The sequence below is a fragment of the Capricornis sumatraensis genome, chromosome 9 (genome assembly GCF_032405125.1).
Source record: "Capricornis sumatraensis isolate serow.1 chromosome 9, serow.2, whole genome shotgun sequence".
Taxonomy (NCBI): Eukaryota; Metazoa; Chordata; class Mammalia; order Artiodactyla; family Bovidae; genus Capricornis; species Capricornis sumatraensis.
In genome coordinates, this window is record NC_091077.1 from 16,468,652 (window position 1) to 16,577,986 (window position 109,335).

A 109,335-nucleotide genomic window follows, 5' to 3' on the forward strand; every position below is an offset into this window, starting at 1 on the left:
TAGGCACCTTGGCACCTAACAAATCTGCATCTGAAACCTTCTCTTTGAAAGTGACTCAGTCTCACCACCTAACACCAGTTTTCCCATCTGTGAAATGGGGCACGTAGTGGAGGCTCTCAGGAAGCTTTGGCCAGGCTTTCCGTTCTGCCCCCCCACCATTATCTTTTATTCTTTTAAAATTATATGATTTTTTATTATTCAAGTATAGTTGATTTACAATGTTGTGTTAGTTTCAGGTGTGCAGAACAGTGATTCGGTTAGATATATAACATATGTATATGCCGCTGCTGCTGCTAAGTCGCTTCAGTCGTGTCTGACTCTGTGTGACCCCAGAGACGGCAGCCCACCAGGCTCCCCCGTCCCTGGGATTCTCCAGGCAAGAACACTGGAGTGGGTTGCTATTTCCTTCTCCAATGCATGAAAGTGAAATGTGAAAATGAAGTCGCTCAGTTGTGTCCGACTCTTCGCGACCCCATGGTCTGCAGCCTACCAGGCTCCTCCATCCATGGGATTTTCCACAGTGAGGTGCCATTGGCTTCTCCAAACATATGTATATACACACATACATATTTCAGATTCATTTATCTTATAACTTATTATAAATTATTGAGTACAGTTCCCTGTGCTATACAGGAGGTCCTTGTTGGGCATCTAGTTTATAATAGTACTGTGCGTATATTAGGGAGAAGGCAATGGCACCCCACTCCAGTACTCTTGCCTGGAGAATCCCATAGATGGAGGAGCCTGGTGGGCTGCAGTCCATGGGGTCGCGAAGAGTCGGACACAACTGAGCGACTTCATTTTCACTTTTCACTTTCCTGCACTGGAGAAGGAAATAGCAACCCACTCCAGTGTTCTTGCCCAGAGAATCCCAGGGACGGGGGAGCCTGGTGGGCTGCCGCCTGTGGGGTCACACAGAGTTGGACACGACTGAAGTGACTTAGCAGCAGCAGCAGCAGCAGTGTGTATATTAAGTCTAACCTCCTAATTCATCCTTGCCCGATTTCCCCTTTGGTAGCCATAATTTTGTCTTCTGTGTCTGTGGATCTGTTTCTGTTTTGTAAACAAGTTCATTTGTATCTTTTTTTAGATTCCATGTATAAGCCATATCATATAGTATTTGTCTTGCTTTGTCTGACTTACTTCATCTAGTATGAGAATCTCTAGGTCCATCCCTGTTGCCGCAAATGGCATTATTTCATCCTTTTTTATCGCTGAGTAATATTCAACTGACATATATATGTCAACAGAATATATAATCCACATCTTCTTTACCCATCATCTGTTGATGGATAGACATTGAGATTCTTTCTGGAGAATTGTGAATAGTGCTTCTATGAACATAGGGGTGCATGTGTCCTTCTGAATTCTAGTTTTCTCCAGATATATGCCCAGGACTGGGATTTCTGGATTGTTATGGCAACTCTATTTGTAGTTTTTTGAGGAAGCCCCACCCTGTTCTCCATAGGAACTGCACCAGCTTACATTCCCACCAACAGTGTAGGAGGGCTCCCTTTTCTCCACGCTCGCTCCAACATTTATTGTTTGTAGACTTTTGGATGATGGCCATTCTGACCAGCATGAGGTATCGCACTATGGTTTTGATTTGCATTTCTCTTGTAATTATGAAGACTTTTACTTTTATCTCCTGTCATTCATGTGGGGCAGGAAGCAAGTGTCAATGATTCTTTTCTGACTGGCAGGGCTACCTGTCATTGCTACATAGGCATTAGCCAAGTTATGAAGCAAGGGAGTAACCAGTCAGAATTGCGGGTTGCCTCTGCAGGAAGGCAGGAAGTGGCAACAGTTTCCCGTCATCCGAGTGATACTGGCCTCTTTGTTCAAAACTACTTCAAGGGCAGATGTATATTAACAGAGGCAAGAACAAGCTAGTAACACTTACAAATATTCAGGGGATCTGCAGAGCACAAAAAAACAGTTGTTTGGGCAGAAAAATCCTTTTCTGTGACTTCAGGACACACATTACCTTCAGCTCTTTGGGAGACTCCTTGTTTTCCAATTATAATTTGAATTATAAATATTTGGTGGTGATGGTTACACAACTGTACACATTTGTCAAAACTCATCAGTTCAGTTCAGTCGTTCAGTCGTGTCTGACTCTTTGTGACCCCATGAATCGCAGCACGCCAGGCCTCCCTGTCCATCACCAACTCCCGGAGTTCACTCAGACTCACATCCATCGAGTCAGTGATGCCATCCAGCCATTTCATCCTCTGTCGCTCAGTAAAAAGAGTGAATTTTGCTGTATGTCAATTATACACAATTAAAAATAAAACCCAATACTTGGGAAAAACAAAATATTGATGCAGTATGCAGGTATATAGACTTGTCAAAATGCCTCCAACTGAACACTTAACATAGACATATTTTAGTTTACGAAATTACACACAAAATCTATCTTTAAAAATTATAGGTGGGTGATTGTCCTATTGTACTTTTAAAAGACCTGATTCTAGAATTCTATTAGGTAGTATTAGATGTAAAATTACAGCCACTAGAGCTCACTTTTGTTGGCAGAAATCAGGGAGAATGAAAGGATTTTTCAAAAAGAGAATTAAGTGGTACTTCCCTGGTGGTCCAGCGGCTTAAACCCCCTGTGAATTTAGGGGGCCGGGCTTTGATCACTGGTCAGGGAATTAGATCCCATATGCCATAACTAAGAGTTGCTGCTGCTGCTAAGTCACTTCAGTCGTGTCTGACTCTGTGTGACCCCATAGATGGCAGCCCACCAGGCTCCCCCATCCCTGGGATTCTCCAGGCAAGAACACTGGAGTGGGTTGCCATTTCCTTCTCCAGTGCATGAAACTGAAAAGTGAAAGGGAAGTCGCTCAGTCGTGTCCGACTCTGTGACCCCATGGACCGCAGCCTACCAGGCTCCTCTGTCCATGGGATTTTCCAGGCAAGAGTACTGGAGTGGGGTGCCATGGCCTTCTCCGAACTAAGAGTTAGCGTGCCCTAACTAAAGATCCTGCACTCTGCAACTAAGACCCAGTGTAGCCAAATAAATAAATAAAATATATTTTTTAAAACAAGATAATTAAGGGACTGTTGATGACAATAATCAATAAACATCTATAATAGGAATAGAATAGGGTTTTATTGGAGCCAAACTGAGGACTATAACTTAGAAGACAGCCTCTCAGATTACTCTGAGGAAGTGCTCCGTAGAGGTATGGCTTTTCAGTGCAGTTTTATGTCTTGTCAGGGCTTCTCTCATAGCTCAGTTGGTAAAGAATCCACCTGCAATGCAGGAGACCCCCGTTCAATTCCTGGGTCGGGAAGATCCACTGGAGAAGGGATAGGCTACCCACTCCAGTATTCTTGGGCTTCCCTTGTGACTCAGCTGGTAAAGAATCCGTCTGCAATGAGGGAGACCTGGGCTTGGTTACTGGGTTGGGAAGATCCCCTGGAGAAGGGAAAGGATACTCACTCCAGTATTCTGGCCTGGAGAATTCCATGAAGTTGAAGAAAGTGGAGAAAACCACTAGACCATTCAGGTATGACCTAAATCAAATCCCTTATGACTATACAGTGGAAGTGAGAAATAGATTTAAGGGACTAGATCTGATAGATAGAGTGCCTGATGAACTATGGACGGAGGTTCGTGATATTGTACAGGAGACAGGAATCAAGACCATCCCCAAGAAAAAGAAATGCAAAAAAGCAAAATGGCTGACTGAGGAGGCCTTACAAATAGCTGTGAAATGAAGGGAAGAGAGAAGCAAAGGAGAAAAGGAAAGATATACCCATTTGAATGCAGAATTCCAAAGAACAGCAAGGAGAGATAAGAAAGCCTTCCTCAGAGATCAATGCAAAGAAATAGAGGAAAACAATAGAATGGAAAAGACTAGAGATCTCTTCAAGAAAATTAGAGATACCAAGGGAACATTTCATGCAAAGATGGGCTTAATAAAGGACAGAAATGGTAGGGACCTAACAGAAGCAGAAGATATTAAGAAGAGGTGGCAAGAATACACAGAACTGTACAAAAATGATCTTCATGACCCAGATAATCACGATGGTGTGATCACTCACCTAGAGCCAGACATCCTGGAATGTGAAGTCAAATGGGCCTTAGGAAGCATCACTACAAACAAAGCTAGTGGAGGTGATGAAATTCCAGTTAAGCTATTTAAAATCCTCAAAGATGATGCTGTGAAAGTGCTGCACTCAATATGCCAGCAAATTTGGAAAACTCAGCAGTGGCCACAGGACTGGAAAAGGTCAGTTTTCATTCCAATGCCAAAGAAAGGCAATGCCAAAGAATGCTCAAACTACTGCACAATTGCACTCATCTCACACACTAGTAAAGTAATGCTTAAAATTCTCCAAGCCAGGCTTCAGCAATACATGAACCGTGAAGTTCCAGATGTTCAAGTTGGTTTTAGAAAAGGCAGAGGAACCAGAGATCAAATTGCCAACATCCACTGGATCATGGAAAAAGCAAGAGAGTTCCAGAAAAACATCTATTTCTGCTTTATTGACTATGCCAAAGCCTTTGACTGTGTGGATCACAATAAACTGTGGAAAATTCTGAAAGAGATGGGAATACCAGACCACCTGACGCCTCTTGAGAAACCTATATGCAGGTCAGGAACCAACAGTTCGAACTGGACATGGAACAACAGACTGGTTCCAAATAGAAAAAGGAGTACGTCAAGGCTGTATATTGTCACCCTGCTTATTTAACTTCTATGCAGAGTACATCATGAGAAATGCTGGGCTGGAAGAAGCACAAGCTGGAATCAAGATTGCAGGGAAAAATATCAATAACCTCAGATATGCAGATGACACCACCCTTATGGCAGAAAGTGAAGAAGAACTAAAGAGCCTCTTGATGAAAGTGAAAGAGGACAGTGAAAAAGTTGGCCTAAAGTTCAACATTCAGAAAATGAAGATCATGGCATCTGGTCCCACCACTTCATGGGAAATAGATGGGGAAACAGTGGAAACGATGTCAGACTTTATTTTCCTGGGCTCCAAAATCACAGCAGTTGGTGATTGCAGCCATGAAATTAAAAGACGCTTATTCCTTGGAAGGAAAGTTATGACCAACCTAGATAGTATATTGAAAAGCAGAGACATTACATTGTCAACAAAGGTCTGTCTAGTCAAGGCTATGGTTTTTCCAGTAGTCATGTATGGATGTGAGAGTTGGACTAAAGAAGGCTGAGTGCCGAAGGATTGATGCTTTTGAACTGTGGTGTTGGAGAAGACTCTTGAGAGTCCCTTGGATTGCAAGGAGATCCAACCAGTCCATCCTAAAGGAGATCAGTCCTGGGTGTTCATTGGAAGGACTGATGTTGAAGCTGAAATTCCAATACTTTGGCCACCTGATGCAAAGAGCTGACTCATCTGAAAAGACCCTGATGCTGGGAGGGATTGAGGACAGGAGGAGAAGGGGACGACAGAGGATGAGATAGTTGGATGGCATCACCGACTCAATGTACATGGGTTTGGGTGAACTCCGGGAGTTGGTGATGGACAGGGAGGCCTGGCCTGCTGCGGTTCATGGGGTTTCAGAGTCAGACATGACTGAGTGACTGAACTGTACTGAACTGATACAGTCCATGGGGTTGCAGAGTCAGACACTACTGGATGACTTTCACTTTATGTCTTGTCAGAGCAAAGAGTGTCAGACAAGTCAGAGAGACACTCCTTCAAAGTTTCAAAGAAGCAAGACCAGTATGTGCGTAGTCAGCCAGCATGGCCTTGGAGCTTGGGAAGGGAGTCTTATCACCAAAGGAGGACCAGCATTGATGTCCCAGGAAGGGAGGCATTTAATCTTTATTTTGAACATGGACATTCTTGACTCTGGTCAATGTGCCCTTTTCTTTAATAATTAAAGCAAGTATACAATGTAGGTTTGATAGGTCACAAGCAGGCTATTTTAGCTACCATAAAATTCAAGCTAACTCACGTAGAAGCCAGAATGACTTCTCCAGACCTCAGTATGTGAACCTTTCTTTTATCAGGGCATGTATACCTCTTTCCTGCTGCTGAACTAGGGGTTTTCAAACTGAGTCCCCAGGGAATCCCACGGGGTTCTACCCACTGTCCTTGTTTTTCACCTCTCCTGTAGTTAGAGCTGCCCACTTCTTTTGTTTCCTTCAAAAGCTCTTATCTGAAAAGTTCTGAGACTAAAGGGTTTTGAGAAAATCAGACCACTCAAAAAATGACTTTTGCCTTAGTTTCAGGTGTACAACACAGTTGTAAATTGTAAATTTGTAAAATTTGTAAACATAAATTAAAATTTTAAATTGTAAAATTTCAAAAAATTGAAATTTTTATAGATTATATTCCTTTATAATTATTATAAAGTCGCCTGTATGCCCTTGCTGTACAATATGTATCTTTGTAGCTTATTTATTTTATACTTTGTAGTTTGTACCTCTTAATCTCCTACCCCTCTTTCGCCCCTCCTCCTTCCCTCTTCCCACTGGCAACCACTAGCTTGTCCTCTTTATTTCCTGTTATACTTACTACTATGTTGTATTTTCTAGATTCTACCTATGTCCTGATAACATACAGTATTTGTCCTTCTCTGTCTTAGTTCACTAAGCATAATATTTTCTAAGCTGAGTAATATACCATCATACGTATATATGTGTATGCTGCTGCTGCTGCCAAGTCGCTTCAGTCATGTCTGACTCTGTGCGACCCCATAGACAGCAGCCCACCAGGCTCCCCCGTCCCTGGGATTCTCCAGGCAAGAACACTGGAGTGGGTTGCCATTTCCTTCTCCAATGCATGAAGGTGAAACGTGAAAGCAAAGTCGCTCAGTCGTGTCTGACTCTTCGCGACCCCATGGACTGCAGCCCACCAGGCTCCTCCGCCCATGGGATTCTCCACGCAAAAGCAGCGGAGTGGGCGCCATCGCCATATATGTGTGTGTGTGTATATATGTATATATATACCACATCTTTACTTATCTGTTGATGGGCACTTATGTTGCTTCCATATCTGGGCTATCATAAATACTGCCGCAATGAACAGCACTGGAGCGCATGTATCCTTTCAAACCAGTGTTTTCCTTGTCTTCTGATATGTGCCCGGGAGTGGAATTGCTGGATCACGTAGTGGTTCCACTTTTAGTTTTTTGAGGCACCTTTGCACTGTTCTCCATTGTGACTGCACCGATGTGTACACGGGGTTTTTTTTCTCTACATGCTCATCAACAAGTTTTATCTGTAGTCTTTTTGAAGATGGCCATCCTGACAGGTGTGAGTTGATATCTCACTGTAGTTCTGATTTGCGTTTCTCTAACAGCGATGTTGAGCTCTTTTCATGTACCTATTGGCCATCTGTATGTCTTCTTTGGAGGAATGTCTATTCAGGTCTTCTAGGGGCCTCTATTCTTGGATCATCAAAAAGGCAAGAGAGTTCCAGAAAAACATCTATTTCTGCTTTATTGACTATGCCAAAGCCTTTGACTGTGTGGATGACAATAAACTGTGGAAAATTCTGAAAGAGATGGGAATACCAGACCACCTGACCTGCCTCTTGAGAAACCTGTATGCAGGTCGGGAAGCAACAGTTAGAGCTCGACATGGAACAACAGACTGGTTCCAAATAGGAAAAGGAGTATGTCAAGGCTGTATATTGTCACCCTGCTTATTTAACTTCTATGCAGAGTACATCATGAGAAACGCTGGGCTGGAAGAAAGAAGCACAAGCTGGAATCAAGATTGCAGGGAGAAATATCAATAACCTCAGATATGCAGATGACACCACCCTTATGGCAGAAAGTGAAGAGGAGCTAAAAAGCCTCTTGATGAAAGTGAAAGAGGAGAGTGAAAAAGTTGGCTTAAAGCTCAACATTCAGAAAACGAAGATCATGGCATCTGCTCCCATCACTTCATGGGAAATAGATGGGGAAATAGTGGAAACAGTGTCAGACTTTATTTTGGGGGGCTCCAAAATCACTGCAGATGGTGACTGCAGCCATGAAATTAAAAGACGCTTACTCCTTGGAAGAAAAGTTATGACCAACCTAGATAGCATACTCAAAAGCAGAGACATTACTTTGCCAACAAAGGTCTGTCTAGTCAAGGCTATGGTTTTTCCAGTGGTCATGTGTGGATGTGAGAGTTGGACTGTGAAGAAAGCTGAGCGCCGAAGAATTGATGCTTTTGAACTGTGGTGTTAGAGAAGACTCTTGAGAGTCCCTTGGACTGCAAGGAGATCCAACCGGTCCATTCTGAAGGAGATCAGCCCTGGGATTTCTTTGGAGGGAATGATGCTGAAGCTGAAACTCCAGTACTTTGGCCACCTGATGCAAAGAGTTGACTCATTGGAAAAGACTCTGATGCTGGGAGGGATTGGGGGCAGGAGGAGAAGGGGACGACAGAGCATGAGATGGCTGGATGGCATTACTGACTCGATGGACGCAAGTCTGAGTGAACTCCAGGAGTTGGTGATGGACAGGGAGGCCTGGTGTGCTGCGATTCATGGGGTCGCAAAGAGTCGGACACAACTGAGCGACTGAACTGACTGACTGACTGATTCTTGTGTCAGAAACCCTCCTAGAATTGGGTTCCTCTGCTTCAAGGAGAAAAGGACAAGTGGAGGTTGAGGCTGACTGAGTGCTCTCTCGGTGTCTGTCTTCCTGTGACAGGGCAGACTGTGAGAGGGCAGGCGTGTCCCTTTGATCCCTACTGGATGCCCAATGTTTAGCATCTTTCCCACACTAGTAAGAGCTCAATAAATACTATCTACACTTTGTCCATGTGAACACCATTGTATTTACACAGCCATTTTACACACTGGTGGCTCAGTGGTAAAGAATCCACCTGCCAATGCAAGAGACTCGGGCTCGATCCCTGGGTCAGAAAGATCCCCTGGAGAAGGAAATGGCAACTCACTCCAGTATTCTTGCCTGGGAAATCCCATGGGCAGAGGAGCCTGGTGGGCTACAGTTCATGGGGTCACGAAAGAGTCACAGAGGACTTGGAGACTAAACAACAACAACACTTTTATTGAGATTAATATGCATAAAGAAAAATGTGCAAACACACATGTACAGCTGAAAATTTTCATGAGTTTCCCAGAAGCCTTCCTTCTGCTCCTTTCTCATCTCTATTCGTTACTTCCAGGAAAATTTCATTCTTATTCCCAACAGCACAGACTAGCTGTGCTTTAGTGGGTTTTTTGTTTTTTTTGTTTTGGTTTGTGTTCTTTAAGTTTTTATTTATTTGGCAGCATCTCACAGCATGCAGGATCTTAGTTACCTGACCAGGAATTGAACCCATAGCCCCTGCATTGGAAGCATTGAGTCTTAACCACTGGACTCCTAGTTTTGGTCCTTTAAAATAGATGGATTGATGTAACATGTCCTCTTTTGTCTCTGGGTTCCTTTGCTCGCCGCTAGGTTGGTGGAAATCACCCAGATTGTGCGTGTAGCTGCCTGAAATTCATATGGCCATCATGTATTCACACTCATGGCTATTGGGTGGGCAAAAGTTTTTTTCTGTAAAGGTGTGCTCAGTCATATCCAATTCTTTGCGACCCCATGGACCATAGCCTGCCAAGCTCCTCTGTCCATGGAATTTTTCCAGGCAAGAATACTGGAGTGGGTCACCATTTCCTACTGCAGGGGATCTTCTCCATCCAGAGATCTCTTGTGTCTCCTGCCCTGGCAGGCCGATTCTTTACCACTAGTGCCACCTGGGAAGCCCTCTCTGTAAAGGGCCAGACAGCAAATGCGGTTGGCTTTGTGGGTCCTTACAGACACTGTCATGACTTCTCACCTCTGTGAGTGACTTCATAAAAGCGGCCATGGATGGTATCTTCAAAAGCGGGCATGCCTGTGTTTTGAGAAAATTTGATATGCACTCTGGACTTTGAATTGCACATACTCTTCCTATTTCACTAAATGTTAAATTTCTGTCAATGATTTAAAAATGTAAACACTGTTTGGCAGTCCCTCGAAAAGTTAAACATAGAATTGGTATAGTCACCACAGTGAAGTTGCTCAGTCATGTCCGACTCTTTGCGACCCCATGGACTGTAGCCTACGAGGCTCCTGCCTCCATGGGATTCTCCAGGCAAGAGTACTGGAGTGGGGTGCCATTTCCTTCTCCAGGGGATCTTCCCGACCCAGGTATTCCACATTCCAGGCTGACGCTTTAACCTCTGAGCCACCAGGGAAGCCCACCAATTCCACTCCTGGGTTTAAGGACCCAGAAATTCCACTCCTGGGTTTAAGGAAAAAATAACTGAAAGCAGTCACTTGAAGGATACGTGCGGTCCCAAGTTCAGAGCACTATCTTTGGCAACAGCCAGAAGGTAGAAACAGGACTTCCCTATGGTCCAGTGGTTAAGCATCTGCCTGCTAACCCAGGTGATACAGGTTTGATCCCTGGTCGGGGAAGATCCTACATTCCATGGAGCAATGAAGTCCGTGTGCCGCACGTACTGAAGCCTGCGCGCCTAGAGCCCATGCTCCACAGGGGAAGCCACTGCGATGAGAAGCCCGCACCCGCAACTGGAGAGCAGCCCCCCTCACCAAAACGAGAGCAAGCCTGTGCGCAGCAACAAAGATCCAACGTAGCAAAAAAAAAATTTCATTGAAAAGAAACATTGTTTTTAAAAGGTGGAAACAACCTAACTGTCCATCAACAAATGGATGACACACAAAATGCAGTATGTACATAATATTGAATACTAGCCTGAAAAAGGAATGAGGTTTTGATCCATGCTACAACACGGATGAATGTTTAAATGTCATGCTAAGTGAAGGGTTACGCTAGTGAAGGGTAACTATTCTAGGATTCCACTTACTTGTGGTATGAATAGGCAAATTCATAGAAACAGAAAGTAGATTAGAGGTTACCAGGGGTTTCAGGAAGAGGAAGTGGGAGTTAGTGTTTATGGGTAAAGTCAGTTTAGAATGATTTTAAAAAATTGTGGAAATGGACAGAGGAGATGATTACACAGCACTGGAAATCAAGCCGCACTCCCCTTAAAGACTCTAGGAAAGAATCAGTTCTTGAGTTCTTCCAGCTTCTCGTGGCTGCTGGCATCCTTTCGCTTGTGGCCACAACAGTCCAGTGTCTGCCTCGGTGGTTACTCCGAGTGCTGATGAACTGTACACTTGAAAATGGTACATTTTATGTTACGTGTGTTTTACCACAGTATTTAAAACATCCATATTGGAAACAAAAACAAACCAAAGCAATGTAAAAACCATTCTTAGCTCATGGGTTGTACAAAAATAGATGGTGGGCAAAGCTCCCTGATGGTCCAGTGATTAACAGTCCGAGCTTCCACCGCAGAAGGTACAGGTATTCCATGCCTGGTTGGGGAACTACGCCCTGCATGATGCATGGTGTAGCCAGAAAGAAAAAAAAGATGGTGGGCTAGATCTAGCCCATGGGCCATAGTTTGACAACTTCAGTTGTCCATCATTCCTTTGAAGAAATAAATCGTGGTTTTATTTTCTATTGTGATAGGCATCTGGGAACGAACATGGCATGTAGTTCTCTTTTTAAAAGAATTATTTCTTTGTTTATTGGCTGGGCTGGGTCTTCACTGCTGCCCTTGGACTTTCGCAAGTTGCAGTGAGGTGGGGGCTCCTCTCTAGTTACAGTGCTTGGGCTTCTCATGAGAGTGGCTTCTCTTGTTGCCAAGCACAGGCTCTAAGGTCGAGGGCTCGGTATTTGCAGAATGTGAGTTCTGGGGATGTGGCGCACGGGCATAGTTGCTTTGAGGCCTGCGGGATCTTCCAGGATCAGCAATCGATCTGATGGCTCCTGCACTGCAAGGCAGATCCTCAACCCCTGGACCACCAGGGAAGCCCAGCGTGCAGTTCTTACACAAGGACCTGACTCTGGTCACATGTGTGTGCCCTCCCACTGCTCCACATAAGCTGGTTTCTCTCCCTGCTCTTCTGACTACGGTTCCTGGAAGTATTCCACCAGGTACTATCTTCTGGACCAGCCCCCCAGCCTAGATGTGGGCAGGGAAGGCTCTGGAAGGTGGAGTCTGTGGCAGTACTAGGTCCCTGGACTCTACCCTGGGGGCTTCCTCTTAGCCCCGGATGTGGGAAGGGAGGCCCAGGATGCCAAGGGTCTTAGCCAAGACAGGAAGCTGCACACCCGGCAGCCTTAAAGAAGGAGCGGAGGCAGAGGCGTGGAATTAGTGTTCAAAATTTGGCCTGCTGAGTCCACAGAGAGGGTAAGTGACAGCCGCTCCTGCCTGTAGGGGCAAAGCTGGGTCTCCAGCCCCATCCTCAGTTGGGACCCACAGCTCCCAATCCCATGTGCTCTGTGGGTCTGAGCTTCCCCAGGATGGGGAGAGGTAGACCCAGCTGGGGGGGTCTCTTGGTTTTTTTCTTGCAGCACCTGCAGGATGAAGGCTCTCTCCTTCCTCTTCATCCCAGTCCTGGGGCTTCTGGTGTGTAGCCAGTCACTGTGCCCCATAGATAAAGCCGTCAGTAAGAAGATCCAGGATGTCACCACCTCCCTACGTGAGAACCCTCCCATCCAACCTCAGCCAGGCCCTCAGGGGCCCCTCTGATTCCTGACATGGAGTAAACACCAGGCCAGCCCCAACCCCAACCAAATCTCAACCCCAAACCCAACCCAACGCCAATCTCCACCAGTCTCCACCTCTAACTACAGCTCAAAACCTTCTTCCCTCGAAAACGCCCACCCAGGACGGAATCCTTGGAGGTGGGGAGTTCCCCACCTACTGGGCCTTCCCCAGGGGCGTTTCCTTGACCCTCTGCCCACCTCCAAAGCACCAGGGCCGAGGCAGCAAGAGAAGGGTGTTGGGGCAGCTTGGCCTCACAGTTACTTTGCATCACCCCTTCCTGCAGTTCCTGAGGCAGTAAGGAACATTGGCCTGGACTGCCAGAGTGTCACCTCCAGGGGGTCCCTGGTCACCTGCCCTTCAGGTAGGTACAGAACTCCATTGTCCAGTCTCCCGGCTCTATTCTCAGCACCCCATACCCCCCTCCACTGTGTTTAGGCTCCATTTCTCTAGAACCACAGAGTCCCAGCCTCTAATTCCTTAATATCCTGGTCTGCACTCCTGGCCTTGTCCCTTCCCCCAACTCCCAGGCCCCATTTCCTCAGGACACTGGTGTCCAGGCCCCCAGCCTCGCCGCCACCCATGCTGCCAGCCCCCTGGAAGCCCAAACTCGAAGCTTCTGGCTCGGGGTCCAAGCTCTCTCCTCCTTGCTCCCTCTCGCAGGCTTCGCCGTCACTAGCTGCACGTGTGGCTCTGCCTGTGGCTCGTGGGACGTGCGTGCTGAGACCACGTGCCACTGCCAGTGCGCAGGCATGGACTGGACTGGCGCTCGCTGCTGCCGCCTGCGCATCCAGTAGCCTAATACTGCGCTTGCGTGGTGCAGGTCTGGGGGGCGCGGCCAGGCATTTGGGGACGGGTCATATGTCTGAGGGGCTGGGCCAGGCCCCTGCTGGAAATAAACCTCCTTGAGAAGATGATGGGGAGGGCCCGGGCCCTGAGCTGTGTCTTCTGTGGGGTGTGGGTGACTGAGCTGGCGTCTCCAAAAAGAGCAAGGTGCATCAGCACCGGAGGGGTTGGGGGGACAACCGCAACTTTTCTTCTCCCTATTCCCCTCTCCTACCTTGTTGTCCACAACTTCTATTTTTGAAAATGGGGCCCTAACTTCCTTTAATGACATGCACACTCAAGGCTCATGGTCTTCGTCAAAGGAGAAGCGAGTGTTAGACTATTTTTGTGGGGGGCCTCTCCGCACGGCATGTGGGATCTTAGTTCCCTGACTGACCAGGTATGGAACCCATGCGTGGAAACTCGGGAGTCTTAACCACTGGACCATAAGGGAAGTCCCGTACTGTTACCTTTGAGGCCACCTTGACGGCCACGCGAGGGTCCTAGGCCTCCTGGGAAGTTGCTGGGTTATTCTCCCCGACAGTGATGCCTCTTCAGGGATCTGGGTCTGGACAGGACAGGAACCACCCCACCCCCACCAACCCCTACCCCACATATGCTCCAGAGCCTTGTCATGAGCAGCCTCGGGGTCAGGGTGCATCCCTATTCATCGCTGTACCCAGAGACCTGAGCTCCATCCTTCACTCCCCACGTGCCACAGGGACACTCGTTCCTATTCCTCATGAACACTCAAATATGACAACACGGGTAGGGGACTTGTTGGCTCTTTGGTATATCCTGCTTAGAAGAGAGAATGGCACATTGTAGGTGTTCAGGAAATATCCATTGAATACACAACCAGACACACAGGTGAATACACCACCTGGGTACAACATGCTACACCTATATACACAGTGACATATGGCCTTGTGCACACAAAACACACAACCCGGTTCCTGTGGTCACACAAGGGCGCCACGCCCTGTAGACACACACATGCCAACTGTGGGGAGGGAGCTGGGGACACAGGAACTCTCGTGTGCCTCGGATGGACTCTCGTGCCTTCAACATCAAGTCCCCATCCCAGCCTGGATGACGCTGGTCTCAGTCTGGAGTCAATGCCCCAGAAGAGAAATACTCAGCATCACTGGGGGCACAAATCCAGGTGATTCAAGGTCCAGTTTCCTGAGAACCCTAACCCAGGAGTCTTAAAATCCATTCCCTGAGAGATGCAGACAGAGACTTCAGAACACTTGGTGCCTAGGTTTAAGAGGGACTCCGGACTTAAATAGCACAGTCCCCAGCAGCACACTCCAGAGGCTGAAGAATGGGTGACAGGGTGGGTTTCTGGTTTTCAGGATGATTTAGACTCTTCCCACTGACAACCACCCCCCATGGTGGTACACCACCCCCCATGGTGGTACACCACCCCCTCAAGTCTGGTCGCAGTGATCGTGAACTGAGATCACACACACGCCTGGTGCTCATGGAAGCCACTACATGCCAATCCAGGGATTCCCCTCCCAGGTCCTGCCTCTTAAACACTTTGGCTTCAGAGTTGGAGTGGGATCACAGAGTCAGAAATGTGTTAAGGACCAGAGAGGGCAAGCATAGTACCTTGCCCATCCTGCCCCCTCACTGTCCCCAGACTCTCATGTGAATGCCTCTGTCTTCAAGACCCACAATTGTCCCCTTGTATCTGGACCGCAAGAAGGGCCTCTTTTGAGCTCTCAGTTCCAACACAGTCTTCCTCCTGTCCCAGAGTGTAGACTTCAAAAGGCAAAGCCCTTACTTAAGTCTCTTTCCTCATTTGCTAACTGCCCAGCCCCCTGTGAGAGGTGAACTGTGGTGCTGGAGAATATTCTTCAGAGTCCCTTGGACAGCAAGGAGCTCAAACCAGTCAATCCTAAAGGAAATCAACCCCGAATATTCATTGGAAAGACTGATGCTGAAGCTGAAGCTCCAATCCTTTGGCCTCCTGATGTGAAGAGCTAACTCATTAGAAGAGACCCTGATGCCAGGAAAGATCGAGGGCAGGAGGAGAAGGGGGCAAAAGAGGATGAGAGGGTTGGATGGCATCATCAACTCAATGGATATGAGTTTAAGCAAACTCTTGGAGATAGGGAAGGACAGGGAAGCCTGGCATGCTGCAGTCCATGGGGTTGCAGAGTTGGCCACGACTGAGTGACTGAACAGCAACCCCCTATAGTAGCCAAGACTGTTGGTTGCCAGCCCCACAGATCCCACCTCAACCTAGTTTGAGCTAAAATGAAAGGATATTTTCTGGATTACCTAAATGAGAGGCTCTGGTTCAGAACAACAGACTCAGGAATGACTGAATCCAGGGTTTCAGACAATGTCTCCAGGACTCGAGTCCTTGTCATGTCAGCTTTCCTTAGTGTTGACCTCACTTTTAAGCAAGTTCTCCCCTGTCATGCCTCCAGGTTTATATCCTGGCAGTCTGACAGAAGTGGGAAAGAGAGAATGCCCCTTCACCTGGTTAACCCAACAAAAGCCCCAGGCCTGAGTTTCATTGGTTGAGTCTGGCTCATTTGCCCACCCGCTCTCTGCCAGATCTTGGTCTTTGATTGGCTGGACCTGGATCATTCTTTAAAGAAAATTCAGACTGTTGCCTCATGAAAGCATCGGGTCAGCCAACCCCATGGAGTCCTCTTAGGCCACCAGACACTGTTGCTTGTGGGTCTTCAGTTCCAGGGCTACCCTTTTCTCCAAGTCCAGAGGGCTGTACCCTGGTTTTGGCTTCATTTCAGTCAGGGAAATGTGCAATGCTGCAGACCCGCCCCCCAAGCATGTCCATCAGAGCAGAGTCAGTTCCCCATTGGTCCATCTTTTCTGCAGCTATTGTATCATCAGCGGAGGCGAGGCCACGTCTCTCAACGACTGACTTCTTTGTAAGAGGAGATGGAAGAGCTGGCATCTAATTATTGTTAAACTGATCTTCCTTGAGCAGACAAGACTGGCAATGCTTTTTGTTTGTTTATACTGCACTGTGTGGCATGTGGGATTTTAGTTCACCAACTAGGGATCTACTACAGCCCCTTCAGTGGAAGCTCAGAGTCTTAATCACTTGACTCAGGAAGTCCCAAGATTGCCAATACTTCAGGAAAGAGAACATCATCCTCACCAGCCAGATCTCGGGGGTAATTCCAAACTTGCATGCATGCTAAGTCACTCCAATTGTGTCCTACTCCTTGTGACCCTATGGACTCTAGCCTGCCAGGCTCCTCTGTCCATGGGATTCTCCAGGCAAGAGTACTGAAGTGGGTTGCCATGCCCTCCTCCAGGGGATCTTCCTGACCCAGGGATTGAACACGTGTGTCTTACATCTCCTATGTTAGCAAACAGGTTCTTTACCACTAGCACCACCTGGGAAGCCCAAAGTTACTTAAAATTTAATCACATATTTTAAACCTAAAACATACTCACTTCTCACACATAGGAAGTTTTAATCCAATTTTTTCCAAAGGGAGTGTAACAGAGTGGGACCCTATGGGCCTTCCCAGGACAGACACCAACTCCCCCCATGTCTCTGCCTGTCTCTTGTCTACAGAAAAATTTTATCCAAAGAATAAATTTAATCAAAGAAAATTTAAAAGTGCTGAAACAAAGAAAAATGATCAAACAGAATAAAATAATAATAAACCATTAAACCAAGTCAAAGACATTTAGTCCCTCCTCAAGGGCTACAGATAACACTGTGTCATATGCTTGGAGCTGGTTCGCAGTTACCAAACCCCCTGGGTGGGGGAAACTAACTACGTGATGAGCAGGCTGTAGCCATGACCTAAGCTGCCGCATCTTACACAATTTCAAGAACTGGCCTCAAGGAAATGGGAACAATCCAACCCTGGAACTGAAGATTAAGTGCACTTAAAACAATCAAGATGACACCGATCAGACCACTGCATAAGCAACTTCAGGATGATTGTCAGAGCTGAGGTACTGTTTCTGCACACCGCCCGCTCCCTCCACCTACACACTCCTAAAATTTCCCTTAAAGCTCTTGCCCCCTGATCAACAGCTGGGAGATGGCTTTTGGACATGCCGTATGTACACACAAGCAGATATGCAACTGGAAGTATTCAGGTATGTACACGCACACACACACATATATATATATATATACACACAATGGAATATTACTCAGCCATCAAAAAGGATAAAGTTCTGCCATTTGCAGCAACATGGATGGACTCAGAGGGTGTTATGCTTAGTGTGGGATTCCCAGGTGGCTCAGTGGGTAAAGAATCCACCCACAGTGCAGGAGACGTGGGCTTGATAGCAACCCTCTCCAGTATTCTTGCCTGGAGAATCCCATGGATAGAGGAGCTTGGTGTGCTACAGTCCATAGGGACACAAAGGATAGGACTTGGCTGAAGCACCTGAGCGTGTACACACACACGATTAGTGAAGTAACTCAGATAGAGATACAAATAGTTGTATGTCATGTTAGTGTATGTTATCACTCTTGTGTGGAATCTAAAAACAATTTTTAAAGGAATGTATGTAACAAAATGGAAACGGACTCAGAGACAGGACAAACTAGTGGTTACCAGCAGAGAGAGGCGAGAGAAGAAGGGCAATATAAGGGCAAGAGATTAAGAGATACAAACTAATATGTGTATAGTAGATTAGCAACAAGGATATATTTTACAGTACATGGAAATATATCCATCATTTTGTAACAATTTTAAATGGAGTATAATCTACAAAAATATTGAACCACTATGCTATACACCTGGAGCTAACAAAATATTATACGTCAACTACATTTCAATTTTTAAGAACCCTGCCAGGGACTTCCCTGGTGGTCCAATGGTTAAGGCTCTCTGCTCCCAATGCAGGGAGCATGGGTTTTATCCCTGGTCAGGAACTAAGATCTAGGTCAGTGCAGCCAAAAAAAAAAAAAAAAAAGGAGGAAAAAAATCTGCCCAAAACCCATATGTGTTTCACATTATATTTACTTCTAACAGAAGGCAACTGCTCTAGACTGAAAGAGAAAATTCCTTGTATATTTCAGTTCAGTTCAGTTCAGTTCAGTCGCTCAGTCGTGTCCGACTCTTTGCGACCCCATGAATCGCAGCACGCCAGGCCTCCCTGTCCATCACCATCTCCCGGAGTTCACTCCGACTCACGTCCATTGAGTCTGTGATGCCATCCAGCCATCTCATCCTCTGTCGTCCCCTTCTCCTCCTGCCCCCAATCCCTCTCAGCATCAGAGTCTCTTCCAATGAATCAACTCTTCGCATGAGGTGGCCAAAGTACTGGAGCTTCAGCTTTAGCATCATTCCTTTAAAGAAATCCCAGGGTTGATCTTCAGAATGGACTGGTTGGATCTCCTTGCAGTCCAAGGGACTCTCAAGAGTCTTCTCCAACATCACAGTTCAAAAGCATCAATTCTTCGGTGCTCAGCCTTCTTCACAGTCCAACTCTCACATCCATACATGACCACAGGAAAAACCATAGCCTTGACTAGATGGACCTTAGTCGGCAAAGTAATGTCTCTGCTTTAGAATATACTATCTAGGTTGGTCATAACTTTTCTTCCAAGGAGTAAGCGTCTTTTAATTTCATGGCTGCAATCACCATCTGCAGTGATTTTGGAGCCCCCCAAAATAAAGTCTGACACTGTTTCCCCATCTATTTCCCATGAAGTGATGGGACCAGATGCTATGATCTTCGTTTTCTGAATGTTGAGCTTTAAGCCAACTTTTTCACTCTCCTCTTTCACTTTCATCAAGAGGCTTTTTAGCTCCTCTTCACTTTCTGCCATAAGGGTGGTGTCATCTGCATATCTGAGGTTATTGATATTTCTCCCCACAATCTTGATTCCAGCTTGTGCTTCTTCCAGCCCAGCATTTCTCATGATGTACTCTGCATAGAAGTTAAATAAGCAGGGTGACAATATACAGCCTTGACGTACTCCTTTTCCTATTTGGAACCAGTCTGTTGTTCCATGTCCAGTTCTAACTGTTGCTTTCTGACCTGCACACAGATTTCTCAAGAGGCAGGTCAGGTGCTCTGGTATTCCCATCTCTTTCAGAATTTTCCACAGTTTATTGTGATCCACACAGTCAAAGGCTTTGGCATAGTCAGTAAAGCAGAAATAGATGTTTTTCTGGAACTCTCTTGCTTTTTCCATGATCCAGTGGATGTTGGCAATTTGATCTCTGGTTCCTCTGCCTTTTCTAAATCCAGCTTGAACATCAGGGAGTTCACGGTTCACATATTGCTGAAGCCTGGCTTGGAGAATTTTAAGCATTACTTTACCAGCATGTGAGATGAGTGCAATTGTGCGGTAGTTTGAGCATTCATTGGCATTGCCTTTCTTTGGAATTGGAATGAAAACTGACCTTTTCCAGTCCTGTGGCCACTGCTGAGTTTTCCAAATTTGCTGGCATATTGAGTGCAGCACTTTCACAGCATCATTTTTTAGGATTTGAAACAGCTCAACTGGAATTCCATCACCTCCACTAGCTTTGTTCGTAGTGATGCTTTCTAAGGCCCACTTGACTTCACATTCCAAGATGTCTGGCTCTAGATTAGTGATCACATCATCATGATTATCTGGGTCATGAAGATCTTTTTTGTAGACTTAGCCTCATTTTAATCCCCAGTTTTCAAGGTCAGATAGACATAAGGAAAGCTGTAAAGATACCTAGACAGAGTAGAGACAGTGTGTGCACATGAATATGTACAAGCATGCAAATGACCACGCCATATGTACACGTGTACAGATGTGCAGTTGGGGGTATTCAGAAGTGTGAGTGTGCAAGAGTGTGTGTGTGGGTCTGGGTAGGTGAGCCGATGCGTGGATGAGTGTGAATGTGTTTCTGAGTGTTCCTTTGCAGGGGGTCTCCAGGTGGAAGGGGAACTGCTTTTGGGTTAGGTCAAGGTGACATCTGGCCTCAGTCCCAGATGTGGGAGTGGACTTCCAGTGGTTAGCCCCATTGCCTCATATCCATTCTTCTCCTCCAAAGGGCCTTGGAGAAGTAGAACTTCTCTGGGTGGAGCTGAGGGGTGGGACTAGGGCAGAGGGAAGGTAGGTGTGGGGACCTAGGAATCTTGCCCCAAAAGGTGGGGTGCCATAGTATCTACCATGAGAGCAAGAGATGGGAGGATGAGCTTCACCCAGGTGGACACAGATACACACAGAGCTTCCTGTAAAGATCCTGACTATCCTATTTCAAAATTATTTTTATTGAATATAATCGACCCATGACTTTATGTAAGTTTACAATGTTCAATATATTGATTTGATACATTTTTCGATTGCAGTATGACGATCCCCATGGAACTCAGGTCTCCTGCATTGCAGGCAGAATCTATCATCTGAACTACCAACAGGGCGTTAGTTAACACCTCTTCCACAAATTGCCGACCATCTTGTGCTGTTTCTGGGTCTGTGTGAATCTCTTCTTGTCCCTCCTGAGACCTCTGGTCTCCTAAGACTCCGAGTGGGGGCTACTCTTCAGTTGCGGCGGGAGGGCTTCTCACAGCGGTGGCTTCTCTTGTGGGCCCCAATACTTGTGGCTCCTGGGCTCTAGAGTACAGGCTCAATGGTTGTGGTGCAGGGGCTTAACTGCCGGATCTTCCCGGATCAGGGATCCAACCTGTGTCTCCTGCATTGGCAGGTGGACGCCTAAGACTCCTGTTGAGCCGGGGTTTGGGTGAGGATGCCCCAAGGGTGGGGGGTTCCTGGATCCCTGAAAGCAGGAAGCCTACATTCTCCTTCCTCTCCTCCACGTCAACCCAGAGATTTCCTCATCTCCCCAGACACTTTCCTGTGGGTGGGGCTGTGTGAAGACAGATTTGCTGCCGGGGGCCATAGAGACTGAGGAAATCTACATAAACCAGAAGGTCAAGATGCAGTCGGTAGCCTTCAAAGACAAGAGACGGGGATCCGCAGGCAATAAAGGTTAGGCATCTCGGGCGAGGTGGGGAGAGGTTGGGATGGGAGGAGCGAGGAGCTGAAAGTGAAGGTTGGAGGGCTCCTCCCCCGCTCCCCAAAATGTGTGTGTGTCACCCAAAGGCTCACACGCATTAAGATGAAGATCAGAGTTCCCTACTCCTTATCTTTGCCCCAAGAAATCTGTTGTGTGGAGGATTCAGTAAACCAAGATGTCTGAGCTCCCTCTCCCATACTCACCCCTGCCCCAGAGCTCCGGGCAGGTTTCCTCAAGCCTCTCAATGACTTGCCCACAGCTGCAGATGACCCTAACTATGAGAACATCACCTTTACCTTCAAAAACCAGAACCAGCCAAAGGGCAGTCATTCACCACCCAAGAACAAGGGTAAGCAGCCGCCCCCTGCCCCCCAGCCCCTATCACACGGCCCTGGGAGAGGTCTGTGGGAGGGCCCTGCAGGGACAAAGGAAGCTCAGGGTCAATGTGTGGGGGAGTGGTGGTGTCGAGGCTTTGTGTGACAGTGGTGGGGGGTAGCTGTGTAGGCGATGATGAAGAGAACAATGTGATTGTGCTGGTGGAGGTGTTGGTGAAGGTCTGAGTGTAGGTGATGCTGGTGGATTGGGACGGGATCATCTAGACAGAGCTGATGAAAGTGTTGATGAGGTCCTGATGACCTGTTGATAGGGACAGTGCTGGCAAGGACAAGTACTGATGCTGGTGATGGGGTCGTACGAGGGCATCATGGGGACAGTGCTAGGGACCGCTGCTGGTGGTGCTGGCTGGGGTGCATGCTAGGGGCAGTGTGTGATGGCCACAGCTGCTGATGGTACTGAGAACAGCAGGTACAGGTGAAGAGCTGTCAGTGGTGGTAGAGTCAGTGCCGATGGGCCGAGCAGCGGTGTTGGGCCCTGGAGATGAGCTGTCCTACCTCTATCCCAGTGCCAGCTGAGTCCAGGCCACCCTCAGACACTGCCCAGGGACACCACTGGTTGCCTAAAGCCATGATGAGTCTGAACACCTTCTTGACTCTGTCCTGCATGGTCCTCTTAGCTGTGGTCCTGGTGAAGAGTGAGTGGGGTGTTTCTTTCTGCTGGCGGAGGAAGGGGCTGGGGGCAGTGGGGAGGGGTCCCCAGACGCTGGGGAGGCCCAGTGCTGCTCCCGACTGCAGAACTCGGGTGATTCCAAAGTTTTTCTAAGGTTTTCTTGCCCCCTGCCCCACACATCCTGAACAGATTCCGAGATGTCCAGGGAGCTGGTGGTCTTGAAAGAGGAGCTCTGGAACGGTGAGGGGAAGAGCTGGGTCGGGGTTGGGGGAGTAGGGGGAGCGAAGGTGACTCTGACAACTCCAGTCCACACCCTTAGTCTCCACTTCGGTGCAAGAGTGCCAGGAAGAGCAGAAGACTCAGTGGGGCAACGTGAAACAGCATGTCACGGCAGCCAAGCAGAGCATCGACACAGTCATGAGGAACGTCCAGGAAGGGAACCCGAAACGGAGGCAGCTGGCCACAGGTGCCCCGGCAGACCTCCCTGGGGCGAATATGCCTCCGTGCCCAGTACTGGGTTGGGTGCTGGGGAATCTGGGGAGGGGACAGCAGGGGTCCTGCCCTCCCCGAGCACAAGGTTTGGAGGGGTGACGGATGTCACCCCCGACAAACACACCCTGAGTCACTCAGGGAGTATATATATGCTGCTGGGAACTCCAAGTACATTGGGATTGTGTGACATCTTTTTCAGGTTGGGGGTCGGGCAGGGAAAAGGCTTCCAATAAAGCTAAGAGTGTCCCATCTGAGCTTTTTCCTGTCTCCCCACCACTCCAGTCCCAAACATAGACGAAGTCAAGAAAACACTACAGGAAATCCTCAATATACTGAAGACGTCAAAACCAAGTAAGCTGGGGCCAGGGGCAGCAAATGAGGGCGGCCCCGAATTTGGCTCCAGGTTCTCTTCCAAGAATGGGATCTGTCTGATCTCGGGTCTCCATCCTTCACCACAGCCCCTTCTCTGCAGGTCCCACACCTCAATGAGTGAGAAAGTCTCACAGTCCTGGCTGCACCGTGGAGGAACGACAGCACTTCTTCCTTGAAGAAGGAACATGGGGACCCATGCTGGTCTGAAGCTGCCCTTCCTCCCACACGTAGAAAATCGCATGTCTTGCGAATGAGTGTTGTGGAGCTGCATGTGTGCATGTGCGTGCGTGTGTCAGGGTAAGCTCTTCAAGGAGGGTGGGTATTTCAGTGTGTCACACAGGAAGGTGTTGTGGGTGAATGTTGATGGTGAGTGTGGTGTGCTTCCGGGTCACTGTGCATGGGCATACATACACGTGTGGGCTGTGGCGTGGCGTGAGTGTAGTTCGTGTCACTGTGTGCGGCTGTGGGGACCACAAAGGCGTGTCACTCTAGGTGTGGGTGTCGGTGACACGTGTTGCAGGCGCCCACTTCACCGTCAGCGTAAACACACGCATGTGTCCTGCTGGGTGTTGTGTGATGCAGGTGTGAGGGGGTGGAGTGGTGGGTATGCCGTGGGAAGGTATCACTGTAATTGTGGATGAGTGTCCTGTCATGCTATGCCGGTGTGAACAAGTGCGTGTCAACACGAGTGTGCCTGATTGCGCTGCCGAGGGTTCAGAGCAGTCCCCGCGTGTGTCAATTTGTTTCTGCGCCCACATTTTGTGATTCACGATGATAAAGCCCAAAGGGAGACCACATGGCTTTCCCGTCTGTCTGGTGCGGCTGGGGGGCTTTGGGACCTGGTCGGGGAGGGTGCGTAAGTGTGCAGAATGGAGAATGGGAAAGGTCATGTGGGGAACACATGGATCACTGTGTGTCCATGAACCTGTACCCAGGGGTGACTAAGTGTTTGTGGACTGAGAGGTCCAATGCTCTTGGACCAAAACAGATATGAGGGTTTTCTTCTGATACCAAGGAAAATATAGGGAAAAATGAACAGACTAGAAAAGTAGCATAAACGGGCCTGGAAGAGTTAATTAATCCTAGCTTTATTTTAAATGTTACTAATCTGTAGTGTCTGTAACTCTGTCCTTCACAAGGCTAACCTCTAACACTCTCTGAATCTGTGAATTACACCCAGCATCTAACACTCTAATTCTGTGTGAATTACATCCTGTTCCTGTTGTTTTACACTCCCTTGTAGCAAATCACTGCTTGCAGCATTCTGCATTTCAGAAAGCAGGTCGCCGGTAAATAACCAGGAGAGCAATGGACCCAATTACTGGGTTGCCTGACACTGTGTACTTAGTCGCTCAGTCATGTCCGACTCTTTGCAACTCCATGGACTGTAGCCCTCTAGGCTCCTCTGTCCATGGGGGTTCTCCAGGCAAGAATACTGGAGTGGGTTGCCATGCCTTCCTTCGGGGGAATCTTCCCAACCCAGGGATTGAACCCAGGTCTCCCGCATTGCAGGCGGATTCTTTACCTTCTGAGCCACCTGACACTAGCTCTGACTGTTTTGAAATAATGCAAGAAGAAGAAAAACGCAAGCCCTTCACCATTTTGATCCTTGCCACCAACCCGCACCCGCACCGGCACCCTATTAGACTTCTGATTCCTCAGGGCGGGGGATGGGGTTGGGGGCTGGGGAATGGTCTTGAGGCCCCAGGCAGCTGCGTTCCCTCTTTGCCTGGCAAAAAATAAAACTCCTCTTTCTTTTCTCCTCCAAACGCAGTCTCCGTGCTTCTGTTAGACATCGGTGCACAGAGAATCAAGATATTGACATTAACGTCTCCCTAAGTGTGCCTGGCCTCACGGATACATGAGCCCCTGGGTACGGTACTGTGCTCCGGCATGTTATCTGTCCACAAAGCATGTATTCAGGGTCGCAAGTTCCCTCAGAGAACTTGTGCCCACGGGCATGCACACGGACATGTTTGTCCGGAAGGTGAGCGTACGTGTGACCCAAGACGAGCAGACGCACATGTGCCTGACGCAGAGCCCCTTGTTTATCATCAGACGTGCACTCCTGAGCAGGGGATGACCCATGCCCCTGTCCCCTTGATTGTGAGCCAACCGAGGCCGGCGAGGCCCCTGCCCGGGTACCTGCGCCCTTAAGTCGGGTTCCACGGACACGTGCGCCCCACTGCGGCCGCTCTCCGGAATCGCCTCGCGCGCCCTGCCCACACGCCCGTCCCATCGCTGCGCCTGCGCACGCCCCCCCCCTTTTACGGCGCCGTAAAGCAGCTCGGCCAAATCGGCGGCCGCAGGTCCGGGTGAGATCCCGCCCGCCGCGACCCCTCCCCGGCCCGGGCCGCGTCCATTTCCCGACCCCCTCCCCGCGGGCCTCTGGGTCCTGGGCCAGGGTCTCGGTGTTCGCGATCCCCGGTCATCCCCCACCTCGTCCCATCCGCCGGGGGTGGGGAGCACGAGGAGGGTGGGCTCCTACCCGGTACCGTTGTCTGGTCCACACCCGCGCCGAGGTCACGGGATCCCGGTCTTTCCGTGGCTTAGCTCACCAACCCCATGGCAGCCGGGTGGAGGGGTTTCTACGCTCTCCGTCCCATCTCGCGCGCTGGGCCCTCCCCATGTAGGCGGCTGCGCAGCGGTGCAGGGACGTCCTGGAGCTCCTAAAATTCCCTCCGGTGCGCTTTTCATCCTCCACACTGACCCCAGTTGGGGCCCTGTCTCAGCCTCCCCAGACCCGTCCGGCCTCTGGTCCCGTCCCTGCGTAGTGGGGGGTCGGGGCTCTCAGCTACCCCTCCTGACGGTGGGTTTGTGTGTGTGTCTCCGAGCCCTTGACATCGCCCATCCGCGGCCATTCTCATCGCAGATCCACAGTGTGTTTGTCTCAGCATCCCCTGGGGATTTTCTCCCCACAGCCCCACTTCCGGGTCTTTCCCGCCACCGCTGGCTTCTCGCTCTGGAGTGGGAGGATCACGGCGCCCCCTCCTGGCTCCGCTCACATCCCGTGTCCGACTGTCCGCCCCCTCCGTCTTGTTTCCCACAGTGCAGCTAGTTTTCTGGAAAGCACGAGGGTGGGCGGCTCTCAGCGCCTTCCCTGGCCACCCCTCCCATCTTTTTACCAATGCGGGTCTACTCCAACAGGCATGCTTCGTGCCTGACAAATTCGGTGTGCCCGAGGGTGCGGGTTTAGAAGGGTTGCCAGCATCCTCTCCTGGCTTGCTCCATGTGCCTTGCTTGTTCCCCAAGGCCCCAAACCCTCCTGGCCCTGGGTCTCGCCACACCCCCTTACTTCTCTCTTCTGACTTCACCCTGGGAAATCAGCGCTGTTGCTGCTGGAGAGCCTGAGGTGGGGGAGGGATTACTGCTGTGTCCTCTCAGGCTCCTCACCCTCGTCCCCTCCTTGCCCTGCCCCCTCCCCACACACATGTCTTCTCGTTACTGGCACCGGCTTGAAGGGTTCAGGACGATGCTTTTAATGCACAAAGATCACCTGGAACTCATGGGTTGGGGAGGTTTCGAGTGCCTCCTGGGTATCTCTCCTCCCGCCTTCCCTCTGCATCAGAGAATAGAAGTGTTACTTGCTCAGTTGTGTCATGATTCTGCGACCCCATGGATGGTAGCCAGCTAGGCTCCTCTGTCCATGGGATTCTCCAGGCAAGAATATTAGAGTGGGTTGCCATTCCTTTCTCTAGGGGATCTTCCCTCCTCAGGGATCGAGCTCAGGTCTCCCACGTTGCAGGCAGAGTCTTTACCATCTGAGCCACCAGGGAAGCCCTCCACTTGCCTCCCTCCCAAGCCCTCTCCTGGACAAGGGTATAAGCCTCATAAGGGAGGTATGCTTTATACGCAGGTGGATTCTCCTTTTCTTCTCATCTCTTCCCACATGGGAAATCAGCAATGGCATGCACGCGGGAGGTGGTTGGGAGGGGTCTCCTTCCCGCCTCTGACACCCACGTTTCTTCTCCCTGCAGGGTGGCGGCATGGAGGCGCGCTTCACGCGTGGGAAGTCGGCGCTGCTGGAACGCGCGCTGGCCCGGCCGCGCACCGAGGTGAGCCTGAGTGCCTTTGCCCTGCTCTTCTCCGAGCTGGTTCAGCACTGCCAGAGCCGCGTCTTCTCCGTGGCAGAGCTGCAGGCGCGCCTGGCGGCACTGGGCCGCCAGGTGGGTGCCCGCGTCCTGGATGCGCTGGTGGCTCGCGAAAAGGGTGCCCGGCGCGAAACCAAGGTGCTGGGTGCCCTGCTGTTCGTTAAGGGCGCCGTGTGGAAGGCGCTCTTTGGCAAGGAGGCCGACAAGCTGGAGCAGGCCAACGACGACGCCCGCACCTTCTACATCATCGAGCGCGAGCCGCTCATCAACACCTACATCTCCGTGCCCAAGGAGAACAGCACGCTCAACTGTGCCAGCTTCACCGCGGGCATCGTGGAGGCGGTGCTCACGCACAGCGGCTTCCCCGCCAAGGTCACGGCGCACTGGCACAAGGGCACCACGCTGATGATCAAGTTCGAGGAGGCAGTCATAGCCCGAGACCGGGCCCTGGAGGGCCGCTGATCCCCCCAAGATAAAGGAAGCAGACAGCCCCCTTCCCAAGTGTGTCTTGTGTCTTGTTTGAGGGCCTCGGAGATCCCCTCAACACCTCAACCGGGGACTTCCCTGGCAGTCCAGCAGTTGGGACTCAGCACTTTCACTGCTGAGAATGTGGTTGGGGAACTAAGGTCCTGCAAGCCACACAGGGCCCTGCCAAACAAAACAAACCCCACCGTGACCCAGGCCCTTGCCTCAGGCTGCTGAGGGTGGCCGGAGGCCTAATACAATGGAGAAGTGGGGTGGGGGCAGATTTGACCTAACTTGAGGGTTGTGGGAAGTGGGGTGGGATGCGGGGGTGGGGCAGAGGGCAGAGAAACCAGGCCCAAGGAGCTGCTGATTTGGCTCCAAAAGTGAAAGCCGCTCAGTCGGGTCCGACTGTTTGCAACCCCCATGTACTATACAGTCCGTGGAATTCTCCAGGCCAGAATACTGGAGTGGGTAGCCTTTCTCTTCTCCAGGGGATCTTTCCAACTCAGGGATCAACCCACATCTCCTTCATTGCAGGTAAATTCTTTACCAGCTGAGCCACAAGGGAAGCCCCCTGCTGGTTTGGCTGGGGGGTGGGGGGAATGCTGGCGCTTTCTGGAATCACAGCTGGAGGCCATCCATCTGCAGAAGAGGTGTGGGACGGTGGTTATTAGGGTTCAGGTAGGGTTCTGGCAGGGGTCAGGCTGAGGGAAATTCCTTTAGACCAGGGGCTGGCTTTACTTTATGTAAAAGACCAGAGAGTGAACAGTTGCCTCCCTAGCCCCCAGCCTCTCTGGTTACTTTGCGCCCACAGGGGTAGGCAGCAGTAGGTTGAGTGGATGTAGCTGCGCATCTAGAAAACAAGCAGAAGGTAGTTTGTCAACTCCCCTCCCCCCCACTTTTTTTAGACCCTTGCTACTCCCAGTGTGGTACTGGGGCTTGACATCAGCATTTGAAACCAACTGGGTGTCCTCTTGGGGGCTCTGAAGGGCCCCGGTACCATGGTCCTTTATGTCTCAGCAAAGAAGAGAATTCAGTGAGTGGCGAAGTGATAGGTAAGAAATGATTGATTAGAACAAGACACTAGCAAGGCTTTACAAGCAGGTGGGTGAGAAATGCCACACCCTGAGAATTTAACTGGGCTACAGTTTTATAATCAAAGGAAAAGTGCGGAGGGGGAGAAGACCTCCTTTGTCTTTCTTGAGTAGACAGTCATGCTTCTATCCTCAGCTCCTTCTCCTGGGTGGGCAGGGGAGCTTTCTTGTCCCCATGTGGTCAAACTAGGGCTGCAAATTATTCTTGTTGTGTGCAGTGAGCTTGTCCCAGGAATCACTAACTTACTGAGCATTCTGGGCAGGAGATGGGGCTCATGTCACCATTGTTTTATTGTTCTGGGTCATGTCCCGAGCTTCTGATACACGGTTATGTTGCTAAGCAAGCCTGGTTAGTTTTGTGGTTAAGCAAATCTGCTTTCTTGAGCAATCATTAATTTACAGGGATCTCCCATATCTTTCTACTTACAATCCCCTAGCAGGATTAGCTGTCTAATAACCTACCTTGTCTGTTTGCATACGTGCATGCTCAGTCGCTTCCGTTGTGTCTGACCCTTTGTGACCCTATGGACCGTAGCCCCACCAGGCTCCAGAATCCTCCTGGGATACTCCAGGAAAGAATACTGGAGTGGGTTGCCATGCCCTCCTCCAAGGGATCTTCCCAGCCCCGGGATCAAACCCATCTCTCCTGCATTGCAGGTGGATTCTTCACGCACTGAGCCACCTGGGAAGCCCCTTTTCTCTGTCTCTATCACATCTTGAGAGCCTGTCGGAAATGCAGACGCGCAGGCCCACCCCAGACTAACCATCAGAGTCTGTATTTTAGCGAGGTCCCCAGGGGATTCCTGTGTGCACACTGGGGTGGCTGCCCCAGCCCCCACTCCCCAGAGTTTCCAGTTCTGCAGATCTGGGCCCCAGCTGGGGATTTGCATCTCTAACAAGTTCCCAGGAACTGCTGGTACTCCGCAGGGGGAGGTGTCGAGGAGGGGGCCCATTTTGAGAACCTGGCCCTTGCGGCTTGCTTCTCAAGGGGAAATGGGCAGGCTCTCTGCAGAATCATCTGGGCGCTTAAAATAGTTTGCGGTTAATTTCTGAACATGTGAGCCATGCCTGGACACACCTTCCCTGTTCGAAAAGGAGGATGATTACACTTGAGGTGAATTGCGCCCTGTGCCCACCACCCTTGGTTCCTGATCACTCCTTCCTCCCCCCCTCCCCCCGCCCAAGGAAAGCCCTTCTGGACTTTTGGGGGGGAAATTTCTTCAAATTTTCACTTCCTCTCTCTCCCAGCCCCAAGACCTGAACAAGTGTGTTTTGAGAAGGAATCTCAGACGCTTTTGCTTGGGTCCCCCTCACGGCTTATGAGAAGGGTTTAAGGGGAGAGTGGGTGCAGCTTTTCCACTGACTGTTTGGAGGGGGATACAAGATGGGGAGGTGGGGGTGCGGTGGGGTGGGAGTGCCAGGCTTGGTCAGGGGCAGCTTCAGTCATCCCAGCAAGAGATGAGGCTCAACACATTGCCAAGGAGGTGCTGGGTGTCAACGGGAGAAACAAAACAACCCTGTGTAGCACACAGATGATCAGGAAATGGCTACTGGGGTGGGGGTGTTGGGGGGGCCGGAGGGGAGGCAGCCCCGGGCAGCTGGGAGAGGGCTAGCTGGGGTGGCAGCCTGAACCAGGGGTGAGGAGGCAGTGGCGGTGCCTGGAGGATGGCGAGCCAGAGGCTCTGGGAAGCCGGATTTCAGAGGGAGCCGCGGGAATCACCTGCGGGCTGAGCAGCCCGAGGTCCTCAGGGACCCTAGAGAGAGAGGCTTCCGGGCCCACTGGGGCAGGGCCAGATTGTAGGAGCGAGGGGCAGGAGATCGGGGTGGCAGGACAAGTTCCGTTCAGAAGCCCAGCAATGAAGGATGCCCTAGAGCAGTGGTCCCCAGCCTTTTGGGCACCAGAGACCTGTTTCGTGGAAGACAATTTTTCCATGAATGGGGGATGGGAGAGGGGAGTTTTGGGATGATTCAAGCACATTAAATTTACTGTTCACTTTATGATTATTACACCAGCTCCACCTCAGATTATCAGGCATTAGATCTCAGAAGTTGGGGACCCCTGCCCTAGGGAAATAGGACGGGGGGAAGGAGATACAGTTGGTCTCCATAGGATGCTTGGGAGCTGGGAGAGGAGAGCCCAGGGTCTTTTGCTCCCTGCAGAGGATATGTTGGGACTCAGGACAAAGGGAGAAGGTTTGGGACAAGATGAAGGCTTGTGGGGCCAGATACCTGTTAAGGGCAAGGGAAGGATGCAGGGAACGAACTAGCAGCCACAGTCCTGCAGGTTCCCATCACAGGGGCTCTGACTTCGGATGCTTGGGACTGAAGCCCCCAGATGGAGGGGAGTGGAGTGAGGACGATGAACCCAGCACCAATCCTTGGTGAGGCAGGCAGGTAGCATCCTTCGTTTCAAGCCCCCTGAAGCAGGTGCTGAGAGCAAGTCACATGTCAATGTAATTCAACCGATATTTATTGAGCGCCTACTCTGTGCCAAGCTCTGGGGACACTGCTGAGAACAAAGGCCCCTGCTCACCTGAAACAGATCAGTAACTTACACAACCTGCTGAAAGGAGAAGAGGCTTTGGTGCAAAAGCACAGTGGGGTAGAAGGGATGGGGAGTCAGAGATGTCCTCCTAAATGGGAGGGCGGTGGGAGGAGCATGTGCAAAGGCCCTGTGGGGGGAGTTAGCCTCAATGTTGAAGGAGCAGTGAGGATGCCGGCGGAGGAGAACCTGGGGAGACACAGCCTGCAGGGGGGGTCCACACAGAAAGAAGCCTGTGAGCCTCTGGCTTTTTCCCTGAGCTGGAAGGAAACTTCTGGGGTCTTAGGGCAGTGACGAGGAAGACCTGGGTGAGCAAGGAGGGGCCTGCACCAAGGCTGAAGCAGGAGGGGGTGAGAAGTGGGGGGATTCTGAATGTGGCTTGACTGGGGCCTTGGCTCTTTCTCATGGGTTTGGGAGGGGGTTGGTGAGAGAAAGAGGTGGCGAGGGTGACCCCCTGTCGACCTGAGCAGCCTGGAGGCAGAAGCCTGAGTTCCCATGAGGAGGGGTTAGGTAGGCAGCTGTGCACTGGCTCAGGGTTCTGAGGAAGGGTTTGGGGGAGAGAAAAATCTCGGGGTGCTGCCAGGGAGAGTGAACAGCTGAGTGGGGGTTCTAGCCCATGTTTCACTCAAGGGGTCAGCTTTGTCCCCACCCTTTTCTGGGCCCCAGGGAACCCTCCACAGCCTCCAAACGTGTGGCTGGGGCTTAGCTTGGCCCTTGACTCTTAGGATTCTGCATGGTCCTGGGTGGCCCATTGTAGGTCTCTCCTCTTTCTCAAGTGGGCCCGAGAATCACATGAGCGTGTCTGGCTCTCCCTTTTCTAGACAAGAAACAGGGTGGGCAGGTGAGGTGCTTAACCAGGGGCAGCCTAAGATCCTGGACTGCCTCCCTCCATGGCTCCGCAGAGATGTGTGGCTGACCTTGGTCAAATCTGGGGTTGGTGCTGCCCCGGCCTCCCAGACCCTGTGTGGGGGTGGGGCCAGCAGCTGAGGACCCAAACAGGCCTCCAGGTGACCTGCCCACCTCCCCCATGAGCTTCTCCAGCCTTCTGTGTACTGGGCCCTATTCTGAACTGAGAACTACGTTCACGGCAGTCCACTGCCTTGCCCTGCAATATGCCTGAGTGTCTAGGGGTGTTCTCTGCTCCATCAGACCCGAGTCTTCATCTTCAGGTCCTGCCTAGTAAATGCTTCTTATAATGAAGTAGGAAAAAAAAAAAAGAAAAACAGGGGAACTATCCATGCCATTTCAGTTCCTGGTACTCAGAGGTGGCCCCGGGCACCATGTTCTACAACTCCCAGCATCCCTGTTGCACACCTGGAGACCAGAGCCAGCAAGGCCCCAAGGAGAGGGCATGAGGGGCCGTCATGGCCCCATTCTATTGATGCAGATTGGTGGCGGGGGTGCACTGGCGGCCTGAGCTGAGGTCTCTGTCCTCTGGGGCCAGGATATGGCTCTATATCAGGAGAGGGTGAGCTGAGGATGGAGGAGGCACGCTGGGGTCTCAGGTGTTCCCTGCTGCTCCCTGGTAGGCTGGGCTGCCAGGCGCTGTGCCCCAAAGGGAAGGGGGCTTCTAGCCTCCAAACTGGAGGGCAGGGGATTCTCAGATTGGGAACTCCAAGCACTTGAGGGCAGGGCAGTGGTGACGGCCCACTGGGCTAGGAGGCAAGGGATGGGCCCTCGGGGATGTTGGTGGGGACACGGGAATGAGTCTGCTGCTTCTGCTTGCTGGGGGTCCTCAGGGTCTTGCTGTGGATCGGGCTGTTCCCGTGCTCAAGGTGGAGGAGTGACGAAGAAGGGTGCAGCTGGAGGGTGGGCAAGGGCACCCAGGGCTGAGGTGGCAGGCCAACGCTCAGCACGTGGCCAGCCGGTCACACACCCAGCCGTGCAGGTCGCTGCCACAGAAGGCGTCATTCCACTTCCCAGAGCCCAGCATCATCACGCAGTTCTCACCCTGGCCCCCGTCGTTGGGCTCCCCTGGCTGCCAGTTGCTGGAGCAGAAGGCTTCAGGTCAGAGGATGAGGAAGGAGGAAGGGTCCCCTGGGCCCTCCCCACCCCATCACTGGATTCCCATCACAATTCCCAGCAGCGTGGAGACACCACCCTCCCTCCTCCGAGTCTAGTCTGAATCCAAACCCTGACCATCTCCCTTGGGTTCCCTCCACAATCTCCCCAAGGCACATACCCCCCAAAACCCTTCTCTCCCATCACAGAAAGGCTCCCCTCCAAGGGGCCCCTCCTCTACGTTCCCCCCCTCTTTACCTATAGTCCAGGGGCTGATTGTCCATCCAGATAAACTCCCCCTCAATGTCCAGGTCCCGAAGGCCAATCCAGGAGCCCCTCCAGTTGGCGCGTTTGGTCAGGAAGTCCTGGGGAGGAGGACAGGGCTGGAGGGCTGGGGAGATGTGCCTGGGTTCCCCCGCCCTCACCCCCAGGAGATCGGGGTGGGAATCTGCTGCCTCCCCTGCAGAACCCAGGCCCACCTGCTCCTCTGGGCTGTGGATGCTAACCAGCCGCCCGTCCAGGTCTTCGCAGGCGTACCGGGCCTGGATCCATTTCTTGGCACCCGCCCCGAAGTAGTAGCACTTCTTCTGGAAATAGATCCATGCCTCGGGGCACGTGTTGCACACAGAGCCTGGGGTGGAGGAGAGGCTGAGGGGGGCAGCTGTGGTAGGCACCGTGGTGGTTGCTGTGGTGGGCACCATGGTGGTTGCTGTGGTGGTTGCTGTGGTAGTTGCTGTGGTGCTGGGCACCATGGTGGATGCTGTAGTGGATGTTGTTGTCGTGGGTACCAAGGTGGATGCTGTGTTGGGTACCGTGGAGAGCGCAATGGCGGGTGCTGTGGGTACCACAGGCAGGGTGGGTGGCAGCATCTCTCCTGGGGTCTGGGCTGAAAAGCAGATCAACCCCAGGGCCTAACAGAAAGTCTCCTTCTTCCCTGGAGCTCCCGTGTTGATGTACATGTGAGACCATCTCCATGGTAGGGGCACCTCAGCCACCACCATCATCAGCACACCCCCCTCACTGTCAGTAACATCGTGATCACCAGCACCCCCACCACAGGTACCCACAATGGCCAGCAGCATCTCTCCACCACCAGCTCCACGGCCAGTGCCAAGCCAGCCACATCTTAGTGTCCAGTGCCAACAGCACGAGGAGGCCAACACCGCCAGTATCACTTTCTCCGCTACCATCCCCACCACCAGCTGCCCCCCCTGCAGGAGCCCTCGCCACCATCACGGCCACCACCCCCCAACCAGCACTCTTGGTGACTTTCTGGGAAATTGAGATGATTTTCTTCTAGTTGGTCAGGGGAGTCTGTGGTGGGGGTAGGGTAGGAGAAGATTGGAGGGCTGGGTCCTGACGATCTCCATCAGAGACCACCATCGTCTTTCTTCCCTTTCAACCCCAAGGAAACTCTCAGCCACTCATCACCACCAGCACTGCCAGTTGGGAGGTTAAAAGCACTCTTATTGGACTGACTCTCTGATTATTTAAATTAGATTTTCTTAGAGTGAAGTTATGGAGGGCTCCATAGCTTGGGTGGAATTTTTCTAAGGAGCCATGGGTCCACCAAACTCTGAGGAGCCCTGGGGAGACTTCCCACACATCCCACTGTAACTAGAAGTCAGCCCTCTGTGGGGAACAGCGTTAAAACAGAAGAGGGCATCTCTGGTCCTTCAGGATAACTTTGGGGGATGATGCCCTGGCTCTGGGTCACATGATCATGGAGAGACAGCCACTGAGCTGGGCTCAGAACCCAGGCCATGGGGCCAGATTTGGGGGGAAGGAGTCGGGTCAAAACGAATGAGATCCACGTTCCGGTGTGGGGGGAAGGGCACGGCGGGGTTTCTTGCTGGGATTCCCACAGCCACCCCAGGCCCCAGGGGACAGACTCCTCCACACAGAGCAGAGATCCTTCCTCTTCTCTGACCCAGCTGGGGCTTCCCAGAGGGGTGAGGGGGTGGGTCTTCAGGCAGGAACCCCCAGGTTCCACCCCAGGTTCCAGGCACAGTGATTGAACCCTTTCTGCACCTTGCTGGGACCACCCCATGACCCTTGGGACTGCCAGCATCATCTCTCTCATTGTCACCCCTGGGAAGACCCCACGGTTCCCCTGGTCCGCACTACTGCGAGGTGACTCCCTCTTTTGCCCCCTGGCTGGGTCAGACAGTCCTCCCCTGAGGGCCTCCTACCCACGACCCTCCCCTGAGTGGAGATGGGCAGAGGTGAGATCAGTAAAGAGAACCCATTTTTGGTGAATGCTCAACATCTTTACCTGGAGGAGGAAAAAGTGTGGAAGCCCCCCCATCCAGGTCAGTGGAGGGGAGCTGCTGGAATCAGAAAGGGTTTTCTCTAGTGTCCCCATGTCGGTCCAGCCACACACACGAGCACACACCCATCCACACTGTCACGCGCACACCTGTACTGCAGGCTGGAACAGGTCGCACCCAAGGTCTCGCGCATGCGCCGGCAAGCCCCTCCCCCACCCCTACCCCCGACAGGGGCACATGCTCACCGTTGGATGCCCGTAGCTCGATCCACAACTTTCCCACCTCCTCTTGGAGTCTTCCCAGTGAATCCAAGGCCTGACGCATCTCATTCAAGCCTTGAGTGGTTGGGTCAGTGGTGGTGGGGTAGGAGTCAAAGTGTTTGTTTTTAATTTGCGGAGGGGCAGGCCACAGATCCAAGCATACCTCCTTGCCCCCTACCCCCCTGTTCCTCCCAAGCCGCTCACCGCGGGACTTCAAGTCACTCAGATCAGCTCGAAGACCATCCAGGTTCCAGGAGAGCTCAGACTCTGATGGGGGTGGTGGCGGGAGCAGGGCTGGTGTCAGGGATGATGCCCCGAGCTGCACAGCCCCGCCTTAGCTCTAGAAGCCAAGGCTGCACCCCACCCCGCCCCCAGCTCTCACCCTGAGATTCCATTCTCTTCTGTTCAGTTTGGATTCGCTCCATGTCCTGCATCATCTGGGCAGCTGGTTGCAGAGGAGGGGGCTCAGTGGTAAGCAAATTCTCAGACTCACCCCCCAGTAGTCACCTCCTTTCCCACTCTCCACCCCCCAACCCTGCCACCAGCGTAGTCTCTTCGCCTGAGTCTTTAGAGTCACTTGCCCATTTTGCAACTCATGGAGGGCTGGAGCCCTGTGTTCACATGTCCATCCATCCTCCTCAGACCCCAAGCTCAGCTCACTCACCCTGGGATTTCTGGGCCATCTGGTCACCCTTGTGTCTTTCCAAGTCCTTGGACACCTGAGAGACTGGGGCAGGGGGAGAGAAGACCTGTTGAGCTAGGAGTGCAGGCTGGCGAATCACCCCCCACCCCAGCCCAAGTGCACAGACCCCCAACACATCATCTGGATAACTGCAGCTGTTGCTTAATTTAAAAGCAATTAAAAATTGTTCTTAATTCCAAGGACACGAGTACAGGCAGATCTGGTTCTATCTCTCTTGGCAGCTAACACGTGTCTTACAAGATGGAGGTCTGTGGCGGCCCTGCTTTGGTAGTCTGTGAGTGCCATCCCCCAGATGCATTTGCTCCCTTCCCGTCTCAGTGTCACATTTTGGTAACTCTCGCAATTTTTCAGACTTTTCCATTCTGGCTGTCCCTGTTATGATGGTCTGTGGTCAGTGATCTTTGATGTCACTCTGATAATGGTTTTAGGGCACCAGGAACCACGCCCATATATGGTGAACTTAATTGATGAGTGCTGTGTGTGTTCTGACTGCTTCACTGACCAGCGGTTCCCCCATCTCTGTCCCTCTTTGGGGGCCTCCCTGTCCCCTGAGATACAACAATACTGAAATGAAGTCAGTGAATGTCCCTACAGCAGCCTCCAAGTGTTCAAGTAACAGGAAGAGTCACATGTCACTCACTTTAAGTTAAAAGCTAGGAATGATGAAGTTTAGTGAGGAAGGCACCTGGAAGCCTGAAACAGACCAAAAGCTAAGCCTTTTGTACCAAACAGTTAGCTGAGTGGTGAATGCAAAGGAAATGTTCTCAGAAGAAATTAAGAATGCTACTCCAATAAAGACACAAATGATATGGAAGTGAAACAGCCTCATAGCTGATACTTCTCAGTTTTGATACTTGATACTTTCTCAAGTTCTCGTGATCTAGAGAGAAGATCACACCAACCACAACATTTCATGAAGTCAAAGCCAAAGAAGGCTGAGCGCCATAGAATTGATGCTTTTGAATTGTGGTGCTGGAAAAGACTTGAGAGTTCCTTGGACTGCAAGGGAGTCAAACAGTCAATCCTAAAGTAAATCAACCCTAAATATGCATTGGAAGGACTGATGCTGAAGCTCCAGTACTTTGGCCACCTTGTGCAAACAGCCGACACATTGTAAAAGACCCTGATGCTGGAAAAGATTGAAGGCAGGAGGAGAAGGGGGCGGCAGAGGATGAGATGGTTGAGATGGCATCACCAACTCAATGGACTTCAATTTGAACAAAGTCTGGGAAATAGTGAACAGGGAAGTCTGGTGTGCTGCAGTCCATGTGGTTGCAAAGAGTCGGACGTGACTTAGTGACTGAACAACAGCAAAGCCTCATCTAGAGCAAGGCCCTAACTCTCTTCAGTTCTCGGACAGCCGAGAGAGGTGAGGAAGTTGCAGAAGAAAAGTGTTCAGCCCGCAGAAGTTGGTTCATGAGGTTTAAGGAAAGAGGCCGCCCCCATAACATGAAAGAGCAAGGGGAAGGTAGCCAGTGCTGGTGTGGAAGGTTTAGCTAGTTCTCCAGAAGATCTGGCTAATTCATGAAGGTGCCTACACTAAACAAGACGTTTTTGTTGTAGATTAAATAGCCTTGTACTGGAAGAAGATGCCATCTTTCATAGCTAGAAAGGAAAAGTCAATGCCTGGCATCAAAGCTTCAGAGGATGGAACTTCCCTGTGGTCCAGTGGTTAAGAATCAGCCTACCAATGCAGGGAACATGAGTTCAATCCCTGGTCTGGGGGGATCCCACATGCCTCGGAGCAACAAAGCCACTGCAACCACTGAGCTTGCATGCCTTAGAGCCTGAGCCCCACGACAAGAGAAGCCCCCATTCTCCACAAGTAGAGAAAGCCTGCATGTGGCAATGAAGACCCAGAGCAGCCAACAGATAAATTTTTTTAAAAGCATCCAAGGATAGGTTGACTCTCTTGTTAGGGGCTAGTGCAGCTGGTGACTTTCAGTTGAAGCCAGTGCTCATTTAACATTCTGAAAATCCTGGGGCCGTTAAGAACTATGCTAAATATACTCAGCTCATGGTCTATAAATGGAACAGCAAAGCCTGGATGACAGCACACCTGTTTACAACACGCTTTACTCGGTATTTTAAGCCCACTGTTGAGACCTACTGCTTAGAGAAGAAAGCTCCTTTCAAAATATGACTGCTCATTGGCAATGCTCCGGTCGCGCAAGAAATCTGATGGAGACAGACAAGGGGGTTCATGTCGCTTTCATGCCTGCTAACCCAGCACCCACGCTGCGGCCCATAGATCAAGGAGGCATTTTGACTTTCAAGTCTTATTCTCTAAGAAATACATTTCGTAAGACTGGAGCTGCCAGGCTTCCCTGGTGGCCCAGACGGTTAAGAATCCTCCGCTTGCAGGAGACCTGGGTTCGATCCCTGAGGGTTGGGAAGATCCCCTGGAGGAGGGCATGGTAACCCACTCCAGTACTCTTGCCTGGTCATCCCCATGGACAGAGGAGCCTGGCGGGCTATAGGCCAAGGGTTCACAAAGAGTCGGACATGACTGAGCGACTAACACTTTCACTGAAGGTGGGACTAAATTGCTGCCATCTCAGAATAAAACCCTCCAACAGCAAAAAAGATTATGACTCGCTGAAGGCTCAGATGATCAGCAATTTTTTTGGCAAGAAGGTATTTTTACATTAAGGTATGTACACTGTTTTTAGACCTAATGTTATTACACATTTAACAGACCGCAGTATCATGTAATCATAACTTCTATATATACTGAGAAACCAAAATATTCCTGTGACTCCCTTTATTGTGACATTGGCTTTATTCTGGAACCAAACCCTTGATATGTCTGAGGTCTGCCCGTACTTAGGCAAGTGCAGGCAAGAGTCCAGTGAACCTATGTACCCTTCCGCCACCCAGAACGAAATGCAAAAGCAGCAGGCATTTCTCAAAAGCTCACTGGACTCGGTTCTGAGCTCTTCAAAAGTCTTTTTTTTTTGTTTGGTTTTGTTCTTTTCCTGCCTCTTAGCACTAACATGATGCCTGCCTTGCAGGTGTGGAAGCTGAGGTACAGAGCAGGCAGGCATCAGTTCCATCAGGCACAGCTCAGAGCCTCCCCTCCAAGAGTCTCTGGGTTTTCATCCCCCACCCCACCTCCTCGGGTGAGCATAGACTGACCCTCAGATCCTGGGAGAGACCCTGGAGCCCAGACTTTGTCTCTCATCCCACACCAGTCAGTGGCAGAAGCAAGACAAGAGCCTGGTTGCTGCCCCGCTGCCGCCCCGCGCCTCCCCCCGCAGCCCCTGCATACCGTTCTGGGCTGCGGTCTCCTCCAGCTGTTTTAGGCTTCGTGCACTTTCCCAGTCTGGGGCATGGGAGAAGGGGCGGATGAGGGAGAGGAGAGGAGAGAAAGGGTGCACTTCGGGTGTTCCCATCCATCCACACCCCACTTGTCAGCTGGAGATGGAGGTTTGGGGTGGGAAGTGGCCCAAGGTGGGGGGATGAGGGAAATTGGGCTCCCCAGGGTCTGAGAGTGGAGGTCTGGGAGGGAACACGAGATGGGGGTCTCAGGGGTCAGGGGTGTCCTCACGCCACAAGAGAAGCAGAGTCAGCAGCCCAGCCCACAGCGCCGTCGTCACCAGCGCCAGCAGGGCCAGCTGCGTTCCCCTACAGCAGCACGGCCTCCGCCTTCTGGAAAATTTCGTGAATTCTGCCAGGAACAGGGGGAGCAACAGGGGGTGCAGGGTGAGGCTAGGCTCCGGCCCGGCCGGACTTCCCATCACCCAGAGTCCTAGGAGCTCGTCCAGAGCCCACAGCGGAGCAGAGGGTCTCCGTGGACCCCCAGCCTGCGCTGGACATTCACCCACACGCTGCTTTCCTGTCCGTCAGCGATCGCCACCACCCCTCACCTTCGTCCGTCCCTGCATCTCTGAGTCTGTCCCTCTGCCAGGCCAGCCCAAAGACGCCTGCTCCTTCTGCCCACACTCCAGCAGCCAGCAAGCCTGACGTGGTGCCAGGTCACTGTCCAGAGAGACGGGTCTGGGGGCCAGGAGCTGAGATCCCCCCTCCTCCACAGACCCCCCTCCTCAGTCGGCAGACTGATGCCCCTTCTCCCTTGTATGGATTCAGTTACCCGTCTGACCCCAGTGCTGGCTCCCCAGCACCATCTCAGGAAGACTGGGTCCTCCTTCCCGGGCCCCCCAGCCCTCACCCCGATGCCTATTCCCTAAACACCAGACACTGGGTCTCAGTTCTTCCCCAAATCCAAACTCTTCCCTCACCCCCTCAGGGCTCCCCCAGAACTCTACCTTGCTGCTCCATTGCAGGCCGGGGTCCCCTGCCCTCAGCCCGGCTCTGAGGAGTCATTGTGTTGGGTTCCACTTGTTCTGAGTCCCCTTCATATGGTTGTCAGTCTATCAGGCTCCCCCGTGCCCCAGCTGGAGCTGGGTTTTTTTTTTTTTTTTTTTCTGGTTTTGAGGGTGTTGAGTCAGGGAAGGGAGTGGCCTGAAGCTTCCTTTGTCTGCCTGGCTCTGTGCCAAGAACCCCAGTCAGGGCTCACCTCCCTTCCCTTGCTGGGCTTTTGCTAAAAAATCACTCTTCATTCCAAATAGGGACCTTGGAGCCCCACTCCTCTCCTGGGTGGAAAATAGGAGGTCAGGGTTCTTGATTTGACCAGGGTCAGTTTCAGAGAGTTCTCTCACCTGAGTAGGAACTTTCCTCCATGGCACCGCTGCTTGGATTCTCCCAGTGATGCGGTGCTCACTACCTGTCAAGGCAGCCCACTTGACGGGCACGGTGGTGGCAGTCCTGGCTGGGATCTGGGTTTTAACAGGGGGTGAGGGTTAGATGTCAGGCTCTAGTTACTCACACAGGCCAGCACCTGGGACTTGAGGAGTGCAGTGACAATTGGCTGGCTTTGTTTAGTCGATGACTGGAAATCAATGCTGCAGTTAACTGGGGGATGCAACTGGTGTGGAGGCTGAGCGGCCTGAAGCCAGAGGTGGGCAGCCAGAGCTCCATCACACGTGAGGCGCAGAGCAGGTATTCCATCAGCGTGCACCCGAGTCATCTTGGCAAGTGGCTTAACCTCAAAACCAATTTCCTCATCCACCACATGACAAAATTAAGGTACTCTACCCTGGAGAAGGCAACGGCACCCTACTCCAGTACTCTCGCCTGGAAAATCCCATGGACGGAGGAGGCTGGTAGGCTGCAGTCCCTGGGGTCGTGAAGAGTTGGACACAACTGAGCAACTTCACTTTCACTTTTCACTTTCATGCACTGGAGAAGGAAATGGCAACCCACTCCAGTGTTCTTGCCTGGAGAATCCCAGGGACGGGGGAGCCTGGTGGGCTGCCATCTATGGGGTCGCACAGAGTCGGACATGACTGAAGCGACTTAGCAGCAGGAACTCCATAGGGTGGTCTGCTCTAGGTGAATGTGTAAAGTGCTTTGGGACATAGCAAGCACCGAAAATACCATCAGCTATTGTTACTGTTGCTGCCAGTGCAACCTCAGCCCAGGACTCAATCTTTCTGAGCCTCAGTTTTCCCCTCTGTAAAATGGGGCAACCCATGAGCCAGGGTAAGACCAAATGAGATAACAGTGGACTTAAGGCTTGTGGCACAGCTGCACACAGTGGGTCTTCAGGTCTTAAATATCTATATCAAGTATCCATTCTGTGCCAGTTCCTGCTGGGAAATGCAGACTCTGTCATCCAGGCCTCAGCTTCTTTCTCTTCTGACACGCCCAAGGCATTTTTAAAAGCCTCTTGACTCTAAAGTACCTACTAAGTGCTGAAGAGCATGGGCTTTGCCATCAGAGAAGCCTGGGGTCCACTAGCTGCCCTGCCTTGCTGGGTGACGATGGGCAAGTTGCTTCCCCTCTCTGAGTCTCAGAAGGGGACAGCCAGGCTGTCGCCCAAACTGGGTCTTTCACCATCCTGGAGGAAGCCAAAGGGTCACCATCTTGTGGCCGGACATGCCTGAGCCCATGCTGACCAGACCTGGGACCGAGTCCTGGCTTCTCCCTAGACAAATGACTCAGTTTGCCCATCTGTAAACGGGGCGAGTGGCAACACTGGCTATCCTGGAGGCAGCATTGGAGGTGCTGGTACACTGTAGGTGAACTAAGGGACTCAGAGGGGAAGGAATCTGCCCACACCACACTGCGGTGGGACTGGACCTAGAAACCAGGCTGAGTGACCGCAGAACCTATTGGCTCCACCCCTGGGAGACATGACCTCCTGGTGTGTGTGTGCTGCTGAGGGCTGGGGTGACAGGGTCCTATGCCAGCCCACCTCTCTAACACAAGCACTCCTTCCCCTGCTTACAGCCTTTATAGCTCCCCAGGGTCCGGCACAATCAGACCCTCATGCACCCACCGAGCCCATCTTTCTTGCTCAGTCATGCCAATCGCCTGGGTTTCACTTCCCTGAACCTGGCCCCTGCACACACCTGGCAATTCCATCCCCACCTGCCCCCTTGCCCACTATCCGTTTCATAGGCAGTCCTCCTCCTGGTCATCCCTTGAGCCTCAGTCCAGAGGTTGGTTCTTCCAGGAAGCCTTTACACTTTCCACAACCATCACACACACACACACACACACACACACACACACTCAGAGGCACGGACACACAATCACACGTGTTGCATACTCACATGAGTTTTGAGTGTGTCGCTGTCCTCCTGGTCAGTTGGGGCCAATGGGAGAGGCTGGCAGAAGCCACGGGCTGTGGTGAGGAGTTTAAACCCAGAGAGATACTTTCTTCTGAAACTAGATTCACCCACTGCTTGTATTTTCACAGACCTAATTATGGGCTCGCCACCCGGATAACCCCAGTCCACGCATGGGCTCCTCTGAAGCTCCCTGCCACCCAGGCAGGTCTCTGCTATGTTGAGCTCCATCTCTCAGGTGAACAAACTGAGTTCTGAGGCACCAAGTCACCTTCCCAAACTGCCAAAGGGGCTAAGTGATAGAGTCAGGATTTGCACCCCAAAATGACCAAATCATCATGCTGGGAAGAGGGAGAGAGACACAGAGAGATGGAGAGAGAGGGGGATGGAGAGAGAGAGGGAGAGAGAGACATGGAGAGAGAGAGAGAGACAAAGAGATGGAGAGATGGAGAGAGAGGAAGGGAGGAGAGAGAAGAAAATAAGGAAGGAGGGAGGAAGGGAAGGATGAAAAAGAAACGTATGAGATAATGTGATAACCTTCCAGTCAAATACTGAGAGTTTTGTTATATGGTTTATTTTAGTAGCAACTCACGTTGGGCACAGTCCTCTGTGTCTTAGATGCATTAACAAATGTAACGTTCCTGACCAACCAGCTTATCAGGCAGACAGTTTTGTTACCAATGCTGTCTTACGGATGAAAGATGGAAAGCACAGAGAAGGTAAGTGGCTTTCCAAGGTCACACAGCTCACAAATGGCAGAGCCAGGATTTGAACCCAGGTGGGGTGGGTCGTGAGTCTGCAGCCTTCCCCACCATGCACCTAGCCTTGTACTGACAGGGAACTTCATGACAGCTCATGCATCCTGCTCTTTCTCCCTGAAACGTGTCTCCCGATCCTTAACCCAGGGCTTCTCAGTGGGGAAACGTCCTGTGCTGAACTCCTGGTTGGGCTGCCTTCCCGCCCCAGGCCTGATGCTCTGCCTCTCAGAAACCTGTGCCCACCATGTTCCACTTCCCAACCAGGACTAGGCCAGGCTGTCCACCAAGCAGGAAGGGGCTGGCTGGCGTGTCCCTGGACGGCAGACTGCAGGACAGCGAGCACTGCGCTTGCTCATCTGTCACAGGGTATCCCCAGCTTGGGGATGGGTAGCCTTCAGCACTTGCCTACTGAACGAATGACTCTGGTGGCCTGAGGCTGCTCATACTGGGCCCTCAGATGTCCCTTGCAACCTTGATCCGGGCTAACTGTGGGGGCCTGAACCCTTGGCATGGTTTGCCGAGTGACAGAGAAGAACCCTTTAAGTTGGGGAGAGAGTTATCAGCTGGGCATCAGAGAGGTCACAGGGAGCCACTGAGTGGCCAGAGATGGCAGGAAGCCTGGGGAGTGGGGACACTGGGGGATGTCCATGGGGGCCAGGAGGCAATGGGGACAGTGGTGGGGGCTGTCATCTGGTCCAGGAACCAGAGGAAGTGGCCGGGGGCAGTGGCTATGTAGATGAAGAGACGCAGGTAGGTTTGAGGTGAGATGGTCTTGGTGATAGGAAAGAGATGGGGACAGGTGCTCAGAAGATGCTATGGAAAATGACCAGTCTTGGCAGGAGTGTCTGGGTGGACAGCCGGGCACTGAGGACACTGGAAGAGGAGGAGAAAGTTTGGGAACAAGTCCTGCTGGGCTGTGGCTAGGCCTCAGGACAGAGTCCTGGATGCAGGCTGCGGGCCAGAGTAGAGGCTAGTGATGGAGTCTGGAGTTTCCCAGCTTCTGACAGCTCTGCAGGTGGATGCACTCAGCCCCGATCTCTACTGGTGCCCACTGGTCCTCTGTATTCTAACTGGGGCTCGAGGGCTCACTGCGTTTCTGGGTCCCTGCCAAGACTCAATTTAGACAAGAGGATGTTTGAAGGGCACGCACTGCCCCCCCCACCCGGAATCTGGGTGCGGGGGACCGTATCACAGACCGCCTGCTCCCTCTTCCCTTCGGTAGTGACAACCCACGTCTCTCACTGACGTTAGAGGATAAACAGGAAACCACGCGGATGTGGGCTGTGACCCAAAGGTGTTGGTTCTGCTTTCAGGGCCGGCATCCCTGCATCGCTGCCAGTCACTCCTGGATCTGGACTCTGTAGGAACTGGTCAGAGATTAGGCAATGACTGTAAACAATTCTCAGGCAGGATCCCAGCCACAACAGGGACCCCCTGGACCCTGATTCGTCCCCCACGAGGCTCCCATCCCCAACAAGGACCCCCTGGACCCTGATTCGTCCCCCACGAGGCTCCCATCCCCAACACTAACCAGTCCACGGTGCGGCGCCCACGCAGACTCTCAGCACCAGGGACAGGGCCCGACACTCAAAGCAGCTGTGATGGAGGAAGGAACCTCGCGACCTTGACCCGGACCCCGTCCTGGCACTGCTCAGCGCTCACCCCACCTGTCCAGTTTTTCCCCGATGTTGCGAGGAGGGGCAAGGAAAGGGTGCGTGAGTGTGTGGTGGGGGAGGCAAGTAGGTGTGCCAACTTCAGGAGGACTTCCAGGCGAGGTGTCTTTAAAGCTGGGTTTCTCATTCTCTGCACTGGTTGAGGTCGGACCCAGATGATTCCTCGTCGTCGGGGAGCGGTCTTGTGCATTACCGGATATTTAGCAATGGCCCCGGTCTCTGCTCTGGTCCTCCCAGGTGGCTCGGTGTTAGAGAATCTGCCTGCTAATGCAGGAGACGCGGGTTTGATCCCTGGGTTGGGAAGATCCACTGGAGGAGGAAATGACAACCCACTCCAGTATTCTTGCCTGGGAAATCCCATGGACAGAGGAGCGTGCTGGGCTACAGTCCATGGGGTCGCAAAGAGTCGGATACGACTTAGACACTGAGCATGCGCACTGGCCTCCACTCGCCGCTTGCCTAGCACCTCCCCTCTCCCTTCCAAAAATGTCCAGGCAACTCCAGATGACCCCTGAGGGGCACTGAGTCACCCACAGTTGAGGACTACTGCTTCGTAGCAGATTTCCAGTGGAGAAGTACTGGCTTCAGGCTTTTCCGTATTTCCCTCTATCTCCCTCTCTCTCTCTGCATCCGCTGTGGACAGATGAACTCTGACCTCTTTCATTCATTCAACAATCATTGATTCAACAATCACTGAGCACCTACTGTGTGCCGCATTGCAGACAAGATTAAGTCCCAGCTCTCTTGAGAGAGGAAAACAAAGATTTTCGGTTTTAATTCTGTATATACAATATACACAAGGGTCATATTGCTTATATTACACGTACAAATATATTTGACAAAAAATGTACCATTTAATCATTTTCAGTGGCATTAAATACATTGTTGGGGTGCAACTATCCTCACCATCCATCCCAGAATGTTTTCACCTTCCCAAACTGAAATTCTGTCCCCCTTAGACACTAACTCCCCTTCCCCAGCCCCTGGCCCCACCATTCTACTTCCTGTCTCTATGGATCTGACTACTCTAGGGACCTCCTAGAAGTGGAATCAATCAGTATTTTTCTTTTAGCCTCTGGCTCACTTCACTGAGTGGAAGGTCCCCAAGGTTCATCCCTGCTGCAGCACAAAAACAAAGTTTAAAATTCATCAATCCACAGGACAGTTTCAGGTGGTGGAGAGCAGGGTGGGGGCTACGCAGAGGAAGAGCTGGTTTAGACCTGAGGACTCAGGAACCTGGGGGGAGGGGGGCATCGGAGGAGACCACCCCTGGAGAAGCAGATCCTGCTGCTGGACTTTTGTCTAAATGTTTCATGCTGCCAGTTGCTCCCCTGGGCTTTGCCGCCTCTAAGTCATGAGTGGATGCTCTCACAGTCAGGGGAAACCCACACCATCCATTCCCAGAGGCCCCAGGTCCCAGAGAGGGGCCAGAGGCCCTGCAGCCTCCCCTGACCTTGGCCGTGTGACTTACACACAGACCCCATAGGTCTCAGTTTTCCCTATGGAGGAGGGCACTGGACTCCTGGGAGCCCTGGGGCACCAATCAGCTCCTCCCTGGCAGGACCACAGGTTTCGTCATAGTCTCTTGCAGGCCCCCAGTGCTGTGCGGAAGTAGGAATTCTGAAGAACTGGGGTGGGTCCCGAGTGACTCACTGGGGTGAGGGATGTGGGGTTTAGGGGCCCCCAACAATGTGGACACACAGAGGCATGAAGTGTTGCAACATCACTTGCAGAGTCGCACAGGCACACCACAGACTGACAGCCACTACGCAAATGAACCACAAGCACCCACACAACACACACACACACAGACCCAACACAAACACAAAACAGACAACCACAAACACCCACACAACACACACACACACAGACCCAACACAAACACAAAACAGACAGCCACTACCCAAATGAACCACAAACACCCACACAACACACACACACAGGCCCAACACAAACACAAAACAGACAACCACAAACATCCACACAACACACACACACACAGACCCAACACAAACACAAAACAGACAGTCACTACACTAATGAACCACAAACACCTACAGAACACACACACACACAGACCAAACACAAAACAATCACTACCCAAATGAACCAAACACACTCACACAACACACACATGTAAGACACAACATGAAAACAAAACACAAATACAGAGACTCACACACACTGACAAAAGGCACAATCCAATCACAGATACATACACAACACAAAACCACAGATGTACCACAGACACACAGACACAGCCTAGAGGCATCTACACAACACACACACAAATATACAGACCACAGGACACCACCAAACCACACACACACACAACACATACACATAGATACAATCAGATACAAATACACAGAAATACATAGAGGTACACACAACACACACACACCCAGTGTCAATACACAGAAAGAGACACGCACATTGTGTGTAATACAGTGGAACTACAGATACAAGATAAACATCCAGTGAGCACACAGAGACACACACATATTATCACACACACATAAACACAAACACACATATAAATGCACTGAAACACACACAAACAAGACACCCAGACAGAGACACACAACACAGATATGCACCACACACACACAGGTACGCAGTCTCTGTCACACACACGCGCGAGTGCGCGCGCGCCCTCTGCTGGGCTTCTGCAGAACTGTTTCAATAGAGGGTCTGATGGACAGAAGCAGGCCCCTTCAGCAGCAGCCCTTCTGCTAGTCTCAGCCCTCCTCCCCGCTGCAGGGCTCAGTTTAACCTATCACTCCCCATCCTTTCTACTTCCACTATCTCTCTGTTTAGCCCTGTGCATCTCTTGTGACATTTGTTCATGCGATGAAAACACTCATGAACAATCTAAGAAAGAAGTGGAAAATTTGATTAGAGCCAACCTGAGGATGATAACCCAGGAGACAGTCTCTCATCTCTGAGGGCTGTTCGAAAGAAATAAAGGGGGACGATGGTATGGATGTGATTTTGGAGAAGAGGGGTTCATACAATTGAGCATTCATCTTTTAAAAATTTTTTTAATTTTTACTTTTGGTCATGCCATGTGGTATGTGGCATCTTAGTTCCCTGACCAGGGATCAAACTTGCAACCCCTGCATGAGAAGCCTGGAATCTTAACTACTGGACCACCAGGGAAGTCCCTCACCTTTAAAAAAAATGTCATTGAAGTGTAGTTGATTGACAATGTTGTGTTGATTTCTGCTGTACAGCACACCGACTCAGTTATACATTTTTTTTTCCTATTTCATATTTGAGCACTCATCTTGATAGAAGGTTGCTGCTATTCACAAGAAACAGATATCTTCCTTAATGGTTTTAGTGCTTCCCTGAGGTTGGGCAAATACAAGGAACTGTCTAACTATCTGAAGGCCAGTTCTCTCCATTTTCCTAGAGCACAAAGCGCCTCGTTCTGATTTTCACTCTGGGTTTCTTGCTATAGGTCCGCGACTGCAGTGGCTAATGACTTGATTCTTGAGGAATCAAGAATGTACAACATTCTTTGTTTTACAACCCGCTCCCTTTTGGTCTTAATTTTGACTGAGTTTGGGAGGTATTTTGTGACCAGTTTGTCCCATGGCGCTAGAAATGTTCATCCCGGGGTCTCCAGGAAGATCCCCTGGAGGAGGGCATGGCAACCCACTCCAGTATTCTTGCCTGGATAATCCCCACAGACAGAGGAGCCTGGTGGCCCAGTCCATGGGGTTGCAAAGAGTCAGATACAGCTGAAGCAACTAAGCACACACACACAGATCAGGCAAGGATTTCATGATAGAGCCACTCAATGTGCTATTAGTGGACTGTTAACAGTGGCCAAAAGGGACTTCCCTAGTGGTCCACTGGTTAAGACTCCACTTGGCAATACAGGGGACATGGGTTCAATCCCTGGTCTGGGAACTAAGATCTCACATGCCATGGGGCAACTAAGCCTGCTCACCGCAACTACTGAGCCCGCATGACACAACAATAAATTTTTAAAAGAATGAAAAATACTTTTCTTTACTTTTGGCTGTGTTGGGTCTTTGTTGCTGCATGGACTTGCCTCTAGTTGCAGACATTGGGGGCTACTCTGTCACTGCGGTGCACAAGCCTCTCAACGTGGTGGCTTCTCTTGTGGAGTGTGGGTGTGTAGGTTTCACTAGTTGTGACACAAAGACTCAGTAGTTGTGGTGCCTGGGCCCTAGAGCACAGGTTCAATAGTTGTGGCGCACAGGCTTAGCTGCTCTGTGGCATGTGGGATCTTCCCAGATGAGGGATCGAACCTGTGTCTCCTGCATTGGCAAATGGATTCTTTACCACTGAGCCACCAAGGAAACTCCTTAAAAATATTTTTAAAAAGACCGAACAAGCAACAGCCAAAAGCCCCTGCACCACCTGCCTTACTAGCCTGTTATGGTCCAGGAAATTGTTCCCTCTTGTTGCTTCTTCCCCTAGCTAGAGTTACACTATTACAGTCATTGATCTTATAGGACTGTGCATTTAATCAAGTCTTTCAAGTCATCTAATCATGTTTAAATTTACCTGAGGCTTGATCACACATTTGGTGATGCAATAAACAATTATCTGGTCAAACAGGGAGAGTACAAGTCATGTAGCTAGTGGCATTAATAAGGTCATAAGTAAAGTCAGTTCAGTTCAGTTCAGTCACTCAGCTGTGTCCAACTCTTTGCGACCCCATGTACTGCAACACGCCAGGCCTCCCTGTCCATCACCAACTCCCAGAGTCCACCCAAACCCACGTCCATTGAGTCGATGATGCCATCCAGCCATCTCATCCTCTGTCGTCCCCTTCTCCTCCTGCCCTCAATCTTTCCTAGCATCAGGGTCTTTCAAATGAGTCAGCTCTTCGCATCAGGTGGCCAAAGTATTGGACTTTCAGTTTCAACATCAGTCCTTCCAGTGAACACCCAGGACTGATCTCCTTTAGGATGGACTGGTTGGATCTCCCATAAGTAAGTATTTAAGCTAAACACTTAGGTATTTAAGTATTTATCCATTAGGTACGTTAACCATGTAATGGATACATAATCCACGTAATGGATAAAGTAGTACTCATTAGGTAGAGCCCAGGTTCACCCCAGGTCATCTGACCAGTCTGTTCTGCATCCATCTCTGCCTTGAAGCAAAATGATTTGTTGGCATCGTACATAAAGTCCGCTGGAGGTGTCTGTGCCTACAGGGCGAGTGGTCATCATGACCTCTTTCAGACTGTGGAAGGGATGTCGCCGTCTAAGGACTTACGGGGACTGGTGCAGGAAGAGAAAACTGATCTTTATGGTGAAGCAGGTTATCTCTACCTTTGCGGGGGTCTGGTTCACATGTAATGCAGGTGCCCAGTGCACGCAAGAGAGTGAGGGAGGAGGCCAAAGGGCAGAGGAAAAGTTTTATGTCTGAATTTGTCTTGTTTTGCCCTAAAATGTGAATTTTTATTTCATTGCTGTCATGCTCTCATTCATTCACTCATTCATTCACTCAGTGAGATGCTGGACACCATAATGGGGCGCTTAGGACTGATGTCATGAACCAACTGGACAAACGTCTATGCCCTTGAAGCTGACGTTCTAGCAGGAGAGACAGACAAATGTCAGAGGGTGCTGAACGCCAGGAAGAGTCATAAAGGAGACTGGAGGAGGGGTGTCAGAGGAGCTGTTTATTTATTTACTGTAATTTCATTTATTTATCTTGGATAGTACTGGCTCTTCACTGCTGTGCAGGCTTTTCTCCAGTTGCGGCGAGTGGAAGCTGCTTTCTAGTTGTGGTGCATGCTTCCCACTGCGGTGACTTCTCTAGTTGAAGAGCGCGGGCTCCAGAGCGCGAGGGCTTCAGAGATGCAGCATGTGGGCTCAGTAGTTGCAGCTCCCAGGCTCTAGAGCACAAACTCAATTGTTGTGGCTTATTTGCTCCATGGCATGTGAGATCTTCCTGCTGCTGCTGCTGCTGCTGCTGCTAAGTCACTTCAGTTGTGTCCGACTCTGTGTGACCCCATAGATGGCAGCCCACCAGGCTCCCCTGTCCCTGGGATTCTCCAGGCAAGAACACTGGAGTGGGTTGCCATTTCCTCCTCCAATGTATGAAGGTGAAAAGTGAAAGGGAAGTCGCTCAGTCGTGTCTGACCCTTAGCATGGACTACAGCCTACCAGGCTCCTCTGTCCATGGGATTTTCCAGGCAAGAGTACTGGAGTGGGGTGCCACTGCCTTCTCCGAGATCTTCCTGGACCAGGGATCAAACCCATGTCTCCTCCGTTGTCAGGTGGATTCCTTACCACTGAGCCACCAGGGAAACCCCAGAGCTGTTTAGTGATCCAGGAAGGCTCTCAGAGTGGGTAATAGTTGGGCTGGGACCCCTGCAGGAAATAAGAATCCCCAGCTTCATGGATGGGGGAGGGGTTCCCAGCGGAGGGAACAGCATGTGCAAAGGCCAAAGAAGAGCCCACACAGCCCTGTGAAACTGCCGTCTTCCCCTTCTGCCCACGCCTGGCGATCCCCCGGGCTGGATGGTGTAGGGTGTGTTGGAGCAAATCAAGTCAGCTGGTGTGATGAGCAGAGAGAGCCCAGATGCCGCCCCTGCCCTGGGCTGAGCACAGCATTGCCCACCATCACCCGCTCCTCCCCACCCTCATCATCCGCGTTCCTTATCTTTTCATTGTCTGTCTCTCCTCTTGTGGGCGTGCGTGTGTGCTTGGTCGCTTCAGTGGTGTCCAGCTTTGTGACCCCATGGACTGCAGCCCACCAGGCTCCTCTGTCCATGGGATTATCCCAGCAAGAATACTGGAGTGGGTTGCCATTTTCTCCTTCAGGGTCTCTCCTCTTCCATGACCTCAACCCTGATCACCATCCTCCCCCCTGGGAAATGGCAGCAGCCCCCCTTCTGGCAGCCACATGACCACATCTTCCCCCTGCTTCCAGCCACCGCTCCCCATGCTCCCCTGCCTGAAGTTCAAGGGCTTTAACCTGCTCTAGCCCCATCTCTCCCCACCCTCACTCCCTAGGCACACACTTACACTTCAGGGCCTTTGCACTGGCAGCTCCTACTCCTAGGGCGTCAAGCTGGCCTGCAGTGACGGTTTGCAAGGAGCCTCCCTGCCTGCAGAGGTCAGGTAGGGGGCCTCCTCTGAGGCCCCTGTATCCCTCTTACCCCAGTCCATCTACAATACTTGAGCTCTCCTGGGATCCAAAGCTTTTTGAGGATGGAACTTGGGCACCCTTCCTGGAGGGGCCCTGAGCTCACAGCCACGTAGCTCCTCCTCACCTGGGGGTGGGGGGGAGGGAGACAGGTCAGCAGGAAGAGGGCAGGCCTGAGTGGCATGGCGAGGGGCTGGCTCTGCATTTTTATCTCCTGGAGCCTCGGTGTCTGGAGCTGGGTTTGTCTTTTTATGTTGTTGGTAGGGTAGGGAAGGGTTGGAGAGGGGCTCAGGGTGAGGGGACACAGAGCTTGATTTGTCCACATTCTTCCCTCTGGAGAGACTCCCAGGCCCCAGGCCCACTCCCTTCAGCCCCTCCAGGCCCCAGCACACTCCCTGGGACTAGCGAGCTGAGTCGGCCCATCCTGGGAATCCTGAGAGCATTCCAGGGCTTGTACTGGGAGATTCAGGGATTGCTCTGGGACATTGCCCATGGTTCTCAGAGAGGATGGGAATTGTGTGGGGACCAGACCAGACCAGACAACAGATAGTTCCCAGGTGCCTGCTGCTGCTGCTGCTGCTAAGTCACTTCAGTCGTATCCAACTCTATGTGACCCCATAGATGGCAGCCCACCAGGCTCCCCCGTCCCTGGGATTCTCCAGGCAAGAATACTGGAGTGGGTTGCCATTTCCTTCTCCAATGAGTGAAAGTGAAGTAGCCCAGCTGCCTAGAGATACAGAAATCTCTAGGCAGCTGAGAAAACAGAAAACCCCAGGCTCCATCATCAGGGACACAGGCCCCTTGCCTTTAGAAGATCCAGGATTCCACAACCCTCTTCCTGACTTTCAGGAACCCAGAAATCTAGGACCCCAGGCCCCCAGGCCCTTAGGAATCTTGTCTAGCATGGTGAGTTCTTTCCACTCCATCTGGAGGTTGTGCAGGCTGGTTCCCTAGATCTGTCAGTAGGAGTATTGCCTTCTGCTGGATACACCTGGTCACTGCGCCCTCCCACTAGGTGACTCCCTACAACCAACAGTTGCTGAGAGAAGGTTCGGAGTCCTAGCTCCACCCCCTCCCCTGCGGACCTCAGTTTCTTCATCTGTAAAGTGGGGATATGCACAATGCCCCCACGTAGGCTTTCGTGTGCCTAAGTCAAGATTGCTGGGAGAAATATCGATAACCTCAGATATGCAGATGACACCACCCTTATGGCAGAAAGTGAAGAGGAACTAAAAAGCCTCCTGATGAAAGTGAAAGAGGAGAGTGAAAAAGTTGACTTAAAGCTCAACATTCAGAAAACGAAGATCATGGCATCTGGTCCCATCACTTCATGGGAAATAGATGGGGAAACAGTGGAAACAGTGTCAGACTTTATTTCGGGGGCTCCAAAATCACTGCAGATGGTGACTGCAGCCATGAAATTAAAAGACGCTTACTCCTTGGAAGAAAAGTTATGACCAACCTAGATAGCATATTGAAAAGGAGAGACATTACTTTGCCAACAAAGTTCCATCTAGTCAAGGCTATGGTTTGTCCAGTGGTCATGTATGGATGTGAGAGTTGGACTGTGAAGAAGGCTGAGTGCAGAAGAATTGATGCTTTTGAACTGTGGTGTTGGAGAAGAGTCTTGAGAGTCCCTTGGACTGCAAGGAGATCCAACCAGTCCATTCTGAAGATCAGCCCTGGGATTTCTTTGGAGGGAATGATGCTAAAGCTGAAACTTCAATACTTTGGCCACCTGATGCACCGTTGACTCACTGGAAAAGACTCTGATGCTGGGAGGGATTGAGGGCAGGAGGAGAAGGGGATGACAGAGAATGAGATGGCTGGATGGCATCACTGACTCGATGGACGTGAGTTTGAGTGAACTCCGGGAGTTGGTGATGGACAGGGAGGCCTGGCGTACTGCGATTCATGCGGTCGCAAAGAGTCGGACATGACTGAGCGACTGAACTGAACTGAAGTCCTGCACAGTAAAAAAAAAAAAAAAAAAAAAAGGGTGTCTTCCACCGCATAGAGAGAAGTCCGCCATAAATGGGAGCCCTGTTAGCGTTATTTCCTGAAACATGTTGCTGTTGCGTATCTCCCGTTATTAATAGCTCCCCTTCCCAACACGCACACTCAAAGCGCAAAGGCTCTTAGAGAAAAATCCAAACTCCCACAGCCAGCAGGACCCTGTGCGGCTGGCACCTTCCCCATTGCACTGCTCCCACTTTGTTCAGCTCCAGCCACACCCGCACGCTTTTCTGGTTTTAGAGCCCTTTGGCTGGTCGTTCCTCATCCTCCAGGTGTCTGCTCTCGGAGGGAAGTGGTCCCGGCTACACCGGTCCCTAGCTTCTCAGCCCTTCAATGGTCTTTTAGTCTTGTAGAGACGTGAGAGTTGGACCATAAAAAAAGACTGAGTGCTGCAGAATTGATGCTTTCCAACTGTGGTGTTGGAGAAGACTCTTGAGAGTCCCTTGGACTGCAGGGAGATCCAACCAGTCCATCCTAAAGGAAATCAACCCAGGATATTCATTGGAACACTGATGCTGAAGCTGAAGGTCCAATACTTTGCCCACCTGATGCGAAGAGCTGACTCATTGGAAAAGACTCTGATGCTGAGAAAGATTGAAGGCAGGAGAAGGGGACAACAGAGGATGAGATAGTTGGATGGCATCACCGATTCAATGAACATGAGTTTGAGCAAACTCTAAGAGATAGTGAAGGACAGGTCAGACTGGTGGGCCACAGTCCATGGGATTTTGAAGAGTTGGATATGACTCAGTGAGTGAACAACACCCCTGGCCCTGAAACATGTGAATGAGTCTGGTTTGCTTGTTCCTTGCATGGTGCCCTGTTGGAACATGAGTTCCAGGGGGAGAGGTGCTCTGCCTGTTGTCACCACAGTGTCCCCAGCCTGTGGCTCAGGGCTAGGCACACAGTGGGTGCTTTACAGGCATTGCCTCTGCACGAGTTTCTTATGACTGCTGTGAGGAATTACTGTAAACTGCTTGGTTTTAAACAACATGTGTTGTTGTGCAGTTCTGGAGGTCAGAGCCTAACACAGGTCTCACTGGCTAAAATCAAGGCACTCACAGAATGGCCCTCCCTCTTTTGGCCACATGGTGGGGCCTGTGGGATCTTAGTCCCCGCAGCACCCACCCCCCCACCCCCACCACCCCCTGCCAAGGATGGAACCCGTGGCCTCTCTACAGTGGAAGGAGAGTCCTAAACACTGAACCACTAGCGAAGTCCTGCCTTTTTGATGTTCTAGAAAGAATCCATTCTCTTACCTTTTCCAGCTTCTAGAGCGCCCCACCCACCCACCACTTTCCTTGGCTTGTGGTCCCTCTCTCCATCTCTGAACCAGGGTGGCATCTTTCCACATTCTCTGACTCCGCCCCGGGGGTCATATCTCCTTCTCTAACTCTGATCCGCCTGCTGTTCTCAGTCATGTCCGACTCTTTCTGACCCCATGGACTGTATGTAGCTCAACAGACTCCTCTGTGCATGGGATTCTCCAGGCAAGAATACTGGAGAGGGTTGCCATTTCCTCCTCCAGGAGATCTTCCTGACCCAGGGATCAAACCTGCGTCTCCTGGGACTTCTGCATTGGCAGGCAGATCCCTTACTACTGAGCCACCTGAGAAGCCCCTCTGATCCTCCTGCTTTCCTCTTATAAAGGCTCTTGCGATGACATTGGGCCCATCTGGGTCATCCACGATCATCTCCCCAACTTCAGATCTCTAACTTAATCTCACCTCAAAGTCCCCTTCACTGTGTAAGGTTTCCTATTCAGAAGTTTCAGAGACTAGGATGGGGTCCATTGTTCAACCGACCACAGTACCCAAGGAGATGAGTGCTTTTATTATTGCTCCCACTTCACAGATGCAAAAACTGAGGCTCAGGGAGGCAGAGTCACATGCCTAGGCTCACCCTGCGAGTGAGAGGCAAGCAGTGTGGCCTTTCTGCCTGTGTCTGGGAAGTCTATCCATTTGAGCCATCTGTGAGTGGTCGTGGGGACACAGGAGAGGCAAGAGTTGGGCGGGGCCAAGGTGAGGTGGATGGGCAAGGGGCTGCCAAGGGGGCCAGAGGCGCGTGTGTTCTGTCCTGGCCTGGGGGCTTCCCCGGACACCCCAGCCAATCTGGTAAGAGGCCCTGGGGATTCCTGGGGGTTTCCTGGAATTTCAGGGAGTGAGATTGGAAATGACAGGCTATTCTGTCCCAAGGTCACTTCCTTGGAAAGGGGGGTGATGAATAGGGCTGTTCCATGCAGAAAACTCTGGCTGGGCTGCAAGGTCACCTCTGACTTGCTGACTCAGCCCTGGAGAGTGAGGTCACGTGGTTGCACAGGGATCGTTGGTAGGGACACCTACTGGAAAAGGATAAGCAGGTGGCCACAGAGGTTCTCTTCTGCCCTACACCCCCTGCTTCCCAGCACAAGCCCTACTTATCATTAGGCTAGAAGGGCAAGGAGCGGGGGACTGTGTTTCCAGAATGTTCCACCTCCAATCCCCCCATGTGGACTCACCACCTTCTATCTCACCTCACCATCTCCTCCTCTCCCAGCCCGACTGTGAGCCCCAGGAAGGCAGCAGTCACAGGCTGAACCGCAACATTTCATTATGGCCATTTCCAAGCATACAGAAAGCCTGAGTTTTAGAATGAAAACCCATCCTTTTCTACAATCAACATTGTCTCTATTTGCTTGATTATCTGCCTCTTCTAGAGCTTCATATAAATGGATTCATCAAATCTATACTATTGATATTTTGTGGGTAGCTGCTTCTGCTCAGCCTAAGATTTTTTAGATTCCTTCATGTCCCTTGCTGCTGACCTCTTGTTTTCCACTATAACTCCAGTCCCTGGTGCATTATAAGTGCACAAGAAATGTTTCTGGGTGAGAAAATGATTGCATTAAATGAAGGAACGAAATTGCTCCTTGTTCACGGAGACTTGCTCTTCCATCATCTCTCTTCTCTCCAGCTTCTCTCTGGGGCCAACCTCCTCCTTGGTCTGCTGAAGCGCCATCTATTGTCATCCCCAGAAGACCTCCCTTTGCGGTGCAGTCAACCATCCTTCTATCTGTCTCTGGGTGAGTGGGTGAGTGCCATTCCAAATAGCAGAGACCCCTTCCCCCACCGCCTGCTTCCCAGCCCCCCTAGTCTTGTCTTCCTGTGAAAACAGTGTTATCAGGCACGTGTCATCCCGTGCTTCCTGCCTTCCCACAATATCAGCTTCAGTTTCCACCCTCACTTCCGGCCTTCCTGCTTTTCTCTAGATAAGCCCCTTCACCTGATTCTAGAACTGCTGAAGACTGTTGTGTCAAAAATACCCTCAGGCTTCCCTGGTGGTCCAGTGGTTAAGAAACCACGTGCAAAGTTCAGGGGACGCGGGTTTGATGCCTGGTTCAAGAAGATCCCCCACATGCTGCGAGGCAACTAAGCCCCTCTGCACCACAACTACTGAGCCTGTGCTCTAGAGCCTGGGAGCCACAAGTACTGAAGCCCGTACACCCCAGAGCCTGTGCTCTGCAATGAGAAGTCTCTGTGATGAGAAGCCCAAGCACCTCGATGAAGAGTAGCCCTGCTTGCCGCAACTAGAGAAGCCTGTGTGCAGCAAGGAAGACCTAGCACAAGCAAAAATCAAGTAAATAAATCTTTTAAAAAATGCTCCCCACTCCCAGCTACTGCAGGCTCGAGACATTGCTGAGCATTGGGGGTGCAGAAATGGTGCAACCACTTTGGAAAACTGTTTGGCAATTTCTTATCAAGTTAATCCTCACCTCCTATCTGACCCACTCCCAGGTATTTGCCCAAGAGAAGTGAAAGCTTAAATCCATAAAAAGATTGTTCATAGCTTCATTTATAGTCCCATATTGGAAACAAGCCAAACATCTGTCAACAGGTGACTGGATACACAGAAGGCAGTCCAGCCAGCCAATAGTTATATGATCTGGCAATGAAAAGAAACCAACTTCAGGGATTTCCCTGGTGGTCCAGTGGTTAAGAATCTAGCATGCAATGCAGGGGATGTGGGTTCAATCCCTGGTCAGGGAACTAAGACCCCACATGCTTCAGGGCATCTGAGCCTATGAGCTGCAACTAGAGTCCCAACACCAAGCCCAACTAAGACCCGTTGAAGCCAAAAATAAATAAATATTTTTTTAAAAAAAAAGAAAAAGAAATTACAGCACTCTACACTGTATGACTCAGTTTATATGGCATTTGAGGAAAGACAAATCTAGTCAATACTGATGGAAACCAGGTCATGGTGGCCTGGGGGAAGGACGAGGATGAGGACTGACTGGGAAGGGACAAGAAGGAATTTTAGGGGCTGATGGAGAAGTTCTATACCTGCAATACAATGGTGGCTACACAGTTGGATACAATCCTCAAAACTTGTTAACTTGCAAATAAGTGCACTTAAAATAAAAATTGGGGGTAATTCCCTGGCAGTGCACTGGCTTGGATTTCTCCTTCCCATTGCAGGGAGTATGTGTTCAATCCCTGACTGGGGAACTAGGATCCTACAAGGTGGGCAGCTTGGCAAAAATAAAAATAAAGTGAGAATAAACATTTTGAAATCATGGGAAAATACACATAAGATGAAATTCACCATGTTAACCACTATTTTTTGCATTTTTCAGCCTTTTATTAAAAACATTATGAAATGTTTCATAAAATTTTATGAAATGTATTATATGTAGGATGAATATATTTTGTGATGAAAAAGAGCTATCTCTATCCAAACATTTCTTCTTCCCTTGTAATCATACCACATTAACCGTTTTCTAAGTGAACACTTCAGGAGTGTTAAGTATATTCACACTGGGGACTTCCCTGATGGGCCAGTGGTTAGGCCTCTGTGGTTAGAGGACCTAAGATCCCCAGTGCTGCCAAAAAAAGTATATTCACATTGTTCTGTAAGGGATCTTCAGAATTGTTTCTCTTGCAAAACCGAAACTCTGTATCCATTAAGCAGCAGTATTTGTCCTTTGTGAGTGGTTTATTTCACACAGCATACTGTTATAAGGCTGAATAATATTTCATTGTATGGATGAGCTTGTTTGGTTTATCTGCTCATCCATTGATGCACACTTGGGTTGCTTCTACTGGTTGGCTATTGTGAATAATGCTGCTATAAACATGGGTATGCAAATATCTTTTCAAGACCCTGCTTTCAGGACTTTGCTGGTGGTTCAGTGGTTAAGAATCTGCCTGCCAATACAGGAGACATGGGTTCAGTCCCTGGTCTGGGAAGATTCTACATGCTGCGGAGCAACCGAGCCCTTGCACCATGACTTCTGAAGCCTGTGAGCCCTAGAGCCTGTTCTCTGCAACAAGAGAAGCCACCACAATAAGAAGCCTATGCACTGTAACTAGAGAAAGCCTGTGTGCAGCAACTAAGACCCAGCCCAGCCAAATTTTTTTAAAGAACCCACTTTCAATTCCTTTGAATATCTACCCAGAAGGGAAATTGCTAGGTCATATGGAGTTTCTGGAGGGACCCCAGTCCTGGTGACCTTGATTTCATCCCAGTGAAACTAATTTTGACCTCCACAAGTGTAAAATAGCTGTATATTGTTTCAAGCCACCAAGCTGTTGGACATTTGTTACAGCAGCAGTAGGAAACTCATACACTCTCCCTAGCTGACTATCTGGAAATCCGTCAGTCTGACCAACAGTCTGCTAAGTACAATATCTGTCCAGAAGTTCAGACAGCTCCTGGGCAAGGTCAGTGCCTTGCTCTGGGCTGCACTTTGGAGGATTCAGAGACAGGTTGGGGGGTTTCCTGGTTACAACACGGAAAGATTCCGCCTGGTCAAGGAGTTTCAGTGCTGATCCCTCCTCTTCCTGTTCAGTGGATGCTCTCAGGGCTGGGCAGCTTGGTTCTGGACTTAGCTTTGCACCGAACTAAATGCTGCTAGCCTGTCACTCCCCTCGGTTGCACAGTTGGACCTGTCTCCACTGGAAAACCTGGGAGAGCCTCCAGGTCCCCAGGACGAGTGTTGGGTAAATTCAGATCCAAAGTCCCCAGTTGATAAATTCAGGCTGTGTGCTCCTCACATTCCCCCCACCTTGAAATGGGCTCAGCGACGCCCTCTACTTGCCAACACCCTCTGTCTGCAAAGCCCCCTGCCCCCATTCCCAGCTCCATTGCCAGAGTTGAAACCCCATTGTTCTTCCAAAATCCATCTTTTCTGGATGTATTTCCTGAACTCCCCACAGGACCTGGGGTGCCCGAGACAGAAGGAGCCTGCTCATCAGATCCGAGCTGCCCCTCTCCCATCTCTTGTGTCAGACTACCTATAATCTCAACAGGGTGACAGTCTCCTCAGGGAACTGGGCCAGCACTGCAGCATCTCAGCAGAGTCCTTCTTCTGGGGACACAGGGGACTCCTCCATGCATTCCTCAATCTAGTCACTGGCCACATTGTCCCAGGGCGTAGGGACAGGGTCTGACTCATTCCTGTGTACCCAGGGCTCTACAATCCCTCTGGCCCAATGCAGCTTACACACTGGGTTTCGGGTGTGGGAGGGAGGGGAGTCATCAGCCCCTGGAGACTTCCCAGGTGGCTCTAGTGGTAAAGAATCCGCCTGCCAATGCAGGAGACACAGGAGATGAGGGTTCAATCCCTGGGTCGGGAAGATTCCCTGAAGAAGGTAATGGCAACCCATTCCAGGATTTTTGCCTGGGAAATCCCATGACAGAGGAACCTGGCGGGCCACAGTTCATGAAGTGGGAAAGAGTCAGACACACATGCGTGCACATGGGCCCCTGAGGTCAGGGTCACTCACATGAATTACATCAGAGTCTCTGAGATAAAGCCTAGATCAGAGGCAGGAGCCAAGATTCATTTTCTCATTTATTGATGCTCCCTGGGGCTGCCAAGAAGGTTCACAAAATCCCCTATCTTTGAGGCAGCTCACCTGGGGTAAAAACGCAAATAAATCAAACAGCTCCATCCCTGAGTCGCTGGGCCTTGGTTGGGGAGGGTGATGGGGGTCAGATCACGGGTCCAAGGAACTCAGATTTTGGAGCGGGAGCAGACTTGGTGAGGTACACGGGTGAGGGGTTGCAGCGAAGTTGAAGCGAAAGTCTCGCGGTGCAGTTACTGGCTTGGGCTGTGGGTGGCGCCATGGTTATTGCTAGAGTTGGGTGGGGAAGGGATTCACGGTGGTGGGCGGAGCCAGGAAGGTGAGCAGCTCAGGCGATTGGACAAGTGCCAGTGGGCGCAGCTCTGCGCCAGGGGCAAGGTCAGCAGCTGAGCCTCTTCTCACAGATCCAGTTGTCGTTCTCGTTGTCACACGGCGCGTCGTTCCACATCCCCGTGCGGAGCATCATGATACAATCCTCGCGCCCCATCGAGTCGTTGGGCTCCCCCCGATTCCAGTGGCTGCAGTGGTTTGGCAGGGGAGGGGGGTGTTGCTGAAAAGCTAGGCCTTTCCGAGTTCTAGCCTGTTTATTACTTGGGTCTAACCCTCACATCCTGAGAATTAACCTGAGTATGCACCTTGGTGTATCACTTTCTCAGCCCAGAATTTAACCCTAGTCAGTTCCTGGGGTCTGGCCCGCCCAGCCCTAAGGAGACCCTATGACCTGGCCGAAGCACTTCCCCTAGGATCCGAACGGTCAGCCTCCCCGGGTCCCTTCTCACCTGAAGCTGAGCGCGACTCCGTCCACCCACTGGTAGCCCTGGATCCTGCGCACCTTGCGCACGGCCCTGAGGCCCAGCCAATAACCGCGGCCACGCGTGTTCCGACTCAGGAAACCCTGGGCAGTGGGGAAAACTGAGCCGGCGGCACCCGTCCTCCCCTCTGACCCCGGGCCACGCCCCCTCGGGTAAACGCTTTCAGCCCTCTCCCCGCCCCCAGGCAGCCGGGGCTTCGCACCTGCTCTTCCAGGCCTCCCACTATCACCAGGTGCGCGCCGGAGCGCTCGCAGTGCTGCTGTGCCTCCACCCATGTGGCCCGCAGCGTGGAGAAGAAGTAACAGGAACCCTGGAACGGCAGCCACGACTCGGGGCACTCCTTGCAGGAGGAGCCTGCAGGGTGGCGAGGGTCAAAACGGTGATTTGCTCCCGAGTGGAGCAGACGAAGTGGATTGGAGAGGGGGATGTTGGACAACACTCCCCCCCCCCACCACCCCGGGCCCAGTTGGAACCACCGAGACCAGCCCAAGGTCAAAGGGCGGGGCCAGGCGGATCAGGGAACCCCGGGCAGGGTCCACGGATCCTCTCCCCTCGCCGCCCTCCCCGCTTGCTCACTGTTCCCAAGCCGGGCTTGCTCCAGTGCCCGGAAGAGCTCAGTGCGAATGTTCTCACGGTCCCTCCCCGCTTCAGCCAGGCTCCGGGTCACTGAGAGAGAGAAGATTACAGCTAGGGTCAGGATCAAGGGTAAGATCATGATTAGTTAAGGTCAGCATCCACGTCCGTGGTCAGTGCCAAGGTGACGAATGACATTACTGTCAAGGACTGTTAGAGCTGGGTAGGGTGCCCGTTGTGGTTACGGTTAGGACTTGCAGTTAAGGTTAGAGTCCACAGGTCAGGGTCAGGATGGGGGACACGATTTGGGTCAATGATCAAGATCACAGGTTAGGTGTGTGTGGGGTGGTGGTGCATAGAAGGGTCCAGAGTGAATCAAGGTTCGGGTAACAGCCGGGGTGAGGGGTCAGGGATGGTCCCGGCCTCACCGCGCTCGCTCAGTTCTTTTAGGGCACTCTCCTGCTGCAACAACTTCGACCTTGCCTCCGCAAGCTCCTTGCTGACTGTCTGCAGCTGTGTCTGCGTCCCCAGGCCTGGGGAGGGGGTGAGGTGATGGGAGCGGGACACCTGAGGTCAGCCCGCCCAGCCCCTACGAGCCGCGAGCCCGGCTCCCACTCGCCTCCTCCAATCCCCGCCCCAAGTCCCGCCCGCTCGCCCCCTCCCCGCTCACCACCGCCATCTCACTCACAGCAGCTATTGCACGCTCGGACCTCCTCCTTCAAGAGACCCAGCACCGCCGTCTGTTTGGAGGCTGGAACGATTCCACGCCCGCCCGCACGCACGCCAGGTCACCCTCGGGGACTCTCAGGACCCCACCCAACTCCAGGGCCAGCCCCGCGGACCGTGGGATACCCGCGCTCCCGCCCACTACTCCGACACCGGGGTCGGAGAACCTTCCGCCCCCAAACTCTGGCAAGGGCCTCTGTTCTCTCCGTACCGTTTGTGCTCAGCAGGTCTTGGTGGCCAAGCAGCGCCCCGCGCTCGGTGGACGCTGCGGAGAGAGGAGGACTCGAAAACTCTCCCCTCGGCCCCTGGGAGTGCGGGGACCCGGGTCATGGGGTGCACAGAAGGGGGCGGACGGACGTGCAGCATGGGCGGACAGGCACATGCACGGGGGCATAGGCTCGCACATGTGGGTGCTCGCGCTCAGATCCAGGCAGAGGCTCCCGATCTGGCTGGTGAGCCCTGGGGCGCAGAAAACGTCTATGGTCTCTGCGGGGCGCGGGGCGCGGGGCGCGTGGCGCGGGGCGGGGGCGGGGGGGGGGCGCGGTGCACTTGCCATCTCCCATCATCCAGTCACTCACCCTTGGAAAACAGGACGCTGAGAATGAGGGCCCACAGGACTGTGATGACCACGAGAGCCAAGACCAGGAAAAGGGGTCTCTGTCCCCAGCGTCCCGAGTGCCCTGGGGTAACACAGACGGACTCCTGAGCTCCCCCCTGGATCCCTGGGCTCCGAGGACTGAGCCCCAGTCACTTGGGTTTCTCCTAGGTAACTGAGATTCAGAGAGGTGCAGTAACTTGCCTGTGGTCACACGCAGCCCCTAAGCGGCAGAGTTGAAATTTGAAACCAGGTCCAGCTGACTCTAGGATCGGTGGTGTCTTTCCTGCACCCACTACATAAGCTCTCGTGGCTGATCCTCTCCCTTCCCCCATGTGTGCGTGCGTGTGTGCCAAATCACTCCACTCTTGTCTGACTCTTTGCAACCCTATGGATGGTAGCTCGCCAGGCTCCTCTGTCCATGGGATTCTCCAGACAAGAATACTGGGGTGGGTTGCCATGCCCTTCTCCGGGGGATCTTCCCAACCTAGGGATGCAATGAACCCGCGTCTCTTACGTCTCCTGCATTGGCAGGGGGGTTCTTTACCACTACCGCCACCTAGGAAGCCCCTCCCTTCCCCATCAAACCCCAAACCACTGGCCAGAGAGGGACCCAAGGGAACCTCTGAGGCAGCCCCGCTGCTCATACCTCCGGGGACCTCTTCCTGCCTGCCGTCCCACTTGCTGTACCCAGCAGTGTCCATGGTGAGCAGGCGCCTAGCTCTGGGAGTAGATACAAAAGTAGTCCCATCCCTCCCCCCACCCTACCCACCCTCTTCCTTCCTTCCCATCTTCCTGGTCTCAATTCCTGGTACCGAGAACCACGGACCAATCACAGAGATGGACCCTTTCTGGGCTGGGCTGGGCTAGGCTGGAGTAAGGGAGGGGTGGGGAGGGGAAGTGGGGAGTTGGAGGGAGTGGAGGGGTAGAAGAAGTGGGGAGGGAGTGGTGGGGAGTGAAGTGTGCCGATCAGGCCTCCTGGGCCTGGTTGCAGCAGCAGCATCTCCAGGCCGCTCATCCGGACTGGACCACCACCAAGTACACACTCCAGCAACACTCCCCAGAGTCTGCTGGGGCTTCTCCTTCCAGCCCAGTCTGCATCTCTTATAGGTCTGGCATCAATCTGCCTTCAGAGAGAGACAGGTTGAACCCAGTCAAGTTCAAGGCTGCTCCCTTCTGGTCCCTGAGAAAGCCCCTTCAGGTGTGCCCCCCACTCTACCCCCACCCCCCACCCCAGCCTGTGCCAGCTGCTCATCCCTTTTCGGCTCTACTGCAGGTGCCAGCTAGAAGTTGCATCTGACCTGAGCTTCATTCAGTCCTCTTTGGCCAGAAGGGAGAACATTGCCAGTGGTTGAGGGGCAGTCAGCTAAGCTTCTGGACTCTACGATTGGGTGCGTATGTATAGGGTATTCATATGCAACTTCTAGAAGCCTCTGTTTTTCTCCTCTGTGTAAAGGGGGAGAATGACAAGGCCTCCCTCCAAGGAATACTGTGATAAAGAAATGAAGTCATACGTGGCAAGCCTTGACATCATCCCCAGGCACAAAACCCTCCAAATGTCACTCATTCTTTCAACTAATATTGGATGTCTACCACGTGCTGAGGAACTGAAGCTACGTCAATGCCCCAAAGAAGCAAATTCCTTTTCCCTTGGAGTTAACATTCCAGTAGGCGCTTCCCTGATAGCTCAGTTGGTAAAGAATCCACCTGCAATTCAGGAAACCTGGGTTCAATTCCTGGGTTGGGAAGATCCCCTGGAGAAGGGAAAGGCTACCCACTCCAGTATTCTGGCCTGGAGAATTCCATGGACAGTCCATGGGGTCTCAAAGAGTTGGACACAACTGAGCGACTTTCACTTTTCACTTTCAGGATGTGGGAACAGCCAACAATGAACATAATCAAAAGATAAGCTGAATAGCATAGTGGCTCTAAACTCCAAGCAATTAATCTCCCCCAGTGATATGGACCAATGTCAGCAGACATTTGTGGTTGTCACAGTTGGTGGGGGTGCTCCTGGCATCTAGTGAATGGAGGCCAAAGATGGGGCTTAACATCCTACAATGCACAGGACAGGCCCCCACAGCAAAGACTGATTGGCCCCCAGTGTTCATATGCTCAGGGTAAGGACTTTAACATTGTTTTTTAAAAAGTCACAAGCAGGACTTCCCTGGTGGTACAGTGGATGGGAATCCACCAGCCAATGCAGGAGACCTGGGTTTGATCCTTGATTCAGGAAGATTCCACATGCCAAGGAGTAACGAAACCCGTGTGCCACAACTACCGAGCCCAAACGCTGCAACTACGGAAGTCTGCACACCCTAGAGCTCATCAACAAGAGAAGCCACTGCAACGAGAAGCCTGCGCACAGCAACTAGAGAGTTGCCACCACTCGCTTCAACGAGGGAAAAGCCCATGTAGCAACGAAGACCCAGCGCAGCCAAAAATTAAAACACTTTTTTAAAAGTCACAAGCACACTGAACTTATTTACAAAACAGGAACAGCCTTCATAGCCTTAAAGAACAAGCTTATGATTACCAGAACGGAAGGGTGGGGGAAGGGATAGTTAGGGAATTTGCGATTATTTACACACTGCTATATTTAAAATGGTTAACTAACAAGACCTACTGTGCACCAAAGGGAACTCTGTAACAACCTAACTGGGGAAAGAATCTGTGAAAGAATGGATTTAGGTGCATGTATAACTGAATCACTTTTCTGTAAGACTGAGACTAACACAACAATGTGAATCAACTGTACTCCACTATAAAATTAAAAAAGTATTTAAAAATATAAAACAAACAAACAAGTCACAAGTGTTACAAAAGAAAAGGAAGACCAATCAAGTTGGACAAGGAGCCCTGGAGTGCCAGGCTGGAGCAGTGACCAGCAAGTAAGGTAGCCTGGGTGGGCCTCGCTGAAAAGGAAAAAAAAAATTTTTTTTTGGTAAGGAGCACTTCCTGCATTTTAGCCCCCCTTATCGATGTATTTTGGAGAAGGCAATGGCACCCCACTCCAGCACTCTTGCCTGGAAAATCCCATGGACGGAGGAGCCTGGTAGGCTGCGGTCCATGGGGTCACTAAGAGTCAGACAGGACTGAGCGTCTTCACTTTCACTTTTCACATGCATGCACTGGAGAAGGAAATGGCAACCAATTCCAGTGTTCTTGCCTGGAGAATCCCAGGAATGGGGGAGCCTGGTGGGCTCCTGTCTCTGGGGTCACACAGAGTGGGACATGACTGAAGCGACTTAGCAGCAGCAGCAGCAGCATAGATGCATTTACACACTCCACCTTCTCACATCCTCTCAACAACCCTCAGAAATAACAAACCTTATCCACCTTGTGTTTAAAATTGTTATTCGATTCCTATTCTCTCACCTTGTCTCAGGCAGGGATGAAAGAGAAGTACATGATCAAATAAAATGGAAAGACAAGAGCAGTTTTTTTAAAGGAAGACACTCATTAGTGTAACTTGGAGTCATGTGTTCTGCACCAACTCCCAAAGGTCCCCTGTGAGATTCAGCCCTAGGTGCCCACAGCAGTACCTGCACCTGAGCACAGCCTATACTAGCATTTTCCCTTCCCTCTCCTATCCTCACATTCCTCTAGGGGCTTCTAGAACCACCTCCCAGGTAAACTACAAGTCCTCTAATCCTTAGGCTCTGCTTCTGGGGTGACCCAAAGACTCCCTGGCTGTTTCAAGAGACCTGCAGAGTAACACGTTCAGCCTGGCAGGGTTCCATAAGAGGTAGCTGCTTTTATTTTTGCTGTTGATGCTGTTATTATAATCTTTCTATGACTGGCCATCCAAGATCAACTGAAAACTCTATTTAAATGGATTACCCATGTTGAGGGAGAGAAAGGGTCTTAGAAATGTTGATTTTAACCTATTTTCTTGTTTTTGTTGTGTAGTGGCTAAGTCGTATCCAACTCTTTGAGACCCCATGGATTGCAGCACACCAGGCTTCTCTGTTCCCCATTATGCTCCAGAGTTTGCTCAAATTCATGTCCATAGCATTGGTGATACTACGTAACCATCTCAGCGTCTACTGCGCCCTTCTCCTTTCGCCTTCAATCTTTCCCAGCATCAAAGTCTTTTCCAAGGAGTCAGCTCTTTGTATCAGGTGGCCAAAGTATCAGAGTTTCAGCTTCAGCATCAGTCCTTTCAATAAATATTCAGGGTTGATATCCTTTAGCACTGACTGGTTTGATCTTCTTGCAGCCCAAGGGATCCTGCAAGAGTCTTCTCCAGCACCACAATTTGAAGGCATTCTTGGTGATAACTAAAAGGAGGATTATCAGAGTGATGATAAAACTGGGTTGCTGGGTCTTCTGTGATGGCTCAAGTGGTAAGGAATCCACCTGCCAACCCAGGAGACACGAGTTCAAGTCCTGGTCTGGGAAGATCCCACATGCAGCCCAACTACTAGGCCAGCGCGCCACAACTATTGAGTCCATGCTCCACAAGGAGAGAGTAACCCCCACTTGTCAGAGCTAGAGAAAGCACACCCAGCAAAGAAGACCCAGCATGGCCAAAAATAAGTGAATAAATAAAATTTTAAAAATTTATTTATTGCTTCTGCTTCACAAGTTCAGACAGGAAAGGTAGTTCACCCAGGATTTAGCCAAAACGCGTCTGTGCCCTAATCCAAAGCCATGTTCCTCCTGCAACACAGCCAATTCTCTTAGTTACTGTGCAAGACTGAAACATCCGGACCAAATCTTACCGCTTTCCTACACAAAACCCTGCATTGTGACTGTGTTACTCCTCCCCTCAAGTGGAATCAATTTCCTCTCAGGCAGAATCTCGAACACCCGCGTGACTTGCTTTGACCAATGGGTGTGCAGAAGCGTCCCCACGTGAACTCAGAGTCCGGGGGCGCGAGTGCGTTTTTCGGCTTCCACCCGCTTGCTCCTGGCGCACTGCGGGTCTCCTGGTTAGAGAGCCTGACTTCGCTGGGTGAGAATGAAGACCACGTGGAGGGGAAGGTGGTCCCCATGGCCTCCAGCAAGAAAAATCCTCTTGGCTCGTCCAGCCAGTTCAGCTGTCACCCCGGGGCAACAACCCAACTGATTCTAGGCAAGACCAGGAAAGGAGTCACCCTTGAAACCCGTGGAATTGTGAAAAATAACGTCAGTTTTAAGCCCCAAGAAGTCGGGTGATTTATCTTACATAGACAGCAAATGAATATGTGCCGTGTATTGTAGTGTCACAGAGCAGTCAATATATACACTAATCTATACTATTCCACCAAGGAATGAAGGGAAAATGAAGTAGGGTAGACAGTGAGTGATTTAGGGCAGCTGTTTTAGGACAGTCAGGAAGGGGTCTTCTGAAAATGCACCATTTCTTTGGAAAGTGGTTTGACAGTTCTTATGTCAGTGAAACATAGTATTATCATGTGACCCAGCAGTTTCCAAGAAATATGAAAACATACACCCACATAAAAACTTTCACATGAATGATCATAGCAGCATGATTCATAGTAACCAAAAAGTGGAACTAAGCCAACTGTCCACCAACTGATAAGTGAGTAAACACAGTGGGGTACATTTAAACAATGAAATGTCAGCCATAAAAAGAATGAAATCTTAATACATGCTATGATGTGGGTGAATTTCAAAAACATTATGCTAAATGAAAGAAGCCTGATATAAAAGACCATATATTATATGACTCCACGTGTAAGACATATCCGGAACAGGCAATTCTATGGAGGCAAAAAATAGATTGGCAGTTGCCTAAGGCTAGGAGTGGGGCTTCCCAGGTGGTTCAGTGGTAAAGAATGCACCTGTCAATGTAGGAGACTCAGGTTCAATCCCTGGGTTGGGAAGATCTCCTGACGAATGAAATGGCAACCCATTCCAGTATTCTTGCCTGGGAAATCCCATGGACAGAGGAGCCTGGTGGGCTACAGTCCATGGGGTTGGAAAGAGTCGGACATGACTTAGCAACTAAACAACAACAAAGGCTAGGAGTGATTGAGGGGAAAGTGGAGGGTGATGGTTATAGAGTGTGGGTCTTATTTTTAGGGATTATGAAAAGTTCTTACATTGGTTATGGTGATGGATGCATGATTGTGTGAATATAATAAAAGGCAATGCATCACATGAGTGAATTGTATGGTATGTGAACAATATTTCAATTAAGCCAGAGAGAGAGAGGAAAGAGTTAGGGAGGGAGGGAGGGAGGGAGGAAGGATGCAAGGAAGGAAGGCAGGGGAAACATTTAAGCACAGATCCAAAAGAAACAAGAGAATAGCCTCAATGCTGGGAGCCAGCACAGGAGATCCCACCCATGACAAGGTCATGCAAAGGAGACCTGATAAGCAAGGCCTCAGGACTCGAGGGACTCCCTGGGCCAGTCCCACCCATGACAAGGTCATGCAGAAGAGACCTGACGAGCAAGGCCTCGAGGAACCCCTCTGGACCTGCTCGAGCATCTACCCCAAAACCAGAATCTGTCTGTCTTACTATTTTATGCCTTTCACCAACTCTTCTGACATTAACAGGGGGCTATCCCCGACCACCTTTTTCTGGAAAAACTCAACTTAGGGCTTTAGTTAATGAGTCTCTTGGGCATGATAGGAGTATTTCAATTCAAACCCCCCTGTTAGCATTCTAGCTTGCTTGGCAGATTTATCCAGACTCTTGAAGCTATGCTTGTGATTGTTCACAGGCTCCCAACTGTGAGAGGGATGGAAAGCCTAAAACATTCTGAAAATATAGAGCCTTTCAAAGAGTTAAAAACTATTAGAGTAGTGCTAATGTAGGGTTTCACTGTTGAGCCAATGCTTGCTGCCAAGGTCCCATATCCCTTATCCATTGTGCACCTGGGAGTGCATTAGTTAACATAGTTGGAATTTAAGAAAAATAAGCAGTAACCTTGGAATTAACCACATCAGACCTTTGAGCTAATTGGTTCTTTCTTTGTTGTAACTCACTGAACCTTTGCTCCATGAGAAATGTAACTCTGTTTAATACTTTCTGAGGCTGACATAGATTAGAATTATAAAGAAAAAACACTTTGAGGGAAGGTAAGTTTTCTGGTTGAGCAGTCTTTATCAAAAGAGGGTCATAAAATGTCCACAGGCCTCCAAGGCCAAAATATAATGTACACAACATTGTTTATGGGAAAGGTATGCAGAAAAAATCCTGGTTTTGATAAGGGCGAAACTGCTGGAGTGTTTGGGCTGATTCTGCATGACCTTGCATCTTTCATTTCCCTCTAAGTACAAGTCAAGGTATAAAAGTTCCTTTCGAAAATAAAGTTAGGGGCCTCGCTCACCGAAGCTTGGTCACCCCGTGTCAATCATTCTTTCTCTCTCTCAGCCTCTTTCTCTCCCCTATTTTCTTATCTGCAACATTCTTTCTTTATCTCTCTCTAAATCATTTGCTGACACCGACACACTTCAGATACCCTGGATCCAACCGGGGCAGGACCCTGGCACCTCAACATATTAGAGAAAGCACATTTCAACCAAAGGGAATAGCAGGTGCAAAATCTTCACTATTTACTCTCATTTATTTAACAAACATTCATTTAACACCTCCTAAGTGACAGACCCAGTCCAAGGAGCTGTAGATGTCAAAAAGAAGCAGCTGCAATTTCTGCCCTCATAGAAGTTACACATGAAACTAAGAATTCCAATTACTATGTTACTAGAACAAAATGTTCCATAAATTCATTTCATTTTCTAATCAATGATATTCTCTCCTACTTTCCTAATTCACAAGCTCAGATTTTTCCCTCCTTTCTCTTGAATTGTCCAAGAATCTTTCAGTTCAGTTCAGTTCAGTTGCTCAGTCGTGTCCAACTCTTTGCAACCCCATGAATTGCAGCACGCCAGGTCTCCCTGTCCATCACCAACTCCTGGAGTTTACACAAACTCCTGTCCATCAAGTCAGTGATGCCATCCAGCCATCTCATCCTCTGTTGTCCCCTTGTCCTCCTGCCCCCAATCCCTCCCAGTATCAGGGTCTTTTCCAATGAGTCAACTCTTCACATGAGGTGGCCAAACATTTGAAGTTTCAGCTTTAGCATCAGTCCTTCCAATGAACACCCAGGACTGATCTTTAGGATGGACTGGGTGGACCTCCTTGCAGTTCAAGGGACTCAAGAGTCTTCTCCAACACCACAGTTCAAAAGCATCAATTCTTTGGCCCTCAGCTTTCTTCACAGTCCAACTCTCACATCCATACATGACCACTGGAAAAACCACGGCCTTGACTAGACAGACCTTTGTGGGCAAAGTAATGTCTCTGCTTTTGAATATGTTATCTAGGTTGGGCATAACTTTCCTTCCAAGGAGTAAGTGTCTTTTAATTGCATGGCTTCAGTCACCATCTGCAGTGATTTTTGGAGCCCAAAAAAATAAAGTCTGACACTATTTCCCCATCTAGTTCCCATGAAGTGATGGGACCAGATGCCGTGGTCTTCGTTTTCTGAATATTGAGCTTTATGCCAACTTTTTCACTTTCCTCTTTCACTTTCTTCAAGGGGCTTTTTAGTTCTCCTTCACTTTCTGCCATAAGGGTGGTGTAATCTGCATATCTGAGGTTATTAATATTTCTCCCAGCAATCTTGATTCCAGCTTGTGCTTCTTCCAGCCCAGCGTTTCTCATGATGTACTCTGCATAGAAGTTAAATAAGCAGGGTGACAATATACAGCCTTGACGTACTCCTTTTCCTATTTGGAACCAGTCTGTTGTTTCATGTCCAGTTCGAACTGTTGGTTCCTGACCTGCATATAGGTTTCTCAAGAGGCAGGTCAGGTGGTCTGGTATTCCCATCTCTTTCAGAATTTTCCACAGTTTATTGTGATCCACACAGTCAAAGGCTTTGGCATAGTCAATAAAGCAGAAATAGATGTTTTTCTCGGACTCTCCCTTTTTTGATGATCCAGCGGATGTTGGCAATTTGATCTCTGGTTCCTCTGCCTTTTCTAAAATCAGCTTGAACCTCTGGAAGTTCCCAGTTCATGTATTTCTGAAGCCTGCCTTAGAGAATTTTGAGCATTACTTTACTAGCGTGTGAGATGAATGCAATTGTGCGATAGTTTGAGCATTCTTCAGGATTGGAATGAAAACTGACCTTTTCCAGTCCTGTGGCCACTGCTGAGTTTTCCAAATTTGCTGGCACATTGAGTGCAGCACTTTCACAGCATCATTTTTCAGGATTTGAAATAGCTCAACTGGAATTCCATCACCTCCGGTAGATTTGTTTAGTAACCCTAAAAACCAAAGGGGAGGAGACTTAGCAGACCACCCCCAATGGAGACTGGGACTTTTTCAGCCCACTTTTGCCATTCCTTTACAAACCATGCAGTGGTGTTATTGAAGACCAGTCTCTGTGGGTTGACCAATGAGATGGGCAGCCTTCTGGATCCAGGTACCCAGAAGCTAAAGCTGTCTCTTTGCACTCACTCTCACCAAAGGATGTGTGGGCTGAGATGCAGACCGATATCCACCATCCCAGGAACTCATTATCTTAAGCTTCACCCAAACTCTTTGAATAGATATTTAATGACTGCCTACTCTGGCCTCTTGTGAATTCCTTTAACAAATATTTCTTGAGTGCCTGCCATGTACCATGCCCTGTGGAAGGCCAAGTCATGGCAAATAAGTCAGCCAACCCCAGCTCAGTTGGATCTAAATCTAAATATTTGAAAAGCAAAATGTTGGGGGAAATAGCCAGGTAGAAGGGATTTCTTAGTCAAAATATCAAGAAGACAAAAGAATGATTAATAAATTAAGCTATTTTAATATATTATTTGTCTATTTATTTTTATCTATTTATTACTTATTTGACTTATAAATTTTTAAAGCTGTAGTCCAATTTATTAATGTTTATGCAACAAAATGATGAATATTAACACTTGAGGAATTAAAAAAAAAACCTATAAATCATTTCACATCATTTTGCCACCAAATGATTTACAAGAACATCTTTTCTGTTTTTAGAGTTTCATAAATTTGGCATTGTGGTTAAGGCACTATGGAGCATTCCTTCTGGGGGAGCATTCTGTTCATGTGAGGGGTTGGGGTCTGATATTCAGCTCAGTTGATTATAAAACTCTTTCTCTTAAAACGTTGCAACCATTTCTCCATGGCTCTTAATTTTTTAAAAAAATTCTTTTTTAAGATTTTTATCTATTTATTATTTATTTGCCTGTGTCTGTTCTCAGTTGTGGCATATGGACCTTCATCATGTCATGTGGGATCTCTTATTGCAGTGCACAGACTCCCTAGTTGTGGAGGGAGGGCTCAGCAGTTGTTCCTGGGCATGTGGGACCTTACTTCCCAGACCAGAGATCAAACAGAAGTCCCCTGCCTTGGGAGGCGGATTCTTAACCACTGGACCACCAGGGAAGTCCCTAAACTACATTTTCAGAAATTCAACTTTTATTTGGGTTATGTTTCCTTAAGAGGCTGTTTTCCCCAGATCTTTCAGTATATTACTATATAAGCACACACAGTGGGGTTTTTAAAAATTATTTTAATTGCTGTTCTATTTTTGTTGTACTCTTAGAGCCATTCCAGACTTACCTTAGATATACCCCATGGGCTAGTCTGATTCTAAAAAATAGGTTATGTTTTGTTTTTTTCTACTATTTTTGGTTTAAAGACATGGTGTTATTTACTAGTTGAGTCAAACTTCCTGGGTTTAAATCCCAAATATACCCTTTACGAGATGTATTGGGTTGGCCAAAAAATCCTTCGGTTTTAAAAGTAAAGCTAAAAGACACAGTTTTATATTTTACCAAGAACTTTATTGAACAACATATTCACATTTTATTTCACTACTTTTGGCCATTTTTCAGGCAACTTCATAATTCCATCTTCTCAAAACTTATCTTTTTTGGCAAGGAACTGTTTCAGGTGCCTTTTACAGTCTTCCAGGGAATTGAAATTTTTCCATTAGGAATAAAAAAAAAAAAGATTAAAAAAGAAGAAGAAAATTTTGTAAAGATTGAGCTAAATGGACATCTGAAGGTTCAGTGTCTGGCGAATACAGCAGATGAATCAGAAATTCCTGGTCAAACAGTTACAGTTTTTGCCTGGTCATCAAAGAAACATGCGGTCTTGTGTTATCCTGATGACTAATTCCTGATGCCTTTCATGGAATGCTGCTTTCAGTTGGTCTAGTTGGGAGAAGTAGTTGTTGGAATTCATCGTTTGGTTTTCCAAAAGGAGCTCGTATAAAGGACTCTTCCAATCCCACCATATACACGTCCTCACCTTCTTTGGATGAAGACTGGCCTTTGCTGTAATTGATAGTAGTTCATTTCACTTGCCCCCAAATCTATTCCATTCCACATTATTGATTATCACACAGTATCCACTTTTCATCCCCTATCACAATTTGTTTGAAGAATGGAATGGTTTCAGACTTCCGTGGTCATCCAGTGGTTAAGAATCCACTTGACCATCCAGGGGAAATGGGCTCGATCCCTGGTCTGGGAAGATCTCACGTGCCACGGAGCAACTAAACCCACGCACCACAACTATTGAGCCCCCGTTCTGCAAGTACTGAAGCCCTAGAGCCCGTGATCTGCCACAAGAGAAGCCATGGCAGTGAGAAGCCTGTGTCCCACAAAGAAGACTCAGCATAGTCAAAAATAAACATATATTTTTAAAAATTCTACTGTCATTTAAAACATTGAAACATTTTTGTTATGTTTCAGTAGAGAATTGCATATGGAAATACAGTGAAGAAAGTTTTTCCCCGTTAACTTACGTGGAACCCAAACATCAAAGTGATTAACTTAATCAAGCTGGTGCAAATGATCTTCAACACTTGACTTGAATACTTTGAGTATATTGGCTATCTCTCGTGTGGTATAACATTGATTATTCTCAATGAATGTATTGATTTGATTGATACCAATTTCAACTGATCTACCTGACTATGGAACAATCTCCAGCACAAAACTTCATAGACCACTATTGACACGTTCACAGCACCTTCTCATACACTGCACAAATCTCTTTGCATTTCAGTTATGTTTTTTGTTGTTATTCAGTCACTAAGTCCTGTCCAACTCTTTGCAACTCCATGGACTGAAGCATACCAGGCTTCCCTGTCCTTCACTGTCTTCCACAGTTTGCTCAAACTCATGTCCTTGAGTCAGTGATGCTATCCAACTATCTAATCCTCTGTTGCCTACTTCTCCTCCTGCCCTTAATTTTTCCCGGCATCAAGGTCTTTTCCGATGCGTTGGCTAGAAAAGTTGCCTTTTTACCTTTCTTGAAATAATAAAGCATAGTATGCTAAAAATGTTGCTTTCTTTCCTTTCATCTTCAATATAAAATGGCCACCCAAACATTCACCAATTTTGATGAGTTTTTTAAAATGCATGCTGATATAATAGCTATCACAATACAATCTAACAAAATTGTTTCAAATGAAGTTAAAGACAACTAAGAACCACTGGAGCCATCTTATGGAAGAAAATGAATGAATCTTTTGGCCAAACCAATACAATCTTAGAGCAATCAATGAATCTTCTTATGACTCAGTTCCCCATCTAAAAAATGGGAGAGTAAAATGAATAGTTCCTACTTCTTCAGATGGCTATGGGCTTATGAGTTAATATGTATAAAAGTTCTTTAAAATTCATGGCTATTCTTATTTTTATTCAATTATTTCAACTTTAATTTAAAAAATATCCCCTATTCTTACTTTCTATTTGTGTGTGTTGTTTTATTTTTTATTTTTTTCCCGTTTTATTTTGCTTTTATTGTTTTATTTTGGCTTTTTAAAAACTAATTTGTCTATCTATGACCCAGCAACGAATGTCCTGGATGTTTATCCTAGAAAAAACAAAAAGTATGTTCACCCAAAATTTGTATACAAATGTTTATAGCAGCATTGTTTATAACAGCCATTAAGTGGAAACAACCCACTTAAAAACTAACTTGTCAAGTGAGATTAATTCCTTCATTTTCAGTCCTTTATTAATGGACTGAACCATCCTTTCAATCCACCCTTCCCCCCCAACTCCTCTCTCTTACTTTCCACACATGCCCCTCGGCTTAGTTTTTTTTAAAAAAAGTCTTCACATTTTTATCAGAAAACTCCTTTTGCTTCTCACTGAATCTCATTGTGGCTTTTCCCCCTCTCATTGTGGCTTTTGATCCTGTTCCCTGACTCCTGCAGATTTTGAGTATCAGTATGTATTAACTCTTCTGGTTTGCTTTTCTATACATTGTATCCTTTTTCCAACTTTTTCTATGAGATGGTTTAGGTTTTTTTTTTTTTCTTTATTAACTTAGAGAAGTTCTGTAGGTAGAGATACAAAGGCAAAGAACATCTCCCAGGTAATGGAGGGTTCTTTCCATTTTTCTTGTGATGCTTTTGATTGCTTATTAATGAATAAGAAGAACCTGATGGGCACTCACTCTGAAACAAACGAGTAATAAACTAGTTGCGTCGGCCAGCCGTGGTCTAGAGCCCAGTGACCTAGGTTGACAAGAAGCAGAAACCACTTGAGATATATAGCTCTGGGACATTTCTGTAACTTACACACACACAACCACACCAAGTATGTATTTATATGCAAGGGTGTCTTTCACCCATTCAGAGAGGCTGGCCATGGTGCTGAGTTGGGCAGGATGATTAGACATTAAAAGTCAACAGTCAGACTTCCCTGGTGGCTCTGTGGATAAGAATCTGCCTGCCAATGAAAGGGACATGGGTTTGATCCCTGGTCCAGGAAGATTTCCGCATGCCAAAGAGCAACAAAGCTCGTGCGTCACAACTACAGAGCCTGCGCGCCTGGAGCCTGTGCTCCATGAGAAGAGAAGCCACAGCAATGAAAAGCTCTTGAAGCACAAGAGTAGCTCCTGCTCCCCAGAGAAAGCCCATGCAAAGAGAAAAAGAAAGCCCATGCAAAGCAATGAAGACCCAATGCAGCCAAAAATTAATAAAATAAAGTTTTTAAAAGTCATCAGTCCTGGGGAATTCGCTGGTGGCCCAGGGGTTAGGACTTTGCACTTCCGCTGCAATGGGCACAGGTTCAGGAACTAAGATCCCACAAGCTGCATGGAGTGGCCAAAAAACAGTGATAACGACAACAGCAAAAGTCAGCAGGGCTCAGAGGCCGTGCAGGGCTGATGACGATTCCTGTCCACAGGATGGGAGGTTCCTGCTCGTCTTTCTAGAAGTCCTCTGATTCTGAGATGCACAAGGCTTATCTTGCCTTTGTCATCAGAAATGGAACCTGAATCAACAGGGGCTGACAGCTGCCTTCCCAGCAGGAGGTTACAGAGGGGCAGGACATTCTGGGAGCGTGCACCCTCCTTCTAGGGCTCTCAAGGACAGCAGAACTCAGGAGGGTTGAGGGCTCAGTAGGAGGAAACGGAAGGAAAAAAAACCCACAAACGTTGCACAATCTCATTAGACTATGTTCTTGGGAAGGGATCTAGAAGGAATGGATTTGTCAGCCATTATGGAGGGCATTTCTATTTACTTTTGGCTGTCTTGGATCTTTGTAAAGAATCTGCCTGCAATGCTGGAGACATAGGTTCAATCCCTGGGTTGGGAAGATCCCCTGGAGAAGGGAATGCCAACTCACTCCAGTATTCTTGGCCTGGAAAATCCCATGGACAGAGGAGCCTGGCAGGCTACAGTCCATGAGGTTGCAAAGAGTCGACACGACTGAGGGACTGACGCACATATATGGAGGGCATTAGAGGAAGTTTTCTGGAAGAGGTGGCATTGGAACAGGGCCACCAAGAACTTGTGCACTGCTGACAGAGAAAGGAACAGTCCACCAGACAGAGGGCACAGCCAAGGCTAAGGCAAGGAGACAGGAAAGTGGATCTCTGTTGTACATACTTGTAGCTGAGGATACTTTGGGGGAGTGTGGGGAGGAGAGGGGAGATGTGCGCCATTACCAGGCAACCAGAAGGCTGCCCACTTCCTGTCCTGTGCTCAGAATTTTCCCACAGGGGAGGTTCAAAGGGAAGGGAGGTCCGAGGCACAAGACCAGCCACAGACTTCTAACATCTATCCCTGTCCTCCACCCAGGGAAGGAATGGAGACTCATCCTGGGAGTGGGAGAGAGAGAGCAAGGAGATGGGAAACATGTGACCAGGAACTTGAAAACAATGTGATGAGTCTAGGAAGCACAAGGGACCAGGAGAACCCCTAGAAGCATCCAACTCAGCCTGGAGGATCCGGTGGGGCTTCCAGGAGGAGATGTTGCCTGAAAAAAAAAAACCCAGAATTATTCCAGAGGATGAAAGAACATGATGTTAATATTTGCTAAGATTGGGAGGAGAGAGGGCATAGGACTCTTCAGAGAAGCTGAGACTAATTCAGAGTGGTAATCTGAGGCTGGGGTGCCGGCTGGGGTGCCACCTGGGGCCAGATTGTACAAGGACTTGGATCATGGACACAGGGGGTTTGGATTAGTGTGGGAGGAAGGTGAAAGTCAGACTTCCCCAGGTGGCTCAGCGGTAAAGAATCTGCCTACAATGCAGGAGATGCAGGAAGCTCTGGTTTGATCCCTGGGTTGGGAAGATCCCCTGGAGGAGGGTGCGGCAATCCACTCCAGTATTCTTACCTGGAAAAGCCCATGGACAAAAGAGACTGGTGAACTACGGTCCATAGGGTCATGAAGAGTCTGAAGTGACTGAGTTCGCAAGGTGAAAGTCACAAGGTTCAGTCCCAAGGCCAAGACCACTCTGATTTCCATTCTCGCCAAAGACGAGAAGCTTGCTATTGACCAGGGTACCTGGTTTGGTGCAAAGCACATCTTGTGCTTTGGTCGCTGATGTTACTTTTGGGTTTGCCTTTTTATTATTAAAAAAACTAAGCATGTACACAGGTTAAATATGAAAAACCCCTTGCCTTCTACTCAGCTTTATCAAGTACTGACTTTGTGTTTTTTGAGATCTTCTTAAAAGTAAATAAATTGTAGCTGATAGTCTCACATACCCACTCTAGTTTTATTTCTCTCCTTCCTTCCCCAAAGAAGATGCCCTCCCAAACTCTGTGTTTCTTGTATTAAATCATATCTGAATCATGTGTGCATTTAAACAATTTATTGAATTGTTTCACACATCTGAAAACTTTGTCTAAACAGTACCATGTGGGCTACATCCTTCCACAATTTATTTTTGACCTTTCCACATTGCAGTTACAAAATATATCTATTCAATGCTCATTCTTCTTTAAAAAAAAAAAAGAGATAAACACACACAGAAAACAAATGGTGAGGTAAACAAAGAATGAGATAACAATTTCTTCTTTTGATAAGTGAGAATTTCTGGGAAATGTCTTACTTGTGAATTAACACAACATTATAAAGCAGCTATAGGGCCTCCTCAGTGGCTCAGTGGTAAAAAAAAAAAAATACACCTGCAATGCAGAAGACTTATGAGGTTTGGGTTCAGTCCCTGGGTTGGGAAGATCCCCTGCAGGAGAGCATGGCAACCCACTCCAGCATTCTTGCCTGGAGACTCCCTTGTGGGTCTAAGTCCCAAGCTGAGTTACATAGTCAGTTTATACCATGGGATGAAGCTGAGACCAGGGAAGTGAGAAACGGAGTATTTCTTGCCATATCAATAAACAAGGGTGCCACAGCCATCAGCAATTGGAGCCTTCCAGGGCAACCGGGAAGAGAACAATATCTGTGATTTGACAGCCATTGAACTGCAGCCACTCTCCACTGTGAGCCCCAAGGGAGGGCAAGATGCGTAAACACGGGATACTGGCTCCAGTTAGCTGAGATGTATATGGAAGGAATGATTTTCAATGAGCCTAGACTTTTGCATCTTACCATACATAGGTAAGCACTAAATTCCTTAACCTGGGATATCCGGTTTTCTTTAATTAACAATAATCTTCTGACGTTTAGACTACTGACCCTTTGTTGCAACACTTCTATATAACCTGGCTCCTCTCCTCACCTCCTTGGAGCAGCTCTTTCAAGGCTACTTGAGATGCTGCCTCCTGGCCTTGAAGTCCTAAAAATTCCCACTGAATAAAACATCACTCTTAACTTTTAGATTTTGACTAATTTTTAAGTCAACAGAAGGTAGAGGTGGATGAGAATGGGGTCAGGAACAGCATCTCTGATCTGCCAAGGACCACTGTAAAAAAGAACTTACAGTGAGCCACACCAATTAATCACTCAATCATTCTTTTACTCCTGTTTCTGCTGTTATTATGTTACTGTTGTTCAGTTGCTCAGCTGTGTCTGACTCTTTGAGACCCCATGGACTGCAGCACGCCAGGCTTCCTGTCCTTCACCATCTCCCAGAGCTTGCTCAAACTCATGTCCATTGAGTCAGTGATTCCATCCAACCATCTTGTCCTCTATCATCCCCTTCTCCTCCTGTCTTCAATCTTTCCCAGCATCAGGTTCTTTTCTAATGAAAAGAAAGGCTTCTGCACCCATGGGCCCCACAGGGTCCTGCTCAGTTTCAGTCTTGAACATGGAGATGATTTTTAAATCCCTGCTTTATCTTGAGGAAGAAAAACAGAGGTGGGGGAATCAGGCTTCCTGAGCTTCAGGCTATATTACAAAGCTACAGTAATCAAAAAAGTATGGTACTGGCACAAAAACAGAAATATAGATCAATGGAACATAATAGAAAGTCCAGAGATAAACCTATGCACCTATGGTCACCTAATCTATGATGAAGGAGATAAGAATATACAATGGAGAAAAGACAGTCTCTTCAATAAATGATGTTCAGAAAACTGGACAGCTACATGTAAAAAAATGAAACTTTGAAAACTCCCTAACACCATATGCAAAAGTAAACTCAAAATGGATTGAAGACCTAAACGCAAAATGGGACATTATAAAACTCTTAGAGAAAAATATAGGCAGAACACTCTGACATAAATTGCAGCAAGATGTTATTGATATACTTTCTGGAGTGATTAAAATAAAAGCAAAAATAAAAAAAATGAGACCTAATTAAGCTTAAAAGCTTTGCACAGCACAGGAAACAGTAAACAAAATAGAAAGTAAGCCCTGGGAATGGGAGAAAATATTTGCAAAAGAAGCAACAGACATGGGATTAATCTCCAAAATATAATAGTAGCTCAGGCAGCTCAATATTAAAAAAAAAAAAAAACTCAATCAAAAAATAGCAAGGAACTTCCCTGATGGCACAGTGGATAAAGAATTAACCTACCAATACAGAGAGCACAAGTTCAATCCCTGGTCCAGGAAGATCCCACATGCCGTGGGCCGCTACTACCCGCACTCTGGCACCCATGCTCCACAACAAAGAGAAGCCACCACAGTGAGAAGCCCGGGCACTGCAATTAGAAAGTAGTCTCCACTCACTGCAGCTAGAGAAAGCCCAAGTGCAGCAAAGAAGGCCCAGCATAGCCAAAAATTAAAAACTTAAATAAAAATAAACTAATTAAAATTTTGAATTAAAAAAATAGATAGTTAAGAAACACCTACTGCACAGCACAGGGAACTCTATTCAGTAGTAGGTAATGACCTATATGGGAAAAGAGTCTTAAAAATAAGTGGACATATGTATATGTATAACTGATTCACTTTGCTGTACGTCTGAAACTAATACAACATTGTAAATCAACAATATTCCATTTTTTAAAAATTCAGGTCTCCCCACCTATCTCTGCCACAAACAGAACAAACGAAAACAAAATCCACTAAATTAAGTCGATTTTGCTGCATTGGCATAAGTGGGCACCATCAAGCTGCCCGTCTGAACAAAAGGACAAAAGTAAATTCAGAGAGAGTAATTGGAAGCACCTCGAGAAAAAGGAAGGAAAAGAAAAAGATTTCTGACAGAGTTAAGGCTTATATTGATATCCAAAAAGTTCTCAAATAGTATCTAATCAGATCAAGTAACAACCTGATTTGTTCTTGTAGACATTATATATGTGTTAGTGTGTGTGTGTGTTTAATTCAACTTTCTAAAATTTGGTTTTATGATGTCTATTGGGCTTCCCTGGTGACTCAGATGGTAAAGAATCCACCTGCAATGCGGGAGACCTGGGTTCGATCCCTGGGTTGGGAAGATCCCCTGGAGAAGGGGTCATGGCTACCCACTCCAGTATTCTTGCCTGGAGAATCCCCATGGATAGAGGAGCCTGGCAGGCTACAGTCCAGGCATCACAGAGAATCAGACATGACTGAGCAACTAAACACAGCACAGCACAGAATGAAAATACAGACAAAATCAACAAAGGAAAAAGTTCCTCTGAAGTGGAATCAGGAAGTAGAAGAAAACTGTAAGTCAACACTCTAAAGAGAATTAAATGTAATCCAAAAAACATTTCAGGATATGAAAAACCACTATACATCAAAAATTAAAAACTAGGGATTTCCCTGGTGGTGCAGTGTTTAAGACTTCACCTTCTGATGCATCACCTTCTGATGCAGGTCCAATGTTTAAGACTTCACCTGACCAGGCATGAAACCCTGTCGGGTAACTGAGATCCCGCATGCTGCAGAATGCAGACAGATTTTTTTTTTTTAATTTAAAAGCTAAAGAGCCAAGTACTGATGTGGTGAAGAGATATTTGAATCAAGTAAGGAAAGAAATGGCAGAAAAAGACAAACTTATTTCAGAAATGCAGACTAAATAAGGTACCCAAGAGAGAATAAACTCAAATGAAAGTATAATAAAAAGACATTGGAAAAAGACAGAAAAACAAAGAAAGTGACAATGACATAAAGAGGAAGAAATGGAAAAGCTTCAGAGACAGGGAGAAATGAATGGCAATGGAATTTTGGACATGGAAGGAGAAATACACACTTTTTGGGGATCCTTGAAGAAACAAAACAAAACAGCAAAGATTTAAAGTCATAGGGAATCCCTTGGCAGTCCAGTGACTGGGACTCCACACTTCCCCTAGAGGGACCGTAGAGTCAATCCCTGGTGGGGGATCTAGGACCGTGCATGCCACACAAGCAAAAACAAAAATTAATCAATTTTTAAAAGGTTATGGGACTTCCCTGGTGTTCCAGTGGTTAAGAATTCATCTTGTGATGCAGGGGATGTGGGTTTGATCCCTGGTCAGGGAATTAAGATTCCACTGCTTTGGAGCAACTCTACCTGGGCACTACAACTACTGAGCCCGTGAGCCATAGTTGGAGAGTCTGTGCGCTGCCATGGAAGACCCTGCGTGATACAACGAAGACCCAACACAGCCAAATGAATAAAGTAAAATCGTAATAAAATTTTTTCCTGAAATAGAAAATCACCTGAAAGTACACATTGAGAGGGCTGACTAGGTACCTGGGAAAGTAGCCCAGAAGGTCAACTCTGAGGCATATTCCTATGTCAATTTGACATAGGAAAAGCTACTTGATTTTGAAGATTAAGATAAAATTCTTAAGTCTTCCAAATCAAGAAATTTGCAAAGTCATAAGAATTATACTGGTATTAGACTTTACAAAGCTAATATTCAAAGCAATACAACAGTGGAGGAACATTAAAAATTACTCAGTGCATGAAAGTATAAACCAAGGATTTGATATCCAGCTCAGCTGTCTTTCAAACATGTACAAGAAATTAAGGAATTTAATTTATGTGTGTGTATATATATACACACACACACACACGTGCTTAGTCACTCAGTCATGTCCGACTCTTTGGGACCCCATGGACTGTAGCCCGCCAGGCTCCTCTGTCCATGCGATTCTCCAGGCAAAAATAGTGGCATGAGTAGCCATAGCCTTCTCTAGGGGATCTTCCTTATCTCGGGTCAAACCCGAGTCTCCTGCAGCTCCTGATTGCAAGTAGATTCATTACCATCTGAGCCACCTGGGAAGCCCCAATCCCAGGTGGCTCAGTGCTAAAGAATCTACAGGCCAGTGCAAGAGATGCAGGAAATGCAGTTTCGATTCCTGTATCAGGAAGATCCCCTGGAGGAGGAAACGGCAACCCACTCCATTATTCCTCCCTAGAAAAATCCCATGGGTGGAGGAGCCTGGTGGGCCAAAGTCCATAGGGTTGCAAAGAGTCAGACACCACTGAGCATGCATGAAATGCACAAATGGGAGGGTGGCGGGGAAACACCAGGCAAACACAATCTGAGGAACAGTGGACAGAAACATTGACCAGCACACATCAAAAATGACAAGAGAATGAAGGTTAGGGCAAGATTAGACCATTACAGATTGGAGGAGACTAAGAAATGACGATTAAATGCTATTTGACATCCTGAGCCAGGAAAAGAACCAAATAAGTTTGGTTAATAATAGTGTATCAACATGATGTTCCTGGGTTTAATCATTATACTGTGGTTGATAAGACGTTAACATTGGTGGAATGCGGATGAAGAGTATTTGGGAATTCGTGTCTATTTCCCCAATTTTTCTTCTAAGTCTTAAAATCATTTCACAGTACAAAGTAAAATAAATAAATGCGCTCCAGTGCTTCTTTCACTCATAAATTTTATCTCAGCATAAAGTTTCTATTGCGTTTGTGCCTTTCGTGGTTAGCCCGCCAGCTGACCCCACACTCAGGTGTGGTTTCTTTGGGAGATGAACCTGAGAGGCTTGAGTAAGGCAGTGGGAATGTGAGAAATGAAAAAGTGGGAATTAAGATAGCAGATAGAAATAAGGTCTTCAGTTGACTTACCTGAAAATAGTGGGTTTAGACTGCTTATCCAGTGTGTGCGTGCTAAGTCACTTCAGTCATGTTCAACTCTTGGCGATCTTATGGAATAGCCTGCCAGGCTCCCCTGTCCATGGGATCGGAATGGATTGCCAATGCCCTCCTCCAGGGGTTCTCCCCAACCCAAGGATCTAGACTACGTCTTTTGTGTCTCCTACATTGCAGGCAGATTCTTTACTGCTGAGTCACCTGGGAATCCTATGCTTATCCAGTGGGACCAATGTAAGGGTCCTTTAAATGTGGAACAGAAGAAGCAGTGTTTGAGCTACACAAGGTGAGAAAGACTTAGTCATGGCTGGCCGACAATTGCAGGCAGCCTCTAGAAACTGAAAAAGGCAAGAAAGCAGATTCTCCCCAGGAATATTCAGAAAGGAAAGCAGCCCTACTTGCTTTCAAGCCCATGAGACCCATTTTGGAGTTCTGAATTCCAGAACTGTAAGATAACACATTTGTGTTGTCTGAAGCCACTAAGTTTGTGATAATTTGTTACAGCACCAATAGGAAGCCAATATGTACTTAGTCACTCAGTCGTGTCTGACTCTTTGGGACTCTATGGACTGCAGTCTGCCAGGCTCCTCTGTCCATGGGGATTCTCCAGGCAAGAATATTGCAGTGAGTTGCCATGCCCTCCTCCAGGCGATCTTTCCAACCTAGGGATGGAACCCAGGTCTCCTGCATTGCAGGCCAATTCTTTACCATCTGAGCCACCGGGGAAGCCAAAACACACACCTAGAAATAGTGGGTTTTTTCAGATTCATATGAAGAAAATCATAAAACTTTACTGAAGAACATTTTTAAAGTACCTGAATAGGGGAGGGCAGGTGGGGAAGGGATAGACTGGGAGTTTCGGATTAGCAGATGCAAATTGTTATATACACAATAGACAAACAACAAGATCCTACTGTATAGCACAGGGTAATATATTCAATATCCTGTCATAAAACCATAATGGAAAAGAATACGAAAAATATATATACATAAAATCACTTTGCTGTACATCAGAAACTAAGATAAAATTGTGAATCAACTATACATTAATAAAGTAAATTTTTAAAAACCAAAGTACCTGAATAACAATTGGTTCATGAATAAATGAACACATAGCTAGACAGACACATATAAACATATGCATATTGTATATATGCATGTTCCCAACCAAAATTACAAACTGATTCAAAACCCTATCTGGGGGCTTCCCTGGTGGTCCAGTAGTTGGGAGTCTGCCTGCTAATACAGGAGACAGGGCTTCAGTTCCTGCTCTGGGAAGATCCCACATGCCGAAGGGCAACTAAGCCCGTGTGCCACAACTTCTGAAGCCTGTGGGCCCTACAGCCCAAGCTCTGCAACAAAAGAAGCCACTGCAATGAGAAGCCCACGTATCGCAGTGAAGAGTAGCACCCCTCCCCCATCCCATTCCCGCTTACCGCAGCTAGAGAAAGCCTGCATGGCAGCAGCGGAGATCCAGCATAGCCAAACATAAATAATTTAACTAAATTAAATAAAAACTGTATCTGGGGGACTTCCCTGGCGGTCCAGTGGTTACGACTCCATGCTTCCAATGCAGGGGGAGGGAAATACAGGTTCCATCCCTGGTCAGGAAACTAAGATCTCACACGCTATGTGGTGCAGTCAAAAAAACAAAACAAAACAAAACGGTATCTGGGAAATCAACTTACACAAAAAAAGAGAAAAGGGTATTGAAAAAAGACAATGTCCTCCGGTGCATCAAACAGATTATCAAACTACAGTAACTCAAACAGTGGGAAAGGAACAAAAATAAGTTCAGTGGGACACATAATGCAAGGTATGACTTTATTAGGGGGATATCATGGTGGGACAGAGGGGGAAGCTGAGCCTATCGACAGATGAAGGAAAATGGTCTATAGCTTGTGGAGAGATTGGTCTTAGAGGATCTCAAAGTCTTCTGAATAGTAAGGGGATGGGCATTCACCAGAGGGGAAAACAGAAAGGGGTGGGGCCCAAGAGGAACCCTCGGAGCGGATGTTCCAGTTGGCTGATCTCTGCTAACGGGGCGGGATCGGGAACGGGGCGGGATCGGGGCGGGATCGGGGCGGGATCGGGAACGGGGCGGGGCGAGGTGGGAAGGTGGAGGCAGCAGCCCTCAGAGGTCTGGGCAGGGAGCCGAGGGCTTCTCACAGATCCAGGGGTTTTCTGTAACACATCTGCCATCATTCCAGCCATCGTTGTGCAGTTCCACACAATCCTCATCTCCGTGGTTGTTGGGCTCCCCTTTTTTCCAGAAGCTGTGAACCGCATCAGCGCAATGAGACCCCTACTCCACCCAGGGCCCACCCCCAATTTTGGAGGGGCTGGTCCCTGGACTTTGACAGCAAATTGCCAATACCAGCCAGAGGTTGGTGAGGAATTCGGAGGCAGGGTTTTTGAAATGTGGGTTCAAACACCACATCCACCAGAATCAGTTCTGGGAAAGTTAAATGTGGGCTTCCCTGGTGGCTCAGATAGTAAAGACTCTACTTGCAATGTGGGAGACCCAGGTTTGATCCCTGGGGTTGGAAAGATTCCCTGGAGAAGAAAATGGGTACCCATTCCAGTACTCTTGCCTGGAGAATTCCATGGACAGAGGAGCCTGGTGGGCTACAGTCCATGGGGCTGCAAAGAGCCTGACACGACTGAGTGATGACACTAACACAGAATTAAATGCAGATTCCTGGGCCTGTACCTAGCCGTGCAGAATCAGACTCCCACCCAGCTCCTACCACTGCCCCCGGATGAAGGCAGGACTCTGCATCTTCACCAAGCTTCTCAGGTGATGCTTTCCAGTCCAGAGTTTCAGCACCCTTGGTTTGGAGTTCCTGCCCACCTCTCCTGGGCCGTTGTCACTGGGAGGTTACCTGAGTTGGACAGGACTGTCATCCACCCACCGCCACGAACCCTCACTGTGGTGGTCACTGAGGCCGATCCAGGTGGGTTTATTATTCCTGGCATACCAAAAGTTCAGGAATTTCTGCGGGTGGGTGGGGAGAGGAGTATCAGGAGGAAGATCGCTGAACGCCACACATCTCATGTCTGCCCGCATCTCCACGGTCCCCTGCCTCCCACAGAAGTTCTCACAGTCTAGCCTGGAGGCCCTACTCAAGTTGTATGTGTTAACATGTGCATGGAGGCTGTGGATGTGTGTTAATGTAATACATATGTGGGTATGTCTTGAGTCTCAGTTAACATGCATTGTATATGGCCTCAAGGGCACTCTGAATTCCCTTCGTATCCATACATGGGCTCCTCTCATCCATGTTCTTCTCTCACGTGACCTTCCTGAGTCCATTATGATTCCTCGTCCAAGAAGCCTTCCCTGATTGTATCTCACCTCTCATCCCCCTCCCACACCCCCAACTGCCCATCTCTCAGAGTGCAGAAAAGGGAGGCAGAAGGTTTTTTCTTGACCTGGCAATATGGCCCAGCCTCTCGGGGGACCTTGCCCAGCCCACCTCCTCCTCAGTACTGTTGATGATAACTAGGTGGGCCCCAGTAAGCAGACAGGCAGAGACGGCAGATCTCCAGTCACTCTGGGTCCAGGAGAAGAAGTAGCAGCTTCCGCCGAAGAACTCCCAGTTCTGAGGACAAGGATGGCACAGGCCAGCTGGGGAAGAGGGGCGGAGTTGAAGAGGTTGCTTGGCTCCTAGGCTCCAGATCTTCGGAACCCAGGGCTAGGCCCTTCTCTTCAGCTGTCAGCTCAGTTCCTCAAGAAACCCGTGAGGAACACCCCAGTTCTGCTCTGCCCTCCTCAGCCTGGCAGCTGCAGCAGGTGTGGCCCAGCCCCCACCCACCATCCTGTGACTTCCTCTTGACCTTGGTGTGGTTCCCTTACCCAGGGTGGCATTCATCCGGGTCAGGCGCTGTAGGATCTCCTCCAGGTTTGATTGCATCTGCTTCTGTGCAACTTCAGCTGGAGGGAGAGGACATCAACTATTAAGCACCTACTGTGTATGTGGTGCAGAGGGCCCCATGAGAACATCATGCGTGGATGTCAGGTGACCTGGAGAGCCCATCATACAGATGAGAAAACTGAGGCTTAGAGAGTGACTTGCCGGACATCGCCAGTCCCCCAGGACCTCTTGCAGGGATCTGGTCCCCTCCCCAACTCCTGCCCTCTCTCCTCCACCCCTGGCAGTGGTGGCTTGTCCACAGCCATACAGCCCCAGAGCCCCCTCCCTACTCAGACTCCGGAACCTGGTGTCCAGCCATTTATCCAGGCTGTTGTTCTCATGGTCTCCCGAATCTCTCTGCAGACACCGGATCCTGGAAACTACAACAGAGCAGAGAATTCCCCCTTTAAGCACTGACCCGGAGCCGAATCTGCTTTCAAGGTCTCCCCACGGGGAGGATGAACTACCTTTCACATGAGGAAACAGACTTAGAGAGGGAGAGGTACTGGCCCATGGTCACACAGGAGGTGACACAGAGCCCGCACAACCCAGCCCTAGTAGGTCTAGGGACTGTGGAAAAGGGCAAAGACCATCCCAGAGAGAAAACCCAAAGGGACCGAGGACCCTAAGCCCCTAGATGCTCACTCACCTTGAACCAGAGTGGTCAGCTGGAGCGTGAAGAAACCCAGTGAGACGAAGAGGAGCAGCAGGAGAAGCAGAGGGGCCCAGGTCAGACACTCTGCAGGACCAGCAGATGGGTGGGGCTTGGGGCTGGCGGCAGACTCTGCCCCCACTTCACCCCCTACCCGCCCCCGTTCCCCCCAGCTGCCTGCTCCTGAACCAAGCACTCCCGTACCTGGCAAGCTCCTCAAACTGTGTAGCAGTCGAGGGCGTCTCTCAGCCAGTCTCTGGCCCCCAAATGTCTCCTCCTCTGGACAGAACAGAGCACACGCACTTGAACTTGGAAGTCTGCTGAGCCCTGCTCTCAGAGTTGCAAGCTGGCTGCCAGGCCCCAGCACCATCAGGACCCTGGGGCCCTGTCATCCCCACTATCACCCTAGACTGGGGGCCCAGCCTCACCAGAGTCATCTGGCTCCTTGTGTTCATACATCTCTGCCATCCTTCTCCCCTTTCTGTTCCTCTTCCCAGCTCTGGTCTGGACTATGGTTTTTATAACCTCATGTATTTCCCTCTGTAGCCCCTCCTCAGACCTGTTCTTTCCCAACTCACGAAGAATGAGGAACACGATAGGGATAAGACTTCCTCTCAGAAAAATCTGGGGACACGTGAAGCGGCTGACACAACTAAGGGGGGGTCACTTAGGGCAGGGCAGAGGCCGGGCAGTCAACTTTGCAGCCAGAAGGCACTATTCCAACCCCTGTCCAACTCCGGTACCTGCAGCCTCACGTTTCCAGAGCCTCAGTTCCCTCACCTGTGAAATGGGACAATTAGCCTGCCTAAAGGAAACTGACCCTGAATATTCCTTGGAAGGACTGATGCTGAAGCTGAAGCTCCAAAACTCTGGACACCTGATGCGAAGAACTGACTCACTGGGAAAGACCCTGATGCTGGGAAAGACTGAGGGCAGGAAAAGGGGGTGACAGAGGAGGAGATAGTTGCAGGGCATCATTGCCTCAGTGGTCATGAGTTTGAGCAAAGTCTGGGAGGGAGTGAAGGACAGGGAAGCCTGGAGTGCTACAGTTCACGGGGTCACAAAGAGTTGGACAGGACTTAGTGACTGGATGGTATCATCCTGCTTCACATTAGAATTGTGAGGTTGAATACAGTGCACTAGCAATGGATAGAAGCTGCCTCTTCTAATGATGAATACTCAGTAATAACAGCACCGGAGCGTATGCCAACCATTCTCCTTGGTGTATGTTCTCCCTCACTGCTCCCAGTAATAAATCCAGATTCGTTAACCACAGAGTGTTCTTGGTGGTCTAAAAGTTCTCACAATAGCCCTATGAGAAAGGTAGTTACTATCCTTTACAGATGCAGAAACCTAGAGGGCAAGGAACTGCCTGCGGTCACACAGCTCAAAAGCAGTGGGGTTGGGAGCTGATCCCTGAATCCCTGCTTAACCACTACACAAAGCAGTTACTTGTTCCCCCTTTAAAACTACTAAATATAATATAGACAGTCGCTTTGAAACTTTGTGTACCAAACTTCCAATTTATTTCTCTACGGACCCTATCTGATTCAACTGAGTATATATAACTATCTTTTTTCCCTTAATCTTAAAGTGAGTCTTTTGTAGACAGCATATAATGGGATCATCTGTTTGATTCTTTCTGTCAATCTCTACCTTTTAGTTGGAGGATTTAACCCTTTTATATTTAACATAATTACTGATATGGTAGACTTTCTATCTGCCATTTGCTATTTGTTTTTCATATGTCTTATTTCCTTTTTATTCCTCAGTTCCTTTGTTACTATCTTTTTCATGTTAAATAACTTATTCTTTTTTTAAAAAATGAAGAATAATTGATTTACAGTGTTAACTTTTATGTAAACTGGGAAACCAAAGAATTTATGTGGTTTGCTTCACTGCAGTATTTGCTTTATTGTGCTAGAACCAAAATTCACAATACCTCCAAGGTATGCCTTGTAATATAATATGGCAACTATGGATATCATATTCTACCTCCTCCTGAAGGTTTCTTGTCATTGCTATTTTCCATAGTAGTTGTTTCTTATTGATTTAATGATTTTTCTGAATTAATTCTTCAAAGTCTCTATTCTCTGTCATGTACAATCACTTAAATCTCTATTTAGCTTGGTGTTTAGCAAGTGATTGAACAAACTTCCTTGAAAATCTGAAACTAAAAGTCTGCCAGTCTTCACCCAGAATCTCTGTGTGTTTTGACACTCAGTCAGGAAGCTTGTAACCCAGCCTTAGCTGCCACTTCCCGCTTCCTTGGAGCCTTAAAGTCAGCCAGAATTAAGAGCTTAGGAACTTGTCAGATTATTCCTGAGTATGCACACAGCCTTCCACATGCATGCGGCCTTCCAGATTCCCAGGAATACGTCGGAACTTTTCAAAGCCTCTTATGTTCACGCTTAGTCTCTCAGTCATGTCCAACTCTTTGCAATCCCACGGACTATAGCCCGCCAGGCTCCTCTGTCCATGGGATTTCCCAGGCAAGTATACTAGAGTGAGTTGCCTTTCCTCCTCCAGGGGATTGTCCTGACCCTGGGATTGAACCCTTATTTTCTGCATCTCCTGCATCGGCAGGTGAATTCTTTACCACTGAGCCATCTGGGAAGCCCTTTCAAAGTCCCTACGGACATCTCATTCCTTAACTTTTCTTTTTAAGACTGTTTGGTTAGGTGATTATTTGCCCCAGCTGTTATCCACCACCTCAGGGAGCTGTGATGTTAAAATATTTGACAGACACCACCTGAGGAGAGGTTTTTAGCATTGGGCCCGTTCGAGAGAGGTCAATGAAAGATAGTCTTTTCAAGGGTGGTCTTCCAGGGAACCACTAGAGAGATCAGGTAATACTATTGCTTGGGAACAAGGCTTTATAAGAGCTCTGACTCCATTTTTCTTCCTGTACCAGAAATGTGACCTGTTATTTTTTAAGGCTATCTTGTTTTTAAATTTTATTTTATCGAAGCATAGTCGATTTACAGTGTTGTGTTAATTTCTGCTGTACAGTGAAGTGGTTCAGTTATTCACATATATACATTCTTTCTCATATTCTCTTCCATTATGGTTTATCCCAGGATATTGAATAAGGCTCCCTGTGCTCTACAGTGGGAACTTATTATCTACTCATCTTATATACAATAGTTTGCATCTTCTAATCCCAGACTCCCAATCCTCCCCACCCCCTTGGCAACCACAAATCTATTCTCTACGTCTGTGAGTCTTTAAAGCTATTTCTGTGTTGGAGAGTGGGGAATGGGACTAGGGTGAGTTAAAATTCCACCAAGCTCACTGTTCTTTATTGAGATTCAGCCGTATTTCTTGTCTAAATACTCCCTGAATTACTGTAAGCGTTTGGTTGATTGCCAGTGTTCTAAAAGTGTTGATTCTGACAAATTCTGCAGTTTTTCCATTGCTTTCATGGAAGGGCAAAATTTTTACTCTGCCATTTTTGCTGACATTTCTTTTTTTTCTTTCTTTCTGTTTTTTTGACGGTTAGAGTGTCTTTGATTTGGCTAGTGGGAGCCTTTCACTCTGGCTCTGTGTCCATTTAACATGTGCTTATCAGTTCTTTTGCTGATCAGACTTTCCTTGCCCAAAGCCTGGAATCACCCATTTTCCAAAAGAGACCCAGCTGGTTTTAAGTGGAGAATGACATTCAGAAACCAAGACCTGAGTGTTAAGTGCATCGTTATTATTAGGGTGTCACTGATCCCAGGACCTCTGAGTAGACAGACAGGAAAACAGATACATGCACATTTATTTCTCTATCAGTCAGTTCAGTCACTCAGTCGTGTCAAAATCTTTGGGACCCCATGGACTGCAGCACACCAGGCCTCCCTGTCCATCACCAACTTCCAGAGCCTGCTCAAACTCATGTCCATTGAGTCGGTGATGCCATCCAACCATCTCATCCTCTGTCGGCCCCTTCTTCTCCTGCCCTCAATCTTTCCCAGCATCAGGGTCTTTTCAAATGAGTCAGCTCTTCGCATCAGGTGGCCAAAGTATTGGAGTTTCAGCTTCAACATCAGTCCTTTCAATGAACACTCAGGACTGATCTCCTTTAGGATGGACTGATTGGATCTCCTTGCAGTCCAAGGGACTCGCAAGAGTCTTCTCCAACACCACAGTTCAAAAGCATCAATTCTTCTGCGCTCAGCTTTCTTTATAGTCCAACTCTCACATCCATACATGACCACTGGAAAAACCATAGCCTTGACTGGACAGAACTTTGTTGGCATATTTCTCTCTATATATCACAGAGTTGAGCGACTCTATATATCACGACTGAGCGACTAAGCACACACACATATATGTTGAAAACCATGAGTTCACACCAACACTAAATACAGTAGAGTTCGTTTTTAATTTGCCCTCCATTCTTTTTTTTTTTTTTTTGTCACACAGTTTTCAGCATCTCAGTTTCCCAAGCAGAGACTGAACTGGGGTCATGACAGTGAAAGCCTGGAATCCTAACCTCTAAGCCACAAGGGAATTCCCACTCCATTCATCTTTGTAACACTCTTCTCTGATGGTGGGAAACCTGGTTCCCATTATCCTGGATGCATTTATTTACTTATTTCATCAGTCCCACCATATGTATAGCCAACCTCATCTTCCCATCACCAACCCTTATACTGTGTAGATGCACTGGGCACTGACCCCCTCCGGCCAGGCAGACAGGCCCTCCTGTTGTTGTCCTTCTTACCTCACTTGAGCTCTGACATCCCATACCACTCATCTCTCCACTAGGATGCTCTCCTCCCCAAGTCTGGACTCCAAGACTCTAGTGGCAGCCATTTTGAATGCTTCCTTCTGTCATCTAAGAACTGGCTGATCTATCTTGTTCCCAAAACACCTCTCCATCCATGTGCGCCTGTCCATACCCAGAGCTTGTGCCTGCCTGTCCTCTGGTATAGAAGCTGCAACTGCTGTTGGCTCACCTACAAGGAGGTTTTTTTTATTGTTAATTAAAAAAAAAAAGTCACACCACATGGCATGTGGGATCCCAGTTCCCAGGCCAGGGGTCAAACCTGTACTCCCTGCAATGGCAGCAGAGTCTTAACCACTGGACCACCAGGGAAGTCCCTGAAGGGCTCGTTTTTATTTCTGAAACCCAGCTCTTCGAGGCTTCCTTGCATTTACCACTCTGACTAGGAAAAGAAAAGTGTGGGGTCTTCTAGTTATCACCGTAGAAAGGAAGATCTTTGGGAAATTTCTGCATTCTCACCAGTGGAAATCCTGTCATCACTCTTTCAACACTTATTTTATGCTAAATGCTTTTCAGACACGATCTCAGCAAATCTCCACAACACAGCTACTACTGTCCTCTTTTTACCTATGAGCAAACAGATTCAAAGGCTTCCCAGGCGATGCAGTAATAAGCAATCTGCCTGTCAATGCAGGAGGTAAAAGAGATGTGGGTTTGATCCCTGGGTTGGGAAGATTCCCTGGAGGAGGAAATGGCAACCCACTCCAGTATTCTTGCCTGAGAATCTCATGGACAGAGGAGCTTGGCAGGCTCCAGTCATAGGGTTGTAAAGAGTTGGCCATGACTGAGCAACTGAGTACACACATACAAACAGAGGTTCAAAGGTCACATCAAATGTCCATGATCCATCAGCTTATAAATGCTGGGGTTTAATCCATGAAAACACATCATTTTCTTTTCTTATATAGGTTCTTTTTTTTTTTTTTTTTTTTAGTTTTTGGTCATGCCCTGCTGCATATGGGATCTTAGTTCCCCCAGCAGAGATGGAACCCACACCCCCTGCGTTGGAAGCACAGAGTCTTAACCACTGGACCACCAGTGAAATCCCAAGCACATCATTTTCATTCATCGCTGTGTCTCTCAATTCAAACCAGCTCAAAAAATACCCATTGGAGTGCAGAGTGAGAATTGATAGTTTGCATCTCTTAACTGAGAAGTCTAAGAGAAAGAGCACCAAAGAATTGATGTTTTTGAAATGTGATGTTGGAGAAGACTCTTGAAAGTCCCTTGGACAGCAAGGAGATCAAACCAGTCAATCCTAAAGGAAATCAGTCCTGAATATTCACTAGAAGGACTGAAGCTGTAGTTAAAGCTCCAATATTTTGGCCACCTGATTCGAAGAGCTGACTCATTGGAAAAGGCCCTGATACTGGGAAAGATTGAGGGCAGGAGGAGGAGTGGGTGACAGAGGATGAGATGGTTGGATGGCATCATCGACTCAATGGACATGAGTTTGAGTCAACTCCAGGAGATAGTGAAGGACCGGGAAGCCTGGTATGCTGTAGTCTATGAGGTCACAAAGAGTCGTACACAACAGTGAGTGAACAACAAGAAAAAGAGAGAAGAGGACAAGATTCAGGTTCAAAAACTTGAACCTAGCTGTCTCACCCAGAAGGTAACCTTCTAGACCAAAAACTGGCAAATGTTTTCTGAAAAGGGCCAAATATTCTGGGTGTCATTTCTGCCACAGTTACTCCACTGTACCCCTGTAAAAACTGGGACAATATGTATCAGTGGCTGGGTGGGGCTGAGTTTCACTAAACTATTTATAAAAACAGCTGGAGCCAGCTGTTCAGAGGAAGGAGACCGATTCTGTTTTATTCACTGCTACATCCCAGTGTTAAGAACACTGACTGGCAAGTAATGGGCAATTCAAAGGTGATAATAAATGAATTATCACTTGTGTATTCTTTTTTCCCCTTTATCTCTTTCTCTTTTTAAGTTTTTTTTGGGGGGGCATGCCATGTGGCTTGAAGGATCTTAGCTCCCCAAACAGGAATTGAATGCACGCCCTTAGCAGCAAAAGCACAGATTCCCAAGCACTGGTTGTTGTTCAGTTGCTAGGTTGTGTCCGACTCTTTGCCACCCCACGGGCTGCACCACGCCAGGCTTCCTGTCCTTCACTATCTCCCAGAGTTTGCTCAAACTCATGTCCACTGAGTCGGGGATGCCATCCTTTGAGTCGGTGTTGCCCACCCCTCCTCCTGCCCTCAATCTTTCCCAGCATCAGGGTCTTCTCCAATGAGTCAACTCCTCGCATCAGGTGACCAAAGTACTGGCGCTTCAGCTTCAGCACTGGTCCTTCCAATGAATATTACCTAACCACTGGACCACCAGGGAAATCCCATTGCTTGTATATTCTTGATGGAAAAGTAGTGATACAACCAGAGTGATCAGTGCTGGTGGGATGGTTGGACAGAGCATGGGAGATTCAGCTGTGCAACATATTCAAGGTGTTTTGGAGGAGTTTTTGCTCTTTAAAGAAAGGAGCAGGAATGGGACTCCCATGGGGGTCCAGTAGCTGAGATTGCAAATTCCAAAGCAGGGGACACGAGTCCGATTCCTAGCTGGGGAACTAAGATCCCACAGGCTATGCCAAAAAAAGAGTTTTTTAAAGGAGAGAAAGAAATGAATTTTATTGGGCAACTGTTTGGTGCCAAGAGACCTAACTTTTCTCATGACAGACTTGTGAGTTGGGTCTGTATTATAGACTGAATGCTTGTGTCCAACATCCCCACCTTGGTATTCCTACTTTGAAACCTAATCCCCAATGAAATGATACTCAGAAGTGGGGTATTTGGGAAGTAATTAGATCAAGAATGGGATCAACACTCTTATCAAAGAGACGCCAGGGACTTCCCTGGTGGTCCAGTGGTTAAGATTCCAAACTCCCAATGGAGAGGACTACGTGGTTCAGTCCCTGGTCAGGGAACTAGATCCCACATATTGCAACCAAGGGTTCACATGTTGCAAATAAGACCCGGCACAGCCAAATAAATTAAAAAAAAAATTTTTTTTAAGAGAGAGACACCAGAGAGCTTTCTCCCTGCTTCTACCCCCTGAGGACATACCCAGAAGGAGATGGTCGTCCATGGATCTGGAGACATATCCTCAGGTTGTGCTAATGGTAAAGAACTCGCCTGCAATGCAGGAGGTGAAAGAGATGTGGGTTCAGTTCCTTGGTTGGGAAGATCCCCTGGAGGCGGAAATGGCAACCCCCTCCAGTATTCTTGCCTGGAGAATCCCATGGGCAGAGGAGCCTGATGGGCTACAGTCCATGGGGTCACAAAGATTCGGACACGACTGAGCACACACACAAAAATACAAAATCCTCAGCAGACACCAAATTTCACCACATATTGATCTAACTTATTTTATTTTGGGGCTGCACTGGGTCTTTGTGGCAGCATGTGGGCTCTTTGTTGTATTGTGCAGGCTTTCTCTAACTTAGTTTCCAAGCTCAAGCTTAGTTGCTCCATGGCAGGTGGTATCTTAGTTCCCTGATCTGGGATTGAACCCCCTGTCCCCTACATTGAAAGGTGAATTCTTAACCACTGGACTCCCAGGGCAGTCCCCTCACACGATCTTAGACTTCCAGCCTTCAGAACTCTGAGAAATCAATGTTGGTTGCTTAAGCCCTCAGAAGTCTATGCTATTCTGTTACAGCAGTCTGAATGGACTAAGATGATCTATGTCCCCATTTCTCATATGGGGAAAACTGAGGCTCAGGAGTTGAGGAGACACACCACTCATGGCCTCAGAGCTAGAGACACAGTTGGGAAGGTGGTGGCTTTCCCATCTCCAAAGACACATCAGCAGAGTTGGAACACCAGCCTCTCAGAAAGGTGAGACAAGACACTCTATTGGATGGGCTATTCCTACTACATTCATTATAAACCTCTCTGCCTTGTGGGGCTTCCTTGGTAGCTCAGCTGGTAAAGAATCTGCCTGTAATGCAGGAGACCCAGGTTCAATCCCTCAATCCCTGGGTCGGGAAGATCCCCTGGAGAAGGAAATGGCAACCCACTCCAGTATTCTTGCCTGGAAAATCCCATGGACAGAGGAGCTTGGAGGGCTGCAGTCCATGGGGTCACAAAGAGTCAGACACAACTGAGCAACTAACACATACTGCCTGGTGTTCAATACTTCGTTATTGGCTCCTGAACTGGCCACCCCGTTTTTCTCTCCTGGGGCTGCAGAGGCCTGCTGAAAAACTTTCTGTTCCTCTAGGAAGCCACATTCTCTTTCACTTCCGGACCTCTGCATGTGCTGATTGCCCGAACAGAAAACACCCATTCTCCAACCACCCTGTCCCATCTCCTCTTGAACAATCAGTCCTTCAGGATGTAACCTTTCCCCTAGAACATGATCTTAAGAAAGCTCCAGAGTATTTCCCAGCATCCTCGAGCCATTCTCCAAGTCTCACCGGACTCCAATGGGATGTCCTGCAGACTGAAGGCAGTTTTGACACCATCCACCTGGAGACCAAATGAAATATGTTTAAAAAAAAAAAAAAAGCAACTGCGTATATGTTAAAGATCTCATTGGCTTTATCCAATGATGCATGAATCAGGCAGCATCCAGTGTGGCAGACAGAAAGGAGCTCTGAAGAGCTGTACTAGAGGTTTTCTAGGCAGATGGGAGCAGGGTCAAGGAAGTTGTACCTGAAAAAAAGTGGGTGGGTCATTGCAAAGTTATTTTCCAATAGGGGGATGGCAGAGGTCTATCAGATGATTCCTGATTGGCTGGTTTAAGATTTCATTTCTGAAACATCTGAAACTGTCATGAAGGCTGAGTTAAGCTTTATTGAGGCTTTCACTGGCTAAGTCAAAGATCTCCCTTGGTATTAATAAATGTCACATTGCACTTGAAAATATGTGCGTTATTTTAAAATATTTTTTGACATTGATTTCTGACATAATTCCACAGTGATAAGAGAACAGACTGTATGATTTCAATACCTTTAGACCACGAAATTTTTGCACCTTGTTTTATGTCCCTGGATATGTTCCAGTGTCTCCTAATTTATAGTCTATGGAAACTTGAATAGAATTTGTATCCTACTGTTGTGTGAAAATCGTATAAATTTTAATTATGTTGGATTGGTTCATAGTGCTTTTCAGGTCTACTATATCCTTCTACTTTTCGGTATATTCATTCTATTAATTTTTGAGAGTTTGATATTGAAACTCCAGCTAAAAATCTTAACTTATCTACTTTAAAAATTTGTAATATATAGTGGAACAATTGGAGAAGGAAGTGGCAACCCACTGCAGTATTCTTGCCTGGGAAATCCGATGGACAGAGGAGCCTGGCAAGTTACAGTCCATGGAGTTGCAAGAATCGGACACAACTGAGTGACTAAACCACCACCACCAGGTATATGTAACTTTGTTCTGTATTTTCCAAGTCTCCTGTAAATGTGTTATCATGCCTTCATAATTAAATGTTTTTTAAAAAAAGAAAGAGAAAGAAAAGACTAAGTTAGGTGTCGTGAGACTTACCATAAGTAACTCCACTTTTGGTCTGTTGTCTTATTTTTTTTTTAATCTTTATTTCTGTGCATGCATGCTAAGTTGCTAAGTCATATCTGACTCTTTGAGACCCCATAGACTGTAGCCCGCCAGGCTCCTCTGTCCATGGGATTCTCCAGGCAAGAATACTGGAGTGGGCTGCCATGCTCTCCTCTAGGGGATCTTCCCGACCCAAGGATCAAACCCACGTTTTTTATGTCTCCTACACTGGCAGACAGGTCCACTAGCGCCACCTGGGAAGCTCCAGTTATTTCTGTACGTACCTTTATTTTTGGCTGTGTTGGGTCTTAGTTGCAGCGGGCTCAGTAGTTAAGGCCCTCGGGCTTAGTTGCACCCCAGGCATGTGGGATCTTAGTTCCCTTACCAGAGATTGAACTCGTGACCTCTGTATTGGCAGGTGGATTCTTAACCACTGGACCACCAGGGAAGTCCAGATATATTTCTTATTCTATCACAAAAGCTGTCCTAGGTTCCCTCCAGGCTGGGTCAGATGCCTCTTCTGGGCAATCCCAATCCCTTTTTCAGGTATCACACAAAAGTTCTCTGCTTTCAGATCTGTGTCCCCCTCCAGATTGTGAGTTCCACAGGAGACCATGTCCTTGGAATCAAAGCAGGTGTTCGACAAATGTCTGGTAAACAGATGAGATGAGTGAAGAAATGTTGTCTCATTCTATTGCCTATTTCATCTTCTTACCACCCAGACATGGGTAACTTCCCAGTCCTCCATTCCCACCCAGAATCTCACCTCTCTCTTCCACTGACAAATCACATCTTTTAATGCCACCTCCTCCAGGAAGACTTCCTTTCCCACCCACTTGGAACCCCATCCAAAACCAGGTGAGGAGCAGACTCTGTCATCCCTTAGAAGGTCTCATCTGACAGCAGGAAGATTTCCCCAAAGACTTGCCCCAGGTTAGACCCCACCTTCCTCCTCTCAGACGAGTGCCATCCGCTGCTTTAGAGGTGTCATTGAAATAGGGCTCAATGGGCTGGCCTGGCCTTAGAGAAACTTGCCAGCATCAGAATTCCAGAACTTCAGCTAACATCGTAGACTGGGAGAAGACCATCCTGGGCTGTGGGCAGGAAATCAGGGAACCAACAGCCTAATGGGTTTCTCGCCAGGCTGGACAGCGCCACCCAGTGGTCAAAAAGGCTTCGACATAGGTTAACAGAACAGACACCTTCCTGCCTCCTTGACTTCGCGTTGGCTGGTCCTTTCGCCTGGCATGCCGCCCTTCCTCCGTCTCTTAATGTCTTACCTGCTCTTTAGAGTGACATCACAGTCCTCCAGTTTGCTCGTTTTCTCACCATGAGCCTTAGCTCCTCTAGAGCCCCAGGAAGGAAGGCATGTCCCACCACACATTCTACCCTGCAGTAAAATGTCCTGAGTCAGCTGCTCCTCCAGCCTCGATGGCTCCACTCCTGGTCATGTGGGTAAACTGTGCCCCATGTCTTGGAATAGGAAGACTTCCAGGAACAGGACCACGCTTCTTCTACCTTTGGGGAGAAAACCTCTGGGTATCATCACACTTCTTAGAAGAGGGCTGTTCTCATTCTTGCCTTCACCCCCTCCCCAAATCACCAGTGACAGTATCTACCTTTCCTTTGAGAAAAACAGCAGACCCATTTTTGTGTTGGTCCCACCCGTGATAGGGGTGGCCACTTCCTCCTTCCTGCCTGAACTCCACTTTCCTGGGACTCCCCTGATAGCCTCACCTGCTGTGTCTCTCTCTTCCTCCTGGGCTGCTCCTGCTCCATCTCCCTTCCTCTTCTTTTGTCTGACCTTGCAACTTGCCTGTCATTGACGAATCTTTGCTATCCAAATCCTCTTCTTCTGTTAGGAGGACGAGAAAGGAAGAATGCCAAGGATGGACTGATTGTCCAGTTTCTCCAGGATTGCGGCCAGCCTGAGGTTGCAGAGGGCAGCAAAGTGAGAGGGAGAAACCAGGGCCAGAGCCTAGTAAGAAATTACCCAAGATCCAATAGGTCAAAAGTGAAAACCCAGGGACTTTCCTGGTGGTCCAGTCGTTAAGACTTAACGCTTCCAGCCCAGGGACCTCCCTCCTGGCACTAGTGATAAAGAATCTGTCTGCCAATGCAGGAGGTGCAAGAGATGCGAGTACAATCCCTAGGTCAGGAAGGTCCCCTGAAGTAATAGGCAATGGCACTCTGCTCCAGTATTCTTGGCTGGAGAATCCCATGGACAGAGAAGCCTGGCGGACTACAGTCCATGGCGTCATAAAGACTGAGAACAGGCACACCTGCACGCGCGCGCACACACACACACACACACACACACACACACACACACACTTTTCCAGTTCAGGGGGGCATGGGTTTGATCCTTGGTCAGGAAACTAAGATCCCACATTCTGTGTGGTGTCGCAAAAAAAGCAAGAATGCCCAAACTGGTTTTAAACACCAAATGGCCACAAGCTAGGGAGACCAGGATGAGGCTATAAAACCATCTTATCCTGATGCTGTTTCAGGTACTTGGTCTTTAATCATCTTCCTTTCTAGCGTCTCCTATGATGTTTAGTCTGCTCAGTTTTCAAACCTCTCCTTCCTGGATCCCTTCGGATATCTTGTGTTATTCTATGGTCTATTTCCAAATTGTTCTTTGATTTGTTTGTTTCAACTCTGGCTCCTCTATATAAAAGTTATCTATTATCTATTATCTAATTGCTACACACTGAGTGGATTAACATACATTTATTATTCCAGGCTTTTGTGGCTTAGGAATGTAGCTATGTCTTAGCGGATCCTTTGCCTAGGGTCTTTCTTGATGACCTAGGGGGTGGGTTGGGGAGTTGGAGGGAAATTCAAGAGGGAAGGGATGTATGTATACATAGGACTGATTCACAACACTGCGCAGCAGAAACTAACACAACCATTGTGAAAGTTGCTCAGTCGTGTCCGACTCTTTGCAACCCCATGAATTATACAGTCCATGGAATTCTCCAGGCCAGATCACTGGAGTGGGTAGCCTTTCCCTTCTCCAGGGGATCTTCCCAACCCAGGGATTGAACCCAGGTCTCCCACGTTGCAGGCAGATTCTTTACCAGCTGAGCCACAAAGCTAAACCCAAGAATACCGGAGTGGGTAGCCTATCCTTTCTCTAGCAGATCTTCCTGACCCAGGAATCAAACTGGGGTCTCCTACATTGCAGGCGGATTCTTTACCAACTGAGCTATCAGGGAAAACCAAAAATATGTGAAAGTCACTCAGTTGTGTCCAACTCTTTGCCACCCCATGAACTATATAGTCCATAGAATTCTCCAGGTCAAAATATGGGAATGGGTAGCCTTTCCCTTCTCCAGTGGATCTTCCCAACCCAGGGATTGAACCGAGGTCTCCTGCATTGCAGGTGGGTTCTTTACCAGTTGAGCCACAAGGGAAGCCCAAGAATACTGGAATGGGTAACTTATCCCTTCTCCAGAGGATCTTCCGGACCCGGGAATTGAACCGGGGTCTCCTGCATTGCAGGTGGGTTCTTTACCAACTGAGCTATCAGGGAAGCCCACAACCATTGTAGAGCAGTTATATTTCAGTAACAAAATAACTACCTTAAATAACAAGCTGGAAGACTCACACGTTCTGATTTTAAACAATGCAAATCTATGGTAACAAAACAGTTCAAAACAGTGTCGTTCTGACCCAAGAAAAGATGTATTACCAACAGAAAAGAATTAAATGTCCAGAAATAAACCCATGCATCAATGGCCAGTTGATTTTTCACAGTGGTGCCAAGTTCATTCAAAGGGGGGAAAAATAGTATCTTCAACAAATGTTACTGAGACAACTGGATTTCCACAAGCAAATGAATGAAATTGGACACTTGGATCACATTGCACATAAACATTAACTCAAAGTGGAACAACAGCCTAAATATAATAGCTAAAACTATTAAACTCTTAAAAGAAAGCATAAGGGTAAACCTGTATGACATTGTATTTGGCAACAGATTTTTAGACATGACATGCAAAGCACAGGTGACTGAAAAAATAGATAAACTGGACTTCATCAAAATTTAAAACTTTCATGCATTAAAGGACATCTTCAAGAAGGCGAAAACAACCTACTGAGTGAGAGAAAAATACTTGTAAATCATATATCTGATAAGGACTTGATATCCAGAACATATAAAGAAAATCCGCACCTCAATAACAACAAAAACATACAATTCAGTTTAAAAATGGGCAAAAGACTTGAATAGACATTTGCCCCAAGATGATGTACAAATGGCCAATAAGCACATAAAAAGATATGCAATATTATTTGTCATTAGGTAAGTGCAAGTCAAAGCCACAATGAGATAACAATTCACACCTACTAGAATAACTATAATTAAAAAAAAAATAATAAATATTGGTAAGAAGGTAGAGAAATTGAAACCCTCAGGCTTTGCTGCTGGGAATTTAAAATGGTGCAGCCACTGTAGAAAACACTTTGGTTGCTCCTCAAAAAGTTAAACATAGAATTATCATATGGTCCAGCAATTTCACTCCTGTTGTTCAATCACTCAGTTGCAATCCCATGGACTGCAGCACACCAGGCTTCCCTGTCCTTCACCATCTCCCAGAGTTTGCTCAAACTCACGTCCATTGAGTCGGTGATGCCATCCAACCATCTTGTTCTCTGTTGTCCCCTTCTCCTTCTGCCCTCAATTTTTCCTAACATCAGGGTCTTTTCTAATGAGTCAGCTCTTTGCATCAGGTGGCCAAAGTATTGGAGCTTTAGCTTCAGTGTCTGTCCTTCAAATGAACATTCAGGATTGATTTTCTTTAGGATTGACTGGTTTGATTGCCTTGCAGTCCAAGGGACACTCAAGAGTCTACTCCTGGGTATATATCAAAATAATTGAAAGCAGGGACTGAAATAGACACTTGTACACCTGTGTTCATAGCAGCATTATTCACAGTAGCCAAAAGGTGGAAACAACCCAAGTGTCCATTCACTGATGAGTGGATAAGCAAAATACAGTTTATGCAAACATCAGAATATGACCTAACTTTTAATAAAAAGGAAAGAAGTTCTAACACAACATGAATGAACCTGCAAATATTTGCTAATGGAAACAAACCAGACACAAAAGGACAAATATTGTACGATTCCATTTACGTGAAGTGCCTAGAATAAATTCATAGCGACAGAAAGTGAAACAGAGGTTACCAGGGTCTGGGCAGGGTAGGGGGTGGGTAATGGGGAGTTTCTAAATAGGGACGGAGTTTCAACATGGGAATGATGAAAAAGTTTTGGAAGTATGTAGTAATGATTGCACAGCATTGTGAATGCACCGAATGCCACTGGATTGTACATTTTAAATGGCAAATGTTAGGTTACATGTATTTTACCACAATCAAATATTCTCAAAAAAGAAGAAGAAGCTGCCATGTCTCTTAAGTTCTAGCCTCAGAACTAACTAGCCCAACATCACCTCTGATGTATTCTGTTGATCAGAACAAGTGACAAAACCAGCTCAGATTCAAGTGATGGGAAAACAGACTCCACTTCTTCATAGGAGGAGCTATATGTATTATCCCCCTGTCTGCTCTTTACAAGACAAAGTATCAAGTCTGAGCCCACGGTGATCAATATCACAACAAACAAATTTTGAGTTAAAAATCTTAATCTCAAAAAAAATTTTGTGCTAAAACTTCTTATCCTCTAAATACTGAGAGAAAAGTAATTTAATCAGTTGAAAGATGCAAAATTTGACTCTGAAGAAATGATAACCACCTCCCCCACTACTGAAAAAAATCACAGAGAGAGAATTGACAGTTGGTAAAAGAAAAAAAAATTGGACAAAAGAACCCAATGAATCAAATGTTTACTGCAAAGATCACATGGAAAAAATGTTCCTGATAAAAATGATTTCAATCAAATAAAAGTAAACACTGAAAAAAAATTGGGGACAGTTTAAGTGCACTGAATAAAAGCAAAGTTATTCAGGAATCTAGTTGGCTAGATGCAGCTTAGGATTCAAAATCTTTTCCAACAGAAACGTGTTGGATTTTTTTTCTCACTGAGCTTTTAAAAATGGAATCAAAGTGTCCCCAGAATAAAACCATCCTTTGTGTGAGCATGGCAGGGTGAGCAAGAGAAGGTCAAAAGCCCTGGGCATCTTTCTGGCATTTAATTTTATTCCCCAGACACCAGACACCAATTATCTCCTAGGCAAATTCCCAGAAATGATCCAGTCCTTACGTCTTTCTGGGCTTCTCTGGACCCCACCCAGGTTTGTGTCTCTGCAGACCCCTGTCTCCCACCTCTCATAACAGTCCAGGTATTTTGTTCCTTGAAAGTTGTAGGTCACACTAAACTGTTCTTTTCTGGGGGTGAACCCCAAGATTTGTCCTCACTCCTCCACACTGGGGAGCAATGGGCAGCCAACTCAGAAATTATCCCTTGGTGGTTACTTGGCCCTCACCACATCCTGGGTATTACTCTTGCCCTCCTGACTCGAGACCATGTGTTCCATCTCTAGGGCTCACCTAGTGCTTCCCAGGTGGCACAGTGGTAAAGAATCCACCTGCCAATGCAGGAGATGCAGGTTCCATCCCTGACTTGGAAAGATCCCCTGGAGGAGGAAATGGCAACCCACTCCAGCATTCTTGCCTGAAGAATCCCACGGACAGAGGAGCCTGGTAGGTTACAGTCCATGGGATTGCAAAGAGTCAGACACAACTGAGCAACTGAGCACATCCCATATCTATGTCCACAGGGATCCTCCCCCCACCTCTTAAGTCTGCTAGGAATCAATGGACAATGTCCATGAGGTTCACTTCAGCTTCATACTCTGCAAATACAAGGCCACCTTGTGACTATGTCAGGACTATGAAATGTCTAGCACATAAATTTTAAACGAAGGGAGCAAATAGAGACTTCCCAGGTGGTCCAATGGTTAAGGCTCCACCCTTCCACTTCAAGGAGCATGGCTTCAACCCTGGCCCAGGCAATAAGATCCTCCTCCCCAAAAGGAGAGGGAAGGCAAAGATATGCTTTTCTGGCCATGTGGCATGCAGGATCTTAGTTCCTCAATCTGGAATCAAATCCCAGGCCCTTGGCAGTGAAAGCACAGAGTCCTAACCATTGGACTGCCAGGGAATCAAAGATATGTTCTTTAAAAAAAAAAAAAAAAGAAGTATGGGGAAATATGGGCATGTGGAGAAGGAATTCATTATAATTATTTTTACCATTGAGTTTTTAGAAATATGCTTCAAAGCGTTTCTGAACAGTTCCAGAATTTTAATAGATGCAATGTACAATAGATAGTAAGAGAGAGGGGGAGAGAGAAGACATCCACTGAGGGAGTATAGACAGTGGCGAGAGGGTGTAGACAGACTCAGAGTGGAGACAGAGACAAAGAGAGAGAAGGCAAGCAAAATGTAGATTAGACAGAGTGTAGACTGAGGCGGAGACAAATGACAGGGGCAGGGAGGGTGGCCTGATGTCATTCACTGCTCCCCAAACCAGAAGGAACCTCCTACCTACTATTTAGAAGACTGAGATCTCAGACCTCAGTAGGTCCTGACATGGCCCATCTTGAGTCCCAGGCTTCCCGTTCCCATTTCTGTCTCTTTCCATTTTCAGCTCCATTCTGAGCTGACGATGTCACCCTATCTTCTGTGACAGGTTCCTTCTTCCCTGCCCCAGCCCCTCCAGGACCCTTCCCTGCATCTTGGGGTGTAAGCGTGTCCTTTTTGCTAAGTCTTGCCCCCTATCAGTAACTCTCCAGCCTGAATGATCCTTCCACCCTTCCCTTCCCTTCCCTGTTAATCATCTTGGGCCCGCCATTCATTCACTTATCAAACATTTTATAAGCAGTCCTATGTGCCGGGCCCCTACTCAGCAATGCTGAGGACCACGGGAGGAAACCTGACCTAGGCCCTGCATCACTCCCACCCTGCCCCCGTGGGTCTAAGAGGTGTTGGGAGCGTGGGAGTCATGTAAGCAGTGATAACGGCATGCTCAGAGTTTGATGGAGGAACATTAGACACTTAAGAGAAGATATTTAACCTGGCCTAGACTAGAGGAGGGCCTGAGTCCCCGGTGTGACACCCCAACCCCCCAAAGCCCCGCCCCCAACACAAATAGGGCAGTGTGAAGATGCTGTCCCTCAGCCGCAGGGACTTCTGATAACGCCCCGTCCCAGGCCCAACCCTTTAGCCTCTACCTGCTCAGCCCTTGTCCCAGGGCTGATCTAGGCCACGCCCCTCTCAGCCCCTCCCCTATTTCATTCACGCCCGAAGTCCCACCGCCCGGGAGGGCAACTGCACAACAATATCGCAATCTCATTGGCCAGAAAGCGTTACTTCACCGCCCTCCTTCAGTGTCATTGGCTCGCTAGATGTCAATTTTCTTTATAGCTGCCCAACAGTTGCCATAGCCGAGGTTTGAGGGACAGATAATAATA

The 109,335-nt window shown here is 48.7% G+C and overlaps 6 protein-coding genes across 11 annotated transcripts; 3 read left to right on the forward strand and 3 right to left on the reverse strand.

The window, feature by feature from the left end:
* Positions 1-12,072: 12,072 nt before the first annotated feature.
* Positions 12,073-13,392, forward strand: RETN (resistin). Its single transcript, XM_068981303.1, has 4 exons — positions 12,073-12,198; positions 12,363-12,490; positions 12,842-12,919; positions 13,219-13,392. The coding sequence occupies exons 2-4, from the start codon at positions 12,373-12,375 to the stop codon at positions 13,350-13,352; spliced, it is 330 nt and encodes a 109-aa protein (XP_068837404.1). The 5' UTR covers positions 12,073-12,198; positions 12,363-12,372; the 3' UTR covers positions 13,353-13,392.
* Positions 13,393-21,211: 7,819 nt separating this feature from the next.
* Positions 21,212-24,840, forward strand: MCEMP1 (mast cell expressed membrane protein 1). Of its 3 annotated transcripts, none has more exons than XM_068980756.1 (7): positions 21,212-21,319; positions 21,607-21,696; positions 22,249-22,377; positions 22,542-22,592; positions 22,672-22,818; positions 23,127-23,195; positions 23,303-24,840. In XM_068980756.1, exons 1-7 carry the CDS (start codon positions 21,268-21,270, stop codon positions 23,335-23,337), a joined length of 573 nt encoding a protein of 190 aa, XP_068836857.1. In that variant the 5' UTR covers positions 21,212-21,267; the 3' UTR covers positions 23,338-24,840. The 3 variants fall into 3 exon arrangements, with proteins under 3 accessions (XP_068836857.1, XP_068836858.1, XP_068836859.1); XM_068980757.1 differs by having other exon boundaries at positions 23,317-24,840; XM_068980758.1 differs by lacking the exon at positions 22,249-22,377.
* Positions 24,841-25,501: 661 nt separating this feature from the next.
* TRAPPC5 (trafficking protein particle complex subunit 5) lies at positions 25,502-27,786 on the forward strand. 4 transcript variants are annotated; one of them, XM_068980902.1, is made up of 3 exons: positions 25,522-25,531; positions 26,962-27,055; positions 27,194-27,786. In XM_068980902.1, the coding sequence occupies exon 3, from the start codon at positions 27,203-27,205 to the stop codon at positions 27,767-27,769; it is 567 nt and encodes a 188-aa protein (XP_068837003.1). In that variant the 5' UTR covers positions 25,522-25,531; positions 26,962-27,055; positions 27,194-27,202; the 3' UTR covers positions 27,770-27,786. The 4 variants fall into 4 exon arrangements, with proteins under 4 accessions (XP_068837002.1, XP_068837004.1, XP_068837003.1 ...); XM_068980901.1 differs by lacking the exon at positions 26,962-27,055 and having other exon boundaries at positions 25,502-25,531; XM_068980903.1 differs by lacking the exon at positions 26,962-27,055 and having other exon boundaries at positions 25,503-25,525.
* Positions 27,787-33,257: 5,471 nt separating this feature from the next.
* On the reverse strand, positions 33,258-41,325 carry FCER2 (Fc epsilon receptor II). The gene is made up of 10 exons (XM_068980672.1): positions 41,304-41,325; positions 40,193-40,312; positions 39,914-39,967; positions 36,604-36,666; positions 36,322-36,384; positions 36,144-36,206; positions 35,925-36,014; positions 33,889-34,040; positions 33,668-33,774; positions 33,258-33,396 (listed from the first exon to the last, which is right to left on the reverse strand). Exons 1-10 carry the CDS (start codon positions 41,323-41,325, stop codon positions 33,258-33,260), a joined length of 873 nt encoding a protein of 290 aa, XP_068836773.1.
* A 20,411-nt stretch (positions 41,326-61,736) lies between these two features.
* LOC138085784 (C-type lectin domain family 4 member G-like) lies at positions 61,737-65,138 on the reverse strand. Its single transcript, XM_068980325.1, has 9 exons — positions 65,074-65,138; positions 64,408-64,509; positions 64,041-64,094; positions 63,792-63,854; positions 63,532-63,636; positions 63,107-63,196; positions 62,733-62,884; positions 62,498-62,613; positions 61,737-62,236 (listed from the first exon to the last, which is right to left on the reverse strand). Exons 1-9 carry the CDS (start codon positions 65,126-65,128, stop codon positions 62,098-62,100), a joined length of 876 nt encoding a protein of 291 aa, XP_068836426.1. The 5' UTR covers positions 65,129-65,138; the 3' UTR covers positions 61,737-62,097.
* A 22,772-nt stretch (positions 65,139-87,910) lies between these two features.
* Positions 87,911-91,161, reverse strand: LOC138086025 (CD209 antigen-like protein C). The gene is made up of 8 exons (XM_068980761.1): positions 91,040-91,161; positions 90,816-90,890; positions 90,609-90,698; positions 90,250-90,339; positions 89,902-89,979; positions 89,522-89,673; positions 88,928-89,040; positions 87,911-88,318 (listed from the first exon to the last, which is right to left on the reverse strand). Exons 1-8 carry the CDS (start codon positions 91,077-91,079, stop codon positions 88,177-88,179), a joined length of 780 nt encoding a protein of 259 aa, XP_068836862.1. The 5' UTR covers positions 91,080-91,161; the 3' UTR covers positions 87,911-88,176.
* Between the last annotated feature and the right edge of the window lie 18,174 nt (positions 91,162-109,335).

Excerpts from the sequence above, each read along its gene's own strand:
- RETN (XM_068981303.1), top strand. The coding sequence starts at position 12,373 with ATGAAGGCTCTCTCCTTCCTCTTCATCCCAGTCCTGGGGCTTCTGGTG. Across the intron at positions 12,491-12,841 it reads GGATGTCACCACCTCCCTAC|TTCCTGAGGCAGTAAGGAAC; the intron begins GTGAGAACCCTC and ends CCCTTCCTGCAG. Across the intron at positions 12,920-13,218 it reads CCTGGTCACCTGCCCTTCAG|GCTTCGCCGTCACTAGCTGC; the intron begins GTAGGTACAGAA and ends TCCCTCTCGCAG.
- MCEMP1 (XM_068980756.1), top strand. The coding sequence starts at position 21,268 with ATGCAGTCGGTAGCCTTCAAAGACAAGAGACGGGGATCCGCAGGCAAT. Across the intron at positions 22,378-22,541 it reads AGCTGTGGTCCTGGTGAAGA|ATTCCGAGATGTCCAGGGAG; the intron begins GTGAGTGGGGTG and ends CATCCTGAACAG. Across the intron at positions 22,593-22,671 it reads GAAAGAGGAGCTCTGGAACG|TCTCCACTTCGGTGCAAGAG; the intron begins GTGAGGGGAAGA and ends CCACACCCTTAG.
- TRAPPC5 (XM_068980901.1), top strand. The coding sequence starts at position 27,203 with ATGGAGGCGCGCTTCACGCGTGGGAAGTCGGCGCTGCTGGAACGCGCG.
- FCER2 (XM_068980672.1), bottom strand. The coding sequence starts at position 41,325 with ATGGAGGAAAGTTCCTACTCAG. Across the intron at positions 36,015-36,143 it reads GAGTGACTTGAAGTCCCGCG|GCTTGAATGAGATGCGTCAG; the intron begins GTGAGCGGCTTG and ends CAACCACTCAAG. Across the intron at positions 33,775-33,888 it reads TCCACAGCCCAGAGGAGCAG|GACTTCCTGACCAAACGCGC; the intron begins GTGGGCCTGGGT and ends CCTCCTCCCCAG.
- LOC138085784 (XM_068980325.1), bottom strand. The coding sequence starts at position 65,128 with ATGGACACTGCTGGGTACAGCAAGTGGGACGGCAGGCAGGAAGAGGTC. Across the intron at positions 64,510-65,073 it reads GCAGGAAGAGGTCCCCGGAG|GGCACTCGGGACGCTGGGGA; the intron begins GTATGAGCAGCG and ends GTGTTACCCCAG. Across the intron at positions 62,237-62,497 it reads GGAGTCGCGCTCAGCTTCAG|CCACTGGAATCGGGGGGAGC; the intron begins GTGAGAAGGGAC and ends AAACCACTGCAG.
- LOC138086025 (XM_068980761.1), bottom strand. The coding sequence starts at position 91,079 with ATGGCAGAGATGTATGAACACAAGGAGCCAGATGACTCTG. Across the intron at positions 90,891-91,039 it reads CAAGGAGCCAGATGACTCTG|AGGAGGAGACATTTGGGGGC; the intron begins GTGAGGCTGGGC and ends TGTTCTGTCCAG. Across the intron at positions 89,980-90,249 it reads CACCAGGTTCCGGAGTCTGA|CTGAAGTTGCACAGAAGCAG; the intron begins GTAGGGAGGGGG and ends CTCTCCCTCCAG.